The sequence below is a fragment of the Ostrinia nubilalis genome, chromosome 28, assembly GCF_963855985.1.
Source record: "Ostrinia nubilalis chromosome 28, ilOstNubi1.1, whole genome shotgun sequence".
Taxonomy (NCBI): domain Eukaryota; kingdom Metazoa; phylum Arthropoda; class Insecta; order Lepidoptera; family Crambidae; genus Ostrinia; species Ostrinia nubilalis.
The window spans coordinates 1,364,541-1,508,719 of record NC_087115.1 but is presented as its reverse complement, the minus strand read 5'-3'; the positions used below and the strand labels follow the sequence as shown (position 1 = coordinate 1,508,719).

At 39.8% G+C, this 144,179-nt stretch overlaps 6 protein-coding genes and 1 long non-coding RNA gene across 12 annotated transcripts in view; 2 read left to right on the top strand and 5 right to left on the bottom strand.

Annotated features, from left to right (window-relative positions):
• LOC135085423 (alpha-1,6-mannosyl-glycoprotein 2-beta-N-acetylglucosaminyltransferase-like) overlaps window positions 1-44,094 on the top strand; it is a 63,538-nt gene extending 19,444 nt beyond the window's left edge. The window contains exons 2-13 of one of the 6 annotated variants that reach the window (XM_063980218.1): window positions 304-547; window positions 1,541-1,600; window positions 9,559-9,654; window positions 12,638-12,777; window positions 25,555-25,698; window positions 26,176-26,273; window positions 26,686-26,831; window positions 28,287-28,447; window positions 35,384-35,515; window positions 40,585-40,802; window positions 41,865-42,044; window positions 43,163-44,094. In XM_063980218.1, the coding sequence (XP_063836288.1) occupies window positions 433-547; window positions 1,541-1,600; window positions 9,559-9,654; window positions 12,638-12,777; window positions 25,555-25,698; window positions 26,176-26,273; window positions 26,686-26,831; window positions 28,287-28,447; window positions 35,384-35,515; window positions 40,585-40,802; window positions 41,865-42,044; window positions 43,163-43,232 (1,560 nt within the window). In that variant the 5' untranslated portion in view covers window positions 304-432 and the 3' untranslated portion in view covers window positions 43,233-44,094. Of the gene's footprint in view, window positions 1-303; window positions 548-1,540; window positions 1,601-9,555; window positions 9,655-12,637; window positions 12,778-25,554; window positions 25,699-26,175; window positions 26,274-26,685; window positions 26,832-28,286; window positions 28,448-35,383; window positions 35,516-40,584; window positions 40,803-41,864; window positions 42,045-43,162 lie in introns of all 6 variants that reach the window. The other 5 variants (XM_063980217.1, XM_063980220.1, XM_063980219.1 and 2 more) reach the window with 5 other exon arrangements.
• On the bottom strand, window positions 13,183-24,495 carry LOC135085245 (uncharacterized). Its single transcript, XM_063979999.1, has 8 exons — window positions 24,413-24,495; window positions 23,556-23,731; window positions 22,428-22,578; window positions 21,947-22,048; window positions 20,760-20,911; window positions 15,916-15,987; window positions 14,756-14,867; window positions 13,183-13,538 (listed from the first exon to the last, which is right to left on the bottom strand). Exons 1-8 carry the CDS (start codon window positions 24,437-24,439, stop codon window positions 13,281-13,283), a joined length of 1,050 nt encoding a protein of 349 aa, XP_063836069.1. The 5' UTR covers window positions 24,440-24,495; the 3' UTR covers window positions 13,183-13,280.
• An 11,131-nt stretch (window positions 44,095-55,225) lies between the features above and the next one.
• On the bottom strand, window positions 55,226-57,094 carry LOC135085182 (zinc finger protein 687b-like). Its single transcript, XM_063979935.1, has one exon. The coding sequence runs from the start codon at window positions 57,092-57,094 to the stop codon at window positions 55,226-55,228; it is 1,869 nt and encodes a 622-aa protein (XP_063836005.1).
• Window positions 57,095-62,348: 5,254 nt separating this feature from the next.
• On the top strand, window positions 62,349-74,668 carry LOC135085256 (uncharacterized). Its single transcript, XM_063980007.1, has 3 exons — window positions 62,349-62,464; window positions 65,947-68,510; window positions 69,351-74,668. Exon 2 carries the CDS (start codon window positions 66,227-66,229, stop codon window positions 68,507-68,509), a length of 2,283 nt encoding a protein of 760 aa, XP_063836077.1. The 5' UTR covers window positions 62,349-62,464; window positions 65,947-66,226; the 3' UTR covers window position 68,510; window positions 69,351-74,668.
• A 4,956-nt stretch (window positions 74,669-79,624) lies between these two features.
• On the bottom strand, window positions 79,625-83,606 carry LOC135085427 (uncharacterized). Its single transcript, XM_063980226.1, has 3 exons — window positions 83,321-83,606; window positions 80,014-80,154; window positions 79,625-79,904 (listed from the first exon to the last, which is right to left on the bottom strand). The coding sequence occupies exons 1-3, from the start codon at window positions 83,516-83,518 to the stop codon at window positions 79,767-79,769; spliced, it is 477 nt and encodes a 158-aa protein (XP_063836296.1). The 5' UTR covers window positions 83,519-83,606; the 3' UTR covers window positions 79,625-79,766.
• Window positions 83,607-84,589: 983 nt separating this feature from the next.
• LOC135085265 (uncharacterized) lies at window positions 84,590-91,462 on the bottom strand. Its single transcript, XR_010260053.1, has 2 exons — window positions 91,379-91,462; window positions 84,590-85,813 (listed from the first exon to the last, which is right to left on the bottom strand). It is a non-coding gene; the product is annotated as an uncharacterized LOC135085265 (long non-coding RNA).
• Window positions 91,463-92,656: 1,194 nt separating this feature from the next.
• On the bottom strand, window positions 92,657-141,659 carry LOC135085181 (hornerin-like). The gene is made up of 36 exons (XM_063979934.1): window positions 141,578-141,659; window positions 138,644-138,677; window positions 138,397-138,444; window positions 131,469-131,654; window positions 130,211-130,384; window positions 129,101-129,154; window positions 128,096-128,143; window positions 122,882-123,025; window positions 122,148-122,195; window positions 121,472-121,567; window positions 120,923-120,979; window positions 120,150-120,245; window positions 119,553-119,600; window positions 118,618-118,713; window positions 117,639-117,686; window positions 116,826-116,921; window positions 116,340-116,483; window positions 115,806-115,907; window positions 113,587-113,634; window positions 112,874-113,014; window positions 112,526-112,570; window positions 112,347-112,394; window positions 112,071-112,118; window positions 111,820-111,867; window positions 110,854-110,942; window positions 109,668-109,770; window positions 108,128-109,102; window positions 104,106-107,863; window positions 99,470-99,821; window positions 99,134-99,301; window positions 97,991-99,076; window positions 97,256-97,591; window positions 96,194-97,183; window positions 93,572-95,794; window positions 92,870-93,211; window positions 92,657-92,679 (listed from the first exon to the last, which is right to left on the bottom strand). Exons 1-36 carry the CDS (start codon window positions 141,611-141,613, stop codon window positions 92,657-92,659), a joined length of 12,378 nt encoding a protein of 4,125 aa, XP_063836004.1. The 5' UTR covers window positions 141,614-141,659.
• Window positions 141,660-144,179: the final 2,520 nt, after the last annotated feature.

The window sequence follows — 144,179 nt, the reverse complement described above, 5'->3', positions numbered from 1 at the left end:
AATTTCAAACTTGTCAAAAATGTAAACAAACTTCGTGTGTACATCATTATAATTTTAGCCACAGGTTGTCCGGATGTCCTGTCTGCTGAACATAGGCCTCCCCCAATGATTTCCTGATTGGCCGGTTGGTAGCCGTTTCCATCCTGCTTCCTGCAACCTTTATGAGGTCATCTGTCCACCTTGCCGTCCATTTGCCCGAAAAATAGAAAGAGTCGATTTTCTGCAGTCGAGAATAAAATAATGCTATGAGGATGATGACGATAAAGGACAAAATATAAATAGCACTAATTTCTCTTGTTACAGATCAATGAACGCGCTAACCCCCAACGCAACTCCAAATATGGTCACGAAATGAAGCAACGCCATCTACCATATGGAAAGTGAAACTACCACCGCCATCTGGCGGACGATGTGTGGAACCAACTGCTAACGATGCCCAGGCTAAAGTATGCCTCTGTGCTCAGGGTTTTCGTCATTCTGGGCCTGTTTTGTCTATGGGTGCAGATTATGCTCTCTGCCTCGAATGGGAGCATGTACAGAGAGTCAGGTATGTTTTTTTTTATTTCGTTTTTTTATTTTTTTTTATTTTTTAAGCCTGTCTAGACAAGTTGCAAATCCCTTTTCTCCGGGGGCTTTTTTTTCTTTATGCGCAAATTGTCAAGCGGTCGCAATCTGCCAAATTCGCAAATTGCCAAATTCGCAAAATGTCAAATGCGCAAATTGTCAAATTCGCAAAATGTCAAGTTTTAATTAAAAATGTATTTATATTGCGGTTTTATGGTTTCATATTTAAAAAAAACCTTAAAATTTTAATGATTAAAAGTTCTGCCAATTAATTACTTGACTTTAATTATTAAACCTAAACAACTGGACATTTTTAAAACTTGACATTTTGCGAATTTGGCAGATTGCGACCGCATGACAATTTGCGCATAAAGGGTTTTTTTAACTAACGGGATTTCATTTTGCCACTTGTCTAGGGGGGAATGATGGTAGTGACGTCTTTTGATAATTAGAGAATAAACTGATTGTTGTTTTTAAGATCCCAGTTAGGCAATTTTTATTTTAAAAAAGATAACCTTATAACCTTTAATCTTAGAGTCGCGCAGAAGATTTGTCGATTTTTATGTATTTATTGTAAAAAATAGGAAGTTTACATTCTTGAACTGTGTATTCCTCGTCAATAATAAACCATAGAAATATTTTCAATTGAAAGAATCCCAGATGGTCCAATAACCTTTTTTAATAGAATACAGTTTTTTTAACCGAAATAATTGAAAAGTAGAAACAGAATTGCGTTATTTATTTGTAGGATCACTTATTTGCACTCTGAATCAGTATCTTATTGTTTATTGTTTTTTTTTACATAAAAAAGAAATAATTACTATTAGTTTTTATAATTACCATAAGAACGCATCGACAAATCTTTTGCGTTTGAGCAATATAACACTAGATAAAAAATAACCCATTAAACCCCAGAATAATGGGTCAATAATAAAAAATAAAACATTTTAACCTGCCCCCCATAACCTTTTTTCAGATATAAATATCACTAACCCTGGACAGGACCTTCTAAAACTAGACACTGTACCGTTGGAAGGTTTTTCTTTTATTTTCTTTATGTGTTTTTTGTTTATTTCACCTCCATCTATATGTTTTAAAGTCCGGTATCCTTATCGCTCGCGCGTAATTATATTGCTCTCGCGACTGTGCGACGGGCGCCCGCAGTGAGTGTGCGAGCGCGACAGCAATATAATTACGCGCGACCGATAAAGATGGGTAGCTTGGGGTCCTTGTACGAAATTCTATCTGCTCGGCGACCGGACTTTATCAATCTTTTTTTATGTCGTGCTATATGTTGTATCTTATTTTTATTCTTCTTATCTGTACAGTCAGCGTCAAAATTAAATAGTGACACCCAAAGCAGCCAAAGTTCGCAACAAGTCTCTGTCACAGTTGGAAGGTTGTGTTTTCAACTTTTTGGCCACTTTGGGTGTCACGAACTACATATTTGACCCTGACTGTAGTATTCTAACTACTTCACTCTATTTTTCCACTTTGTTAACTATTATGTTCATGTTTGGTAACAAATTATTGTTATACAACGAAACGAATCGCTTTCGTCTTCGTGTTCACTGTCTAGAACGTTTTCGATACGCTTGATTGGCGAATCGAATAGCCATCTACACTAATAAGAAAGTAATTTTGTCTGTTACATTATCACGGCTAAAATATATTGCCCATCTGCTTCGAGACCTAGAGTGAATTTTCCAGTGGCCCACTTTTAGCTTGGTCCACCACGGGCCAAGTCGCTGTTTGGCGTTTTATGAGTTTTACTATGTAGGCAGAAATACCGACTTGCTTTCATCTCATTCACCATTCTGTGCTAACATAATCTTTGTATACCTTTTTCTTTCTCTCTTGCTGGGTTGGAAACATAAAGTTAATAAATACGCGGAATAAAGCAACAAAGAACTGAGCGAGCGAGATGTTACTAGCAGCAACACTGTGATAAAAAGAGATGCGTGATGCCGTCGCCGTCACGTCAAACAGAACCGTTTTTTGCAACTATTTGACAGTTCAGCGGCACTTAGTGGCACGCTGAAAATTTGAACTGAGATATTTTCAGATTTTACGTGAGTGAGATCTTGGATGTTTATGAGAAATAGTGCTCCAGAAACGTGGTGAATGGTTCAGTGATTGATTTATTGTACAAAACAGTGAAATAATCCTGGCACTGACATACAAATTATATCCAGTGTCATCCAAAATCCGTTTCGTTTGACAGCTCGTGGTTTTTGCTCTATCCCGAAGGAATATTAACTTTATGGTAGGAAAGGGATAGCATTTGTTTAAGCTACAATAATGTGTTTTTTAACAATGCCAACATTTGGACAAATGTTTGAACAAATGTAGGTATTTGTAATTTTCTATGAATTAATAATTATTTTCTGATGATTTGTCCCAATGTTGAGCTAAAAGTTATTGGGTGTAAATGTTACTAAAATGGTAAGTATAATGTTTTAACTGAGCTAAGAAGCGAATGTAAGAATAGGCTAGTTTCCTACAAAAAAGCTTTAGTCCGTCAATTATATTATCAAAAAATATTGGATACAATTTTTTTTATTTGTCAATCAAACAAATTACGAAGTTGTGATGCGTGACGTCACAAAGTGCTGCACTTCTTGACGTCAAGGGCCTCTTCTTTTGAACTTTGGCGCGTTTTATCTCTTCAAATTTTCAATAGTTTGAAAAAGTGAAAGATACGTGTCGAGTATTTTTTGATAAGTTAACTGACGGACTAATTTAAACTTTTTCTTTTTTACCCAGAAAAATCCCTGACAGACTATATCGGCCGACAGTTTCGTCGGCTTGCAATTTGTATGAGGAATCGGCCGATACCAAATCAGTGTAATGTGCGCACTTCCATACATGTCCATACCAGAGTAAATACAAATGAGTAGGTCATCTTCATAGAAACGCACCGAGCGCGGTTTGTATATGAGCGCGCCAATATACGTATGTGGCGCGCACGCACTTACAAAACTTAAAGCCTGGTCCGTGAGCACGTAGAATCCCGTCTAATGACCCCAAGCTACCCATCCTTATCGCTCGCGCGTAATTTATTGCTGTCGCGACTGTGCGACGCTCGCCCGCAGTGAGTGTGCGAGCGCGACAGCAACATAATTACGATAGAGAAGAGTGGATTAGCGGGGTGTTGCGCCGAATTTTGTCAGTGTGTGCGTGCGCGCCGCATACGTATTGGCGCGCTCACATACAAACCGCGCTCGGTGCGTTTCTATGAAGATGACCTACTCATTTGTATTTACTCTGTCCATACTGATTAACAGCCCATCCAAACTATCGGCCGACATAAAGTCTGTACTTAGTCTGTATGGATTCTCAAAGTGCAGTTATAAGAGGAAATTCTGCATAATATTCAATTAAGGATACAGTTTCTTATAGTTTCCTTCCTCGTCTATAGGTTTTGCGCTTAACTTAGTAAGTGCCTGAGGTATGGGAGCGGCACGGGAGGGTGATTTCGTGACGTCAAACGTCAATGACACTTCAGATTTGTATGCCCTGTCACCTAATATGTTAATGTAACCCTTGAAATATTATGACACTAGCTTTCCGCCCGCGGCTTCGCTGCGTGAAATTTTGTCTGTCACAGAAAAACTTTATCGCGTGCGTCCCTGTTTCAAAAACCGGGATAAAAACTATCCTATGTTATTTCTCGAGACTCAAACTATCTATGCCAAATTTCATGAAAATCAGTTCAGTGGTTTAGGCGTGAAAGCAAGACAGACAGACAGAGTTACTTTCGCATTTATAATATTAAGTATAGAAGTATAAAGCCTGGTCCGTGAGCACGTAGAATATTGTCCAATGACCCCAAGCTACCCATCCTTATCGCTCGCGCGTAATTGTATTGCTGTCGCGACTGTGCGACGGCAGGGCCGCGCCAACCGCCGGCAGCGCCTGTGTGCGGAACCTATGAAGCGCCTCTTTTCTAATGAATCGTCATAAAAAAACGAATTTAAATTTTTAAAGAATATTTTACTTGTTAATTTTGATTAAAATAGATGTTCTCCAGTTTTAAGCATTAAGTAATTGACTATGAAATTTTTGCATGTCTTGTAGACGAAACATGTTGAACCTGATTGTTTTTATCTGACATCTGTATTGTACCATGTTCCTGTGCAAATAAATGAATTTGAATTTGAATTTACAGTATAGCCTGACCAGGAACATAAAAACCCTCGCCATGTTGCGGAAAACTAATGGTACTAATTTCTTTTAATGGCAACAGTAACTGAAAACTTCATTATAATGTCACCTTGCATGTCAGTTTATTGCTGTCATAGTGTAAACAAACTTTATTTTAAATGTGCGCAATTGATTTTGTGAATAAATTGCTAAAATCTTTTTATAGTCGTGAAAGAAAAGTGGTTCACAATGTGTTAAAGTATTTGTCGAAGAGAAATACTAAGGGTTCGGACAATATTTTCATTGAATAATGTTTCCGACAAAGGTTGTCAAATTGACTGACATGTTTATCGTATAGTACAGTCAACTATGAAAATTAGCTGTGGTTTGTTTCAACTACCTATTTTAAAGTTTTTTGTCACTTTTTAAGTGTTGAATTTTATGGAATTGGGAAAGAAGTACCGAGTTTGAAGCGTTCTTAGCAGACATTGCAGTTGAATATTCAAGTTCTGAATTTTATTATTGATGAATAATAAAATAAATCCTACTAGCTCGATTGATGGTTTCATTTAATTTATTTAAACCAGGTTACCTATAATAATATTTTTTCGTTAATTTATGAAAATATCAAATTAGCCCGTAATTCTGAATCCTGATACATAAAGTTAGCCTATTAATTTAACACAGGTACGACTGTACTCAGTGTTGCACTATCAAATGCAATTGACGCGCCTCTATGCCAGGGTTTTTATGTTCCTGGTCAGGCTATACTTAGATAATATTATCATAAGTGTATTAAAACTGGAAACCACTTAGGAATTAAGTTACTAAATAGGTAAATCCCGTTCGTTCTGCTTGCCAATTACCTGCTACGAAAAAGTAAACTCAATTATAATAATTCAATGCGCACCTTACACTCCCTTTCTATCAAATGATACAGGGTGTTTGGCGGAAGGTTAGACAAACTTCGTGGGTGTATAGGTAAGGTCATTTTAAGAATACAAGTTCGCCCATTTGACCCTTTTATAATAATTATAATTTTTGTATTATTATTCCATTTTCTTCCCTAAACTTTGAATTTTTGACGAATTTCAATATCTAATTAAAAAAAAGGAGAAGCTAGAGATGTTTTTAAGATCATTGGCAATCCATTATCACCTTAAATTTTTTTTAAATCGAATTTTTTATCGTGGTTTGTACTTTTGTTAAACTTTGGTGGTTCGTAATTACCTATTCAATCATTATCTGGATCTGAAATTTATTTTATTTGACTAAAGACATATTCGATATTAATATCAAATAAAAAAGCGGTTGAAAACATGCGAGAAAAAGAATTGAAACAGGTTTTAGGTCATATTTTGAAAAAAATAAATAAAAACAAAAACATCAATTTAAAAAAAGTAGCTCACTTAGGGTAAAATGCAAACCTTTGCCAACCAATAACACTGTGAAGTACCTGGGCTTGCACCTTGATAGAAGGCTAATCTGGGTAAATCATGTTAAAGCCAAGAGAACTGAAGCAAATATGCAACTCAGGAACCTGTCATGGCTGATAGGACGACCATCCCGACTCTCTATTAACAACAAACTGCTCGTCCACAAGTCTATTATCAAACCAATCTGGACCTACGGAATAGAACTCTGGGGATCTGCTAGCAACTCCAACCTGGAAATATTACAGAGATTCCAAAACATTGCATTGAGAACAGTCTCCAGCGCCCACTGGTTTGTGAGAAACGCAGAAATATATGAATACCTTGAGATGCCGACTGTTAAGGAGGAAGAGCAACTACAGCAAAAAGTACAGGCAGAAATTCGACAGACATAGCAACGCGCTGGCCAAGAACCTGCTAATGGACGAAGATACAAAGCGCCTCAAGAGATAGCACATCCTCGAGCTCAGCGAGAGAAAGTAGAGCTTTTACCAGTGATGGACTTTGCTATTCAATGGAATACCAGTCAAATAATCCGCTCCCAGAACACATCTAATTATGGCTATGGAAGGCCGATCGTAAATAATAAGAGAAAGAAAAAAAACTTAGGGTTAAATGGGCGAACTTGTAAATTCTTAAAAATTGACCTTCTTACCTATAGGTACACCCACGAAGTTTGTCTAACCTTTCACCAAACACCCTGTATACTGTGATTTTGGCTTGGCTATCTCGTTCGTTAAAATCCCCGTGGCGGGGAATCCCCGTGACCCCATCTCGCTTGTGTCGCACGCATCGCATCGGGTTGCGTTCATAAACTCACTCATAGTCATAAAAAATTTGTATGACAAACTCGGCGCCTCTACGGTTCAAAATAACTAGTACTTTATCTGAGGTTCAAAAGAACTGAAGCCGTTTTAACGTTTAGTAATGTAAACTAAAACCCTAAGCGTAAAATGAAACCATAAACGTGAATCATAATAAACATATAAATATTGAGAGACTTGTTTAATAAGCGTAATATTTGATTTGTTTTGTACAAGGCCTATGTTGCGCATACTGTACCTACTTACTCGATACTCCATTTAAAAAAAAAATAGGTGGCAGTAGCGGCGCGGCGCCCCTTTTGTCTTGGCGCCTGTGTGCGCCGCACACATCGCACACAGGGGCGGCGCGGCCCTGGCGACGGGCGCCCGCAGTGAGTGTGCGAGCGCGACAGTAACATAATTACGTGCGAGCGACAAGGATGGGCAGCTTGGGGTCATTGGACGGGATTCTACGTGCTCACGGACCAGGCTTTAGATGGCAGAGCATACAAATCTGAAGCTTATCTGAAGTCTCGCTGACGTTTGACGTCTCAAAAACACCCTCCCGTGTTGCTCCCAGAGGATTCCGTCAACTGGGACCGCAATTAACTGGGACCGCGGTCCCAGTCGCCGGATGCGTAAAAATTAAATAATTTTCTTCCGGCGACTGGGACCACTCATGGATTTTAGTACTGTACCGATTTTGGATTGAATAATATTTTCTTTTATGTTATCTATGAGTGGTCCCAGTCGCCGGAAGAAAATTATTAATTTTTTATGGATCCGGCGACTGGGACCGCGGTCCTAGTTAATTGCGGTCCCAGTCGCCGGAAGCCTCGCTCCCGAGGATACCTCAGGCACTGACTGGGTTAAGCACGAGACCCATTGGCATTCTTAGTGTGTATTTACCAACGCCGTATTACCATAGATTAAGGTGCTAATCGCGTCGGCAAACAGCGTGTGTTTTCCTTGACATGGATATGTGTAGGGTTGCCAGCTGTTATAATTCAAAAATAATAAAAGCGACTCCAAAAAAATAATAAAAACAGAAAAATAACGACGCTTTTGATTTAATATTATGTAATTTACATTAGATTAAACCACTTTTAGTGTCCTCATTTCACCTAGCGGAACCATTTCACCCAGCTTCATTTTCCAGGTGAGTCCAAATGAGTCAGAATTACTTAATTCTAGCCCAGGTCTTCGCATCTATTCACATAGGTGAATTAATTCCTAAGTGAATAAAGGCGATCGCTTCAGTCGAATCAATTCACTGGGTGATATACCATGATTTATATTTTTGGAGTACTGACGATTTTTCCTGGATTCAATGGGTTGAGCTTGAGACCCAAGCTATCTCTATGAGTACCTACCAAAATGTTGTGTAAAAGGCAGTAGTGGATTCACCAGCAGGCTGAGTAGGCTGAAGCCTAGAGCGGCAGATTTAGTTAATATTTTTTTTATTTCGGTATACAAAATTAAAAAAAAAATACAGGTGGCAAATCTGTAAATCCGCCACTGGTTATATGTAGGTAATAGGTATGCGAGAAAAGACAGGCAACTTTCGTATTTCCTATGGATTAAATGTTAATTTTTATGAGGTTGGCAACCCTACACGTATGCATCGAGTTGATGCAATACCAATAATAAATACCAAGGTGCCCCATCCTATGTACTAACAACACAATATGTGTGTTATTGCAGTAATATGTACCTTATTTATTTACTTGATAAGATCTATATTACTGTAGTTAACTCGGAATTCGCATTAGGAGTGTTAACTCGAGTCAATAAACATGCACTATAAAGGCTGAGTTGCACCGTCTTACTTTAACTTTGACAAACGTAAAAAATCTGTCAAACTCCATACAAAAAGCACCGGTTAGGCCCAGAACAGACGGTGAAACGCAACTGCAACGAAACTGCAACTGCTAGTTACTTTTGAGTTGCATCTAAGTTTCTGCCATAGCGTCCGTTGAGAGACCACACATGACGCGACCAGTTTGAAACTTTCAGTTTCATTCATCAGAATCATTAGAAAGTTGCAGTTTCGTTGCAGTTGCGTTTCACCGTCTGTTCTGGGCCTTATTGTTGTTGTTACGGTTAAAATAAGGTGGTTAAACTCAGCGTAAGCCTAGGCGCAGACCACCAACTCTTAGTTGACCGATAGTTGGGTCCGATTATACTTTGTATGAAGAATCGGCCGATACCAAATCGGTGGTGTGCGCACTTCCCATGCCATGATTAACTGCCCGACTAAACTATCGGCCAACTAAAAGTCGGTGGTCTGCGCCTAGGCTAAGACATACCAGACTAAAGCCCGGTCTGTGAGCACGTAGAATTTTACCAATGACCCCAAGCTACCCATCCTTATCGCTCGCGCGTAATTATATTGATGTCGTGACTGTGCGACGGGCGCCCGCAGTGAGTGTGCGAGCGCGACAACATAATTACGCGCGAGCGAAAAGGATGGGTAGCTTGGGGTCATTGGACAAAATTCTAGGTGCTCACAGACCAGACTATATACATTTTCGTTGCAACATTACTCCTATCCCAGACTGCATAAGATCCAATTCCACCTCGTCTAAAGAGCAGGTCTCTGCTTCCAGAAGAGCTGATGAACGCCAATGAGACGTCAGAGCAAGTCCTGGCGCTGGTTCCTCCAGAACTACACAAGTACCTTCAAGTGCACCCGAAGAATAACAGTGGTAAGTCTTCAAACTTTTGCTTTATGTCATAGGTAACGGGACTATTCCCACCTCTCGTTCCCACTGCTGCAACTCCTGTGTAGCCAGGATCTACAGCTTGACCGCCATAAAAACCCAACCAATGAAGGTCATTTTATGTCATAGGTAACTATCATCATCATCATTAGCCTTTATGTCATAGGTAACGGGACTATTCCCACCTCTCGTTCCCACTGCTGCAACTCCTGTGTAGCCAGGATCTACAGCTTGACCGCCATAAAAACCCAACCAATGAAGGCCATGTTATGTCATAGGTAACAATCATCATCATCCTTTATGTCATAGGTAACGGGACTATTCCCACCTCTCGTTCCCACCACTGCAACTCCTGTGTAGCCAGGATCTACAGCTTGACCGCCATAAAAACCCAACCAATGAAGGTCATGTTATGTCATATTGTCATAGGTAACTATCATCATCATCATTAGCCTTTATGTCATAGGTAACGGAACTATTCCTACCTTTCGTTCCCACCACTGCAACTCCTGTGTAGCCAGGATCTACAGCTTGACCGCCATAAAAACCCAACCAATGAAGGTCATGTTATGTCATAGGTAACTTATCATCATCATTTCAGCCACAGGACGTCCACTGCTGAACATAGGCCTCAATGATTTCCACATCGCCCGGTTGGTAGCGGCCTGCATCCAGCGGCTTCCTGCTACATTGGAATCATTAAGAAAGCCTTTCATTGGAATAAGGTTGTGCTATCAACTTTTTGGTCACTGCACTGAAAAAAGTTGTAACGTACAGGTTAAGAAAATCCTTATGAAAAAAGGATACTATAAACGATTATTTAAATGACAAGAGTGCGTGGACTTCACCTGCCTAGCTCGCACTTATTACGTGTCATGTAAGCTACAAATTACTGTATTGGATTGAAAAAGAGGCTGACAAAGGTGACTGAGTTTCTTCCGCCACTTCTTCTCAGCACCAGCCCATATGTTGTCCCGAAGTGGTGGTAGGGCAAGCTATATTTGGGACGTGTATAAGTGCCCCGGAAAAGGCCTATGTACTGAATAAACTATTTATTTCATAACATTTCCCGAGAATTCTGACCTTGCCTTAAAATTGATACGGAAAACTAGTGATAATGAATACGCAAAACTTTATCAAATATTATTTCGGTGATAATATCGTATTGCCGATAAGTAGTACAAACAAATATGTCGGTCAGTAGACGCACAGTACAATGTGGCATACTTTTAATGCATGAAAAAATACTAATATGAAGGCTCAAGGTCACCCAAAGGGCGATGGAGCGTGTTATGCTCGGAGTTTCCCTGCGTGATCATATCAGAAATGAGGAGATCCATACAAGAAGTAAACTAACCGACATAGCTCGAGAATCCGCAGGAGAACCAAAGTAACCGACATACTCGTATCGTAGCTCGCAGAATTACCATACTTAAGTGCCAGTGGGCAGGACATAGCTCGTAGAGCTGATGGCCGTTGGGGTAGAAAAGTTTCTTGAGTGGGGACCACTGATCGGAAATCATAGTGTAGACACTCTTGTGGCGGAGTTTTGGGCTGACACTGTGTAGGTTGGAATGACTGGAATGGAGGCCGCGTACCAGAAAACGCAGCGTGGGACGTCCACCTACAAGGTGGACCGACGACATCGTAAAGGTAGCAGGGAAGCGCTGGACGCAGGCCGCTACCAATCGATCAACATGGAAAGCATTGGGAGAAGCCTATGTTCAGCAGTGGACATCCTATGGCTGAAATGATGATGATGATGATGACTGTGTTGGTTTTTTGTCGACACGAAAAGAAGAAGAAAAGTGTAGGCACTAGGCAGGCAGTTGTAGGTGGGCCGATGATCTGGTGAAGGTTGCGGAAACAGCGGGAAGCAACTGGATGCGGGCAGCGTGCAATATGGAAATCTTTGCAGGAGGCCTTCGTCCAGCCGTGGTCGGCATTTGGTTGAGACGACAACGTCGATGACAGTACCAAATGAAACAAATATGACCTGGAATGTAGGACTAGGGTGAAATTAGACAGCGTGGGGATTGTAGACCAAATCTCCCATCTGCCTCTGGTAAATTCGAGGGTCGTGCTCCTGCAGTGGAGACTAAATGACCTGATGATACATCCACAAGAGAAACTACTGCATCTTTTTACACTATTTCCCTGAAATGATAGCATCAAAAGTATTGTTTGATAACATGGATTTTTATGAACCATACGCATGCCGGATCCAAAATTCGTCATATCTGATATTGTAAAGGCATTAAATTAATCTAATATGTGCCTATCTGATAAATAAACCTTATTTCATTGAGTAAAAGCAAGATAAAAAATAATTGTAAGAAGTCTTTCGGTGCTAAGTAATTGGTCCGCTACCAACCTGCCATTTTGGAAACCATTGATGGAGGCCTATGTCCAGCAGTGGACGTCTTGTGGCTGGCTGAAATGATGATGATGATGATGATGAATTGGTATGAAAGTCGAATTGTAAGGAGGGGTGGACATTTGACACTTGCAAGCAAAAACTACCAAAGGGATTAGATGCAATTTAGTATAAACATAGTTTAAAAGATTCACACTGGATGCGGTCTGCGGTCAGGTCAAAGTGAACGCAGACCTCATCATGTATGAATAACATTGTTTAATTTAAAAGAGTCCTTAGAGCGTTTTCACATTAATGCGTTAGAAGCGCGACTGCAGCGCGGCAGCGGCGTATTTATAATGAGGGCTATCGTTTTTATACTTAACAGTTGGCACCCCTGGCGATTGACAGGACCTTACTCTACAGTGGCGCTAACTGGTGAGCGCTAAAACGATAGCCCTCATTGGAAGGCATGCATCCGCTGTCACATAGTATGAAATTATCGGCAACGCTTCTGTCGCGAGTTGTCGCGCTGCTAAAGTCGCCGAAATGTGAAGTGCTCTTATAGAGCTTGCACGAAAGTTCAAAATTCAATGACTCTTTTATTTCCAGCGAACTCAACAGAGCGGTCTGGCCCAAAGAACATATCAGACATTCGCAGAGCCATCGAGAAGTACAACGATGCGCAGTACATCCACAATGAGGACATCTTCGGGCCGGTGCAGAATGATACCATCATTATAGCTATACAGGTAAGGTTGATATTGCATTGACAGCGATTGCCAACAACAATTTTCAAAAGTGAATTTTCTTCTGGGCCACAGAAGAAAATTCACTTTTGAAAATTCAAGGAAACGAAAACTGTACATTTTTTTAGAACTTTAACTATTGCAATTTAAAGGAAATTTTGTGCAATTTATTTTAAAGTTTACTTTCTTTTATAAATTTTATCGTACACATGATTCCCTTGACGTTTACAACATTCGGTCAACATACATCCAAATTTTGGAAAACTTTCGTTAGATTTACCTCGAAACAGATTTTGGTTCATGTATCTCCACCGATGCACTGGTGGGGATAATTGGATTTTTATTTCCATTTATCGCTACTATTAGGGATAGGTTTTCTAAGAGATAGTTTCAGAAAAGGATACAGCATACTTTTTAACCCTGTTTATTCAATAACATTTAGAATATTGAGTTTAAAATAGGAATTTAAGTCGCTTTTTCTGCTGCAAGTAAGTATAGACTGAAATCTAGGTCAAGAACTTAGGGACAGGCATCTTCCTCCTAGCCAAAATTAAGTCCTTCCCTTTCAACCCAGTCAGACTGATCCTCTTCGGGACCAGCCTCGTATCCTTAGGGACAGTCACCTTCTTTTCCTTATTCGGTTCTTTCTTTTTCTTCGGCTTTTTCTCCTTAATTTTCTTCATTGGGGACCCTGGGCGGTGCTCCATCCAGATCATCTGGGCTGATTCTGGTATTCCGGTTTGGAAGCGGAATTTTCGGGGAATCTGGAATTAAAGAAAGAAAGAAAGAAAGAAACATTTATTGCCATGGACATCACAAAAGACAAAAGATGTAAATAAAAAAAGCAAATAAGACAGAGGTGACATAAAACATACAATGGAAGAGAAAGTAAACTGAGCAGTGCCTCCCATGTCGCACAGCGATGTCCATCGTAATAAACAACATAATTAATAAATAAGTCATCATCGTCAGCATAATATAGTATACTAGCTTTCCGCCCGCAGCTTCGCCCGCGTGGAATTTTGTCTGTCACTGAAAATCTTTATCGGGCGCGTCCCTGTTTCAAAAACCGGGGTAAAAACTATCCTATGTCCTTTCCCAGGACTCAAACTATCTCTATGCCAAATTTCATCAAAAACGGTTCGGTAGTTTAGGCGTGAAAGCAAGAGAGACAGACAGAGTTACTTTCGCATTTATAATATTAAAGTATAATAGGCCCTTTCCCATGCCAATCCAGTTTGGATCCTGCATTATTCTCTCCCGCATAACTGGACGTGTGTTCACACGACAGCATCCCGTTTTTTTTAGCTACGGAAGCTGCTAGCGAAAACACTTCTTCTAAACATTAAACTGGATCCTATTTTTCACTGGTCCAGTTTAATGACAAAACCGAACTCCAAATTCGTAGGTATCCGATTATACGGGACACTGCAAACGGAAGGATCCTGCAGGATAGCTCGTAGAGCTGATGGCCGTTGGGGCAGAAAAGTTCTCGAGTGGCGACCACGGGCCGGTAGACGTAACGTGGGCATCCTCCCACTACGTGGACCGACGATCTGGTGAAGGTCGAGGGAAGAACCTGGATGCGGGACCGGTCGTTATAGAAATCCTTGAGACCTTTGTCCAGCAGTGGACGTCATTCGGCTGAAACGAAAAGTGCTCTGGAAAGGGCCTAACATACTCAATCAATCATCAATCATCAACAGCCGTTTACAGTCCACTGCTGGACTATGAGCCTCCTCCACTATAGTGGAGGGTTCTGCCATAATCTCCACGCTTGGCAGGCGGGTTGGAGATCGCAGTTTAAAAGATTGATGTTTTTCAGAGAGCGCTGCTGCCCATTCTCTGTTTGATGTGTAGTCCGTAAGTCGCCTCTTACGACACCCGCGGGAAGAGTAGGGGTTGGTGACAAATGTATTCTACTCTGCCGTCACCACACAGCTTACATACTATTGAATAATTTTAATTTTATAATCAATACCTGATACTCCTTGCAAACCTCTTCCATCTTCTTGTAGTGAGGAATGTGGACGTCCGACTTCTGTTTCTTGACTCTAGCGAACATGAGCTTCGGGAAATCCGGCTTGTGGTACCTGAAATTGAATTGACAAATAAAGTTATTTTCTGCAATTAGGCTTATAAAAAGCACTTTTACACGTCCTAGTATAGAACGCGCTACGAAAGTTGAGGCAAGTACAGTCAGAATACACAAGACAAGCGTATACAGTCAAATCTTTACCTGTGTTGATCACCGCAACTCTCGCTGCGCGACTTATATTCCTTTGACCCTACCACTGCTTCGGGACAATAAATGGGCCAGTGCTGAGAAGCAGCGCAAGAAGCTAAAATGATTTCAAATGTAAGACGCCCTCGTTATAGGTGATGTGATATTTTTAACGCAGTACAGTAAGGTTCTGTCACTTTTACTGTCTAAAGCCTGGTCCGTGAGCACGTAGAATCCTGTCCAATGACCCCAAGCTACCCATCCCTATCGCTCGCGTGCAATTATATTGCTGTCGCGACTGTGCGACGGGCGCCCGCAGTGAGTGTGCGAGCGCGACAGCAACATAATTACGCGCGAGCGACAAGGATGGGTAGCTCGGGGTCACCGTACAAAATTCTACGTGCTAACGGACCAGGCTTTAGTACATAACTGAGTCAGTAAAAGTGAGGTATGTGAGCGGTACGGGAAATATGACGTGCAAGAGCGTCTGAAGCATATCTGAAGTCTCGCTGACTTTTGACGTCACAAAAACACCCCTGTGCGCGCTCGCATACCTCCGGCACGGACTCAGTTAAGCACTAGACCTGTAGTACATCTATACTAATATTATAAAGAGGAAAACTTTGTTTGTTTGTTTGTTTGGTTGTAATGAATAGGCTCAAAATCTACTGGACCGTTTTTAAAAATTCTTTCACCATTCGAAAGCTACATTATCCACGAGTAACATAGGCTACATTTTATTTTGGAAAAAAATAGGGTTCAGGGGTCTAACGGGACTATTCCCACCTCTCGTTCCCACCACTGCAACTCCTGTGTAGCCAGGATCTACAGCTTGACCGCCACAAAAACCCAGTTCAGGGGTCTACGTGCGCGAAGCCGCGGGCGGAAAGCTAGTAGGTAGTTGATAAAAACATTACCAGACCAAATCCCAGTGGTCCAAGTACACCGGCTCTGGCAAAATGATCTTCATCCATCGAAGAACGTCGCATCTGGAATAAAAAAAGATGCAATGACATCATCATCATTTCAGCCATAGGATGTCCACTGCTGAGCATAGGCCTCCCTCAATGATTTCCACAAAATGACCGGTTGGTGGCGGCCTGCATCCAGCGCCTTCCTGCTACCTTTATGAGTCGGTCCACCTTGTGGGTGGACGTCCCACGCTGCGCTTTCCGGTACGCGGCCTCCACTCCAGAACCTTGCTGCCCCATCGGCCGTCAGTTCTGCGTACTATGTGCCCTGCCCATTGCCACTTCAGCTTGCTAATGCGTCATTTATTATCTGGAAATAGGTTTTTAAAAGGCGCTTTCACACGTCGTCCCAGTATTTCTTTAACCCCTACTGCTGTAAAATATAAGTTATATACGGGACTATTCCCACCTCTCGTTCCCGCTGCAACTCCTGTGTAGCCAGGATCTACAACTTGACCGCCAATAACCTAACCAGTGAAGGTCAAGTTTGACCTGGGGGAAAGTTACTGTCATTGGACCCGCAACGAAATTAATCAGAAGAACATAGGAGGAGTTCGAAGTTAAGAGCCATTTCACAAAAATATTCCGCGCGAATTTAGCTACAAACTGTCAACGCAACGACAAAAGAGTAAAAAGAACGCCGAAATGGACAAAAAAATCTTGAGCCGTGACCGTATTAAGACTTGATATAAGTTATTAATTTTAAGGTAGAATAAGGTATTAAAACATGATAAATTAATTTAAAATGTTAATAGAGTTTATTTAGTCTTTTAAAGATTTTTATACTTATTTCGATTAATAATGAAACACGAATAGGTATAATATGTAAAATATATTATATTAAGTACAAAATAAAGACAGTCACATAGTGAAAAAAAATCTGCCCTCTTGCAGCTCCATCATCGGACCCTGGATATCATTTACCTAGACTAAGTATTCGTCAAGGCGAATTACACAAGCCCAAACTCCATAGGGTTCTATTGTTTTGTTATGGAGTTGCATTAGCGATGGGCGTTATTCGTTATCACTGGTTATTAAACGAGTGATTAGCCTGACCAGTGATCACTCGTTATCCAAAAACGCCTAAACTAGTTTTTTTCTTAACGTCATACAACGTTAGAATCTCTTCGTTATTCAACACGATTGTTTCCACAACGCTCTAAAGCTAAACTGAATTCACTCTTAAGCAAACAACATAAGGTAGATGTTTGGTTGACACAAAAAATAACGTGTTTCCCGCTTCGTTTTGACAGTTTTGAGGACAACGTCGTACATTGACGATTCTTGAATATATTTTTTGTAACCTAAAGGAGTAAAGCGGGTAATGTATGGTGTCCAAATAATAAGGATCGCAACGAATCGAGTGCGTGTGCGAGTGAGAAAGCCATAGGACGTTAACATAAGTGTGGATGAAATAGGTATAACCTTCGTCGTACGTTAGATATTCAATCGAATTTGAGTCTTATTTTGAAGGTCATAAGTTCCTAAAGGCCTTGCAGCTAACCAAACACCTAACGTTATTATTATCACTCTTGCTTGAGCGTTGTGGAAATAACTTCGTTTAAAAAAAACTAGTTTTGTAAACGTTATTCGTGATTCGAAAACCGTCGCGTTTCGTTATTTCAAAAACCCATAACGACACATCTTTAGTTGCAATGGAGGTGGCCATTGCAACTCCTCCAGATCCATTATCAGACAGAGCTAAGAAATAAATAAATATTATTATTATTTAACAAATAACTAAAATAAATTCATCTTACTATCTTTCTTCTTACTAGTCTTACTAATATTATAAATACGAAAGTTTGTATGGATGTTTCGATGTTTGTTACTCTTTCACGCAAAAACTACTGAACAAATTTTGATGAAGCTTTACAGTACAGTACAGCAGTACTAGGCAGTTTGTGTTCAACTATCACTCGGGTCGGACGTTCCTATCGCAAGACCGTTGGTTCACTCAGTCCCGATACGACTCTAGTGCTGTGTGTAATTATTCTCGTGAATACACTAAGTTTATTAATTTCTATGAGTGGATTTCATTTTGCCTGAGAACTACGTCATGAACCCTTAACCAGAAGACCCTGTCGCCAGCGACAGCGACGCTCATCCATCCCTGGCGTCGACCAGAATAACAATATATTTATGACGATCTGTAGCAAACTAAATTTCACGCGAGTAAAGCCGCGGGCAATACTACATATTTCATACTAGCTTTTTGCCCGCGACTTTTTCCGCGAAGAAGTGGAAACTGGTTCTAATAAAATTAAATTATTCTAAGAAATTATTAATTTTGTTATATGATAATATTTTTTAATATAAAACCTACAAATTATTAGGTATGTTTAAATATCTGAATACTTACAAAATTATGATATCTTTCTACAACAAAATTGAAACATTTCCTTCGGGTGCTAAAATCACCAGGCTATTGTGTGCACATACTCTGGAGCATACAACTTACAACTGGCCGTCGGAGAAGCATAGATTTCCCTTAAGTCTACTCCCGCTACCACATGGAACTCCGCTAAAACTCGTGAGCCAACACTTATTTTTGTATCGAAAATTAGTATGAGCAGCGCACGCGGTTGCCCGTTGCAGGCTCTATGCAACCACGCTATTTTAAACCGTGGCCCCTAAGCATGAGATGGGAAACTGCACTCTCTAGAATTCTCTTGAATTTGATGGTGTTAGGGGAATCCTAGGAATGAATACAGACTTTCCAATGGAATCTCCTCATCAATATTGAAACATTGCAACTTGCAATGCAATGTTTCGTTTTCATTTGTTGTATTATTGACTATTTCTTGATTTTTCAAACACGTGTCAAAATAATAAAAAAAAAATTAAATCAAAAGCACTAAGGAATATTTAATTGATATCAACTTCGAAGCAAGCACAGATCACAGAAACTAAAGGGAAATGTGATAAGGGGGCGAAGCCGGTGTCGCAACAATATGCCCAAAAACAGAACATATTGCTTGTGAAAGCAATGATGACAGCAGCGACGTTATAATGTAAACAGTTTACATTGCTTGCATACTACTAAAGATTATTCGAACGTTGAATACTGATACCGCAGTGGATAATGAGCACATATTTTGATTTCTTTGACACTGAGTTTCGAACTCAGCGCATTACTTAGCATCTTTCTATATCTCTATGGAAGCAAGTTATCTTCAAAATAACATTCTACACCTTTTTAACCAAATACGAAGCACGTCATCTATCAATAGGGAATATATTTTAGAAGTTAATAAATTATGCATAAAATAACACTTTAGTTAAATCATACAATTTCTAAAAACTAGTACTGAAATCGTACTAGAAACAATAAAAAAATATTAATATGTTATCGAATTTATTTATTAAACGACCAATTATCGAAGATTTTGGAGTAAAGTTTTTGAAAATATTTTATAGCCAACATAGGAAACATTTAGTGAAAGAATTTGTTTTCGGAGCCTATTGCCTTCAAACAAACAAATAATCAAATCTTTCCTCTTTTATTACTTTTGATTTAACAACAAAACTTCCCTCTCGAAACAAAACGGTTCTTTTTCTTCTTCACGAAACAAAACTCAAAGCGGATAAATAAATAAACAAATCTTTGGACAATTTCACAATGCCATCTAGTCCCAAAATAAGCAACTAATATGCTTGTGTTAAGGGTGCTAGCTTAATGGATATACTATGTACTTACAACCTTTTTTATAATTTATTTATTAAATTAAATTCATACATAAATACATAGTTACTCCCAGTCCCGTCAAAGAAATTAAATTTCATCATTTCAATTTCTGCTCGGCCGGGAATCGAACCCGGGACCTCTCGGCATATTAGTCCGTTTCGAACCACCAAACGGCCGACTCAAAACGGACCTCCCGGCATAGTATCAAAAGTATTTGGTCGCCGTATAAATCTCCGCTTCATGACACGAACACACGTAAACGTCATGGCGGGAAAAATGACACAGGTCCTGCCTTGACGGGCGCTCGCGCCGTACTAATCAATGTCGGCTTCCGCATTGTAATTTATACTGATATTCACATCAATATTTTGACAAAGTAGTTACTAATATTTAAACAATGACTGTGGAAATCAATTCTCCAATGAATATTCTTTATTTTGGGATACTTTTATTGCTGTTATTGCTGTGTATTAAAACCAAAAATCACGATCAAAATGTGACGTAAATCTTAAAAATTTGCCAAAATATTTTTAGATTTTACTCAATAATGGTAATGAAATTCAAGAATCCGTTTGATTATTGGACTACAAGAATATATGTCCAATGATTTCTATATATTTTTAAGCTTATTATACGAGCATAAATAATAGATACAGGACTTTGAAATTGAGTCTGCGGCAATTTTTCCGTAAAATGGTTGTGGGAGATGGGGCACTGAGAATTAATCAAAAGAGTTTTAGTAAATCCGTTACATTATTGGTCAACAACAAGGATTGAACTATCTTTCGCAGTAATTAAATAATCTCTGGGTGTTGCTTAAGATAGTAATTCATGCTTCCAAAATCTTAGAAATTTGCACGAAAATGTAAAATGGCTCTTAAGGTTCAGGTTAATATAGATCGTTTCATCCACGAAGACGCGTCCCACCAATTTTTGGTCGAGGGAAGCGTGGGGTGCGGGGAGTTTGATCCGAGCAATCCGAGCGGCATTATTGTAGTGTGCACTCATGGATGATGTAGCGTGTACCGATAACACTCAAACATTAGCGGAAGAATGGTGGGGCGCGTCTTCGTGGATGAAACGATCTAGTATGTTTAGTTACCTGCTCCAATTCTGCCTGATCCCCCAAGTGGGTCCCGTCCGGGAATTGAACCATGTGCAATGCGTGAGCGGTTTCCGTGGTGGTAAACCGACACTCCTGGCGAACCGTACGAAATCCGTGCCGAATTCTGCTCTTACTTGCTTGGTTATCCTCTGCAATGGTAAATTGTGTTATGGCTGATATCCTGAGGTTCACACATTATAGTCAACTATAGGTTTAGCCAGGCCTGTTCATCTCCGCGAGTTTACATCGAAAACAAAACACGCACGATGGCCCACCTACAGGATACTATTCGACAAGGCCTCACATACGAGCGAACATTGACTCACGCACGCGTATTCTTGTGTATGGTGGAACAAAATAAAGAAAAAGGTGTACTAAATACTGTGCAGTATTTAACTGCCTAAATAATAATAAAAACACAGAATGTACTTTTTTAAGTTGCCTCAAGACACTGAGAGGTAAATAAGTAGTTAATATTATTCATGATAATTCATGCTAAATCATGTATTTCCTCCGCCATTTTCCGCAGTTTGGCGCCTCACGTCACGTCATTTTACCGAAGTCAGCCCTATAGCTTCGGCGCAGTGCCGATCACTGACGTTTGTCAACAAAATGGTGCTTGACTCTTGAGACAGGCTAAATTACACCATATTGTTAATGACATTGAGCATACATTTTTTTAAATACCTTCGCGAAGTAAAACTTCTGTACGTAGTACTTATTATTATTCTGTGGTTTAGCGTTTAACTCAGTCACTGCCTGAGATATGGGATCGGCACGGAATACAAATCTGAAGTTTTGCTGACGTTTGACGTTACAAATCACCCTCCCGTGCTCCTCCCATATCTCAGGCACTGACGGAGTCGGTTTGTACATTACAGTCCTTGTTTGATTCAGCCAAATGACGTCCACTGCTGGACAAAGGCCTCCCCCAAGGATTTCCACAAGGACCGGTCCTGTGCTGCCCGCTACCTTCATCAGATCGTTTGTCGACCTATTGGGAGACCTCACATTACGTTTTCCGGCTTGTGGTCGCCACTCGAAAACTTTTCTGTCTCAACGAACTTATCTGGATGCAGGCCGGTACCTACCGGGCGATGTGGAAGTCAATGGAGGCCTATGTTCAGCAGTAGACGTCCTGTGGCTGAAATGATGATGATGAACTAAATAATACGAGTAAATACCTTGATATGATAGAAGTCATGTATGTTGATCTCTGGCAGATGCGAAGGGTCTTCTAGCATGAGTAACCTTAGCCCATTGATGTGGTTGTTTAGTATACATTCCTGAAAATAAAAAGTCATTTAATATTTGTCCTGCATCACCTGATGAAAGTGATGATCAGGCTGAAGGTGGAAGCGAGCTTCACCCGGAATCCGCAACCACAGAGGAACTGGCTATCTTACCTCTTAACTGCTGGAACACAACAATGCTGTTAACATTGTTGTTATGGCAACAGACTTAGGTAGCAAACAGGTGAACTTAGAACAGCCAGAATCTACAGCTTGACCGCCAATGAAAACCCAACCAGTGAAGGTCAAGTTTGTCCCGGGGGAAAGTTAAACTGTCATTGGACCCGCAACGAAATTAATCAGAAGAACATAGGAGGATTTAAAGTTAAGCTTCGACTTCACTCCATTGCAAAGCGGATGACAGGAGACTTACCCTATACTGAGGCAGTCCAACAGTGTCCTCCATCCAATCAGCCACTTCTATCACACTCCAATTGAAGGCTTCAGGAAACCTCAAGGTGTCTACCACAGCTGCTGCCAACTCATACAACGTTGGTGGCGATTGGAGACAGGCTATGAGCTTCCTGTAATAAATAATCATCATCAATAAATGTTTCATCTTGATCAGTCGATAGCTCAGGCGCTTAGTCTTGGGAGGGAAGAGAGGGAGGGGCTTTATGTCCACCTGCTTTATTTCGACCAATGAAAACCGACGTTCGGCATCAAGCGTGCGGGAACGTCTGATCAAGGAGATAAATTGATTGCTTCTGGTAAATTACAGAGCTATTAGCCGAGGAGAGTAGATTAGGACCACCTCCACTCTTCCGTGGACAAATCAGAGCTCCCCAACACGTCTGGCCAGCGTGGAGAGTGTAGGCTAAGTCCTCCATTTGGCTCCGGTAAATTAGAGAGGGTCGTGGTCCTGCAGTGGAGACTAAATGACCTGATGACACATACTTGGTTTTGCGAACATCAGGTCTCTCCATCCCGTCTGGCCAGCGTGGGAAGTGCAGGCTAAATTCTCAATTTGCCTTTGGTATATTACCAAAGAGAGAGAGAGTGTCGTGCTTCTGCAGTGGAGACTAAATGACCTGATGATGATTCATACTCGGGTTTGCGAACGTCAAGTCTCCCTAAGAGTAGGCGCACACCGTTGATTTTTCGTCGGCCGATAGTTTAATCGGGCAGTTGATCAGTATGGGCATGTATGGGAGTGCGCACACTACGCCTATTCGATTTGGCCGATTCTTCATACAATTTAAAATCGGGCACAACTATCGGCCAACTAAAAATCAACGATGTGCGCCTACTCTAACCCGTCTGGCCAGCGTGGGGAGTGTAGGCCAAATTCTCCATTTGCTGCTACATTACAGAGTGACGTGCTCCTGCAGTGGAGACTAAATGACCTGATGATACATACATACTTGGGTTTGTGAACATCAGACCTCCCCTACCCATCTGGCCAGCGTGGGTAGTGTAGGGCAAACCCTCCATTCACCTCTGATAAATTAGAGAGAGTCGTGCTCCTGCAACGGATACAAAATGACCTGACGATACATACTTGGGTTTGACATAAGGATCTTCTTTCGGGTAGCACGGACACTCGGCACAGGTGCTTCTATCAGCAGAAGGGAATATGATCGGTCGTCCAGGAACTATCACAGATGGCGCTCGACGCGGTATCACGATCTTCTTTGGCTTGCGACGTGGTGGGGGCGCTTCTGACTTCTTTTTTGCCTGTAATATCAGTGTAACAGTTACTTTAGTCTAATCGCCGAGCACGTAGATTTTGTCTAATGACCCCAAGCTACCCATCCTTATCGCTCGCGCGTAATTAGGTATATTGCTGTCGCGACTGCGATGGGTGCAGTGAGTGTGAGAGCGCAACAGTAACATAATTACGCGCGAGCGATAAGGATGGGTAGCATAGGGTCATTGAACAAAATTCTACGTGCTCAGAGACCGGGCTTTACCAGTACGAATTTCTCCCATATTGTGACTAACAGTCCCGTTATAGCTAAGCTATAGATCGTTTCATCCACGAAGACGCGCCCCACCATTCTTCCGCTAATGTTTGAGTGTTATCGGTACATGGTAAATTATCCATGAGTGCACACGCACGCTACAATAATGCCGCTCGGATTGCTCGGATCAAACTCCCCGCATCCCGCGCGACCGAGACCAAAAATTGGTGGGGCGCGTCCGAGTGGATGAAACGATCTATAGTCTGGTCTGTGAGCACGTAGAATTTTGTCCATTGACCCCAAGCGAGCGATAAGGATTGGTAGCTTGGGGTCATTGGACAAAATTCTACGTGCTCACAGACCAGACTAGCAGTTGCAGTGGTGGGAACGAGAGGTGGAATTTGACGACAATCAACTTCTGTCTACTGAACTAAAAATCTGTTTTGTTACAAACCACTGCAATTTCTTCCTCTTCTTCCATTTGTAATTACTTTTATTCAAAAAAGTCTCAAAAATATCTAAATTAATGTAATATTTACACGTTACGAAATGTCACTGTGATGGTTTTGTCAAATGTCATCTTATTTTACCGATAGAATAAAAAAGGAGGATTATTTTTTTTAATTTTGAAAAAGTTTAGTCGTGCATGCAACTCTGCAACTAAGGTTTTAAACTGAATCGACTAATGATAATTTTTGTCCCATGGAAAAAAAGTATAGTTTTTACCCCAGTTTTGAAAAGGGGTCACTCGCGATTATGTTTTTCATTGACAGACCGTTATTTACGCGGGTGATGCCGGAGGCCAAAGCTAGTTTATGAATATTGTGGTGACTGTTATAGAATGCCACCCAGCAATAAGTCCGCCGCTGTACAATAAACTAGTACTGACTGACTCACTCATCATGAAATCTCAGAAACTACAAGTGCACGGAGTCTCGGTTCCTTTTAGGACGTAGGTGCTCACTAAGGCGGGATTTTTCAAAATTAAATCCCTACGGTCCCGTAAAGGAACTAAAGTTACATAGACTACATAAAGAACATAGACCGACTGATTAGCAAGCTGAAGTGGCAATGGGCAGGGCACATAGTACGAAAAACTGACGGCCGATGGGGCAGCTCTGGATTGTTGGCCACGAAAACGCAGCGTGGGACGTCCGCCCTCAAGGTGGACCGACGACGACTTGATAAAGGTAGCAGGAAGGCGCTGGATGCAGGCCGCTACCAACCGTGCGATGTGGAAGTCATTGGGGGAGGCCTATGTTCAGCAGTGGACGTCCTGTGGCTGAAATGATGACGATGATGATAAAGGAGGTACAACGGAGTCCACGCGTACGAAGTCGCGGGCGGCCGCTACTATTCTTCATCATCATCATCATCATTTCAGCCATAGGACGTCCACTGCTGAACATAGGCCTCCCCTAATGCTTTCCACGTTGATCGATTGGTAGCGGCCTGCGTCCAGCGCCTCCCTGCTACCTTTACGATGTCGTCGGTCCACCTTGTAGGTGGACGTCCCACGCTGCGTTTTCCGGTACGCTGCCTCCATTCCTACTATTCTTATAATAAATTAATAATCAAGTTTCTATTTGTCTCCAGGTGCACACCAGGCTGACCTACCTGAGACATCTGATCGTGTCGCTGGCTCAGGCCCGGGACATCGACAGAACGTTACTGGTGTTCTCCCACGACTACTACGATGAGGAAATCAACACGCTCGTCCGGAGTATCGACTTCACTAAGGTAGGGTAGGGATTTATCGACAGTTTTTATCAATAGTGATGCCGAAATATCGATAATTTTAAAAGAAAGAAAGAAACATTTATTTCGATTAACATCAATTAGTTAAGGACAGAGAACGTATACAGAAAAAAAGACAGAAATAGCACATAAATATTACAAGGAAATAAAAAGTGAACTGAGCAGTGCTATCCTGTCGCAACAGCGATGCCCATCGCAATGGGATGTTTATCGATATAGTGATGCCGAAATATCGATATTTTTACTAGCTTCTGCTCGTCAGGAGTATATCGATTTTACCAAGGTAATGACCGGACTATCGATATAGTGATGCTGAACTATTGATAGATTTACTATAGATAGTGTTGTCGAACTATTAAAAAACATACAAAAGCTGGGTTTCCTGTGAAGGTGTGTCGTGTCGTATACAAAGTGTTCTACATTTGCGCAGCCCGTAAATGTATGGTATCTGTGTTCCAGGTGATGCAAATCTTCTACCCGTACTCGATACAGACGCATCCCTACGAGTTCCCTGGCACGGATCCTAGAGACTGCCCAAGAGATGCCAAGTTCGAGCAGTAAGTGGCTATAGTCTGGTCTCCGAGCACCTAGAATTTTGTCCAATGACCCCAAGGTACCCATCCTTATCGCTCGCGCGTAATTATATTGCTGTCGCGACTGTGCGACGGGCGCTCGCAGTGAGTGTGCGAGCGCGACAGCAACATAATTACGCTCGAGCGATAAGGATGGGTAGCTTGGGGTCATTGGACAAAATTCTACGTACTCGGAGAACGGGCTTTAGTTCTTTTAGTTTAAATTTTAGTTTTTAGCGTATCCTGTGTTGGCCTTGGCTTAATCAGTGTCTCGATTTAGAGCATTGGTTCCCAAACTTATTTGAGACGCGCCCCCTTTCGACCATACAAAAAATTCCGCGGCCATATTGGGCTATTTTGTGGGTACGATAAAACCTAAATCAATTTTCCCTTCCAGAGCGGTCAAACTAAAATGCCTCAATGCGCTTCACCCAGACTTACACGGTCACTATCGGGAGGCCAAGTACACACAAACAAAACACCACTGGTGGTGGAAGGCTAATAGAATCTTCAACCAGCTGCAGTGCACCCAGGGACACACTGGTGAGTTGATATATCCAGGGGAAATTGCCCCTGACAATGTAAAAAATATACCCCAAAATATCCCCTGACTAAAAATTGCCCCATATAGTCTTTGTCCCATACTACGTGTAAGAATTGCCCCATACCAGGCCTGTTCATCTCCGCGAGTTTACATCAAAAACAAAACACGCACGATGGCCCACCTACAGGATACTATTCGACAAGGCCTCACATACGAGCGAACATTGACTCACGCACGCGTATTCTTGTGTATGATGGAAGAAAATAAAGAAAATGGTGTACTAAATACTGTGCAGTATTTAACTGCCTAAATAATAATAATAACACAGAATGTACTTTTTTAAGTTGCCTCAAGACACTGAGAGGTAAATAAGTAGTTAATATTATTCATGATAATTCATGCTAAATCATGTATTTCCTCCGCCATTTTCCGCAGTTTGGCACCTCACGTCACATCATTTTACCGAAGTCAGCCCTATAGCTTCGGCGCAGTGCCGATCACTGACGTTTGTCAACAAAATGGTGCTAGACTCTTGAGACAGTCTAAATTACACCATATTGTTAATGACATTGAGCATACATTTTTTAAATACCTTCGCGAAGTAAAACTTCTGTACGTAGTACTTATTATTATTCTGTGCCCATACTACGTCTAAAACTTGCCACAGACAATGTATAAAAAAATACCAAGAACAAGTAAGTAATGAGTGTAAGGTCATTACCGGGAGGCCTAGTACACGCAAAACAAGCACCACTAGTGGTGGAAGGCGAACAGAATCTTCAACCAACTGCAGTGCACCCAGGGACACACTGGTAAGTAAAAAAATAAAGTTAGAAAAAAAAATTTTGCCCCAAAAAAATTTCTTGACTACAAATGCCAAAGAAAAATTGGTCCATATAGTCCTTACCCCAAACAACGTTTAAAAATTGCCCCTGACAATGTAAAAAATACTCAAAATGTAGAAAAAAAATTCCCCATAATATAGTCTTTGCCCCGTACAACATGTAAAAATTGCCCCATATGTAAAAAAATACCCCAAAAATCCCCTGACTGTAAAATGCAAAAGAAATTGCCCCATATAACGGTTAAAAATTGCCCTTGACAATGTACCTAGCACCTGAATGGGGGCAGCGCATTACAAGTCTGTGAAAATCCTTGGGGAAGGTCTTTGTGCTGTCCAGCAGTGTGAGTTTGTTCCGGCGTTTCTTCTCAGCACTTGCCATTTATGTTTGTCTCGAAGCGCTGGTAGGGCCTAGAAGATAAGGAGACATGTAAAGTGCCCCATAAGGGCTACCTTTTTTTTATTTACTATATTTTGATGTTCTTAAGCCACCTGTGGTCTAAATTGAATAAAATATTTTTGATTTGATTTTGATTTTGAGTGGTCGTCCATTGACTAAAATGAACGCACAAAATGCTGGTTTATGTTTAACACCCAATGTGAATTCTTCCAGGCCTAGTACTGTTCCTTGAGGAAGACCATTATGTAGCAGAAGACTTCATACACATGCTGAATCTACTCCGTTCTACCGCGGACAAGAATTGTCCCCAATGCGAAATATTGTCCCTGGGGACATACCTTAAGACTTACCAGTACCATATAAATGGGGATAGGGTAAGTAGATCACATAATCATTATCATCAGGGGCCTTAGTGTGAGTTTATATCAAACGTCTTCACTGACTAAAGTCCGGTCGCCGAGCACGTAGAATTTCGTCCAATGACCCCAAGCTACCCATCCTTATCGCTCGCGCGTAATTATATTGCTGTCGCAACTGTGCGGGGGCGTAGTGAGGGTGTAGGATGGGTAGCTTGGGGTCATTGGACGAAATTCTACGTGCTCGGCGACCGGACTTTAGTGACTGCGTAAACAATGACAGACTGCAAATGAGGGTTTCCTTAATTGATCACCAATTGGCGCCACTGGCGAGTGATGGGTCTTTACTCTAAAATGGCGCCAATTCGAAATTTCAATTGCGATAGTCCTACCGCAGCGCTGCCGAGTTGTTTGTTGGCGCCCGCTTTGTAAGCTACAAGCAATTTGACAGGTCCTTACTTGCCATTGGCGCCAACTGGTAAGCGCAATTTAGGGAACTTGCACGCTTTCAATATTATATATGTCGGCGCGCGGGGCGCAATAAATTAAATAACTTAATGTTATAGTTCTCACAACACTTTCAATGTGTTAGCTAGTTTATTGCTATGGAATTTTAAGCAGCGCCAAAGCTCTTATGCCAGAGTTAAGTGCGCGCCTGGGAACGAAGGTGACATAAATCTCCATGTTGCCTGACGTAGTTGTGGACCCGTTCAAGTGCAGTATTGATGGATTAATAGCTTAACAAAAACTTCAGGTACAGAGCCCTGGAACGTAGAGATTTTGGGACTCAGTGTTAGAGTCATTGCACATTCGGGTTTTGGACGTGGTGGTGACTGGGCGTGGTTCACAAATTCGTCAATCGCTCCCAATCTATTTAATTTAGGCGTCTCTAGCTTTGTTAAAGTAATTCAGTAACTTTGATCTTTCTGTTAAATTTAACTGTGGACAATATTGATTAAATTACGAACCAGTCTTTACATTCTAGTCTATAGTAAAGTTAGTCGTTTATAATCAGTGATTATAATTAGTGTTAGTGTCCACTCGCACGTGTTCCCTATACGCCCACATAGGTAGATAGTATGAATTCAATGAGAGACCCTTCTGGTGCCGTCCGAGAGCCCGACGCTCCGACATCAGAAGTGGGATTCCGCGTCGCGAGTGCGAAATGGCGTGGACTGTCCGCGTGTCCAGGTGACGACAGCTTCTGGTAAAGTATGATCATCAGGAGCTGAGTAGCATTACCGGGCCTGCACGGTGGTGGAGATTGCTGCATACGGTCAGTCGTTCTATTTTTATTTTGACTTTGAGGCTGATTGTTCTTTGAATAGAGAAAATGTTGTTTTAATACATTTTCTGGATGACACATGATTATGTGGTCACTTGCATGTGGTAACGTTTAGTCTCAAGTCTGTTTTGATACTTTTGTGATCGATTGTTGATTTGATACGTCTTTTTGTGATTTTCGTGTGATTCCTGAAAATAGGTACTATGTGGTGGTAACTCATTATTTATTGGTCGTAATTTTTTTGTACATTGAGATGGTTCGTAATATTTAGATTGTAACTCAATAACATGGCTTTGACACGATACGTGGTTAGGCAATAATAAAATAATTATTATCACTTTTTGCCTGACTTTGCTCGAGTTGCACCGGCTGTTGTAAACTCGAAAGATGTAAAAAAAAAAAAATAACGAATGGTTAATTTGTGTGAAGTAGGCACACCATCTGATCGTTCTAAAGTTAATGAAACAGATATAGTTACTATGAAAATTTAAATAAAATGTATACTGATTACTGTGTCAAAAATACATGAAGGATAAAATTGATTAATAAAAAAAATCCTACTTTAGAATAGACAAGTATTCTAAGTAATGGTAAAATTTAAAGTTGATATTTTCACTAAACTGAATCTTTTTGGATCGGCCATAGATAATTTAATTTAACTTATTTAAATAATAATGATGATACCAGTAATTCTTGGTACTACCACTGAAAGTTATAAACTATTAAAAGGACTACTTTTCCACCTTCCAAATTTTTGGTTTTATCCAATTCCAATCTAAAAGCGCTGGTGTGGTGGAGCGGTGAATGAATTTGTGTTTTATCGTCATAAAACGTGTATCAATAATGAGATACCTAATCTCAAATAGAATTGTGACTCATGTGTCCCCCGAAGAGGCGCTCTCCTAATGCTTAAAGGGTGAACAACCACCACTGTTGTTTTATTGCTAGTTTAAATAAGGAAATTGTTCATCTATCTAGCTATACATTTATTGTTTGCCACACTAATGATGAAAAGATAGACGGATTTAACACTTTCGTGGACAGTAGCATCCACAGATGTTAGGTGTTAACTCAGATCTTCTATGATCTGAGGGTATTAAGATTGATTTGCTGAAGTCACAGTGCACGTATAAATTCAGTACGCCTTACATTTGATTTTTTCATACTGTTAGGTACAAGGAAAGGCATGTTTTAGTGTCAACGCAAAAGTAATCTAGAAAATATTTTTCGTGATGTATTTTAAGACTGCAACAAAATATGGGCAATATGGGCATCGTATGAAATGTTTTGGTGTCACGGTAAACGTAATTACTAAACGGGTACTGTTTGACTGTATGTTGACTATTATGAATTTAATGAAAATCGCAATACAGTTTCCAATAAATATCCTTTGAGAAGTTCACTTTCTGTATTTTTACAAATCTCTAGGAAATGTAAGTAACCACATTCCATTTTATAATAATTATGTTGACATAATGATGTTATACTTCTTTTGGATTCCATCGAACAAAGGGTTTTTTGTAAAGAGACCTTGTTTAAAACACTAAAGCTTTAAAACCAAAAATCAACAAAAAAAGGGATCGTTTAAAAAAAATCTTAAGTGAAGTACTTGAGCTTTGGGGTCTCATGTGGAAGAATTCAATCGTTAAGTACCTACCTACCTACTTAACCATAAACATTTTCGATATTTTTTACTAGCTACGATTTAACACTTGTTTCTGACTGCAACTTTTTAACAAATTACTCGCAATAAAGTTGACTACACTTAATTTGATAATAATCAAATTACTGAATGTCTGGTATCATGCTCCGAAAAGATGCAATTTTAGAACATTTCTAGTGCTGTCAGATTGTTTCTAATTATGCCATATTTTCAAGTCTGTTGTAGTGTTCCAATCCAAACATTGAATAAATAAACAATGATCATGGTATAAGAATTTCAATTCGTATTTAGTTAAAAATAAACAGAGATTTGAGAAAACCAAGAACGCATTTCAAAATTAATATTGGTGATTTTGTTTAAAAAATAATCATGCTTACTGGATTCATGTTAGACCCAAACTATCGTAACTATTTAGGGTCGTTGAATTCTAGTTGTTATAACGAATTTGCATAGAAGCAATGTAAAAAAATGAAAATGCACGAGTATTCTCAAAATTATGGACATTGTTATTATTACACTCGGTTCATTCTTGATGATTGATATTGAGTTTAACATCGTTAGTATGTTTAAATAAGTTAGTAGTTTGTATTTAGGACTACTTACTACGATTGCTAATATTAGATTATTTTGACATTTCCTTTTCTTTATTCTGATCTAGAATTATTATGAAAAAATAATTTTATTGATTATTATGTTGTAGACATGCAAATATAGTATGGTGTAGTTCAACAATATTCTTGATTCAATTAAATTTTTATCAGTTGTCGCTCTCAGAAAACTGATAGGTTTTTATGAGCAGAGCAGTACTATCTAAAGTTTGTGTGCAAGTACTAAACTTTCTGATTTCTTTATGTTTTTAATTTTGATTTTGATTAAATTTTAAATTTTGATTTTGATTAAATTTTGATTTTGAATAAAATTTTAATTTTGATTTTGATAAAATTTTGATTTTATCTAAATTTTGAATTTTAATTTTGATAATGATTTTTTTTAAATTAGAGTATGTTTTATTTTGATTTTATGGACTGGTCGTGTTTGAATTATTTTTAATGACAACATACCACATGGTTAGTGACGCCTTACAACCTATGTAAGTAATGTGTGATCTTTATGTACGAGTACTTATATTATACAATAAAATTATTTATTTTGTTTTGATTTGAGATAATGACCGATGTGATTTTAAAATCATTAGTCAGTTGTTTATAGAATTTATAAATGTGCTAACGATTGCTATCGAGTGATGCTGAAATGTTACGTCCCCACAGAACGAGAAATAGTCAGATTTAGCCGTTGTCGGCGCTAATGAGATTAAAAGAGTTATTATAAGAAAGAATATCATTAATGTTGATATTGTTGTAGTATCTTTTGAGATTTTAATGTGAGTTATGACGAAAATTATGGCTGTTTAACATGACTAAGAGTACTCAGGGCCTTGTCTTGTTGTCGATCGTAGGTCATATTCCTAACCCAGTTTAGCTGGTCGGAGACTGCGCGGCGATGATGAGTAATGAGGTCATGGGTTTGGCAGTTGATTGAATTTGTTTCGATAGCTGCTGATCGGTCGTGAGTACCGATGGTGGGGCCATGAGAGTGCCTTTGTGATCGGCCATGAGAGTGCCGTTGTGTTCGGTCATCTATACCGATGGTGAGGCCATGAGAGTGCCTTTGTGATCGGCCATGAGAGTGCCGTTGTGTTCGGTCATCTATACCGATGGTGAGGCCATGGGAGTGCCTTTGTGAACGGCCATGAGAGTGCCGTTGTGATCGGTCATCTATACCGATGGTGAGGCCATGAGAGTGCCTTTGTGATCGGCCATGAGAGTGCCGTTGTGATCGGTCATCTATACCGATGGTGAGGCCATGAGAGTGCCTTTGTGTTCGGTCGTGAGTACCGATGGTGATTGGCCGTGAGTGCCATTGTGACTGGCCGTGAGTGCTGGTGGTATCGGATGGTGATTCCGATGGTCGGATGCGTTCCGATAGTGCGTGACAGTGTGTCGCGGGTATTAGTTACGTTAACCTTGGCCTTAGTTTTGGTTGAAATAACTTTAAGATTCTAGTTGAAACTAGATTTGTTCTTGACTGAGTTGAAAACTTTGTAGTTTTGATTTGAATCTGTGGAGACCTGACATTTTACTGACATGCACCTTCCTACTCATAGTGGTATTGTAGGATAGCCGAACGGTACTTTAAGTTACATGAGTGAGGTTGTCATATTACATGACGACTTAAATGCTGATCCACACGAGGACGCGTGAGAGTCAGGATCGCCGTGTCGGCGCGCGGGGCGCAATAAATTAAATAACTTAATGTTATAGTTCTCACAACACTTTCAATGTGTTAGCTAGTTTATTGCTATGGAATTTTAAGCAGCGCCAAAGCTCTTATGCCAGAGTTAAGTGCGCGCCTGGGAACGAAGGTGACATAAATCTCCATGTTGCCTGACGTAGTTGTGGACCCGTTCAAGTGCAGTATTGATGGATTAATAGCTTAACAAAAACTTCAGGTACAGAGCCCTGGAACGTAGAGATTTTGGGACTCAGTGTTAGAGTCATTGCACATTCGGGTTTTGGACGTGGTGGTGACTGGGCGTGGTTCACAAATTCGTCAATCGCTCCCAATCTATTTAATTTAGGCGTCTCTAGCTTTGTTAAAGTAATTCAGTAACTTTGATCTTTCTGTTAAATTTAACTGTGGACAATATTGATTAAATTACGAACCAGTCTTTACATTCTAGTCTATAGTAAAGTTAGTCGTTTATAATCAGTGATTATAATTAGTGTTAGTGTCCACTCGCACGTGTTCCCTATACGCCCACATAGGTAGATAGTATGAATTCAATGAGAGACCCTTCTGGTGCCGTCCGAGAGCCCGACGCTCCGACATATATTACATATGCACAAATCAAATTAAACAATAAAATTATAACACACCTTGTAAAACGTTTCAAAAAGTTTAATCTTGTCACTTGACTGCTGAAAAAAATAACCTGTTTTTGCTTCACCGTAGTCAAGTAGTAAAGTTATGGTATCAAATACCCAATTTACTTACAATTTTTGCCATAAATTCTACAAGAAATAACTGAAAAGCACTTGTGTGGCACTAGCTTTCAATGTTGCTTATTCCTTGACACTGACAGTTTGTCAAATTCTGTTTTTTCGCCACTTCATTACACAACTTGTGTTTTTGTGGGCTTTTCTCACATTTAAAAACACTTCACTATATTGGCTACCGTATTAGCGAACACCAATTGGCGCCACTAGTGAGTAAGGTCGTGTAACTAATGGCGCCAATTGGTGATCGCTGAAATGGTAGGACTATCGCATTATTTCTTATCAGTTGGCGCCACTGTAATGTCGAGTTAGCGCCTCTCATTTGTTTGTTGCTAAAACTGGTGAGCGCTGAAGCGGTAGGACTATCGCACTGCACTTATCAATTGGCGCCAATATCGAATAAGGTCCTGTCACTCGCTTGTGGCGCCAACTGGAGACAGTTTTATAAACAATACTTCACATTGAGCTATATTTTTGCCATATAAGTTATGTACCTTGCACTATATGTTTGTGAGTTTAGACAATTTATATATCTGTAGCATTTATACAGGGTGTTAGGTAAATGGGTATATGAGCCGACACTAGCCCATGTTAACATGGTCATATAAATGGTATGGTGAAGTCAGAAATTTGATATCATCATTTTATTTTTTTTAATTTTCATACAAAATAAATTTTATAAAATCCGATTTGTATGAAAATTAAAATAATTAAAATGAAGATATCAATTTTCTGACTTCACCATACCATTTTTAATTTTTATTTTTAATTTTTATACAAAATATATTTTATAAAATCCGATTTGTATGAAAATTAAAATAATTAAAATGAAGATATCAATTTTCTGACTTCACCATACCATTTATATGACCATGTTAACATGGGCTAGTGTCGGCTCATATACCCATTTACCTAACACCCTGTATATTGCTATATTTATGTAACAACAGAGAAAGAAACAATTGACCCTCAACTACATACAACAAGTAAAGGCAGCAAATGAAGAAAGAAGAAGAAGGATGCAAGAAACTCAAACGTGGAACTTCCAAGTGTACCCTAACCTTTATTCCAATACGCAAAAGGTTCATATTTCTCTAGCAGCATGATGTAGGCTTAGAGCTAGAGTCCATACATTTTTGTTGAATGATTTTTGGATGCTTGCCGTTTTTTGTAGTTTGAGAGTTTTAAATGCATGTAGATTTTGTATTTGAGAAAGGTTTTTGTATTTAGAGTTGACTACATTTTCTTGCATATTTCATACAGTTACCTTTTGATTTTTAAATCATTAATATATTAACAATAAGTGTCATTTAATACTTTTATTGAATGCGGCATGTTTTTTCATATTTTTGACGTTTGTGTGTTTTAATAATTCGTATAACTAGTCCAGAGTTTTAAAGAACACTTTTGATATTTTTAAGTAAACTAAGTTCTAGGTATTGGTGTGTTGAGTTGAATTTCTAGTCGTTTTATGAATTCGATTCTATTTGAAAGATTTGTCGAGTTTTTGTCTAGTTTTTTTTACGTATGTACTTTTATGTAATCGCCTTTAAAAATTATTTCAATCACAATTAATCACGTTGTCAAACCTCTTGTCAAAGTGATTTTAATATCCTTTTGGATACTTAATAATAAATAAATAATAAAGAAGAACAAAAGTCATCGCTTAAAAAATAATGTATGGAGTCAGCTCTAGGACTATTTTAATAATAATGCTAGTTGGATGTGGTTGTATAAAGCTAAATCTAAGACAAGCTTATTAATGTAATTAGAACGTGGGAGAGGGACAGAATATCTTTCTGTTTGAGGTGAAAGGGACATTGTATACAGGGTGTCCCAGAATGGGTGAATCAAACTGATAGGGGAGGTAGCTCTACTAATGTACTATCCCAAAAAAATATAAAAAAACATTTTGAGCTCTGATTTTTTTTTTAAATTAAGTGCTCTGATTTTTTTTTTAAATTAAGTGCTCTAAACTCGAAATCTAGTCATTATTTTCAAAAGTTTGTTTACAAACGAAGCGATCATGTACAATTAATATTAGTAAGAAAAAAATACAAATAAACTCCAAACGCAGCAATTACTTAGGCAAAGCTGGTTTATTTTCACTTTTTCAAAAAAAACTTTTTGTTTCCTTATGCGCTTTATTTTTTTTTCATATTTTTTAGGGATAGTTCATTAGTAGAGCTACATCCCCTAGCAGTTTGATTCACACATTCTGGGACACCCTGTATATTTCTTAGTTTTAACCTGGTGGTGGTAGAATTGAAGCCACTGTATTTTGAACTTTAGTGAGAAAACATAAGGTTCAAAACCAATTAAAATACTTTTCTTTGTACAGTTGAATTAAAAATTATTTTGCATGGAATATTGTTCTTATAAGAAAAGTGTATGAGAGAGGATGTAATTTGAATCTTAACTTCTTGGGATAAGGGTGAAAATCGAACTACCTATCATACGATACTTTACTTTTAATAGATTATTATAACTTTTACAACTGAACATCTAGAAGTTTTTACATCTGATCGTAAAATGAACTCTATGTGAACATGATACGGTTTATTCTTCAACAATCAGATGTTTTAAGACTTGAAATGCTCAGTTATTTTTCGTATTAATGCCTCTAGTCATTGTAACATTATTTATTTAAATTATCGTCAAAATACAAGTAAATAAAAGTAGTATAGTTCTAAAAGTAGTGTAACGCGCCATCTACAGGGTGTTAGGTAAATGGGTATATGAGCCGACACTAGCCCATGCTAACATGGTCATAAAAATGGTATGGTGAAGTCAGAAAATTGATATCTTCATTTTAATAATTTTATTTTTCATACAAATCGGATTTTATAAAATTTATTTTGTATGAAAATAAAAAAAAATAAAATGATGATATCAAATTTCTGACTTCACCATACCATTTATATGCCCATGTTAACATGGGCTAGTGTCGGCTCATATACCCATTTACCTAACACCCTGTATATTCAAATACGTGTACTTAATTGTCAACCTGCATACAATAACGCCATCTATATTCTAGTTCCAAACTTGGGGGCGTGGCCAAATAATGTTACATTGTCTACAGGCAAGATTGTACTATATTTATTGTAATATAGGCTTGTTTTGCTTGCGAATGCGACTATAGTAGTTTCTTTGCGCTGTATATAAATGCTTTTTCTATTATGATTAATTTTGAAAACCACTTTTTAATCACCGAAGAAATTCTAAGGGATATTAAATAATATCATTATCCATACTGATTTCCTCTAGCATTTGAATATTTTATTTATTTTATATCTACATATGAACAGGCTATCCTAAAGTTAGCACATAACACTGAAATCGGAAGTAGATGGACCTAAGATGCAATTTCTTCGTTGATTAAAAAGTGGTGTAGGTATTTAATTTTTGGTTCACCTTGTATAATATATTCATGTTATGAGGAATGAATGCACTGACCATATTAATTTTTTGCCAAAACCGTTAACAAATGAACCTTTACCAACCCTTCCATTCCGAATCTCGAGAATAGTGCAAGTTGGAAGCAACTTTTGAGTTGTATAATTAGTTTAAAGCCCGGTCTCCGAGCACGTAGAATTTCGTCCAATGACCCCTAGCTACCCATCCTTATCGCTCGCGTGTAATTATGTTGCTGTTGCGTTCGCATACTCACTGCGGGCGACCGTCGCACAGTCGCGACAGCAATATAATTACGCGCGAGCGATAAGGATGGGTAGCTTGGGGTCATTGGACGAAATTCTACGTGCTCGGCGACCATACTATAGTAGTCTCTAAGGCATTCAATTTCTATCTACATAAGCGATAAACATGGTGCAAGGGATTAGAAAATACTTAAAACCTCCAAACTTATAATTATGCGTACCCAACCGGTATGCGATCGCGATCGAACGTCGAGTCTTTCGTCATCGTAGTGCGCACTCGCTAAAATAATATTTTGTATATCTGAAAGTGTTGTGAATGCTTATACTAAAACGTTTGTTTTTATTTGTATAGAGAACAATAGTGTCTAGACAAACCTAAAAAGGATTTAGGACGCTATTTGGATCAAATATGTAATTGCTCAATAATGAATAATAAATAAATAAATAAATAAATAAAATAAAACACTATAAGTAAGTGCCTTTTTTATGTGATGAGAATTTAAGCACGCGTGCGGATGATTCGCATGCGGGCATTTCATACATGTTTCTCAACCATGCGTGTATACGCATGCCCACAGATTAGAGAACAGATCCGCACGCGTGCCGAAATCAGCAACAGGAAAAAGGCATTAAAAATGACATCAATTTTATTGTCTGTCATATTGGGAGAATAAGGGCCTATTTTTTAATCGTCAGATATCTTATAACTGAAGAATAAACTTGTCATTTTGACATATTTCCAATACTGCAACTGTCGATGTGCCAAACTTATTCTTCAGTTAAAAGTTATCCGACCAAAGTAATGACAGTAATATTGATGTCATTATTATCATCATCTAGTCCCCTAGAAAGATTCAACAGGTTTTCAATTACAAAGTAGTTTTAACAAAATGTCCCTTACGCCATGTAAAAATCTGTTGAGTATCATGTAAAACGCCTTAAAAATGAGTCTGGATAATTTGGTTAAAATTGTTAACAGTTTTGGCAAATATGAAAAATATTTGTAAAATTCATTGAATTACTTTTTTCAATGTGTAAGTTGGGTGTCAACCTGTAAGATTTTATTCATGAAAAATTGAACTATCTACTTTAAACGGCATAAAAAACCTTACAATCCAAAAAGAAGGTGGTTCTGTTGCTCAAAAAACAACTGCTAGTTTATCTCTCACCAGTTGGCGCCACTATCGAATAAGGTGTCACTCGCCAGTGGCGCCAACTAGTGAGCATAATATGACAGCCCTCGGCCAGTCTTACGCCGGTATTCACAAACAATGCTTGCTTAAGTGAAGCAGCAAATCGAACGCACAGCGTTGAATAAAGCTCTGTGATTGGTTCGTGTGTCACCCTGTGCGTCCATGCTCACTGTGAGACCTCAAAGTAATGTTTGTCAATACGGGCGTTAGTTTAGTGAATTTTTAACAAAGTTGTCAGTTATAAATTTACTGTAAGTTCTTTTGATTTTGACTTCCAACTCACACAAAAGTGTAAAATGCATGTTGATAACTATAGTGACCACTTATGTTACCCAAAATACACCGTAAAGCAATAGTCATAAGGCTTATTTTGCTGTAGACACCGCTTAGTGAAAAATTTTCTCAATCGATCTTGAGTCTTACATTTAGGGAAAAAAGTTCAAAATCCGTTGGGAAATTCGTCACTATGTATGATTTTTAAATATGATGGTGTATGGAAGTTTTCATTATTGCCAAAACTGCAATTTTTAATCTAAAATGTTTTAAGAATTAGCCGTAGTGCTAGTATTAAAATGTACATGTATTTTTGGCAATATTGTAAAAAAATATTTATTAGATAAGCTGCATGTAAAAAAATGCATAATTAAGTAGGTATGTAGTATGTAGAACAGTATATTCTGTATTAAAGCTATTATTATTTGTATAAATATTGATTAGTGTATGAAAAATCGATGCAATTACGTTACTCAAAAAAACCCCTAGCACTTTAAAAAAAATGCACTAGCACTAAAGCCCGGTCGCCGAGCACGTAGAATTTCGTCCAATGACCCCAAGCTACCCATCCTTATCGCTCGTGCGTAATTATGTTGCTGTCGCGCTCGCACACTCACTGCAGCCACCCGTCGCGCTTGGGGTCATTGGACGAAATTCTACGTGCTCGGCGACCAGACAGTTTCTTATTTTGAAAATGTTATTCTAAGGCCCAGAACAGACGGTGAAACGCAACTGCAACGAAACTGCAACTGCTAGTTACTTTTGAGTTGCATCTAAGTTTCTGCCATAGTGTCCGTTGAGAGACCACACATGACGCGACCAGTTTGAAACTTTCAGTTTCAGTTTCATACATCAGAATCATCAGAAAGTTGCAATTTCGTTGCAGTTGCGTTTCACCGTCTGTTCTGGGCCTAAATGTCACGTCTTTGACGATATTGCATCGAATAAAAACGCATTTTAAACTAGTGATACCCCAGTAATGTCAATTAACCTGCAATTCACCCCCAAACCTCCCAATTCCAGGTCGAAATCACCCCCTGGCATTCCAGCATGCATAACATGGGATTCGGGTTCAACAGAACCGTCTGGAATAACATAATGGAGTTGGAGCAGCAGTTCTGTGCGTATGACGACTATAATTGGGACTATTCTCTACTGCATCTCTCCCAGAATAGACCTGGGAAGGAGAAGTTTAAGGTGTATCTTTGTAAAGGGCCTAGGGTGTTCCATATTGGAGAATGGTGAGTGAAAAACGTTTGTTTTATAGTAAACTAGCTGTGAGGAAGAAAACTAAAGTCCGGTCGCCGAGCAGGTAGAATGTACAATGTTTGTACAATGACCCCGTAACTTCAAAAAAAAAAGTATTTAAGTATGTATGTTTATATCCGTTGTCTAGTACCCATAGTACAAGCTATGCTATGTTTGGGACTAGAAACGCAGTGTAAAATGTACAAGGATAAAAAAAAAACTATGTTGCTGTCGCGTTCGCACACTCACTGCGGCCGCCCGTCGCACAGTCGCGACAGCAATATAATTACGCGCGAGCGATAAGGATGGGTAGCTTGGGGTCAGTGTACGAAATTCTATCTGCTCAGTGACCACTTTAGCTGTGGTTCTCGCGACATTGTATGCGTGAAAATAGTTTGAGTAATATTTCCCGTTTTTGCAACATTTTTCTTTACTGCTCCGCCCCTATTGGCTGTAGGGTGATGATAAAGATCGTTTCATCCACGAAGACGCGCCCCACCATTCTTCCGCCAATGTTTGAGTGTTATCGGTACACGCTAAATGATCCATGAGTGCACACGCACACTACAGTAATGCCTTACGGATTGCTCGGACCACACTCCCCGCACCCCGCGCGACCGAGACCAAACATTGCTGGGGCGCGGCCGAGTGGATGAAACGATCTATACTAATTGGAATAAATATCAAATAGGACACAACAATTTCATAAAAAAATGCAAACAAGAATACTCTGACATTAGAGAGTCGTCTTCATGCTGTGGAGAATAATTCCCGTTTTCACCATCAATCCCTAATTTTTAAGTGACCCCTATGAAAACAAAATTCCTGTTATTTGTTACCATAGGGGTCACTTAAAAATCAGAGGTGAATTGTGTAAAGCAATCGTAATCATTTGACAGTTCATATCGTACGATTATTCTGTCAAACGCTTTGTTAAACTGACTTTATCGTACGTTATGAACTGTCAAATGATTACGATTGCTTTACACAATTCCACCTCAGAGATTGATGGTGAAAACGTGCATAAATGACCTAAAGATAATTGTCATTTCCAGTGGCTTCCACCACAAGAAGAGCAATTGCAACGCGTCAACCGTCATCAGTAAGGTCCAGAAACTGGTTCAGAACGCGAAGCCCTACATGTATCCCGCAAGAGTGACCGCCACCGCTACGTCTGGCGGTGCCAAGCATAATAAGAGGTTGACTAAGGGAAACGGCGGCTGGGGAGATATACGGTTAGTACCTCTTGGCGTATGCCATAAAGTTAATTACCTAGGGCAGTGGTTCATAACCTTTAATTCATGAGGGACCATTTAACAAATTTCTGTCTTGTCAGGGACCACTGAAGGTTAGACAAACTTCGTGGGTGTGTAGGTAAGGTCATTTTGAGATTATGAATGATTTTTTTCAAATCCTATGAAAGCGGGGGTCGATTTCTCGCCCACTGTGCGCCGTTTGCGTTGTGTTGACTCGACTCATCACGTTACATCACTTGTTTCTTACGATGTCTTCGCGGACCACTTGGAATGCCTCCAGGGACCACCAGTGGTCCGCGGACCACTGGTTAAGAACCACTGACCTAGGGGAATAGAGCAACAAAGAACAGAACGAGCGAGATGTCACTAGCAGCAACACTATGTGATAAAAAGAGATGCGTGATGCCGTCATCGTCACCTCAAACAGAACCGTTTTTTGCAACTATTTGGCGGTTCAGAGGCACTTAGTGGCACGCTGAACATTTGAACTTGAGATATTTTCAGATTTATGAGATTTGCTAGCGAGCACACCTAAAGTAAACTCATGATAAGCACACAGGTGGTACCATCTAAGAGTAAACTAGAATTATCTCTGTAGATTTAGTTTCAGCCAAATGACGTCCACTGCTGGACAAAGGCCTCCCCAAGGTTTTCCACAATGAACGGTCCTGCGCTGCCTGCATCCAGGTTCTTTCCGCGACCTTCACCAGATCGTCGATCTGTATATTTAATTTTTCAAGTCATAATGTCAATTTCATTATTTTGGTGTGAAGTTATCTTCGAATCTATAGCCCAACATCCTGGGGTAGGCACGTTTATCTTGTGTGTGTTCTTCTTCTTATCGTGTCGACAACAAACCTGCACAGTGTCAGACCAAAACTCCGCCACAAGAATATATGGCATTGTCAGTAGCAATCATTAAATCTTCCTGCGTGCAGTTGTTTGGGCACGCAGGGCACGACATCATGTGCTTCGTCGACTGGGGAACAAAACCGCACTTGCACTCCAAGTTTGAGCCATCCAAGAATCCCCTGAACAGATTGTCCTTACTACGTCCGAAGTTTGTGTGTTAAAAATATATTTCTTTCTCTTTCCAGAGATCAAGAGTTATGTACCAACATGACGAGGGTAGGTCGTCAAATGAGGAAGTACTTTTACCTCGCATAATGTAAGTGGTTGGTTAGAGACACATGATTATATTCGACACTTAGTTCCAAAATACTGAACTGTCCTATCCATGACATTGACAGCGGGGCGCCACCGTCAATACCGGATCGCTGGTTCCGATTTTTGCCATGTTGGAAACCATATAGTTGAACGATGGTAGCGCCCCCCTGTCATTGAGTTTGGTGGGACAGTTCAGCCACGGTAATAATATCATACAGTATTGTAACTTCATATAAACAGACGAAACGAGAACTTTCTTTCGAAATTCAAATCTCGGTATGCGCTCGGTATGCAAAAGTCGGGGGTGTCGCGAATGGGCCGAATGGACGTCGGTGGCCAAGTGTTAAAAATGACAAAACTGATTGAATTTGACTGACCGTCATTTACGGTCAAATTGGTCAAAAACTAGTCAAATTGTCATTTTCAGTCAGTTTGATTTGAAATGAAAATTATATTGTATCAAACCAGCTTTTGCCCACGACTTCGCCCGCCCAAAATTAAAGTAACAGATCATTATGATTATTAAAGTTTCGAAATTATTTAAGTAGTTTTTACTAAATTAAATCTACTAATCACAAAACAACACACATTTTAAACCTAATGGATAGGTCACAAAGTATTTTGTTTGTCTAACTAAATAAAAAAATACAATCACAAAACTAGATAGAAATTCTAAGTAGGCAGATGTAATTAAACTGGGCAGCCCTACCGCATGTTGTCATACTGTGACGTACCGCGCGACTGTTGACATTTATTACAAAAATATGGCCGAGTTGGAATACTGTATAGATAGTATTACCGTGGTTCAGCGTGAGTCATCTATACAGGGTGTTAGGTAAATGGGTATATGAGCCGACACTAGCCCGTTAACATGGGCATATAAATGGTATGGTGAAGTCAGAAATTTGATATCATCATTTTAATTTATTAAATTTTCATACAAAATAAATTTTATAAATTCCGATTTGTATGAAAATTAAAATAATTAAAATGAAGATATCAATTTTCTGACTTCACCATACCATTTATATGACCATGTTAACATGAGCTAGTGTCGGCTCATATACCCATTTACCTAACACCCTGTATATTACTTGAACCAGGCTAAATTCAGACATCGTCACTGAAATAATATAATACACTCGGCATCAAATAAATCGCACCTCCCGCGACAAGCACTTATCAAACGTATGCATCCCCACTTCCCACCAACATTGGTACCATTTGAAAGCCTAGTTCTAAACTTCATTTCATTAAAGGAAAGGTTGTTACCCCAAAAATGAGTCTTAACAGGGATCCAGAGTCACTTCTTCAAAAAATAGGTAGTTACACTATAGCCATTTTTTATGACTATAAAACTGTTAAGTTGGGATTAATCGCTATCCATCTGTTAAAGAGGACACGTGAGATCTTTATTTGGTTTTATAACCATAAAAATTGGTCTAATTGATCCCAGAGGTGAGCCCAAAGTGAGGTCTATTTTCAAGTCACATTTATGGTATATGTTAATCATTTATTTAGAAATGAAATGTATTTTTCTTTAAGGATATTTATTGGGCTTTCAAATAACACCAATATTGTTGGGGTACCATAATTGTGTCAGAAGAAAATCTTTAAAGTTCGCGTCGCGGAAGGTGCGGTTTATTTGATGTTGAGTGTATGTACTTTTTATGCAATTTTTTTTAACAAGACAAGTATTTGACCGCAATCGCAACTGGTGTTAAGTGAGATGCAGTCTATGATGGTGCATTCAGCGTCAAATAGTTCGTGACTCCCAAAGTGGCCAAAAATTTGACAGCAACCTTATTCCAATGAGGGCTATCGTTTTAGCGCTCACCAGTTAGCGCCACTGTAGAGTAAGGTCCTGTCACTTGCTAGTAGCGAAGACAGTGGCGCCAACTTGTGAGCGCTAAAGTGGTAGGAGGACTATAGCATTTGCACTCATCAAGATGGCGCCACTGTAGAGTAAGGTCCTGTCAATCGCCAGGGGTGCTAACTGTTAAGTATAAAAACGATAGCCCTCATTGTAACAAAGACGCGTTGCGAACTTTTTGACTACTTTGAGTGTCAGAAATATTTGACTCTGACTGTACGTAAACCAGGCTATATTGTGACATCGTCACTGAGGCCTATTTTGCTACAAAAGAGCAGAATATATAAATATTTGTCTTAAAACTAGATTTTTTGTCTGTCAAACAGATAATAAGAAAATTTAAGACGCGTGTTTTATGTTTTTTTTACAACCAAATAATTATAGTGCTACATCGAGTTGAAATATCGCGTGACGTCACAATTATGTAAAATTTCGCGTGACGTCACGCAAAATAACACTATGTACCTCTGTAATTTATTTGATCATCGACAAAAAAGAGGTCAAAAAATTTTTGAGATTTTTTTAAAATTTTATACAGCAGTAAAAAAATGTAAAAAAAACTCAAAAAAAATTTGACCTCTTTTTTGTCGATAAGAATAGGTCTAGTTTTACCTTAATATAACTCACGTGACGTCATAGTATGAAAAGTGTCGAGTATAGTTAACAGTCTCAGTGAAAATGAGTGATAAAATTGAGTGATTTTTTTAAAGACTACTTAGAAAAGAGTGAATTTTGGCCATGTATGTATAGTATTATTGTGTTATATGATAGTAAATAAAATATACATAATTATGTTCAACCCGGTCGAGTTAATTGCGCACCAGGCGGTCGTGACGTCACATCGCCGCTCTGGTACGGACGGGACGCTCGATCTGTTGTAAGTCAAAATTGAGAAATAAACATAGACTTCAAATGAAACTGCTGTTATAAAACTGTTATTTAAGTCTTGTATCGTCGGTCTCGTTAACAAAATGTGTAACTCAAATTTTTTAAAAATTGGCAAGCAACAATAAATAGAATTTGGACTTATACAGTTTTTTAACTAGACCGGGTAAAACAATGGAGTTATCCAACAACACTGTATTTATGTATGCTTGACAAAAGTATTGCCAGATACTATCTAAAAAGGACTAAATTACGTAATTTTGATAGTCTCGTAATAAAATATAAACCCATTTTATGTCCATCACTACATTTAAATTTTGTCTGGCAATACTATTAACAAGCTCAGTGGACTTGGCACTTGGCAGTAGGGAATTACAGCGCTGCCAAGTCGTACTAAAAGCACTCTAAAGTATTAATATAATATCGATATCGGTGTATTATTAATATACAACACTATTTAGCGTTACAGGTATAATGCATAACTAGTAGGTTCCTGTGGTGTCATTAAACAAAAGAAGAATAAGACTTGACATGACATCTCTGACACTTCAATCCCACACTATCATAGGAACCTCCGAACCTCCTATGTTCTTCTGATTAATTTCGTTGCGGGTCCAATGACAGTTTAACTTTCCCCCGGGACAAACTTGGCCTTCACTGGTTGGGTTATTGGTCAAGCTGTAGATCCTGGCTACACAGGAGTTGCAGGTGGGAACGAGAGGTGGGAATAGTCCCGTATCATAAGAACCTACTCAGTTATGAGCTATGCCTATACAATATGGTGGCTAAGGCCTAATACAGAATCGAGAATTAGGTAAAATTGTTTAGAAAAATTTTAAGGGTTCACGATCTCCGAGTAAAGTTTTAAGTGTTACTTTCTGATTAACACCATTTAGCAAATAAAAGTACCTATAAAATCCATTGAAGTAATATTACTACGTAGTACATTATAACTCAATCCAACGATTCAGAAACGTCAAGTGGCAAAAATGAAAAACTAACAACCCAGTATTGACGGTAGCGCTCTCCTGTAAATGTCAGTCTTAAAAACTCATTTATTTTTAAAATAGGCTTTTAAAAAGCACTTTTACACGTCCCAGTATTAACCCTACCACTGCTTCGGGACAATAAATGGGCCAGTGCTGAGAAGAAGCTCAATATGGCGGTCCAACGTGACAAAAATCGGAATTAATCCAGTATTGATAGTAGCGCCCTCCTGACTATGTCATAGCTGGGACGGTCCAATCTTTTCTTTAAAAAAAAGTATTTTAGCGTGCTTATTCTCAGCACTGGCCCATTTATTGTCCTGAAGCAGTGGTAGGGTTAATACTGTGACGTGTAAAAGTGCTTTTTTAAAGCCTACTTGCATAAATAAATGAGTTTTTTACAAAGTCTTGTCTTCATTGACAACTCCATACAAAAACACCGATTAGGGTTATAGTTACGGTTAAAGTAAGATGGTGCATTTCAGCCTAAGTAACAAGTAGTTTACATGACACTTTACTCAGAGATGGTGAACGAGCCCCTTAATAAAAAAATGTCGTATTACGATAGCACGTCAAATCAATGGGCGTGTTTGGCCGAAAATTAGAAAATCGTCAGAAATTGTGAGAAAAATGGCGATTGCCATGGCAACCGCCGAAACTTTAGCATGTTTTTTGGCGAAGACACATTGGCTAAACTTCAAAAGTGACGTTTCCCATACATTTTTTGACAGTGACAGCAATTACCGCTAAACAGATTGCTGCCGCCCGTCGCACAGTCACGACAGCAATATAATTACGCGCGAGCGATAAGGATGGGTAGCTTGGGGTTATTGGACGAAATTCTATCTGCTCGGCGACCGGACTTTAGAGCTATTTTCTGCCAAACGCGCCCATTATAGCATAGAATGTGGTTATAATAGAGTCGGAGTTGCAACAAAAAAGATCTATGTGTTGTACACTTTTTTTGCAAAAATAGCATTCATACAACTAGATACAGTCAGCTGCAAATAGTTCGTCCCAAAGTGGCCAAAAAGTTGAAAACACAAGATTATTCCAAGTAACAAAGACGTGTTGCGAATTTTTTGGCTACTTTGGGTGTCACGAAGTAATTGAAGCTGACTGTACTTAAGATGCTATAAACTCAATACGTCGCACTTTAAATAAATAAAAGTGTTTGTATGAAATATAAATTGTATGATTGTATTAAAACCAAGTTTTCGTTTGCGATTTTAAGTATTTTTTACATAATAATAATGCCATATTATGTATTGATAAAAACATAAATATGTAAGTGTAGCTAGATTTTAAAATGACAGTAAATATAGCAAGTAAATTGGTCCAAAATACTTAATTATGTAATAGGTCTTTAACTAGAAAATTGTATTTTAAAACTCATTTTTCCGTATCCAAACTTTTTTTGGTACATTAACGCCCGGTTTCCCATATTCAATCGTTGTCCAAATACGGATTTCAACTGTCTTTGAATCTGTTTTCGATCAAAATTAAATATGCATAATTTTTGATGCGGTTACACTTTAATATCGTTTAAATAGTCTTTTAAACAATATGAAGATGTAAAAACATCGAAAACCATAGATATTTTGACCAAAAAGTAAAACATTGAAATTTTACAGTTGAAGGATGGATTTGGATTAGGATTCAATATAGAAAACCAGCACAAATAAATATCCTTGGACATTTTACACTGCGTCATCTAGTCCCAAACTAAGCAAAGCTTGTACTATCTACTATGGATGACAAACAATGGATAATTATAAACATACTATTAATACTTTTTGTTCCAAAATATATTACGTTCGCAATTTCCTAGTTAAAGACTTAAGGATGTAGCACACTTATCAACCCGGAATCGTATCTGTATCAACTCGAGGCGGTCAGTATTCTTTGTATGAAACTCCATACTGCAACGCACACATCCGCGCCGTAACGTAAACGCCTCGCCTCGCGGTTGACAGCTCGCGAAAGGCGATACGGTGTTGATCCCTTTCCGAGTTGATAAGTCTGCTATGACCTTTAATTATGTTCAAAACTGTACGCCACAAGTGAAAACTACCCAATTCTATAAGCAATATACCATAAGTCTTTAAATAGTGTATAGTTCCAAAATACTGAACTGTCCTATCCATGACATTGACAGCGGGGCGCCACCGTCAATACCGGATCGCTGGTTCCGATTTTTGCCATGTTGGAAACCATATAGTTGAACGATGGTAGCGCCCCCCTGTCATTGAGTTTGGTGGGACAGTTCAGCGTGGGTCATCTATATGACAGTAACATAATACTGAGCTGTCAATATGACAGATACGTATAGCAACAATGACGTCAACTTAATAGTCAAAATGTACAATAATTATTGATTTGTATATATTTTTTGTATAAACTTAGGTTAAAAACACACAAATGTTGGAACAGTAATTTTAAAAATCCATCTGAAATAAGTTGTAACTGATCAACATGTACAGTAAGGCCCAGAACAGACGGTGAAACGCAACTGCAACGAAACTGCAACTTTGTGATGATTCTGATGAATGAAACTGAAACTGAAAGTTTCAAACTGGTCGCGTCATGTGTGGTCTCTCAACGGACGCTATGGCAGAAACTTAGATGCAACTCAAAAGTAACTAAACTAGCAGTTGCAGTTTCGTTGCAGTTGCGTTTCACCGTCTGTTCTGGGCCTAACTGTCAAATAGTTCGGGACACCCAAAGTGGCCAAAAAGGTGACAACACAAGTACGCAACCTTATTCAAATAGGCTAGATGACAAAATTTCAATTATTTATCCGTCAGACAGATAATTAGAAAATATTAGACTAATATTTTTTTATTTTCTTTCATAATTAAATAATAATAGTGCTACATCGAGTTGAAATGACGCGTTACGTCACGCTCGAGTAGATTTTTTACTCAAAAGTGGCGTCACGCGACATTTCAACTCAATATAATACCTACTGTAATTATTAGATTATGAAAAAATAAATAAAAAATAAGTCTCCAAATTTTTTTTATTATCTGTCTGACGGACTAAATAGAATTTCGATTTCATTACCCAGCCCTCATCCCTATTGTAACAAAGACGTGTTGCGAACTTAGTTATTTAATTTTTAGCGTTAAGAGTCGCATCTCAAACTAATTTGAAAATTATAAATAACTTGAAAAAATCGAACTGCCTAATTGATCGTGGGTTCAATTCCCGCCTTAGGCAGTTCGATTTTTTCAAGTTATTTATAGTGTTGCGAACTTTTTGGCTACTTTGGGTGTCACGAACTATTTGACGCTGACTGTACAGCGGTGTTTTATTTGTGACAAAAGGAACCTTATTGGAAGTAAATAAGGATCATTATTCAACAGGAATGTACATAAACCAGCCAAGTTAAGATGGTTCCAATGTTAATACAACGAGCAAGGTGCATAATATAATGTGATGACTCTCTCTTTCTTACTTATAAAGTCCGGTCCGTGAGCACGTAGAATTTTGTCCAATGACCCCTAGCTACCCATCCTTATCGCTCTAGCGTAATTATTTGCTGTCGCGACTGTGCGACGGGCGCCCGCAGTGCGTGGGCGAGCGCGATAGCAACATAATTACGCGCGAGCGATAAGGATGGGTAGCTAGGGGTCATTAGACAAAATTCTACGTGCTCACGAACCAGACTATACCAGGATTGATGTGTGTAAGAGAGATGGCAATCAAAATGGCGTGCTATTATGTCAAATAGGTATGACAGGAATATTACAATTATAGGTTTAGCACTTAATTGAGTGCCTGAGGTGTGGGAGCGGCACTAGAGGGCGTTTTTGAGACGTCAAACGTGAGTGAGACTTTATACAGGGTGTCCCAGAATGGGTGAATCAAACTGATAGGGGAGGGTAGCTTTACTAATGTACTATACCTAAAAAATATGAAAAAAAAATATTTTGAAAAAGTGAAAATAAATCAGCTATGCCTAAGTATCTGGCTATAATTGCTGCGTTTGAAGTTTATTTGTACTTTTTTCTTACTAATATTAATTGTACATGATCGCTTCGTTTATCTGTAAACAAACTTTTGAAAATAATGACTAGATCTCGAGTTTAGAGCACTTCATTTAAAAAAAAACCGAACTCAATTTTTTTTTCATATTTTTTAGGCATAGTACATTAGTAAAGCTACCCTCCCCTAGCAGTTTGATTCACCCATTCTGGGACACCCTGTATGTGCTTCAGATTTGTATGCTCTGTCCCGTCATAAATGTCAATGTCACCCCTCCCGTGCCGCCCCCATACCTCAGACACTCACTCAGTTATGTGCTAGACATACATTTTATTCTTTAATAACGTAACATATTACCTCAAAATGTTAAACTACAGCATGGCTACAATGAAATGGAGGGTTTCCTTTGCGCTAATTGAAATTCCTTAATTAAGGCAACCCTAAATGTCATAGATCCTTTTGTAAAAAATAGGGTCATTTCGCCAGTTCGCGTCCACCTATTCATACATTGTTTAATACATAATTATGTTGCTAACAAAGATTTCCTTTAAAATTGTTATATTTGTAACAGTGTTGATAAGTTGATTTAAGGACGAAGCACACTTATCGACCCGGAAACGGATCGTAACCATGTCAACTCGAGGCGGACAGTATTCTTTGTATGAAACTCCAACGCACTTATCCGCACCTTAACGTAAACGCCTCGCCTCGCGCTTGACAGACGATGACAGCTCGCGAGAAGCAGATACGGTATTGATCCCTTTCAGAGTTGATAAGTCTGCTATGACCTTTACTTGTAAATAATTAAGTAAATAGTCAACTTGACAATTGTGTAAAAATGGCGACTATCCGGGCTCGATTCTGAGTGATACCTAGCATATCAAGCTAAAAGACATATTATTTAGTGGTATAGTTGTTGCAATTCACGAAGGCGAGTGAGCTTTACATGTGTGGTGGCTCGCTACTGTTCGTTTTTCAAAAGTTTTGATAGACATTACACTATCGTTATGTGCATGTACACGTATACACACAAGTACCTAAAGCTCACTCGCCCTCATGAGTTGCAACAACTATAATAAATGTGCAATATAGCATTACAATTGCAACAAATATAGCCTGATGTGCTATGAAACCTCAAAATCGCACCCAGCTCATATTATTTGAAATTAAAGAGCTGTATTACAAAACAACGCTCAAAATGACTTATTCCCGTTTTCACCATCAATCCCTAATTTACCTACAACAAAAATCCTGATATGTGTTACCATAGGGGTCACTTAAAAATTAGGGATTGATGGTGAAAACGGGTATTAGTATATTACTTAAAACGATATTTGAGCTTGGTTTTGTAATACACATCTAAAATTTATTGTGATCGTTAATTTGTACTTACATTAAGTATTTTTGTTAATTATAATTTTTCCTCTTACTTTACTTGATTTGCACAAAATATAGTACGATGCTGTTGATTACTTTGGATTTATTAAAACACCTCCAAATTGTTTTCCTTTTAAATTATCCTACCTATAGCACAGAATAAGTAATAGTACAGGTACGATTTAAATAAATGCGAGACTTGCTGCGACGCGATAAAGTGTAATTCAGCTCGCACAGCACTACGTACCTACAATTTTATTCACCTACAAGTTTTGTCTCTTTCTATCGCGTGCCTCTGAACTCTTCTTACGCAGTTAGGGTTGCTGTCTAGTGAAAAAAATAATTAATCTACTTATATGTCATCATATAAGGTACGTACCTCATGACACGTTATGTATGTAAGTACGCATTCATTATGGAAAACCTTGGGAGTGGCCTTTGTCCAGCAGTGGACGTCATTTGGCTGAAACGAACGAACGCATTCTGAGCAGTAGTCATGGTAGGTTAGGTTCCTATACTATCCTAAGAATTATTGATTACCTACATGGCCAACATACCTTTCAGCATCTTAGGGAAGCGAAAAAAAAAATCCGGTAGATTTCTTTTCGAATTTAAACACCCGAACGCCGCACAATATTTCTTTCTCTTTATGTCCATTTTTAAATAATACTTCGATCATAGAATTAGGTACTACAACGCAACGCACGCCAGCGTCCTGACGGGCGCGCGCGTGACACTCGACTGATATAATACCCGCCGGCGGGGCGCTTCGCTGTAGGTAATTATCGGATGTACCGCGCGGAGTGAGCCAGGCCTGCCTATAGATAGGTCGAGCGCTTGAGTCAGTCACAGTCAGCCTGAGGTATGAAAGCGGCACGGTAGGGTGTTTTTGAGACGTCAAACGTCACCCCTCTCATACCTCAGGTGGACTCAGTTAAGCACTCGACCTATAGCTAAAGCCTGGTCCGTGAGCACGTAAAATTTTGTCCAATGACCCCAAGCTACCCATCCTTATCGCTCGCGCGTAATTATATTGCTGTCGCGACTGTGCGACGGGCGCCCGCAGTAAATGTGCGAGCGCGAGAGCAACATAATTACGCGCGAGCGATAAGGATGGGTTGCTTGGGGTCATTGGACAAAATTCTACGTGCTCACAGATCAGGATTTAGATAAAACATCATCTCTTATCTACAATTCCTACCCCAATGTCACAAAAATCGGAACACCTGAAACCGTGATATATTTGGTGTCTTTGAAAAATAGGGTAAATTCGCCTGTTCGCGTCCATTCGTGGTCGTTCTCTTATTCGTCCGGATATTTCAGGTCAAATTAAAACATAACATTGTTAAGAAAGCAAATCATGTTGTTTCGATTTTTGTGCTTTTTTATATTTAGGACAAGTTTTTCTCGAATGTAGTTTTCTAAGGACACAGTAAATTGAAATGCCACTTTTTACTGTCCTTTTCGGTCTAGAATTTAATTTTTAAACAAAAAATAAGTACTACCGAAGTTAAAGATTTTACTTTCATGTATGTCGGAGGTATCATCACAAAATCTACGTAAAACAATTGCCTGTTAGGCCCAGAACACACTGTGAAACGCAATTGCAACGAAACTGCAACTTCTAGTTACTTTTGAGTTGCATCTATGGCAGAAACTTAGATGCAACTCAAAAGTAAATAGAAGTTGCAGTTTCGTTGCAATTGCGTTTCACCGTGTGTTCTGGGCCTTAGATTTTGTCTACTGTTACGTATTTTAAATTATTTGTCATTGTTTTTAAGTTTTTTTTGTTACATATTTTATATAATATCATCTGTAAAATATGCACGTATTTTTTTTATCTGGATAGGGACAGCCATATTGAAGGAATGAATAAATACGATGTTTTATAAATTAGTGTTTTATTTCAGTAATCATCCTAGATATTATAACACAAAAAACAACCCTTTTTCTGACGCAGTCGGGTAAAAATAAAAGAAAACTTTCATGTGTGATTACAATCATGCCAGCCAATTTGTATTTGAGTTACAATATTTATATCTATTCATTGAAGTTAATGTTTATTTAAAACAAAAGTTACATAATTGTAGGTAAATATTTATACACTTTAGTAACTAACAAATCAGTGCCGACATTATTGTCTAAAACTTAAACAAAAAACATTTCGTTAGAGAAAAGAAACATTAATTGACTGATAAAATTATTGAGACACAGTCTAAAGTTGAAAGTGTACCCTATTTTTACAATTTTAAAATGTAGGTAGTATCGTCATGGAATATTTACTTTGACGATTGAGCCAAAAGACGTACCTAAATAAGATAAAATATAATTTTGCCAACCATGCCCTTAGAACCAGCCAGGCTAGGATGCTTAGGGCTAGCAAAATGTATGGGCCTTACAGCAGATGCATAGGAACAAGTTAAAAAAATACAGTAATAAACAAATAAGCTACAATAAATAATATTCAATACAGGGTGTCCGTGGTCACCAGTTGGCGCCAATTTGGTGCTGAAGCCGCGTAGGAATATCGCATTTGCACTTTTGCAGTCACGATTGGCGCCACTGTTAGTTCCTAGAATTGCCATTGGCGCCAACTGAACGAAATCAAGGAAATCATCATTTAAAACGCGATACCATTATTTTTGTTCTAAAATAAAACTTGATCTTGATTAGTAATTAATTCATAAAAGTCTGGTCGCCGAGCACGTAGAATTTTGTCTAATGACCCCAAGCTATCTAACTGCGGGCGCCCGTCGCACAGTCGCGACAGCAATATAATTACGCGCGAGCGATAAGGATAGATAGCTTGGGGTTATTGGACAAAATTCTACGTGCTCGGCGACCAGACTATAGTAACGTAACTATTTACTTAAATATTACAGTTATTTCTCAACATCGCATTTCTTTTTACGTTTTTTAGAGAACGCATTTGGATTCTCGAGCTTCAGCATGGCTTTGGCTATAGCCATTTCTACGTCTTTCGGCTTCGGTTGGTAGTATTTGCTTTTATTATTTTCCAGAATTTTCTCCACCGGTGTACCACGTAACAAGTGTGCCAGAGGATTGACCGTTACAAGTTTAGTACCATCGGGCAGTTTTATATCTGGTTTCGGTATGGGTTTGGGCTGTTTCGTCTTCTTTTGGGGATTCAACACGTCTTCTACTTTGACAATTTTGTAATACGGTGCTTCTGGTTGCAAATGAGCTATGCGGACTTTGTTGAACTCTTTCGGTAGATTCGGTAGGACGATTTTGTGAGGTATATACAGCGTTTTTGGAGGAGCCTCCTCTGATACTTCTAGCATTACTTCTTGTGCGACTTCTGGTATTGACTCATTTTTGTCATCGCTTTCGTAATCGTAAGTTTCGGGGTAATCTTGACTTGGTTCGGGAGTCGGATCTGGGAAGACTTGCTTGATAGTCACCTTGTGAGTTTCTCTGAACACTTGGCGGAATTGCACGGGCATGCTGAGCTTCTTCTCTGTATAATCCATTGGGGTTATGTTGCACTTGGTCATTTTGATCAGGGGTTCTCTACGTTCTCCTACGTATGGCTTCATTGTAATGCTTGTGACTACTTCGATGGAAGGAGTATTCTTTGGGGCGTCTTCCGGGGTAAAACTCTCGAGGAAGTTCTTAACCGACTGGTTCTGATTCACAGGTTTTAGAGTGACACTGACAGTGTCTGTTGGGAAGTCTACATTCTTGATTGTGCGCTGAAATTTTTCAGCAGTCGTTCCTTCAGGATTTTGGCCCTTTTTGCGTTTTTCGAGTAAACTCTTCAGCGTTTCTGTCAGTTGAGACGTTGAATGTTCTTCGGAGCAGTGTTTGTTTAATTCCTCTTTGCTATCAAACGTTTTAGAGCACTTCACACATTTCAGTGTGACATTTTTGTAATGAGTGCCAACATGGTTGTGGTAATTTTGGAAAGTGTAGCAATACTTCTTGCAAATGTTACAGATGAATCGTTTTTTATTTACTTTCAATTCGGTCTGCTTTTTTCTGTTCCACGTGGCATGGGTTAGCTTCGATTTACGCAACTTTATCACTCGCTTTTTTACTTCAAGCAATGGTTCATCATCGGAAGACTCTGCTTTTTCGTTTTTGAGATTAGTTCTCCGTTTTCGCTTCCTAGTTTGTGTTTTTTCTTCCGACTGCTCAACTTCTGTCTGATTGCCCTCAGTTTCCGTTGCACTCATGAAATCTTTGTTCAAATTTATATTTTCATTTGCTTCTTCGACAGCGTTCGAAGGAACTTCAGCTGTCTCTTCCTTTTCAACTTCATTTTGAGCTTCACAAATCGCGTCTTGAGACGCTTCTGACGCCACTGAGTCGTCATTTTGTGTTAAAGACTCAGCGATTGGCCGAAACGGTTTCTCAGATTTCTTATCGCTAAAGAACACATGATAATTCTCGTCAAACTCAATATATCCTATGCTTTTGTGGTCCAATTTTATATGAATCGTAAACCGTTTCCTCAATTTGAATTTTTTGTCGCATATTTTGCATGTGTACGGCTCTATATCTTTGTGAGTAGAGCTGAAATGAGCGAACAGCTTTTGTGGATGTTTGAAAATTGCATCGCAGTGAACGCATTTGTATTTGTATAGATGTAACTCCCGTTGGTGAGCTCGTTCCATGTGTTTTTCCATTGCCTTAACTCCGGCAAACTCTTTGTGGCAGTACTTGCACGCTTCCAGAACAACGGTCAACGGATGATATTTGCTCTGGTGATCGGCTAGTTCATTCATAGTGCTGTAAATAATATTGCAGGTTCTGCATTTAATCGGTCTACAAAACTTGGTGTGGCGACTCCACATCTTGATTTCGAACATTTTGCAGCATTCCGTGCACTGTTTATACTTCGGCTGTCCGTTGTGATAGCAACCTTTGTGAGTTGTTAAATGTTTTGTCAAGTTTTTCCTGTTTCGGTACACAGAAGAACAGCGATCGCACACTGGGGACCGACAGTTCTTTGCTTTTAGATGTAGTAAATAGCAATTCACGTTGTCCGTGGTAAGTGTGCAGTTGACACAGGTGTAGATGACCTCATCATCTATAGATTGGAGGAATTTTAATGCTTTAATATTGAGTAGAGAGGATAGTAAAGGCAAGCAATCGTGTAGCAACACGCCTTCTGCATTAGCATGGTCTTTTCTTTCATGTAACTCGAGCTCCATAGTATTATTAAAAAGCTTCCCACACTGGGAACAGGAGTACATAGACTTTGGTACATAAGTGTAATGCTTGCTTTCGTGCTTCCTAAACTTATCGGCATCCTGAAACACTCGGTTACAGAACTTACAACACCTCAAATTGGGCAAATGGTGGTCTCGGATATGTAAGGCGTATTCGGCCAGATCTGACAGGCGTTCGGTACAAAAATGGCATGATACGAGTGTACATTGAGCGCTCTTGCTGTGCACTTGCGATATATGGACTGCTAAGTCCTCAGGCTCTAAGAACTCGGCGTAACAAATACCACAGGTTGTGTCAGAATCTGTAATCTCCATTATGTCCAAATCCGACATCTTTGCCGCCGGATTGATCAGAAGTTATTAGACGAAGATATTTTTAATTATAGTAGCGTCACATATTCACACATTTACGGTTGAAATAGCCAAATTAATTGTTATTTGCTGTTTGACAAGAAAACAACCAAACGAATTTGAGAGACGAAAACTGAATTTTTATTTCAACGTAACGTCTGGCTGGAACTGTCACGTCACTAATGTCACGTATAATTTACAAAAATCGATTTTTTTATTGATCAAAATTTGCTTAAATTGCAGCTACAAAATTATTTATTTTTATAACCACACTGTGTAAAAGCTGCGCACGTGACATTGGCGGAATAGTGTGCCCTCAGTGGCGAAAAAACGCAAGTTCATCGCCATAAACCAAAGAAGAAGAAGAAGAAGTTTACCTTTGCATTAGCACAGGGTTTTGATTTACATCTTTAATATTTGTGCAGCCATTAATATTATTGCATAAACAATGCTATGCTAGGTCTCTCTAGGAATTGCTGAATTTATGATTTATAATTTATAATATTTATAATCTATTTCATTCGATTAAAATTGTATCGATTCTCGCCGAATGACGCAAATAAACAAACGTTCAAATAATAGTTAGGTGTAAAAGTGTTGCCACTGAAAGAAAAAAAAACATCCCACAAATTATAACAACGCCATCTAACTAACAAAATTGTCAACTTAAACAAAATCACACAATGACACAAAATAGTAAACAAAATCATGGACACGTATTTTTGAATTAAAACACACTTTAACGTTTATCAAATAAATTTATTCTTACGAAAGACTTCACCAAAGGTCTAAAACACTACAACACAATTAAAAAAATAAAATTCCTAATTTATTTTCAAAGGTAATGTTTTACTCAAAACATATTATTGTACATAATTATACCTACAATAAATTTAAATTAATCTATATTTGTCGTTTCCAAGTTACGTTTACGTTTTCCAAGTTTTCATGCCAGTGTGTAAACTTTAGGCCATACAAGCGGTGACACTTGTGTAAACAAGACTATAATATTCACAATGTTGTCACAACTATTTATGATGGACACGACTCATTCAAAGATAGTTTGCTTTAAATATTTCAGAAAGAGAAGCGAAGGTTATCTGAATAGAAAAACATTGGTAGGTAGGTATTTTATGTTGAATTTAATTTTCATTTCATTTCTTTTTTCATACAAAAAATAACTGTTATAGGTACAATAGGTTTATTCGATAGTGATAAAGTAATACTTGGACGTGTAAAAGTGCTTCTCAAAAGCCTATTTTCAGCAAATAAATGACTTTAATGACTTCTTTCAGTCAAGACAGAAAAAAAAGTAAAAAGCCACTTGTGCGCTATTTTGATGAAAATGTAATCTGGGGGCACGGTAGTGCCCCCGCCAAGTCGAGCGCGAAGCAAACACTGCCGTACCATCTTTACTGGAACCATTTCGCCGCATTTTCAGGCGCCTATTTGAGAACCTCTGGATAAGACCAGAACGTAGAAATTTTCGTCATCTAGTAAGCTATAATCACATACTTAAAATCCAAAATTTCAAGTCTGTAGGTCATTTAGTTCCGAAGTTAAGCGACAGCAAAGTTTCGCATTTATGACACTCACTCACTCACTCACTGATGATCATCAAAATGGAACTAGTACTTCCCATAAACTCAGAGAGCTGAAATTTGGTACAGAGTTAGGGTTTAATGGCCACTTAAAGGGAAAACTATAAAAACTAGTAAAATCGAAGATCTGGAGTAACACCACATTCACTACTAGCGCTATACCGACACCGTGGTGTTTGCCTGTACCGCTCACCGCTAGATGGCGCTAGCACTTTGAGCGTCGATTTTCTGCACCGTGGTGTCCAGATTTTTTTCTTTTCTAGACCCCCCCGTCGATTAAGTTGAATGAACTTTAATGTTGTGTAATTTTCATTTCGTTGATTTCCTTTATTATATCGTAAAGTTAGCTAAGGTCCATTTTAAAGGTCGTTGAGTTTATTTGTGTTTAATATCGTAAAAAAATGACAATAATATTATAAGGCGACGACGTTAAATAATTATGCCACTTTCTACAAAAAGAAGTGAAATCCCACCAAAAACATTCTGTAAAAAACTAGCCAAGTCTCGATGGAGCTGCTTGTTTATCTCTAAAAAGTAATGAAATCTAGACAAAGTCGTGCCAAGTCTATGGTTCCTTACTGCGATTTCTTTATTATTATAGTTAATGTTGTGTGACTTGGCCGTTGAACAATCTTTATTAAGATAATCATACAAAAGTATTATTGAAATACCCAGCTTTATTAAGCCTACATTGACTTGATTTTACACCATAAAATAATATTTAGACGATAAAATTCATTAGCAATGTACCTAAACTATAATTTTCTATCTATGATAAAAAGAAGCCTCCTTCTCTTATAATTTTTTAGTTTGCAGCGCCCAACAGGGTCCTTAATGATCTCCAAATATAACTATGTAACAACTAAATGTACTATTAAGGAAGCAATAAACGTATTGAGTATTGAGTATTGACTGGTTATTGAATCAACGTTTTCAAAGTGCAATTTTCCATCGTCAATGGGTAGCGGTTCTGGCGACAGATTGGTGCAATGGTGTCATGGAGCACCTGGTTTTGTACCCTTCAACGGCCAAGTCACACAACATTAACTATAATAATAAAGAAATCGCAGTAAGGAACCATAGACTTGGCACGACTTTGTCTAGATTTCATTACTTTTTAGAGATAAACAAGCAGCTCCATCGAGACTTGGCTAGTTTTTTACAGAATGTTTTTGGTGGGATAATTATTACTAGGTACAAGGTAGGTACCTACTTAAAAACTTAACTATGCTGCATCGAACTAAAACTTATCTATATCTTACTACCAATAAAATTAGTATTATAATCATTAACAAAAGATTATGCAAGATCACAAAATTGTTTTAAAGTGCAGGTTAAATTAATATGTTTTAGTTGGCTGTTCAAAGCTTCAAAACAAAATTTCTGCACCCTGCGTCATTAAGTTCACCTACCTTTTCGTACAAGTATGAATAAGTAGATGCATGGCGTACCATCTTTTGTGTTCTCCTTTATTCCATCATTGACTCATCGATAAATAATTAAACAGTAGGTAGTTGTTTGTGAAACAAGGTCACCTTATTTATTTAATGCCAATTTGCATTCCACGCTATTTAATTGTTTGTCAGACGCAGAAAATAAATATCCATAAATGTCTTGCAGCAAAAGAATTAACTCTCATAGATAATGATTTTGAATGTTTTAGAGATAACCTACTTCTTACGGGTATAATTAATTGCCTTTCAGTTTAGCATTAAGGTGACAACTGTTCTAAGAACAGACTTAATATTTACTTGATAAAAATATTTCTTTTAATTTGAGGTGTGCAAAATTATCCCTATTAAAAAGCAAATAAACATTAAATAATCTTACATATTGTGCTTCAATTAAGGGTAAGTAAGTAAGTACCTAAGTAATTGTTCGTTACCAGAATAGTCTAAAGAACGATCGATAGGCCACTGGCAATTTTTTCGTCGCGTTTACTTACAACGGGTAACCCTGGCGTAATTATTTAAGACTCACCTCGGCCAGTACCAATGTGCGCACTTTCTTATCATATCCATAATTATTAATTTGATCAACAGTCCGATCCAATTATCGTCCGACCAAAAGTTTGTAGTCTGCGGCTAGGCTACCTACCTACCCAAAAATATTTATTTTACAGAAAACTTCAAAGAATTTCCTACCCATTATCTAGTCCGCATAGACTTACGTAAAGGACTTTTTTTATGTTAATGACAATAATTCAATTAGTGCAAGGAAATAATACTAGACATTACAAAAATCAGTGGTATCTACCTACCTTCGTTTCATTGTCATTTAAGAATTTGAAATCTTTTACAATCAAACTACACTATTCGTCTATTCATCATCATCATCATCATCATTTCAGCCACAGAACGTCCACTGCTGAACATAGGCCTCCCCCAATGCTTTCCATGTTGATCGATTGGTAGCGGCCTGCGTCCAGCGCTTCCCTGCTACCTTTACGATGTCGTCGGTCCACGAACGAAACGAACCAAAGTCGCTGACATAGCCCGACGGATTAGCAAGCTGAAGTGGCAATGGGCAGGGCACATAGTACGCAGAACTGACGGCCGATGGAGCAGAAAGGTTCTGGAATGGAGGCCGCGTACCGGAAAACGCAGCGTGGGACGTCCACACTATTATAAAGCAAAATTTCGACATCTACAACAACCCTAGTTTTCTAAAAGTAAATAAATTCATGTTTTAAAAAGCAAACATAGATAAAACTAATCTTACGAATTCTGAAAATTAAAGTTTATCATAAATGGCAATAACGAAAATATTTACCCCAAATAAAAGGTAGTTTTTCAACAACGTGCAACCCCAAACTATGCGGTGAAATCGTAGATAGAGAAGGTGAAATCATCACAGAAACGTCAAAACCGTCCACCATTGCTCCTATCATGTCACCGTTCCGTCACTAAATGCCCGTACGATCATAAAACTAAGGCGGTCTTGCTGCCATGCACAAAATCAAGATTTTCAGGTAAATAAACCAATTATTTATCTTACGACAAAATTTGCAAGTGGTGGAACGAAAATTAGATGTTTACACAAACGTAATGCAGAATCATCATAACCTAACTTTCAGTGTGAATTTTAATGATTGTAATGTACTGTGTGTGTTTTTGCGGTGGGTATCTCGTTGTGATGCATTATTGAAGTGTTTCGAATAGTTTATACATGTTTAATGTGATGTTTACATGTATTTTTTAACTTAGTAATGTTGCTGGGTGGCAAGTCAGTACTGCATTTTATATGTGTGTATTATTTATATTATAACTACCTACACCTTGTAAACCGTTCTATGTGATCTTTTACGAGGCTGGATCCACCATTTGATGTTAAGTTGAATGAATAATGTATTAAATAGATAAGACAAGGAAAAAATATTACCATTACAAATAAGTTCTCCAAATAGATTTGAATTTGGGGAGATTACAGATGCGCTATGTTCAAGTCATGTACTTTGTAACCTTATTATAATTTGATAGCAATTTATTATTACTTTTCCTTGTCTTTGTTTCCACAAAATAATGTTAATCCATAGACAAAAATAATCTAAATTACATAAATTGTCTATGCATACAAATGAGTAAAATGAAAATTGCCTCTAATACCTACTTTAACCCTCGCTGTACGAGGTGGGGTGTGACACACCCCAGTCCTTTAAAAATAGCCACAATTTTAAAAATTTGCAAGTGCTGAATTTGAAATTCTCAGTAGCTGGAATTATGACACTGCTGCTTCGAACAGCGTTGCAAAATCAGTCCAGCGGTGACTACCAACTGAGTTACATGCCTTTAAAGTGCGTGTGGGTGTCACACACCCCACCTGGTACGGGACGTTGTTAAAAAGTTAAAAAAAAATCTAACAGTTTTGGTGTAATTTATATATTTTTAGCTTTGTCAATTGAATAAAATTCAATATAAATATTATTTTTCGTGATTTTTACGGTATCTGAAATTTTCAAGCACTTTTAGTCAAATGAGATGACTTTTAGTGCGAATCTGGAAGTTTAGTACTGAGATCCGAAGATGTATGTGAACATACACTTATGGGCTACAATTTATACTTGGTGATACAATTTATGGGCTACTGAAATGGAATAACATATTTTATAAATAAATAAAATTGCTACGCTCCCATTTTATGCATTGAGCATACTCATTTTCTTTCATCAGAATTGTGGTAAATTGAAAACCGATGATCAAAACAAATTTATACCCTTCCAGTTTTTAATTTACTTTTAAATTGTAAGTAAATACTTGTATTTTGTTAAATAAAAACGGTTGTCATATTTAAAGGCACTAATTAAAAATTATACATAGGAAACTGATTCCTAAATTACAAGAACAACGGAAATTGTGTCTTTTTGTTATTTTTATGATAAAAATGTTATAAAACATATTTTCAGCTCAGAGCATTTCTTAAACCTAATTAGAATACGTAAATAATCAATATTAAATATTAAATTCCACCTAAAAAAATGTTGAATGAAAATTTTATCACTTTGTATATTGGGGTGTGTCATACCCCACCTGGTACGGGACGTAACTTTTAGTCACCTCGTACACGGAGGGTTAATTATTTGAATTGAAATAAAGTTACACTTTACAAAAACGAACTTTTAAAAAATACTCTTGCATTTATTTGTTTGGGCTAGCCTATGAAACGATTTTGAATCGAATTTCACTGGCCGATAGCTGATGTTCAAAGAGTAGGATAGTACTAGATTAATAAACAATTTTGTTTTAGAAAATAAAACCCTTAAAAATGTTTAATTCTCAGAAAACCAGTTTACAAAGTCCTGTCATTTGTATAGGACCTTATCTACGAGAGAGCTCAATACCTAGAACAGAATTATTTATTTCCTACTAGCTTTTGCCCGCGGCTTCACCTGCGTGAAATTTAGTGTCACAGATTGTCATAAATTATAGCCTATAATGTTAATCTGGGTTACAAACAATAATACTGTAAAGTTTCAACAAAATCCAAACCAAAGGGCGCCCCCTTGTATCGATGTATGCGTACTTACAACGACGTCAACGACCATGGCATCGACATCTTCCTGGATTCAGACCGTTCATTCAAGAAAAAATGCATGAGCTACTTGAAGTTGTGTGTAGCTAATGGCTAAATAAGGAACTGTTGCCAAAATTTATTTTTACTGAGTTATTATTAATTTAACTATTTGGATTGTTTTGTTAAAAATTGTTTTTTTTTTTTTCTTTATGTGTAACTACCTAGATTAATTGGTTAAAATCTGTTCTTTTTTTTTTTCTGTCGGCAAGCTTATTTTCTTTGAATGCTGTATTTACCTGTAAAGGCATATCTTTTGGATTCTAGCTTTCTAATAATGTAACGATGCATGTAAATTGATATGTTGTTGGTAAATCTTCAACAATAAATAAATAAATAAATAAATCCGTTCAGTACTTTTTGCGCGGAAGAGTAACAAACATCCAGACATTTAAACTTTCGCATTTATAATATTAGTAGGATATCAGTAGGAAGACATGGTTGTAACAGATATGTATTTCATGATTGACTGTTCAGTTGTGTAATCGAAATAGATGTATCCCAGATGCAATGTTTTTGCTAACAGTTAGCATAGTGTATTTCATGAAGATATTTTATGCACTTGCCATATGTTTGTCTCGAAGCGCTGGAAGGGCCCAAAAGATAAGGAGACATGTAAAGTGCCCCATAAGGGCTACCTTTTCTTTTTTATTATTTACTATATTTTGACGTTCATAAGTGCCACTTTTGGTCTAAACTGAATAAATATTTTTGATTTTGATAAATGTAGATTTTTTTCTAAGTAAAATATTTCATTTTCATTTTTATGAAGTGAAATGTTGTAATGATGAAAGGTAGTATGAAAAAAAATAAAACGCATAAGGAAACAAAAAAACAATTTTTTTGAAAAAGTGAAAATAAATCAGCTTTGCCTAAGTATCTGGCTATAATTGCTGCGTTTGGAGTTTATTTGTACTTTTTTTTACTAATATTAATTGTACATGATCGCTTCGTTTATTCTGTAAACAAACTTTTGAAAATAATGACTAGATTTCGAGTTTAGAGCACTTTATTAGAGCTACCTCCCCTAGCAGTTTGATTCACCCATTCTGGGACACCCTGTATACGCGCGTGAGGCCCGATTTCCTCTCGCTATATACGCGCATGAGGCGGAGCGGAGCGAAACGGCGGAGTAATAGTATAGTCTGGTCCGTGAGCACGTAGAATTTTGTCCAATGACCCCTAGCTACCCATCCTTATCGCTCGCGCGTAATTATGTTGCTGTCGCGCTCGCACACTCGCTGCGGGCGCCCGTCGCACAGTCGCGACAGCAATATAATTACGCGCGAGCGATAAGGATGGGTAGCTTGGGGTCATTGGACAAAATTCTACGTTCTCACGGACCAGGCTTTAATAGGTACTAAAACTTATTTTTCTTCTTTCCAGATCTTGAAATGCGGTGATATTCTACGATCAAATCAAGTCCGGTTTTTTTATTCAGCCAAAATTGACAAAATCTCTTCTAGGGAAGCCAAATTTTAAGTTGCGCACAAACCATAAGCGTTTCGGACTTCGTACGGGCCACAAATTCTCCATCTTTGTTTCAATTTTATTATTATACGCTATATAGCTCGCTCGGGCTAAGGCACCATACTTAAGCCATATCTTGGTTACAAGACAGGTGAATCGTTGTACAGATATAATTTTTATAAAGTTTTACTAAGCGATGGCTGAGGATAAGGTTGAAAGTGTAGCCACAGGGCTGCAAGAGTTGTCCCTTTTGTCTTTCCGAACGGTCGACGATGTTAAGCGACTGGCGAGGCATTTCCGGAACGTTGTCAACCATCCTCTAACGCAAGAGAACCAAAGCATTCTCAACTACTTGAAGAATCTGGACGAAACACACCGCAAAGTGTTTCTCCAGAAACGGGAGGGGGTTGAAGTGGAATACATTTTCACGACGGAAAAGAAAAGTAGCTTGCAGCGCCAACGTTTTAACAGCTTGCCGGTTAGCGAAGTGCCTGAACTGCTGAAGGCAGAATTGAGCAATGCGGAGAACGCGAAACAAGTGCACATTTGCATAGATTGCAATGTGGAAATCGAGTTGAATGACGAAGAACCATTGATGGAGTCTTTGCAGAAACATTTCAACTTGGAAGTCCATCTGCCTAAGTTGAAACGCGAGAGCATAGACGTGGCTGAGCCCATCATCCTGCCCAACATGTCTAGGAGGCTTTCCGCCATGGAATGCGGCGAGACTCCCGCTCAGAATCTGGCTATGCTCATCCAAAGACCGGTGGAGAAGTTAGACCGCGCGTTCTCAGCTAAACTCGAAGCGGCGTTGATCAGGAACTTGCCTGACAACTCTGAGGCCAGCATCGATGCCGCTGTCAAGTTCTATCAGTCGACCTACGATAAACTTTGCCGAGAAGTGGTGGCGATAGACTTTTCGACTCAGACAAGCGCGGTCGCCCCTATTATCATGAGTATTAAAGACAATGTCTACCAAAATTTCGCTTCTGACGCCAATAAGAATATTGATAATGACGACAACGATCAGGGAGCCGACAAACCGGTTAAGAATCAAGTGAAGAAGTACCGCTACTACGGTCCTATAGAGAATTTCATCCTGAAACTGTTAGGCAACCATAAGCTCCTATCGTTGGTCGACGACCGCACCGGCAAGCTGGCATTCTTCTGCATGGCCTGCGAGTATTACACGCTGCGTTTCCGTTACGACAGCGTTCTGAACCACGTGTTCAGCGAAACACACATTCACAACTTGTCTTGCATTCTGCAAGCTGATAAGCACATTCCATTTACGATGGAGGAACGGTCGATGGAGAAAATCAAAGAGATGAACAGGAAGTTTTTATACGGGCACGATATTACGGAGGATGCGAACGGTCTTAAATGCGGGCTGTGCAAGACGTCTATTGAATCGGTAGAGGCGTCGACTGTGCATATACTGGATGAGAACCATTTAGCGAGACTTTCTGATAAGCTATTCCGTAGAATGAAGCTGAACAACCCTGATGGTGCCATCCCAGACGAATGGGGGCCTAAAGATTTAGACTGGACCAAATTCTTGGGCAGTACCGGGAAACCGCAGAACAATCGGGACCATGTAGTGATCGAGAACTTCATAAAACCGTCCGGGAAGATTGCGAACTACTGCACATGCTGCGACATGACCTTGAAAGGGCCGAGGCAAGTGTTGTTCAACCACATCCGGCAGAAGAAACATTTGCGGAACGCAGCGCCGCACAAACTGTCTCTACTCTACAAGAACTACTGCCGCCCTGCGGAGTATTTCGCTAGCTTCGGCAATTTCTACGCGTGCATGTTGTGTACTAAATACGTCGCTGTGCCGTCTTTTTCCGCGATCGTAGAGCACTTTGAGAGCCCGATGCATGTTGAATCCATCGCCAAAACTGTCCGCTCGGCGATGTATCCCGACACAGTTGACCGCGACATTCTTCTGCTGAACAAAATCGCGGTGTCTCAAGGGGGAATATGGTGCAATTTTTGCAGTGTCCCTTTCCAGTCGATTCAGGAAGCGATCACGCATATACTAACCAGTGTAGATCACCAGAACTTGGCTGCTGAAGCGAAGATAACCGCGAATAGAGGGGACATAATAAGCGTCTATATGCGAGGCAACTACATACTATACACTGAAGGCAGTACCTTCAGTTGCGTAGTCTGCCAGTGCGTTTTTAGTTCCATTCGCTCCTTGCTGGCTCATTTGGTGTACGCCGAACATTTCGTGGAGAAACCGTCTTCAGAATGCGTCTTCCGTTTCTATTTGGAGTTGAAGCATAATATAGGGATGTTGGGGAGAAATAAGTACGTGTATTATGACTTTGGGAAACTGCGCTGTGGCGTGTGTGAGGCGGATGTTTTAGAGGGAGAGAACGCGAAGAAACACGTTGTGTCTCAACGTCATAGGGAATCGATGGGTGCCAGCTATGTGAACGTTAGTTTGGACGCGTCTGCAGTGGAGTAAGGTGAGACTTTTGTTTTAATAATGATAGTCCAAGGCTGGGTTGCACCATTTAACTATAACTTTAACCGGTGTTTTTGTATAGAGTTTGACAACTTTTGACATTTTTTACAGTTAAAGTGAAGGTGGTGCAACTCAGCCTTACATTTATAATAGTCAGTTTTTTATTTTTATTTGATATCTTTAAATTGGTTTTTCTGTAAGCTCATTATGTTGCTCATCGATAAATAAATAAAATATCGGCTAAGGGGATTTTTAGACTTAAGCCTTAGGCAGACCAAACGCAGGGCAGTAACAGCGCGGTTTTCGAATATTTAAATTTTTGACAACGTTGCAACTGCTTTGAGACTGCGCTGCTTTCAGTGTGCCTCAGCCGCGCTGCAACTGACCCGCACTACTTTTGACCCGCGTTTGGTCTGTGGAAGCCTTTAGTGTAAATTCCCCGTGGTGATATGAAGGGGATAAATGAACCAAACGTCTATAAATTCTCTGAGTAGGTGATCATCTATGAGAATTTGCATAGTAAGCCGACAAAAAGTTTACAATCCTCTGAGCAGATGATCAAGGGGATAATGAACAAAATTCTACAAATCCCCTTTATCATCATTTCAGCCACAGGACGTCCACTGCTGAACATAGGCCTCCCCCAATGACTTCCACATCGCCCGGTTGGTAGCGGCCTGCGTCCAGCGCCTTCCTGCTACCTTTATGAGGACGTCGGTCCACCATGTGGGTGGACGTCCCACGTAATGACCAAAGCCCACGATTTCAGTGACATTTCTATTTAAATAAAGTTGTTTTATATTGGTGAATGCTATAAAAAAATGTTTTCTTTTTTTTTCAGGATATGTATGTGTTTTCAGCCGCTGGATTGGGGTCCGAGAAGAAATTAGATTTTATTATAGATTACAAAGTAATGCGGAAAAATAATACACATAATTTTGGAACGACTACACTCTGCCTGTTTTGTGAGTTATTTAAATTTGATTTTATGGCTTATATCATAAAATATGCATGTTTTTATAATGAAATACCCTCAAAAATTTATTAAAAAGTACTCGCCACCATAATTTGGACCTCATTTCGTTTTAAAAAGGTTCATTTTGACAAAAAAAATGTGCTGTGTCAGAGACAGTTTTGCCTGTCGGTTAGTGTTGCCAGTATTTTGAGCTTTATTGAGTTGTAACGAGTTTCAAAATCAACGAAAAAATTTTTTCTATGTAAAGTCTAGTTTTTTAAGTCGTTGTGAAGTAATGTATATTATTTCTGTGACATTATACATAAAGTTATATGTTTGGGTCAGAATTTTGACTTGATAATGCAGATTAAAAGATTCAGTAAATATAGAATAATGCCCGTTTTCACCATCAAACCCTAATTTACAAGACTTTGAAACCTGCGTTCTCTGTCAAATGCTGACTCGAATCAAAAGGTCAGTGGTAATCAGTGTTAATAAGGCCTATAATTGGATGATGTACAGATGGACGTGCACAATTTAAAATGTGTGTATTTAATAGTTTAAATTATTTACTATAGTCTGGTCCGTGAGCACGTAGAATTTTGTCCAATGACCCCTAGCTACCCATCCTTATCGCTCGCGCGTAATTATGTTGCTATCGCGCTCGCACACTCACTGCGGGCGCCCGTCGCACAGTCGCGACAGCAATATAATTACGCGCGAGCGATAAGGATGGGTAGCTTGGGGTCATTGGACAAAATTCTACGCGCTCACGGACCGGGCTTTACACGCGTTCTGCGGTCTGTGGTCAACTCAAATAATTTTATTTATTTGCGTCAAAGTAAACGCAGCTCGCGTCATATATGAACAATAGTTAATACAAATGTTTTATTCAGTACATAGGCCCTTTCCAGGGCGCTTATACACGTCCCAAATATAGCTTGCCCTACCACCACTTCGGGACAACATATGGGCTGGTGCTAAGAAGAAGTGGCGGAAGAAACTCAGTCACCTTTGTCAATCTACTATTTAATTATGACACTGCGGGAACAAGCAAAGAACGCAAACTGACATCGGGCTGCGTTTTGACATGATCGCAGAACGTATTCAGTGTGGCACATGCTTAAGGACGCAGCACACTTGTCAACCCGGAAAGGGATCGTAACCGACAACTCGAGGCGGTCAGTATTTGTATGAAACTTCATACTGCAACGCGCACATACGCACCGTAACGTAAACGCCTCGCCTCGATGTTGACAGCGAAAGGCAATACGATGTTGATCCCTTTCCGAGTTGATGACGCCCGTATTCACAAACGATGCTTGCTTAAGTGAAGCAGCAAATCGAACGCACAGCGTTGAATAGAGCTCTGTCATTGGTTTGAGGGTCACCCTGTGCGTCCACGCGCACTGTGAGACCTCATAGTAATGTTTGTGAATACGGGCGTAAGTCTGTTATGACCATTAATCATATATTTTTAACTGTTTTAGTGATCAGTTGTTACACTAGCTATTTACCGTGGACGTCGTTGAGTTTTGCATATATTTTATCGTGCCTAGTCCAAGTTGTAACGTCCTGTATGTCGAGTAGTGATGCCGTGTTGCCGATGTCGATAATTTTGAAATGTCACTCAATTTATAGGAATATCGATTCTACTGAGACAGGGAAATGATTAAGGATTAATTAATTAAGGCTTAGTTGCACCACCTAACTTTGACCGTAACTTTAACGATAACCGGTGTTTTTTGTATGGAGTTTGACAGATTTTTGACGTTTGTCAAAGTTAAACTAAGATGGTGCAACCCAGCCTTACCTTTGTCTATCGCCCGTCATCCGTTTAGCAATTGAAGGTTATCGATCCTTAACTTCGAACTCCTATGTTCTTCTGATTAATTTCGTTGCGGGTCCAATGACAGTTTTCTTTTATAATATTAGTAATTTGTATTGTACAACTAAATAGTCCCGTTAGAGTAGGCGCACACCGTTGATTTTTAGTTGGCCAATAGTTGTGCCCGATTTTAAATTGTATGAAGAATCGGCCAAATCGAATCGGCGTAGTGTGCGCACTTCCATACATGCCCATACTGATCAACTGCCCGACTAAACTATCGGCCGACGAAAAATCAACGGTGTGCGCCTACTCTTGGCCCCTCGTACTAAGCTAAATATGCTTGTGTCACGAGTGAGCTCACCACAATAGTGGAGCGGCGGCGAACCCGCGTTCGTCGGATGTCGAGACTCACGAGCAAATACAGCAGCGTCAAATAGTTCGTGGCACCCAAAGTGGCCAAAAAGTTGACAGCAACCTTATTCCAATGAGGGCTATCGTTTTTATACTTAACAGTTGGCACCCCTGGCGATTGACAGGACCTTACTCTACAGTGGCGCCATCTTGATGAGTGCAAATGCGATAGTCCTCGTACCACTTTAGCGCTCACCAGTTGGTGCCACTGTCTTCGCTACTAGCAAGTGACAGGACCTTACTCTACAGTGGCGCTAACTGGTGAGCGCTAAAACGATAGCCCTCATTGGAACAAAGACGAGTTGCGAACTTTTTGGCTACTTTGGGTGTCACGAACTATTTGACACTGACTGTACTGTGGGTCTAGACAAAGTGCATTATAGAGTAGAACTACACTGAACTGTCCTTTATTTGACACTGACAGGGGGCCACCGTCTATAGCGGATCGCTAGTTCCGATTTTTGCCACGGTGGAAACCATGTAGTTGAACGAAGATAGTGGCGCCCTTCTGTCAATGTCGTCGGTGGGACATTTCAGTGTAGTTCATCTATAATCGCAAACCAGTCGAAAAGCGGTCGAAAAGCCCCTTTTTTGTATGGAGTTTTGACGGATTCGATTTTCGATTCGATCAAAAAGTGCGTTTTGTGTAAGGGGGCTGAATACTGTGGGCCGAGTGTGAGTTTACATCAAAATTTATGTATGAAAATTTTAGTTTTTGAAAGTTTCCCGCTAGGGGCGCTGTACAATCCGTCATACATTTAATGTAATTTTTTGACGCGCTCACTAGTGATCGATATAGTATTGTTTTAAACTTTCATGGTCACTAACATAATTATTATTGACGGGATTGCTACCATGTACCTACCTTAATTTTGAGTTTCCGATATTTCGGCAAAACTATCGATATATTTATCGACAGGCAACACTACTGAAATATATTTAGAAAAGACTGATAAGAAGGCATATACCCACCTTCCACATCAAGCTGTTTTGTTGCAATATAACCCTTATTACAATACTTCAGGGCTCATTCCCAGTAAGACATGATTTTTGCAGTAGTGGGAACTGTATTCCCACTTTCGTAGTGGGAAGATAGTTCCCACTATATTTTGAACTTTATTCCGTTGTGTTAAGGTGCGAAAAACAATGAAAAATTTGGATTTGTTATGCGACCTTCACCAGATCGTCGGTCCACCTAGTGGGAGGGCTGCCCGCGCTATGTCTTCCGGCTCGTGGTCGCCATCGTGTGTACTTAAAGTATTCTGCGTTGTAAGTGCAATAGGTACATTTTAATTGGTTTTAGCCGGGGTTCGAAATTATCAAGATAATATGCTTCTTGATAATTATCAGATAATTATCCATTATAAGAAATGAATTTGTCGAGTTAGTCGTAACGAATTTAGCATTATGTTTTTGATTGACTGTTGTCAAGTTATCCATCGCTAGTCGCATAAAGCGTCACTTTTTTGTAATTATCAATCGATAATTATCCGTCTGCTAAATATCCATAATAATCGTGATAAGCATCATTGATAATTATCCTGTTTTTAGCAAAACTTCAATTATTTCATGTAATTTACTTTTACGTTTTTGGTCAATGAATTTTGACGTTATATCTGTATTATTACTTAGAAATCAGTTGAGGTAATTTGACAAGCCTCTATAAGGCAGTGGGAATATATTTCCCACCTTTTTTAACCGTATTTCCTTGTTTTGAGGTCCAAAACTGAAAAATTTGGACTTATTATGCCCGTGAAAGGTTTAATTACGAAGAAAGATTCCCCGCAATAGATTATTGACTTTATACCGTTAATCTTAAGGTTTAAAATCGGCGGAACCTTGTTGGTGTGGTTTTTTGACACAATACGACTGTGATTTGTTAAATCGAGGTCTTTTTAACTATTGAAGACTACTGGTCTACATAATTTTATTAATCGCAATAATTGGTTTCTTTTGCTACAGAACTTTGAATCTGTATTATTATGTACGAAATCAGTTGTGGGAATTTGACTCAAGCTTCTTACGGCAGTGGGAATATATTTCCCACCATTTTTTAAAACCGTATTCCTTCGTTTTCAAGTCTAGATCTAAATTCAAATTTCAAGTGACTGAGTTTATTCTATGGTCGTGTATTTAATTGTTTGTGTTTTTTAATTTTCTGCAGCAAAAGAAACTACTATCCCATTGTATTAGGTGACCGACAGAACGCACTGACTCCCATACATCAGGCACTGACTGTTATGACCTAGACCTGAGCCCCGATTACGGTAACTTTTAACGTCTACAATCCAGACGCGTTTCTGATTCTGCAATACGATTGGTCAAAACAGCTGACGTACGCTGTTGAACGACCAATCGTATCGCAGAATCGAGAAGCGTGTCTGGATTGTTGACGTTAAAAATTACCGTAATCGGGGCTCTGTACTACGATAACTTCTTACTGTCGCAGCGTTTGTCGTTCGCCTGCTACAACGGGTTAAGGACGAAGCACACTTATCAACCTGGAAACGGATCGTAACCGTATCAACTGGAGGCGGTCAGTATTCTTTGTATGAAACTCCGTACTGCAACGCACACATATCCGCACCGTAACTTAAACGCCTCGCTTGCCTAAGGCGATTCACACTGCACCGCGGTACGCGGGACGACAGATTTAATCATTGTATGCAAGTACTTCAGTTTGTATAGAAAACACGCGCGGCACAACACACTGACAACGCGTCTGCGCGCGGGATTTTTTATATGTAGCCACGCGGACCGCGGCGGAGCGCGGTGCAGTGTGATAATCGTCTAAGGCGATACTGTGAACCCCTTTCCGGGTTGATAAGTGTGCTATGACCTTTACTCAGTAAGGAACCTGGCTGTTTCAAGGTGCATTCTGTTATACTATTAATTGTGAATCCCAATTATCGGATGATTGTTTACAATGAAATTTTAATAAATGAAATAATTTTATAATTTACACGGAGTTTTATTTGGGGCATAGTTATTATTTTGGATATTATTTGTGTGTCACTATCCTACTAATATTATAAATGCGAAAGTTTGTGTGGATGTCTGGATGTTTGTTACTCTTTCACGCAAAAACTACAGAACGGATTTTGTTGAAACTTTTCAGTATTATTGTTTATAACATATAGGCTATAATTTAATGACGATCTGTGACAACGAAATCTCACGCGGGTGAAGCCGCGGGCAAAAGCTAGTTTCTCATAAAACATACACGATTACTATAGTAAAGTATGTATAGATTTTTTATTCCTAAGGCTGGATTCGACCAAACAAGAGTAAATATTAATCTCAGAATAAATCGTCAGTTTTGACATATTTCCCATCCTGAAACTGTCGAATGTGCCAGTTATAATTATTATTATTCTGTGGTTATACCTACCTACCAGGAAGTTATTCTCGGATAAAAGTGGTCGAGTCGGGTCTAAGATGATTTTCTAAGGCTTCAATATTATAATAATAGAATAAATCTATACTAATATTATAAATGCGAAAGTAACTCTCGTCTGTCTTGCTTTCACGCCTAAACCACTGAACCGATTTTGATGAAATTTGGCATAGAGATAGTTTGAGTCCCGGGAAAGGACATAGGACAGTTTTTATCCCGGTTTTTGAAACAGGGACGCGCGCGATAAAGTTTTTCTATGACAGATAAAATTCCACGCGGGCGGAACGGCGGAAAACTAGTATACTAATAAAGAATAATTGTTTCAAGTTGAAAAAATAAAAAAAAATCAAGCTCGAATTAGAGGAAAATTTAGCTTCTGAAATAGAAAATAATGGGTAAATCCGCGAAACAGTAAAAAACTTATGTTCCGATCGATAAAAAAAAAACTGTTGTAGTTCTGGTAAATTAAACTTCTGAATAACGATTCATACAAGTTTCCACATAAGGCGCCATGATCCATATTGATTAAATACTTCAAGTTATTTCGATAATCAAGAAAACACGCACTAAACGTCATTACCATCACAGTAAAAGTACTGACCTTTGCCGTTGTCTTTTATTTTTTTTTACTTTACCTATACACAGACCAGATTTTGATTATAAATTTAAAATGTACATATTTACCGTGACAAAATAACAAAATTATATTGAAATCGTATTAGCCAATAAAATGGAATCATGAATTGAAATATTGTCACGAGAAATCGTCATAGCCATCGCGGCAGCATCAAAGGTTCTTTAATGCGGCTGCGACGCGACTTATCCCCGCTTGTGTCCGCGCGTCCCACTCTTCAATTCGTTGCTCGTAACAGAACAGAATGCACGTAAAATTTACGCAGCTCCGAGACTTTTTAAACTCCGAAAACGAGAGACACTCGCAGTTTGTCATCGGCTCGCGTCATTCCCATTTTGTGCGATTTAGTAAGTTTAATATATCGATATTTTTCTAATAATTAGCACTTTGTAGCATGTGATTACAATAAAAAAATGGCGATATTGAGGTGTCCCAATAGTGGTGACAATTATTTTTATATAATTTTAAAATCGTTTTCGTCATTACCATTAACATCATTACCATATCATTTAGGCTTATGGTGATGACACTTTGTATATGGTAATGATGACTATGAATGGTTTCCTAAAAGAACAATGTAACAAAACGTCCCCAGAACTGTAGCACTTTAATACCTACCTTATAATACTATAATTTTATTATATGACAGCTCAAGTGTGACATGCGTGTCTCAGAAAAAAGTTATATCTTAAATAAAAATCCATAAGCAACCCTGAAAAAATACATACAAAATCACTTTTGACCAACTTCAATGGGTATCACGACAGCTTAACCCCGGGACAATTCGACTCCTGTGACAACTCGACCCCTGCGACAACTTGATTTTTTTCAACACTCAACACTTTTGACTTACTTCAAATGGTTTCACGACTGCTGGACAGTGGCGGCGTAGCATGGGTTGGCACCCGGGGCATAGCACAGCACAGCACCCCCCGTCATAAGTCCTTAATGTAAGTAAGTTGGGTATACATATAGCGGGGAGGTAAGACATCCCAAAATGGTCCTCCCTTACGCCGCTGGTGGCTGGACCCTACGACTGCTTAACCCTACGACCACTCGAACCCTCCGACAACTTATACTTGTGACCCTGTGACAAGTCGAACACTGCGACACGTCAACCCCTGCGACTACTCTGAGCATTTATTGTAGATTCTGTTCAGGCATTGATTGATGGAGCTAAATGGTTTACAATAAGTATCATAGTTGTCATCGGGGTCAACTGGACCTCTGTGACAACTCGACCCCTGTGATAACTCGATTAAATTAATTTTAACCTACTTTAAACGAAGGTCGACCCTACAAAAACTTGACCCGGACAACTCGACCCCTACGACAAGTCCAAAATATTCAACTATGATACTTTTACATTTGAAGTAAGTTAAAAGTGTTGAGTTTTGAAAAAAATCAAGTTGTCGCAGGGTTTGAGTTGTAGCAGGGGTCGAATTGTCCCTGGGTCAAGATGTCGTGCCCTTTGAAGTTGGTCAAAAGTGATTTTGTATGTATTTTTTCAGGGTTGCTTATGAATTTTTATTTTTGATATAACTTTTCTGAGACATGTCACACTTGAGCTGTCATAATTATAATAAAATTATAGTATTCCATTCAATTTATTCATTTAAAGATAACAATGATCCACATGGTTAGTAAATGGGTGCCTTATACAACTATGTTAGTAATTTACTTATTATAACATACCACTAATTATCCAACCCGTTCGGTAAGAAGTAGCCGAAGGAAATGTCGGATAATAGGAGAGTCGTACCTCTCCGCCACGGTCTTCAGGATACTGTTGGGGCTCGCCCGTATCCTACTGAGCAACGAGGCAGTCTTTTTGCATAGGACAGCAAAGAAGCCGTCAGTGTGCGACTGAGCAAACATTTGAAGCGAGGCAAGCCCAACAGCATCCTGAAACCGTTGTTATATTGGACCCGAAGGACGCTAAGCGATTTCTGCGAGTACGTGGTCCACAGGTTTCCCGTGTATAGACTCTGACAGTATGCTTTAAACAGAGTGATCTTGACATGGTCATTACATCGGGCAAACCTGCGAGCCAACATATTACACCTTACTGCCAGCGCCCTTCGTTCCCTCTCGATATCAACATGATCTTTAAGGTCATCAGTAACGTAGTGTCCGAGATATTTAAATTTAGTGGCTCTGTTTAACTTTACCCCATTAAGCAAGAGGTCGGGTACCACGTTTGGACATTTACTGGCGGCCTTAAATACCATGTATTCGCTCTTCTTCACAATATACAATAAGCCATGGCATTTAGCATACACTTCACACACACCCACCATCTTTCTGAGAGCCCCCATTGTTGGCGCCAGCAGTACCATATCATCAGCGTAGCTTATGTTGTTGATACAAACACCATCTACCCAGCATCCGATACGCATACTGCTAAGGGCAACAATGAGGTCATTTACGTATAGGTTGAAAAGCCTGGGAGACGTCAGCCCACCCTGTCTCACCCCGCACTGCAACCCATACTCCTCAGAAAAAACGTTAGCCCATCTTACGCTGTTAATCTGGTTAGCATACCAATAATGGAATATTTGTGATACTTCTGACGGGATGCCCTGCCTCCTCATCTTATCCCAAAGGATGTCATAAGACACAAGATCGAACGCCTTGGAGAGGTCGAGGAAGCATGCGTAAATGAGAGTCCCCTGATCCGTGTAGTACCTGACAGTGTGCTTAAGACTAAGGATGGCGCTCTCGGTCGACAGTCCAGGCTTAAACCCGAATTGAGCATCATGTGATTTTAAATATTTATCTAGTAGAGAGTCAAGCACACTGTCAAGGACCTTTGCCGTGATTGTAGCTAGAGAGATCGGTCGGGTATTAGCATGGTCTATCATATAAGGTAGGTATTAAGGTGCTACAGTTCTGGGGACGTTTTGTCCCATTGTTCTTTAAGCTTTGTTTTTAAATGAGAAGGTTTTTTATTAGTTTACGAAAAGACGTTTTTTTATTCATTTCTTGTATGTTGACTATTGTGTAAGTCTAAGTAAGAGTAGCTTGGCATATTTTTCAATCAAAATCCTCATTGGTGTAAATATATATTTTTTCTGATTCTGAATAATATTAGGAACGTAAAAAAATTTTAACTAATGTCCGTATTGTTCCAAATTCAATAAATTCATTAAATTATTGAATACATTTACTTTTATTTCCAACCCATTCTTTAATAGGTACGTGCTTAGCTAGGAAAATAACATAGATAAAATTGGTGTTTAGCTGAACAATTATATCTAAATTTTAGTTTTCAAGTTATTTTAATTTAATGTATTACTATAAAATTATATTTCGTCATCACCATTAACATAAGATCATTACCATTTTAATAAAATCATTACCATTGGGAAATCGTCATTACCATTTTGTGAAAAAATATTTGGACGCTTGTTACTTCTAAAATAACGATTGAATCTAAGGGCCTCACACTGATCTAAAAAGCTCATTGCTTAACCTTTCAGTTTAAGCTAGTTTGCACGCATTCCTGTAAAGTTTTTCAAAAAACGTAAAATAAATCTCGCGGAATCAAATCGGCGGATCCACCCTAATACAATACACCTCTATTTTAGATATATGCCCGTTTTCACCATCAATCCCTAATTTTTAAATGACTCCTATGGTAAAAAATAACAGGAATTTTGTTTACATAGGGGTCACTTAAAAATTAGGGATTGATGGTGAAAACGGGCATTAGTCTCCTACACGCAAAAATAATGTTATTTTTGGAAAAGTAATGAAAGATAGTGTCTTTATTAGTCGGTAGATGGCAGTACAATCAGAAAAATGAAACTCCTTTGATTTTTAGTGACAAATATTTATTTAAAAAAATATTTTATGTAGGTAACATACAAAAAAAATCTACAATAATAATTGTACGTTTTTAATTGAAGTATAACATGTTGGTTTCCTAATAAAAAATGTAGATGGCGCTAGGTAGTAATTATTGATACACTGCAAAAATAAGTAGGTATTTTATGTAGCGCCTTTCTAGCACATTCTTCCAGTTTACTACCAGTTATATTTGTTGTACAATTTCATGCAAGTGCGAGCGTCTTCCACTGGGTCGTGAGCGCCATTTTGGATGCGCTCTCCTAAGACTTTTTCAGCGAGGACCTTCAGAGACGGCTTTTCACCGTAGGGGTTATACTGAAATAAAAAAAGGTTTATAGGTATTATTCTAATATGCGTGGAACCGTATCCATAACCGAAACTTCATATTATCATTATCCATAACACCTTGATTTTCAGTAGGTACCTTTTTAAATGGCGGATACTGGGCAACATCTCGAATGTTATGAGAAGGGTGCGTGAGTCCCAACATCTTCAAATCAACATCGGCGACAGAGTGGCCAATCAGAAGGCATCCGGATATTTCGTTCCTGACCTTTGCTTGGACCTGAAAAGAAAGAATTTATATGTAAAAAGCAAATACAACTAAACTGAAATAGTTTTCTCAGTACATAGGCCTTTTCCTTTTTGATGTCGTCGGTCCACCTTGTGGGTGGACGTCCCACGCTGCGTCCACCCACAAGGTGGACCGACGACATCATAAAGGTAGCCGGAAAGCGCTGGACGCAGGCCGCTACCAACCGGGTAACATGGAAAGCATTGGGGGAGGCCTATGTTCAGCAGTGGACGTCCTATGGCTGAGATGATAATGATGATAGGCCTCTTTTCCAGGGCACTTATACACGTCCCAAATACAGCTTGCCCTACCACCACTTCGGGACAACATATGGGCTGGTGCTGAGCAGAAGTGGCGGAAGAAACTCAGTCACCTTTGTCAGTCAAAACCATTATATGGGCATTTTTTGGAGAAATTTATCAAATAAACAAAAAAATACGAATGTTTAAGCAGATTTTTTTTTTAAAACGTATCATTTTTTACTATTTGTTGGCATTTTCTGGGTATTTCACGTATTTTTTTAGTATCGCCTGGTATTTAGCATTATTACTGTTTTTATTTTATTAGGATATAGCTCTTAGTTTAAAAGTTATTACGTTTTATTTGCAATAAGTAATTGAAAGAAAAAAAATCTATAATTTTTTTTTAAAAATCTCAAAACATTTTTGACCTCTTTTTTGTCGATAAAAGTAGGTCTAGTTTTACCTTCATTCATAATTATGTGCACTATATCGTCGTAACTCACATTGTATAGGTATAGGGTGTAGACATCCGCTATGAACGGATTTTACGAAACTCTACCCCTAAGGGGGGTAAAACCGGGTCCACCAATCAATGAACCCTATTTGAATGGTCTACACAATTGACAATACACAAAAGCTTGGTCTACATAATATAATTTAACTCATAAAGTTAGTAAGTAAGACCTTTTTAACTCCGTAAATGAAATTTACTCAAAGCACCCAAAAATACTTAAGGTAGGCTACCATTCCGAACCACGTGGCCAGACAGAGGGTGAGATTTCACCCCAAATGTGTTTTTTTTTGTTTAGATATTCAATCTGGCCCTAATAGTTACAATTAACTTAAAAAATATCCAAATCAAAGTTTAATTGACTAATAACCTATGCTGGTTTCTTTAATTAATCCTACTCCAAATCCGTCCGTCAACAACTGTGAAATTTCAATAAATGTTTTCTGTCAAAATATCTGCGGGTTTTCGGTGTTTTTGCATTTTTATACTGTTTATAAGAGATTAAAGTGTAAACGCATCAAAAATTGTGGATATACAGGGTGTTTGGCGCATCGTGTGCCAAAATGATTTGGCGGATAGAATGGGTCATTTCCTATATTTTCAGCCCCCATAACACGTTCCATGCCAGGCGGCTACTTTTATATTATTTTTTTTAGTAATTTCACCAAAATACCCAAATCGCATCATTTAATTTCGATTTCAAAAAAACTACTAAGCGTAGCCTCAAAGTAAATATTTTGTTTTGACGTGCATTGATGTAGGGTTGCATCAAATCTAAATTTACGGGCAAATATCATCTAGTTTTTTTTTAATTCAGCTTTGAAGTTTTCCGAAAAGTTAAAAATGGACTGAACATTTAAGTTTACATGGCTATAAAAAAATAAATAAAAGAGATAGCGATCTTCGGATTTTATCAAAACTTCTCTAGTCTATCCCCATTCAAACAGTATACTATTCTTATTTAAATAATAACAATAACTTCACAAATTCCTTAAATTACTGCATTGACTCTACTCGGACTGATTTGCGAAATTTATGTTTATAGCCCCTTTTTGTGTAATAGCACGTTATTAAACACCTAACAGGTAAAAATTATTTATCTTATGCAATGTAAAAACCTTTTCCCTATCGTTTTTCAATGTGGATTTCTTGAATTTAAAGACGAAAATAATTATTTTGATCGTTTATTAATTATTACAAATTTAGTTCAAAATGACCGCCTCGGCAACGTAAACACTCACGACATCTTCTTCTAATTTCGACTGTTGTCGTATGCAGCCACATTTCTCTTTTTATTACTACAAAGGCGTTTTTTATTCATTGTTGTAGTTCTTCTATTGTTTGAATCCGTTACGTACACCAGTTCTTTAGCTCGTCCCCAGATGTAAAAATCTAACGGAATTAGGTCTGGGTAATGTGCAGGCCACTGTATAGGGCCATCTCTTCTAATCCACGAGTAGAAAACGTCTTTGTAGTAATAAAAAGAGAAATGTGGCTGCATACGACAATAGTCAAAATTAGAAGAAGATGTCATGAGTGTATACGTTGCCGAGGCGGTCATTTTGAACTAAATTTGTAATAATTAATAAACGATCAAAATAATTATTTTCGTCTTTAAATTCAAGAAATCCACATTGAAAAACGATAGGGAAAAGGTTTTTACATTGCATAAGATAAATAATTTTTACCTGTTAGGTGTTTAATAACGTGCTATTCACACAAAAAGGGGCTATAAACACACATTTCGCAAATCAGTCCGAGTAGAGTCAATGCACTAATTTAAGGAATTTGTGAAGTTATTGTTATTATTTAAATAAGATTAGTATACCGTTTGAATGGGGATAGACTAGAGAAGTTTTGATAAAATCCGAAGATCGCTATCTCTTTTATTTATTTTTTTATAGCCATGTAAACTTAAATGTTCAGTCCATTTTTAACTTTTCGGAAAACTTCAAAGCTGAATTTAAAAAAAACTAGATGATATTTGCCAGTAAATTTAGATTTGATGCAACCCTACATCAATGCACGTCAAAACAAAATATTTACTTTGAGGCTACGCCTAGTAGTTTTTTTTTTTAATCGAAATTAAATGATGCGATTTGGGTATTTTGGTGAAATTACTAAAAAAATTAATATAAAAGTAGCCGCCTGGCATGGAACGTGTTATGGGGGCTGAAAATATAGGAAATGACCCATTCTATCTGCCAAATCATTTTGGCACACGATGCGCCAAACACCCTGTATAATCTAAAACTGAATTAAATTTGACAATTGAAATCCGGATTTGGACAAGGATTAATTATGGGAAACGGGCGCTAGAAAATAGATTCGGAAAATAAGTATGTCACAGGGTTGAAAAGTAAGTAAGTAGGTAAATAAAAAGAAAGAAAATTATGACACTTACGTTCGAAAAACTGGGGGCGTTTCGTAGGTCGCTTGGGTTAATTCCAGTTAAATCGTATCTATAATCGGTCACCGTAGCTGTAGGTGACACAAATGTATCCAAAATGACCCTTAGATTTTCGTCTACTAACGCCACCTTGGCCAAGATGTGCTGGTTCCCACTGGCCACCATTTCACAGTCAATTGCCAGCTTCCTCATTCTTGCAAAAAACTTTTCTTACGTTTAAGAATATCGCAAATTACAGCTGAAACTCTGAACAGGGAATGAGCGAAGTAGGTGTGGTTGGTTAGTTTAAATAGGTACGATTTTTTGTTATCTGTGCGTCGACTCAAAGTATGGGGGAATACCCTCACTAAAGGCTTGCTCGATGAGGGTTGCCAGGGCCCTTTTTCCACTCCATTTTCGTTTCAGCCGAAGTGCAGTTCGGATCGCGGTAAAGTTCCCACACAAACAAAGACGGATCTATCTGCACTTTTCATTAAAAGTCCAAGCACCTTATTATTTAAACTACAATTACTAAAACACAGCAAATGTTCGTGAAGCGATTGACTTGCATTTGAGATAAAGTTGATTTCTTTCAGCTTTTACTTACACAAAGGCGCAATTATTGCGCTCCGTTTACAACTTCGTTTGAACTAGCTGTTTAAACGGACAATATGGATTTGTGCAAAGAGCTGATTTTCGCTGATTGAAACAAAGAAACCGAGCAGAAAGATTTGGCAATAATACCAGTGGGCTGAGTGTGAGTTTAGGTACATCAAACGCGCTCACTAGTTCTTGAACGTTTCCGCTGTACAATCCGTCACACATCGTGATGAAAACTCACAGTGAGTCACACTCAGCCCTCAATAATACTGGGAATCGAACCCAGAACTAGAACAATGGGTAATTAAAGGTCATAGCACACTTATCAACCCGGAAAGGGTACCGTATCGCCTTTCGCCGCTCTGACAACCCCGCGATTCGAGGCGTTTACGTTGCGGTGAGTATAAGTGCGTTGCAATACGGAGTTTCATGCTAAGAATACCTACTGACCGCCTCGCGCCTCTCGAGTTGATACGGTTACGATCCGTTTCTTGATAAGTGTGCTTAGTCCTCTGTAGTAATGTGATAGTTGGGTCGGGCTGTTTAAATCAGTATGGAAGTGCGCGCATTACACCGATTTGGTATCGGCCGTTTCTTTAGACAAATCACACGACCAAACTAAGTACATAATTAGGCCGACTAAAAATCTGCGAGGTTTAGGGTTTTTATGTAATTCAAACAATATTGACACAAATACTTATATATGCATTTTATTTTTAAAGTAAGTGTTACATTCTTTCAAGGCTTAAAAACCTGGATACATTAAATGTATCTATTAGACATAAACTATTACATACAAAACGAGATATTTCTATCAGATGGATAGATACCTACTTAATAGTAAATGCAAGAAATGTGAGGCACTTTATTGAAGACCACTGGCTTAAATTCTGACAGTTGACAAATTCAAACAATAATGAAAACTTAAATGACATTATATGACATATATTTTTTGCCTCACTAACGCCCGTTTCCCAATATTCAATCCATAACCAAATCTGGATTTCAACTGACAATTTCAATCAGTTTTCGATCGAATATCCACAATTTTTGATGCGTTTACGCTTTCTAATTGTTTAAATAGTCATAAAAACTACATGAATCTGTAAAAACTTCGAAAACCGTAGAGATTTTTTTTTATTTAGTGGCAACCAAATCTCTGGGAGGCTTATTTCTGCCAATGTCGAGTGAAAAATTGACATCATTTATCAATAGAACGTGGGTGTTTCAGTTCTATTGATTTTTCATGGATTCCGTGGAGTTAGAGATATTTTTTGACCAAATACCTACATTAAAATTTGACAGTTGACGGAGGAATCCCAACTAATATTATAAATGCGAAAGTAACTCTGTCTGTCTGTCTGTCTGTTACGCTTTCCCGCTTAAACCTCGCAACCGATTTTGATGAAATTTGGCATAGAGATAGTTTGAGTCCCGGGAAAGAACATAGGATAGTTTTTATCCCGGTTTTTGAAACAGGGACGCGCGCGATAAAGTTTTTCTGTGACAGACAAAATTCCACGCGGGCGAAGCCGCGGGCGGAAAGCTAGTAAGGATATAATTAGAAAACCGGCACTAGACGAAACCTTTAAATGTAAACTATCATAATTTATGTGTTAATGAGAAGTCTTAAATACGATACAGCTCTTTTTCATTGTCATTGGATGACGTTATGATTTTTGTCTCACATTAAACGAAGTGCTAGTTGTACTATCCATCTGTTTTTATTCTAGTACAACTACTTTCGATTCTATCCGTCAATGGCGATTTCTGAAGGCAGTGAAGACACAGGGATTAGCTTCGGGGGTCCGTCGCTGTCGCAAGTGCAGAAGCAATTCTTCTGGTTTCTGCCATTTGGCAGAATCAACACCTTCAAGTTCATGCTTGACTCCAAAGCGTGGACGATGTCTGAAAATAAATAATTAATAGTTAAACCCAAAAAAAGTAGGCAAAATTTGGTCACTATTTCTTTTGGAGTTACTCGTAGATTAAGAATCTATACTAATATTATAAATGCGAAAGTAACTCTGTCTGTCTGACTTGCTTTCACTTTGATGAAATTTGGCATAGAGATAGTTTGAGTCCCGGGAAAGGACATAGGTTTTTATCCCGGTTATTGAAACAGGGACGGCGCGCGATAAAGTTTTTGTGTGACAGAAAATTCTACGCGGGCGAAGCCGCGGGCGTACAGCAGTTATCCAAAAGATTAAGAAAAATAAACATGTTTTTGTTTAAAACTTATCGATTGTACTCAAAAGACTGTGCCTTTTGTTATCACAGATACTTAAGATATCATTATTATACCTAACAACATTATAAAGCTGAAGAGTTTGTTTGCTTCAACGCACTAATCTCAAAATCAATATCAAAAATATTTTATTCAATTTAGACCACTGGTGGCACTTATGAACGTCAAAATATAGTAAATAAAAAAAGATAGCCCTTATGGGGCACTTTACATGTCTCCTTATCTTTTCAGAAACTACTGGTCCGATTTAAAAAATTATTTTGTGTTGGATAGCCCATTTATCGAGGAAGGCTTTAGGCTATATAACATCACCCTACAGCCAATAGGGGCGGAGCAGTAAAGAAAAATGTTGAAAAAACGGGAAATATTATTCAAACTATTTTCACGCGTACGAAGTTGCGGGCACAGGTAAGGTAAGTGCCCCCTACTTCGGTATATTAAGGCTCTTACGACTTTAACAATTTATTTAAAAATAACCAAGCATGATATGAGTATGAAAGCTTTTGTATGCTAAACTTCGGTCTTTTGACAGTAACTTAATACATAAATTATAGTTATATTGTTTGAACTTTTTTTAATATTAATTGTTCTGCGGACCTCTTGTTTGGATCCTGTTTCGTGATAAAATTTTGCTCTGTTTCCAAGTTCGTGAACTCATGTCCCCTATTTCGGGATAAGGTTTTATGCATCGAGTTAGGATATTTTAATAATGATTATGGGTTTAATAAATTTAAAAACGATAATATAAATTTAGATTAAAAGAATTATGTGAAATTGACGATATTACTTACCTGAAAAAATATTCATGAGAAATAATGTGAGTCTGTTTAGCTAGGTACGCACCTTCGTATAAAATTTTGATTTGTTAATTCTAACAATATGTGAAAATATTTATATAACCATCAGAAATGTGGGGCGGCCTTAACCCCCCCCCCCCTCCTCCCCTTCGTACCCATAAAATTTTGATTTTTAATTTCTAACTATATGTGAAAATATTTATACAAGTCATTAGAAATGTGGAGGGGGGGACTAACCCCCTTCCCCCTAATCCCACCCTTGGAACTGCTTCAAGTGAGGGTAGCCCCCCCCCCCTGAAAATAACCCCATATACGCGAATGAGTCATAATAAAAATTAATTATTTAATTAATTACTTAGGTAGGTAAGTATTAAAAACTAAAAAATATGTCGATTTCTTTGATGTTATGTGTCATACAAGTACCTAACACTATACATTTATATATCACGAACTTGGGAAAAAGTAACAATAATACGGTTCCTTGTTTCGTGATACTGATTATTCCAAATTCCCCAAGTAAAATTCATGGATTATTGTCAAATTGTGTCAATTAACTATTATCTATCCCATATAACATACAAATAAACCAAGATAAATAAAACAAATCGAATTAAAACCAAAATTACGCTGGTAGTACTTATGCTAATTTATCTTAAAATTGGTCATATATGTGAACTTCAAACTCGTGTCATATAAATTCTAGTGAACAAAACATATACCGAATTTAGATCATGAGAAACTTAAATAAATGTATTATTTGTTTCATAACTTACATTTCAATTATCATAAATAATTATTTAAAAACCAAGCATCAAAATATTATCAATAATATCCTTGATTCGGTAGTATCACGAAACAGGAGACACCCGAAAAATAATATGTACGCTATTTCGTGAGTCAGTTAATCGCAATTTTAAAGGAGTTCTACGTTTTCATATAACTTTTTTCTAAGCCAAATCAATTGTCAAGGAACACATGAAACCACTATTACAAGTTTTATGCAAATGGACGTTCCTTCGCCTTTCTATAAGCTTAAGATGTTGGAGCGCTAACCTTACGGTGAGAGCAACATTTGCACGCCGCACGGCTGTTTTTGGCTCTCTGAGAGTTTGAAGCTTCATATTGCTCTCTCATTTTTGGCGCCACAATATTGGTACTTGGTTTTTTAGATAGCTCAAATAATAGAGTTTTTGTAGTTATAAAGAATTTTTATAAATAACATTCCATTTGCTTATTATTTGAGCTAGAAAAAAAACATACGAACTTGCGTACTATCACGAACTAGTAGCCGTTTACCTTAGTAGCTACAAAAAAAAATAGGGGAATCCCCGAGCCTAGTCGGGGGCTATGACTACCATAGAGAATTATTAGAGACCAACAAAATTATGACGATAGTGATTGATAGATAGTGTTGCCGTAATAATTTGACAAAATATTATAATACATTTACCTAAATGAAAAAATGACTTATCTATCTATAATATAAATAGTAGTAATCAATCAAGATTAAAAGATATTTTATTTGTGTTCATACTTTTAAAGCGGACTTAAAGACGTAGCACATTTATCATCCCGGAAAGGGATCGTAACCGTATCAACTCGAGGTTCCCGATTAGGGTTGCCAGGCGTCCGGCTTTAGCCGGACATGTTTGGCTTTTTAGGGACTTGTCCGGCCAAATATTGCCTTTTCCGGCCTGTCCGGCTTTTGTTAGGCTTTTTATTTGGTTGCCGCGCCAGGCGAAAGTCGAGCCACAGAATCATATGAAGCACACGCATCAGGATGTTGGTTAGCAACCGATGATGATAGTGACACTAATTGCACCCACACATATCCGGCTTTTAGGGTAAAATGTCCGGCCAAATGAAGCACAAAGTCCGGCTTTTGTGATTTTGGACCTGGCAACCCTATTCCCGATCCCTTTCCGAGTTGATAGATTTTGATTAGATCTTTTTACAAGTCTGCAATGACCTTTATCAACTCGGAAAGGGGTCAGCACCGTATCGCCTTTCGCGCGCTGTCAACCGTGAGGCAAGACGTTTACGTTACGGTACGGATAAGTTTGCGTTGCAGTATGGAGTTTCATACAGAATACTGACCGCCTCGAGTTGATACGGTTATTCCCTTTCCGTATTGATAATAAATGCTACCTACGTCAATAATTTCGGTTTCCTCGCAGCTTGGGGGATTCCCCACATATTGACAATCTTTAGCGATTATGACATTCAAGTACCTAAGTACCTACCTAAGTGATTCAGCGCTGCATGTTTTATGTTTGGTTAGACGACAGAACTGATGTTTTGCTGCAGCGAATTTGAGTTCTAATTCTTTCCAAAATAAATCAAGAATTTTGCTTATGATAGCTTAGTCCTTTTTATTTACTAGCTATGCCCGCGACTTCGTACGCGTGGAAATAGTTTGAGTAATATTTCCCGCTTTTGCAACATTTTTCTTTACTGCTTCGCCCCTATTGGCTGTAGGGCGATGTTTATAGCCTAAAGCCTTCCTCGATAAATGGGCTATCCAACGCAAAAGGATTTTTGAAGTCGGACCAGTTGTTCCTGAGATTAGCGCATTTGAAACAAACTCTTCAGCTTTATAATATTCAGGCTGGGTTGCACCATCTTACTTTAACTTTGACAAACGTCAAAAATCTGTCATACCAACGTGCCCTTTTTCATCATCATCATCATCATCATCATCATTTCAGCCATAGGACGTCCACTGCTGAACATAGGCCTCCCCTAATGCTTTCCACGTTGATCGATTGGTAGCGGCCTGCGTCCAGCGCTTCCCTGCTACCTTTACGATGTCGTCAGTCCACCTTGTAGGTGGACGTCCCACGCTGCGTTTTCTGGTACGCGGTGCTCTTTTTGTTTTCCGGAAATTTTAGGGGTATATTCTATAAATAAAAACTAGTTGAAGAGTCTTAGGAATATCTTTCTAAAAGCATATTTTTGAAGATATTGTGGATTCTAGATTTAGAAGATACCTAGTTGATTTAGATTATAGTTACTTATCATCAATCTAGATTTTTTTTTTCTAAATTGTCACCTAGTCTTTTTGTGCAGACGTTTTATTGACAAGTGTGAGTAAATTATGAATTATTTCAATGAAAAAATAAGTTTTTAAATAATTTCGCATGAAAAAATAAGTCGAAAAAAATTGTTGAATTTAACAAAAAATGTAATGCCATTCCATTCTTTGAAGTGGTCTTATTAATACCCTAGAGTTCCAGGAAATCAAAAAGAGCACGTTGTATATCGATGGCTCCTACGTATAAGGGCGAAACTGCCGCTTACGCCTTTTTCCAATTATTTAAGCAATGATTTCACTTTGCTCTAATCTATAACATCAGTAAGAAAAAAAAATTTTTTTTTCATTAGATACAAAATAAAATTTTAGGCAAATAGGCGTATGTGCAAAACTACGCCACGTATAAAGCCCAATCATACGATTCGTCAATCTATACGAGTAGTTGCTTACATAAACATATATTTTTTATAATCCAATGCTTAAATAAAGCCATGAAAATATTTAGCAAATTGTTTTATTTATAAATTATGACACATTATATAGTTATTTAATTTTTAGCGTTAAGAGTCGCATCTCAAACTAACTTGAAAATATTAAATAACTTGAAAAAATCGAACTGCCTAAGGCATCGTGGGTTCAATTCCCGCCTTAGGCAATTCGATTTTTTCAAGTTATTTATATTTTTTAAAAATATGACACATTATGTTAAAAGACCTAACTAAATCTCGAGCACAGTATATGGGCGTATTTGCGTTAAAACGTAAAACGGTACATTAAACGACTTTTTCTAACTGATTTATTATTGATATAGCACATGATAACAATTAAAATAATTACATGCATAAATAAAGAGAGTAATCGCTAAAAATATTATATTTACGTTGTCATTTAAGTCTCTTTACGTTGAACAATATACATGAAATTATAGAAATATGCCGACGTAAAAGGGCAATGCGTAAAATCTCAAAATATATAAGAAAAATATAAAAATTGATAACAGCAGTAGCAAAAGCATTACATGTTAAGGCTAAATGTGAAATTTCATTAAATTCGTTTTAGTAGGTCAGAAGATAATATGACCCAAAAATATGGTTCTGGCCACTAAAATGGCTCTCCTGTAAAATTTACTTTTTTCACTTACGCCAGTAGGTATACGTAGGAGCCATCGATATGTCAACGTGAAATTGTGAACTCTGTCAGTTTATAATATAACGCGTTAGATTGTAAACTAACAGTGGGTTAGGTTAGGTTAGATTTTAATTTAACTACGTCAGATTATAATCTGACGGAATTTACAATTTTACGGTGACATATACAAAATACATACAGTCACGGTTAAAATAGGGTGGTGCAACTCACCCTAAGTAGGTAAGTAATAGTAAATCAACACTTACCACGTCTTCCTTGTTGAATTCCTAGTTTACCGCCAAGCCTGCCTGGACGACCTGGGCGACCTGGTTGAAATAAAACAATGTATAATTATTTTATTTATTTTTGTATACAGCACTACTTAGCTTATGCCCGCTGCTTCACCCGCGTGAAATTTAGTTTACACAGATCGTCATAAATTATAGCCTATAATGTTATTCTGGGTTATAAACAATTAGCGGCCGCCCGCGACTTCGTACGCGTGGATCCCGTTTTATCCCATTCATTTATCTTACGCGGTTTAGATTTTTTCATACAAATGTTTTTTCCGCTAACTCCCGTTCCAGTGGGAATTTTGCAATATCCTATTGTAGCTAAGCTTTAAGTTTACTAAGGTAGGGCAAGTGACCCGGTTGTGGCCACCGACCCCTTTGTGGTCATTTAGAACTTCAAATCGTTATAACTAAGGCAAAGACTAATATATTACTCTATGGTTTACGGGAATAAAAATATCTAATATTAGCAACACTGATAGCGTTAACAGCTTCGATGTGTCAAGCTTCACTTCAATCCAACAAGTCATTATTTTTTAAGAAGCGTTAATTGTTTTAAGTCTTAGCAAAAAGGCTAAGGCGAGCGGGTGAGTAAACAATCATTATTTTCTAAATCCTTCTTATTTTTTTTAAATGTTTATGTTAATCCTTAATAAAGAATACACTGTCTAAGTGGTACTAATGATATTTTATCGCTATTTGTTTATTAAGTGGGTTTATGAGAGGTGGCCACTAATGGAGCCAGAATGAATGAATTTTCCCATCTTTGGCCACTTGACTGGCCAAAAGTGGTGCACGAAGAACCCCACTTTTGGCCATTTAGTTTTTATCGTGATTTTTCAATTTAATTACTTAGCTATTTTGATATAAGTAATCGATTTATTTTCAGAGTTACGATTATAATGCCTCCATCGAAACCAAATAGTAAAAAAATCGGTGTTATGAAAAGAAAATTGTTCCAGTACTAACCGCATAAACTTATACTATAGGTTAATGTTGATCTCCTTAATTGTAATTTCAATTCAAGCTGAGATATTATATTTCATACTAGCGGCCGCCCACGACTTCGTACGCGTGGAAGTTTTAAGTTTACTAAGGTACCTGCATGCCAAATTTCAAGCGTGTAACTTAAGCGGTTTAGATTTTTCATACAAAAGGATTTTCCCGCTAATTCTTGTTCCTAATGTCTTTCGCGCTAGTGTCTTTCGCGCATGTAATTGTAATTTTGTAGATCCAACTAAAATACTAATATTATAATGCGAAAGTTTGGATGCCTGGATAGATAGATGTTTGTTACTCTTTCACGCAAAAACTACTCAACGGATTTTGATGAAACTTTACAGTATTATTCTTTATAACCCAGAATAACACATAGGCTATAATATATGACGATCTGTGACATTTAACGCGCGTGAAGCCGCGGGCAAAAGCTGGTAAGAGATGAAAATAAATAAAAAAACTTGCCTGGTCTAGGATAGTATGGATAACGTGGTTCGTCCCACTCTGGTTCTTCGAGTGATTGCCCTGGTTGTCCTGGTTGTCCTGGTTGACCTGGTTGCCCTGGTTGCCCTGGCACTCCTGGGAGTCCTGGTTGCCCTGGTCCTCCTGGTATGCTTGGTTGTCCTGGTTGTCCTGGTAGACCTGGTTGTCCTGGTATGCTTGGTTGTCCTGGTTGCCCTGGTTGACCTGGTTGTCCTGGTATGCTTGGTTGTCCTGATTGTCCTGGTTGCCCTGGTAAACCTGGTTGACTTGGTTGTCCTGGCACAGATATCCAATTGTCATTTGGTCCTTCTGGTCCCTTGTCACCTGGTCCCTTTGGTCCCTTGTCGCCTGGTCCTTCTGGTCCCTTGCCTCCTGGTCCCTTTGGTCCCTTGTCTCCTGGTCCCTTTGGTCCCTTGTCTCCTGGTCCCTTTGGTCCCTTGTCGCCTGGTCCTTCTGGTCCCTTGTCACCTGGTCCCTTTGGTCCCTTGTCGCCTGGTCCTTCTGGTCCCTTGTCACCTGGTCCCTTTGGTACCTTGTCTCCTGGTCCATGTGGTCCCTTGTCTCCTGGTCCCTTAGGTCCCTTGTCTCCTGGTCCCTTTGGTCCCTTGTCTCCTGGTCCCTTTGGTCCCTTGTCTCCTGGTCCTTCTGGTCCCTTGTCTCCTGGTCCCTTTGGTCCCTTGTCACCTGGTCCTTCTGGTCCCTTGTCTCCTGGTCCCTTTGGTCCCTTGTCACCTGGTCCTTCTGGTCCCTTGTCTCCTGGTCCCTTTGGTCCCTTGTCGCCTGGTCCTTCTGGTCCCTTGTCACCTGGTCCCTTTGGTCCCTTGTCGCCTGGTCCCTTTGGTCCCTTGTCGCCTGGTCCTTCTGGTCCCTTGTCACCTGGTCCCTTTGGTCCCTTGTCTCCTGGTCCATGTGGTCCCTTGTCTCCTGGGCCATGTGGTCCCTTGTCTCCTGGTCCCTTTGGTCCCTTGTCGCCTGGTCCTTCTGGTCCCTTGTCTCCTGGTCCCTTTGGTCCCTTGTCTCCTGGTCCCTTTGGTCCCTTGTCTCCTGGTCCTACTGGTCCCTTGTCACCTGGTCCCTTTGGTCCCTTGTCTCCTGGTCCCTTTGGTCCCTTGTCTCCTGGTCCCTTTGGTCCCTTGTCTCCTGGGCCATGTGGTCCCTTGTCTCCTGGTCCCTTTGGTCCCTTGTCTCCTGGTCCATGTGGTCCCTTGTCTCCTGGGCCATGTGGTCCCTTGTCTCCTGGTCCCTTTGGTCCCTTGTCGCCTGGTCCTTCTGGTCCCTTGTCTCCTGGTCCCTTTGGTCCCTTGTCTCCTGGGCCATGTGGTCCCTTGTCTCCTGGTCCCTTTGGTCCCTTGTCTCCTGATCCCTTTGGTCCCTTGTCTCCTGGTCCCTTTGGTCCCTTGTCGCCTGGTCCTTCTGGTCCCTTGTCACCTGGTCCCTTTGGTCCCTTGTCTCCTGGTCCCTTTGGTCCCTTGTCTCCTGGTCCATGTGGTCCCTTGTCTCTTGGTCCCTTTGGTCCCTTGTCGCCTGGTCCTTCTGGTCCCTTGTCACCTGGTCCCTTTGGTCCCTTGTCTCCTGGTCCATGTGGTCCCTTGTCTCCTGGTCCCTTTGGTCCCTTGTCACCTGGTCCTTCTGGTCCCTTGTCTCCTGGTCCCTTTGGTCCCTTGTCGCCTGGTCCCTTTGGTCCCTTGTCACCTGGTCCCTTTGGTCCCTTGTCGCCTGGTCCTTCTGGTCCCTTGTCACCTGGTCCCTTGTCTCCTGGTCCCTTTGGTCCCTTGTCTCCTGGTCCTTCTGGTCCCTTGTCACCTGGTCCATGTGGTCCCTTGTCTCCTGGTCCCTTTGGTCCCTTGTCTCCTGGTCCTTCTGGTCCCTTGTCACCTGGTCCCTTTGGTCCCTTGTCTCCTGGTCCCTTTGGTCCCTTGTCACCTGGTCCATGTGGTCCCTTGTCTCCTGGTCCCTTTGGTCCCTTGTCTCCTGGTCCCTTTGGTCCCTTGTCGCCTGGTCCATGTGGTCCCTTGTCTCCTGGTCCCTTTGGTCCCTTGTCACCTGGTCCTACTGGTCCCTTGTCTCCTGGTCCCTTTGGTCCCTTGTCACCTGGTCCTACTGGTCCCTTGTCTCCTGGTCCATGTGGTCCCTTGTCACCTGGTCCCTTTGGTCCCTTGTCACCTGGTCCATGTGGTCCCTTGTCCCCTGGTCCCTTTGGTCCCTTGTCTCCTGGTCCTTCTGGTCCCTTGTCACCTGGTCCTTCTGGTCCCTTGTCACCTGGTCCCTTTGGTCCCTTGTCTCCTGGTCCCTTTGGTCCCTTGTCTCCTGGGCCATGTGGTCCCTTGTCTCCTGGTCCCTTTGGTCCCTTGTCGCCTGGTCCTTCTGGTCCCTTGTCTCCTGGTCCCTTTGGTCCCTTGTCTCCTGGTCCATGTGGTCCCTTGTCACCTGGTCCCTTTGGTCCCTTGTCTCCTGGTCCCTTTGGTCCCTTGTCACCTGGTCCATGTGGTCCCTTGTCTCCTGGTCCCTTTGGTCCCTTGTCTCCTGGTCCTTCTGGTCCCTTGTCACCTGGTCCTTCTGGTCCCTTGTCACCTGGTCCCTTTGGTCCCTTGTCTCCTGGTCCCTTTGGTCCCTTGTCTCCTGGGCCATGTGGTCCCTTGTCTCCTGGTCCCTTTGGTCCCTTGTCGCCTGGTCCTTCTGGTCCCTTGTCTCCTGGTCCCTTTGGTCCCTTGTCTCCTGGTCCATGTGGTCCCTTGTCACCTGGTCCCTTTGGTCCCTTGTCTCCTGGTCCCTTTGGTCCCTTGTCTCCTGGGCCATGTGGTCCCTTGTCTCCTGGTCCCTTTGGTCCCTTGTCTCCTGGTCCTTCTGGTCCCTTGTCACCTGGTCCCTTTGGTCCCTTGTCGCCTGGTCCTTCTGGTCCCTTGTCTCCTGGTCCCTTTGGTCCCTTGTCGCCTGGTCCTTCTGGTCCCTTGTCACCTGGTCCCTTTGGTCCCTTGTCTCCTGGTCCATGTGGTCCCTTGTCTCCTGGGCCATGTGGTCCCTTGTCTCCTGGTCCCTTTGGTCCCTTGTCGCCTGGTCCCTTTGGTCCCTTGTCACCTGGTCCTACTGGTCCCTTGTCTCCTGGTCCATGTGGTCCCTTGTCACCTGGTCCCTTTGGTCCCTTGTCACCTGGTCCATGTGGTCCCTTGTCTCCTGGTCCCTTTGGTCCCTTGTCTCCTGGTCCCTTGTCACCTGGTCCCTTTGGTCCCTTGTCACCTGGTCCATGTGGTCCCTTGTCTCCTGGTCCCTGTGGTCCCTTGTCTCCTGGTCCTTCTGGTCCCTTGTCACCTGGTCCCTTTGGTCCCTTGTCTCCTGGGCCATGTGGTCCCTTGTCTCCTGGTCCCTTTGGTCCCTTGTCTCCTGGTCCCTTTGGTCCCTTGTCTCCTGGTCCATGTGGTCCCTTGTCACCTGGTCCCTTTGGTCCCTTGTCACCTGGTCCATGTGGTCCCTTGTCTCCTGGTCCCTTTGGTCCCTTGTCTCCTGGTCCCTTGTCACCTGGTCCCTTTGGTCCCTTGTCACCTGGTCCATGTGGTCCCTTGTCTCCTGGTCCCTTTGGTCCCTTGTCTCCTGGTCCTTCTGGTCCCTTGTCACCTGGTCCCTTTGGTCCCTTGTCTCCTGGTCCCTTTGGTCCCTTGTCTCCTGGGCCATGTGGTCCCTTGTCTCCTGGTCCCTTTGGTCCCTTGTCTCCTGGTCCCTTTGGTCCCTTGTCTCCTGGTCCATGTGGTCCCTTGTCACCTGGTCCCTTTGGTCCCTTGTCACCTGGTCCATGTGGTCCCTTGTCTCCTGGTCCCTTTGGTCCCTTGTCTCCTGGTCCTTCTGGTCCCTTGTCTCCTGGTCCCTTTGGTCCCTTGTCTCCTGGTCCTTCTGGTCCCTTGTCACCTGGTCCCTTGTCTCCTGGTCCCTTTGGTCCCTTGTCTCCTGGTCCATGTGGTCCCTTGTCACCTGGTCCCTTTGGTCCCTTGTCTCCTGGTCCTTCTGGTCCTTTGTCACCTGGTCCCTTTGGTCCCTTGTCTCCTGGTCCCTTTGGTCCCTTGTCACCTGGTCCTACTGGTCCCTTGTCACCTGGTCCCTTTGGTCCCTTGTCTCCTGGTCCTTCTGGTCCCTTGTCACCTGGTCCCTTTGGTCCCTTGTCTCCTGGTCCCTTTGGTCCCTTGTCTCCTGGTCCTTCTGGTCCCTTGTCACCTGGTCCCTTTGGTCCCTTGTCTCCTGGTCCCTTTGGTCCCTTGTCTCCTGGTCCATGTGGTCCCTTGTCTCCTGGTCCCTTTGGTCCCTTGTCTCCTGGTCCTTCTGGTCCCTTGTCTCCTGGTCCCTTTGGTCCCTTGTCTCCTGGTCCTTCTGGTCCCTTGTCACCTGGTCCTACTGGTCCCTTGTCACCTGGTCCCTTTGGTCCCTTGTCTCCTGGTCCTTCTGGTCCCTTGTCACCTGGTCCCTTTGGTCCCTTGTCTCCTGGTCCCTTTGGTCCCTTGTCTCCTGGTCCTTCTGGTCCCTTGTCACCTGGTCCCTTTGGTCCCTTGTCTCCTGGTCCCTTTGGTCCCTTGTCTCCTGGTCCATGTGGTCCCTTGTCACCTGGTCCCTTTGGTCCCTTGTCTCCTGGTCCCTTTGGTCCCTTGTCTCCTGGTCCTTCTGGTCCCTTGTCACCTGGTCCCTTTGGTCCCTTGTCGCCTGGTCCTTCTGGTCCCTTGTCTCCTGGTCCCTTTGGTCCCTTGTCGCCTGGTCCTTCTGGTCCCTTGTCACCTGGTCCCTTTGGTCCCTTGTCTCCTGGTCCATGTGGTCCCTTGTCTCCTGGGCCATGTGGTCCCTTGTCTCCTGGTCCCTTTGGTCCCTTGTCGCCTGGTCCCTTTGGTCCCTTGTCACCTGGTCCTACTGGTCCCTTGTCTCCTGGTCCATGTGGTCCCTTGTCACCTGGTCCCTTTGGTCCCTTGTCACCTGGTCCATGTGGTCCCTTGTCTCCTGGTCCCTTTGGTCCCTTGTCTCCTGGTCCCTTGTCACCTGGTCCCTTTGGTCCCTTGTCACCTGGTCCATGTGGTCCCTTGTCTCCTGGTCCCTGTGGTCCCTTGTCTCCTGGTCCTTCTGGTCCCTTGTCACCTGGTCCCTTTGGTCCCTTGTCTCCTGGGCCATGTGGTCCCTTGTCTCCTGGTCCCTTTGGTCCCTTGTCTCCTGGTCCCTTTGGTCCCTTGTCTCCTGGTCCATGTGGTCCCTTGTCACCTGGTCCATGTGGTCCCTTGTCTCCTGGTCCCTTTGGTCCCTTGTCTCCTGGTCCCTTGTCACCTGGTCCCTTTGGTCCCTTGTCACCTGGTCCATGTGGTCCCTTGTCTCCTGGTCCCTTTGGTCCCTTGTCTCCTGGTCCTTCTGGTCCCTTGTCACCTGGTCCCTTTGGTCCCTTGTCTCCTGGTCCCTTTGGTCCCTTGTCTCCTGGGCCATGTGGTCCCTTGTCTCCTGGTCCCTTTGGTCCCTTGTCTCCTGGTCCCTTTGGTCCCTTGTCTCCTGGTCCATGTGGTCCCTTGTCACCTGGTCCCTTTGGTCCCTTGTCACCTGGTCCATGTGGTCCCTTGTCTCCTGGTCCCTTTGGTCCCTTGTCTCCTGGTCCTTCTGGTCCCTTGTCTCCTGGTCCCTTTGGTCCCTTGTCTCCTGGTCCTTCTGGTCCCTTGTCACCTGGTCCCTTGTCTCCTGGTCCCTTTGGTCCCTTGTCTCCTGGTCCATGTGGTCCCTTGTCACCTGGTCCCTTTGGTCCCTTGTCTCCTGGTCCTTCTGGTCCTTTGTCACCTGGTCCCTTTGGTCCCTTGTCTCCTGGTCCCTTTGGTCCCTTGTCACCTGGTCCTACTGGTCCCTTGTCACCTGGTCCCTTTGGTCCCTTGTCTCCTGGTCCTTCTGGTCCCTTGTCACCTGGTCCCTTTGGTCCCTTGTCTCCTGGTCCCTTTGGTCCCTTGTCTCCTGGTCCTTCTGGTCCCTTGTCACCTGGTCCCTTTGGTCCCTTGTCTCCTGGTCCCTTTGGTCCCTTGTCTCCTGGTCCATGTGGTCCCTTGTCTCCTGGTCCCTTTGGTCCCTTGTCTCCTGGTCCTTCTGGTCCCTTGTCTCCTGGTCCCTTTGGTCCCTTGTCTCCTGGTCCTTCTGGTCCCTTGTCACCTGGTCCCTTTGGTCCCTTGTCTCCTGGTCCCTTTGGTCCCTTGTCTCCTGGTCCATGTGGTCCCTTGTCACCTGGTCCCTTTGGTCCCTTTGGTCCCTTGTCACCTGGTCCATGTGGTCCCTTGTCTCCTGGTCCCTTTGGTCCCTTGTCTCCTGGTCCCTTTGGTCCCTTGTCTCCTGGTCCTTCTGGTCCCTTGTCTCCTGGTCCCTTTGGTCCCTTGTCTCCTGGGCCATGTGGTCCCTTGTCTCCTGGTCCCTTTGGTCCCTTGTCTCCTGGTCCTTCTGGTCCCTTGTCACCTGGTCCCTTTGGTCCCTTGTCTCCTGGTCCCTTTGGTCCCTTGTCTCCTGGTCCCTTTGGTCCCTTGTCGCCTGGTCCTTCTGGTCCCTCTTCTCCTGGTCCCTTTGGTCCCTTGTCTCCTGGTCCATGTGGTCCCTTGTCACCTGGTCCCTTTGGTCCCTTGTCTCCTGGTCCATGTGGTCCCTTGTCACCTGGTCCCTTTGGTCCCTTGTCGCCTGGTCCTTCTGGTCCCTTGTCACCTGGTCCCTTTGGTCCCTTGTCGCCTGGTCCTTCTGGTCCCTTGTCTCCTGGTCCCTTTGGTCCCTTGTCTCCTGGTCCCTTTGGTCCCTTGTCTCCTGGTCCTTCTGGTCCCTTGTCTCCTGGTCCCTTTGGTCCCTTGTCGCCTGGTCCCTTTGGTCCCTTGTCTCCTGGTACCTTTGGTCCCTTGTCGCCTGGTCCTTCTGGTCCCTTGTCTCCTGGTCCCTTTGGTCCCTTGTCACCTGGTCCATGTGGTCCCTTGAAGTGTTAGGAAAGGAAAAAAATTAGTCAAATTTTCAAAAATCATCTTCCCTTAAAAAACATCAGAAATAAATCAAACCCCATAAAAAGTACCGGTTATGTTAAGTTATGGTTAACGTTAGGCGGTGCAACTAAAATAAATGCTATTGGTATGCTTGTTTATACACTCGGCATCAAATAAATCGCACCTCCCGCGACAAGCACTTATCAAACGTATGCATCCCCACTTCCCACCAACGTTGGTACCATTTGAAAGCCTAGTTCTAAGCTTCATTTCATTAAAGGAAAGGTTTTTACCCCAAAAATGTGTCTTTACAAGGATCCAGAGTCACTTCTTCAAAAAATAGGTAGTCACGCTATAGCCATTTTTATGACTATAAAACTGTTAAGTTGGGATTAATCGCTATCCATCTGTTAATGAGGACACGTGAGATCTTTATTTGGTTTTATAACCATAAAAATTGGTCTAATTGATCCCAGAGGTGAGCCCAAAGTGAGGTCTATTTTCAAGTCACATTTATGGTATATGTTAATCACTTATTTAGAAATGAAATGTATTTTACCATGATTGTGTCAGAAGAAAATCCTTAAAGTTCGCGTCGCGGAAGGTGCGGTTTATTTGATGTTGAGTGTAAGAAAACTAGCGGCCGCCCGCGACTTCGTACGCATGGATCCCGTTTTATCCCCTTAGATTTTTTCCTGCTAACTCCCGTTCCCGTGGGAATTTTGCAATGAAAACACGTGTATATTAAATTATTTAGTGCGATGGCCAAGTCAATAATTTATGTAAAACGTTAAAGATTTCCTGGCCTGGACTTGGTATTACATGGATCTCACAACTTTTTACCGTAGAACAACTGAGTTGCGAGACTTGGTTTTTTTGACAAGTATTGTTTTTGATGGGATCTCATTTCTTTTTGTATTTTGTAGACAACAGTTATGTATCTAGAAAACTGGACCGAAATTGAAAAATTTTACTCGACTTGGCGGTTGCACTACCGTGCCCCCAAATATTTTAGTTTTTCCTTGATTCATACACCAAACACTACTTATATTCCAAATTTGAAGCTTCTAGGTCTGCTAGAAGTGCCTTAGAATTTTGATGATCGGTGAGTCAGTCAGTGAGTGACAAAATTAACAAAATTAAGAAACTTTGACCCTTTATAATTCTTAAACTACTGGTTCAAATTGAATGACATTTAAAATATACCGTGTCTTTACAATGCCTGCATAGCTAATGAAAATTCAGCCTTCTAGTTTTATCCACAACGAAGTTACAGGCGGTCGAAAATGGCCTGAATTGCTTCGAGAAAAGGATGGTAGGTACGGCCGTGCTCGACTTGGTGGGGGCACTGCCGTGCCCCCAGATAATACATGAGTTAAACAACTATTATTCAAACTATCTGATTTATCTTAACCGCTATAATTTTCCTTTAAAGTTCATAAAAAGCACTATTATTATGAATTTTCCCAGATTTTTCAAGCCAACAGTTTAGTTTTTAGAGGGGGGAGGGACGCCCTATTCGAACAAAAATTGGCACTTTAAACTTTAATATTTTGCAAACGGATCCCTAAATGGCAAAATAGTCTTAGAAACCCCTAAACCTCAGATCATAGAAGGGAATAGATGTGAAACGGGGGCGTGGCGCGTGTCTCCGCGATATGAACAGAAACGAACATCGGCCGCGTAGCTAGGTTAGTCGCGATTCAGTCGTACTAAGAAAATGTTCTCCGATATTTTGGATAATGCGTCGTTACGTGCAATAAAACAAGTGAAACAAAGAACTACAGGAACAATGGAGTCATTTACTACATGCAAGTATTGCAAATCCATTGGTATTTTGCTTATAAATAAAAAAAACTAAACATTTTTACGAACGAATTCAGTGCAGTAACAGTTACTGCGATATCGAAATCAGTGGTGATAAAAATTCTAACACACTTGTACATTGACGATTTAGTTAGCCAGAAAAACCTCACTTAATCTCACGTGGGGGAGAGGGGGGGTGTCGAGAAATATCACGTAATTTTTTTCCATAACAAACAGAGTAAATCCTCCGTCTGCATTTGTGAACACAGGCCCAGTTTTTAGATCCGCAGCTACCAATGCTTAAATATTAACAAAATGTAAACTAATACAGGGTGGCCCAGAAAGAAATTCAGTTTTGAAAATTCAAGGAAAAAAATTCTGTGTAATTTTGTAGAACTTTATTCATTACAATTCAAAGAAAATGAAATGGAATTTGTTATTAAATTACCTTTATTAAATTACATCGTCCAGGAGATTTCCTTGACGCTTACAATATTCGATCAACATCTAAATCTTGAAATGCGTTCGTTAGATTTACCTCGAAACTTATTTTCCATTTTTTGCCGAATGTTCAGCTTCAGTTGCTACATGGTTGTTGGATTATAAAAGTATACTCTATTCTTAAGGTAACACCACAAAAAGAAGTTTCTGGAGTGAGATCAGGACTTCCTGGTGGCCAGGAGATGTCACCCCTGCCTGAAATTATTTTTTTTGTGGGAACATGTCTTTTACCATCCAAATGCTCTCATTTGAAGTGTGACACGTAGCCCTATCTTGATGAAACCAAGTGCTATTGTCATAGCCTTGCGAATCTTGACACTTTGAAATCAAGAAGCCTTTCAGCATGCCAGTATAGCGCTCTCAAAAATTAATCATCCTTTCGATGCAACAAACCAATTAAGCAGGTGTGAAATCTCATTGCCACTAAGAAGCCCTTATCTCATTCCAGCAGACTTCTTTTTGTGGGGTTACGTTATGAGCAGTGTATACTCTAATAATCCAAAAACTCTGCAGCATTCATCCATCCTGAATCCATTTAGAGGTAACTCTAACGAGTTTTTCAAAATTTTTATGCATGTTGACTGAATGTTGTAAATGTCAAGGGAATCACATGTACGATCAAATTTAAAAAAGAAAGTAAATTTAAGAATAAACTGCATGAAATTTCCTTTAAATTGCAATAATGAAAATTCTACAAAAATGTACAGTTTTCGTTTCCTTAAATTTTCAAAAGTGAATTTTCTTCTGGGCCACCCTGTAGTTAAAAAATTATAATTAACTTTTTTAAAAAATAAAACCGACTTCAAATGCGTGAACACAAAAAAAATCTAAAAATTAAAAATATTGCGTATAAAAAAGTTCATCCCCAATTTTCCACCCTTGGGGGTGAAATATTTTCTTCAAATTCGCATGAAACCACCCTTTTGATAATACCTATTCAACAAAAAAATAATCGTTCAAATTGATTTATAATCGGCGGAGATATTGCGTATAAAAAAGTTCATCCCCAATTTTCCACCCTTGGGGGTTGTTTTTTCTATTATTAAATTTAAATTGGACCACCCTTGAGGTATTACCTATACGCCGAAAAAAGATTTGTTCAAATCGGTTCATAATTGGCGGAGTTATCGCGTAACAAACATAGAAAAAAAAAAAAAAAACATACGGGTCGAATTGAGAACCTCCTCCTTTTTTGAAGTCGGTTGAAAATTGTACTAAGTAAATGTTATTTTTTTTACGCAGGTCTGTTTTTTTTTAAATAAAAAATAGGCATTTTGGAGAATCTCACGTGAGATTAGGGGGTGGGGGAGGGTGTCTGGCAAAATCTCATGAAATCTCACCAAGGGGGGCGGGGGGGTTAAAAAATAGCCAAAATTGTCTCACGTAAATAATGGACGCCCCCTTATCTCTGTAGCAGACTACTTATACGATTGACAAAACGTCATTGACAAAACATTATTCAATGAAAATATTGTCCGAACCCTTAGTATTTATCTTCGACAAATACTTTAACACATTGTGAACCACTTTTCTTTCACGACTATAAAAAGTTTTTAGCAATTTAATTCACAAAATCAATTGCACACATTTAAAATAAAGTTTGTTTGTTTACACTTTGACAAAACGTCATTGTCAGTCGTTATTCAAGTGCGACAGAGATAACGCTCTACGAAACCGAAATTAGCCGATTGTCTCTTTCTAAAGGTCGATGTGCAATATTTATCGCCGGGTATTGATCAACTTGAAAAGGAATCAATGCCGTATCGTCTTTCGTTGCGGGGCAAGGCGTTTACGTAACGTTGCGGATAAGTTTACGTTGCAGTATGGAGTTTCATACAAAGAATACTGACCGCCTCGAGTTGATACGGTTACGATCCGTTTCCGGGTTGATAAGTGTGCTTCGTCCTTTACTGTTGTTAATAAAGCCAATTAATCTTCACAATAAATTAATTATAATTAATTATCATTACCTTGTCTCCTGGTCCATGTGGTCCCTTGTCTCCTGGTCCATGTGGTCCCTTGTCTCCTGGTCCATGTGGTCCCTTGTCGCCTGGTCCCTTTGGTCCCTTGTCGCCTGGTCCCTTGTCGCCTGGTCCCTTTGGTCCCTTGTCGCCTGGTCCCTTTGGTCCCTTGTCACATGGTGCCTTTGGTCCCTTGTCTCCTGGTCCCTTTGGTCCCTTGTCGCCTGGTCCTTCTGGTCCCTTGTCACCTGGTCCCTTTGGTCCCTTGTCTCCTGGTCCCTTTGGTCCCTTGTCTCCTGGTCCCTTTGGTCCCTTGTCTCCTGGTCCCTTTGGTCCCTTGTCACCTGGTCCTTCTGGTCCCTTGTCTCCTGGTCCCTTTGGTCCCTTGTCTCCTGGTCCCTTTGGTCCCTTGTCGCCTGGTCCCTTTGGTCCCTTGTCACCTGGTCCCTTTGGTCCCTTGTCGCCTGGTCCTTCTGGTCCCTTGTCTCCTGGTCCCTTTGGTCCCTTGTCTCCTGGTCCCTTGTCTCCTGGTCCCTTTGGTCCCTTGTCGCCTGGTCCTTCTGGTCCCTTGTCTCCTGGTCCCTTTGGTCCCTTGTCACCTGGTCCCTTTGGTCCCTTGTCGCCTGGTCCCTTTGGTCCCTTGTCGCCTGGTCCTTCTGGTCCCTTGTCTCCTGGTCCCTTTGGTCCCTTGTCTCCTGGTCCCTTTGGTCCCTTGTCTCCTGGTCCTACTGGTCCCTTGTCACCTGGTCCCTTTGGTCCCTTGTCTCCTGGTCCCTTTGGTCCCTTGTCTCCTGGTCCTACTGGTCCCTTGTCACCTGGTCCCTTTGGTCCCTTGTCTCCTGGTCCCTTTGGTCCCTTGTCTCCTGGTCCCTTTGGTCCCTTGTCTCCTGGTCCCTTTGGTCCCTTGTCGCCTGGTCCCTTTGGTCCCTTGTCACCTGGTCCCTTTGGTCCCTTGTCTCCTGGTCCCTTTGGTCCCTTGTCTCCTGGGCCATGTGGTCCCTTGTCTCCTGGTCCTTCTGGTCCCTTGTCTCCTGGTCCCTTTGGTCCCTTGTCTCCTGGTCCCTTTGGTCCCTTGTCTCCTGGTCCTACTGGTCCCTTGTCACCTGGTCCTTCTGGTCCCTTGTCACCTGGTCCCTTTGGTCCCTTGTCTCCTGGTCCATGTGGTCCCTTGTCTCCTGGTCCCTTTGGTCCCTTGTCTCCTGGTCCCTTTGGTCCCTTGTCTCCTGGTCCCTTTGGTCCCTTGTCGCCTGGTCCCTTTGGTCCCTTGTCTCCTGGTCCCTTTGGTCCCTTGTCACCTGGTCCCTTTGGTCCCTTGTCGCCTGGTCCATGTGGTCCCTTGTCTCCTGGTCCATGTGGTCCCTTGTCACCTGGTCCCTTTGGTCCCTTGTCTCCTGGTCCCTTTGGTCCCTTGTCGCCTGGTCCATGTGGTCCCTTGTCTCCTGGTCCATGTGGTCCCTTGTCACCTGGTCCCTTTGGTCCCTTGTCTCCTGGTCCTACTGGTCCCTTGTCACCTGGTCCCTTTGGTCCCTTGTCTCCTGGTCCCTTTGGTCCCTTGTCTCCTGGTCCTTCTGGTCCCTTGTCACCTGGTCCCTTTGGTCCCTTGTCTCCTGGTCCCTTTGGTCCCTTGTCGCCTGGTCCTTCTGGTCCCTTGTCTCCTGGTCCCTTTGGTCCCTTGTCTCCTGGTCCCTTTGGTCCCTTGTCGCCTGGTCCTTCTGGTCCCTTGTCTCCTGGTCCCTTTGGTCCCTTGTCGCCTGGTCCATGTGGTCCCTTGTCTCCTGGTCCATGTGGTCCCTTGTCACCTGGTCCCTTTGGTCCCTTGTCTCCTGGTCCTACTGGTCCCTTGTCACCTGGTCCCTTTGGTCCCTTGTCTCCTGGTCCCTTTGGTCCCTTGTCTCCTGGTCCTTCTGGTCCCTTGTCACCTGGTCCCTTTGGTCCCTTGTCTCCTGGTCCCTTTGGTCCCTTGTCTCCTGGTCCCTTTGGTCCCTTGTCACCTGGTCCATGTGGTCCCTTGTCTCCTGGTCCCTTTGGTCCCTTTTCTCCTGGTCCTACTGGTCCCTTGTCACCTGGTCCTTCTGGTCCCTTGTCACCTGGTCCCTTTGGTCCCTTGTCTCCTGGTCCATGTGGTCCCTTGTCTCCTGGTCCCTTTGGTCCCTTGTCTCCTGGTCCATGTGGTCCCTTGTCTCCTGGTCCCTTTGGTCCCTTGTCTCCTGGTCCCTTTGGTCCCTTGTCTCCTGGTCCCTTTGGTCCCTTGTCGCCTGGTCCCTTTGGTCCCTTGTCTCCTGGTCCCTTTGGTCCCTTGTCGCCTGGTCCATGTGGTCCCTTGTCACCTGGTCCCTTTGGTCCCTTGTCGCCTGGTCCATGTGGTCCCTTGTCACCTGGTCCCTTTGGTCCCTTGTCTCCTGGTCCCTTTGGTCCCTTGTCTCCTGGTCCCTTTGGTCCCTTGTCGCCTGGTCCCTTTGGTCCCTTGTCTCCTGGTCCCTTTGGTCCCTTGTCGCCTGGTCCATGTGGTCCCTTGTCACCTGGTCCCTTTGGTCCCTTGTCGCCTGGTCCATGTGGTCCCTTGTCACCTGGTCCCTTTGGTCCCTTGTCTCCTGGTCCCTTTGGTCCCTTGTCGCCTGGTCCATGTGGTCCCTTGTCACCTGGTCCCTTTGGTCCCTTGTCGCCTGGTCCATGTGGTCCCTTGTCACCTGGTCCCTTTGGTCCCTTGTCTCCTGGTCCTACTGGTCCCTTGTCACCAGGTCCCTTTGGTCCCTTGTCTCTTGGGCCATGTGGTCCCTTGTCTCCTGGTCCCTTTGGTCCCTTGTCGCCTGGTCCTTCTGGTCCCTTGTCTCCTGGTCCCTTTGGTCCCTTGTCTCCTGGTCCTTCTGGTCCCTTGTCTCCTGGTCCCTTTGGTCCCTTGTCGCCTGGTCCCTTTGGTCCCTTGTCTCCTGGTCCCTTTGGTCCCTTGTCTCCTGGTCCCTTTGGTCCCTTGTCGCCTGGTCCCTTTGGTCCCTTGTCTCCTGGTCCCTTTGGTCCCTTGTCACCTGGTCCTACTGGTCCCTTGTCACCTGGTCCCTTTGGTCCCTTGTCTCCTGGTCCCTTTGGTCCCTTGTCGCCTGGTCCATGTGGTCCCTTGTCACCTGGTCCCTTTGGTCCCTTGTCTCCTGGTCCCTTTGGTCCCTTGTCGCCTGGTCCATGTGGTCCCTTGTCACCTGGTCCCTTTGGTCCCTTGTCTCCTGGTCCTACTGGTCCCTTGTCACCAGGTCCCTTTGGTCCCTTGTCTCCTGGTCCCTTTGGTCCCTTGTCGCCTGGTCCTTCTGGTCCCTTGTCTCCTGGTCCCTTTGGTCCCTTGTCTCCTGGTCCTTCTGGTCCCTTGTCACCTGGTCCCTTTGGTCCCTTGTCTCCTGGTCCCTTTGGTCCCTTGTCGCCTGGTCCCTTTGGTCCCTTGTCTCCTGGTCCCTTTGGTCCCTTGTCTCCTGGTCCCTTTGGTCCCTTGTCGCCTGGTCCTTCTGGTCCCTTGTCTCCTGGTCCCTTTGGTCCCTTTGGTCCCTTGTCACCTGGTCCCTTTGGTCCCTTGTCTCCTGGTCCCTTTGGTCCCTTGTCGCCTGGTCCTTCTGGTCTCTTGTCACCTGGTCCCTTTGGTCCCTTGTCTCCTGGTCCATGTGGTCCCTTGTCACCTGGTCCCTTTGGTCCCTTGTCTCCTGGTCCCTTGTCTCCTGGTCCCTTTGGTCCCTTGTCTCCTGGTCCATGTGGTCCCTTGTCTCCTGGTCCTTCTGGTCCCTTGTCTCCTGGTCCCTTTGGTCCCTTGTCACCCGGTCCCTTTGGTCCCTTGTCTCCTGGTCCCTTTGGTCCCTTGTCACCCGGTCCCTTTGGTCCCTTGTCTCCTGGTCCTTCTGGTCCCTTGTCACCCGGTCCCTTTGGTCCCTTGTCTCCTGGTCCCTTTGGTCCCTTGTCTCCTGGTCCCTTTGGTCCCTTGTCACCTGGTCCCTTTGGTCCCTTGTCTCCTGGTCCCTTTGGTCCCTTGTCTCCTGGTCCCTTTGGTCCCTTGTCACCTGGTCCCTTTGGTCCCTTGTCTCCTGGTCCCTTTGGTCCCTTGTCACCTGGTCCCTTTGGTCCCTTGTCTCCTGGTCCCTTTGGTCCCTTGTCTCCTGGTCCATGTGGTCCCTTGTCTCCTGGTCCTTCTGGTCCCTTGTCTCCTGGTCCCTTTGGTCCCTTGTCACCCGGTCCCTTTGGTCCCTTGTCTCCTGGTCCTTCTGGTCCCTTGTCACCCGGTCCCTTTGGTCCCTTGTCTCCTGGTCCCTTTGGTCCCTTGTCACCCGGTCCCTTTGGTCCCTTGTCTCCTGGTCCCTTTGGTCCCTTGTCTCCTGGTCCCTTTGGTCCCTTGTCACCTGGTCCCTTTGGTCCCTTGTCACCTGGTCCTTTTGGTCCCTTGTCTCCTGGTCCATGTGGTCCCTTGTCTCCTGGTCCTTCTGGTCCCTTGTCACCCGGTCCCTTTGGTCCCTTGTCTCCTGGTCCCTTTGGTCCCTTGTCACCCGGTCCCTTTGGTCCCTTGTCTCCTGGTCCTTCTGGTCCCTTGTCACCCGGTCCCTTTGGTCCCTTGTCTCCTGGTCCCTTTGGTCCCTTGTCTCCTGGTCCCTTTGGTCCCTTGTCACCTGGTCCCTTTGGTCCCTTGTCTCCTGGTCCATGTGGTCCCTTGTCACCTGGTCCTACTGGTCCCTTGTCACCTGGTCCCTTTGGTCCCTTGTCTCCTGGTCCCTTTGGTCCCTTGTCTCCTGGTCCCTTTGGTCCCTTGTCACCCGGTCCCTTTGGTCCCTTGTCTCCTGGTCCTTCTGGTCCCTTGTCACCCGGTCCCTTTGGTCCCTTGTCTCCTGGTCCCTTTGGTCCCTTGTCTCCTGGTCCCTTTGGTCCCTTGTCACCTGGTCCCTTTGGTCCCTTGTGTCCTGGTCCCTTGTCGTCGTCATCATCATTAAAGTAATAATAATCATCTTCTTTTATGTAAGTACCTTGTGTATCATCAAAGTTTTTATCTGAAATCATAAAAAAGATTTGAGTATTAAAATCAAAAATCATAATCAAAATCAAAAAATATTTATTCAGTTTAGACCAAAAGTGGCACTTATGAACGTCAAAATATTATTATAGAAAATAATAAAAAAAGAGAAGGTAGCCCTAAGCCCCTTATTTATAATAGTTTATAATAGAATGGAATAGAGTAGCGTGGGACGTCTCACAAGGTGGACCGACGACCTCGTTACGGTAGCAGGAAGGCGCTGGATGCAGGCCGCTAGGCCTGGTCTGTGAGCACGTAGAATTTTGTTCAATGACCCCAAGCTACCCATCCTTATCGCTCGCGCGTAATTTTTATTGCTGTCGCGACTGTGCGACGGGCGCCCGCAGTGAGTGTGCGAGCGCGACAGCAACATAATTACGCGCGAGCGATAAGGATGGGTAGCTTGGGGTCATTGGACGAAATTCTACTTGCTCACAGACCGGGCTTTACCAACCGGGCGATGTGGAAGTCATTGGGGAAGACCTATGTTCAGCAGTGGACGTCCTGTGGCTGGAATGATGATGATGATGATGACGTCATACCTGTGCCGTGGCGGCCATGTTTCCTGGGGTGCCTTGGGTGATGGTGAGTGCTTGGGTGGGGTTTCCCTGGTTTCTTGGTCACAGGGGCCTTGGTCGTTGGTGCCTGAAAATAGTTAATGGTTAAAACTAAGACCCAGTTTTTTTATTCGTAGTTAAAATAACTAATTGTTAAATTTTGCTACTAATGGTTAAATATTAACAAAATGTAAACAAATAGTTAAAAAATGTACTAAAAGTCAAGCTAACCATTGTTCGAAAAACATTTTTTTCTGATATTTAACCACTTGTCATTTGACATGTGTCAAATTTGACTATTGTTTAATTTAACTACGAATCAAAAAATTGGTCCTTAGGCTGAGTTGCACCACCAAATTTTGACCAAATTCAAATTCAAATTTCATTTATTTGCATTAAATAGGGGATTTCACTTTGTGGGTGTTACATTTTGTCAGTTGTAGTACTTATGCCTATTTATTTAGGCATTTTAAATGTATTACATGCAAATTTTTACAATTTGGTCCTATATTAATTAATTAACATTATAATTTATTATACAGTGTGTTAGGTAAATGGGTATATGAGCCGACACTAGCCCATGTCAACATGGTCATATAAATGGTATGGTGAAGTCAGAAAATTGATATCATCATTTTAATTATTTTAATTTTCATACAAATCTGATTTATTAAATTTTATTTTGTATGAACATTTAAGGAGGGAAAGTACTCTTAATATTGTAGATAGAATTTTTTTCTCAAAGAAATCATTCCTTTATTTTTTTAAAGAAATAGAACTGCATTCAATGATTTCCAAAAATTTTGCTTGCCACACCCGGGATTAGATTAGAACCTACTAAAAACTGTTAAAAATTACAGCCTGTATTTTTATTACATCGATCGTTAGGGTTAAGCAAAAGGATGAAATCTCTCTAACATACTTGATAAATCAAATGAAAGGAAAACCATGAAATCTTAAAAAAATATATTTTAATTATATTACACAAAATTGTATGGTATGCTAGTGAATTTTGGAAACAAAATCGGAAATCTTTGAACAGTTCTCTTTCTTGTCAAAAATAAAGGAATGTTTTCTTTCAGTAAAATTTCTATCTACTTTCCCTCCTGTGGCATTTCAAAATTCCAACCTGTATACAAAATAACTATGAACAGATTTTCGCATAACATACCTGAGTAGTGGTGGGTGCTTCCGTTGTAGAGGTGAAGGTGGCGGCCTTAGGTTTCTTCTGCTTAATGTGCTCTATGGCCGACACGATAGCTGTGAAAACACGCTTTAGTTATACCCTCATTTCTTTCAACTCGCACAGAATGTTGCGTTATCTTAAAATGGAATCAGAATCTCCACTAACGCCCGTATTTACAAACGATGCTTGCTTAAGTGAAGCAGCAAATCGAACGCACATAAAACTAAAAAAAACTCATAAAACTATTTTTTTTAAAAAGCACTTTTACACGTCTTAGTATTAACCATACCACTGCTTCAGGACAACAAATGGGCCAGTGCTGAGAAGAAGCAGCGCAAGAAACTCAGACACTATTTAATTGTCAGCCTCTTTTTCAGCGTTGAATAGAGCTGTGTGATTGGTTCGTTTGTCGCACTGTGAGACCTCATAGTAATGTTTGTGAATACGGGCGTAAGGCCGGTTTGCCTTATTCTATCCCAATCCAAATCCGTCCTCCTTTCTGTCAAATATTCTGTTTTCGATTAAATATCCATAATTATCGATGTGTTTACACTTAAATGTTAAAAAAAATAGGCTTACAACAATATAGAATGTAAAAACATCGAAAATCATAGATATTTTGAACAAAACCATTGAATTTTGATGGATGGATTAGGATTGATACAGTTAGTCATTTATTTTGTTTTCTATGTATAATAAGTATGTATTTAAAAAAAAAAAGTATTAAGTGTGTTTATATCCGTTGTCTAGTACCCATAGTACAAGCTTTGCTTAGTTTGGGACTAGAGGCGCAGTGTAAAATGTCCAAGGATATTTATTTATTATTTATTTATTTACTCTAAAAACTGATTTTTCAATCATCAAATAACTTTAAACTGAAATAAAAATTCGTGAGTTATTGTGTAAACTGTAAGATGTCAATATAAATGGATTTTTAGAACGTTAACTTACTTTTCTGTCCGGTAGCTCGCTTCACTCTCTTCAACGCTGTGATGAAATCTGGAAAAATATTAAATATAAATAAAAGTTTACAGTAAGCATACGTCCGCTCGCGGCAAAGGTTGTAGCGTGAGTAACTCCCACCCTTTCAGAGAGCAAGGCGCTCTTTAAACTATCTTCTACCCGCAAACTCAGTCTTTATTTAAATCAAAATCATAAATACACTGATAAAAAATAGTATTTAAAAATATGATAATACTTACCATTGCACTCGGTATATTCCTCAATTACGGTGATACATTCCTCGAAGACTGAAAAAGAAAATTAATAATTAAATTAGTTAGATTTAAAAACAACTTAAAGGAACCCTAAGCACAATGCTTTTTATTTAAATTTTATTTCGGATTTTTTCAAGTTTGGAAAGTTTGCAAGAGATCTCCTGTGTAGCTAGGATCTACAGCTTGACCGCCAATAACCCAACCAGTGAAGGCCAAGTTTGTCCCGGGGAAAGTTAAACTGTTTTTTAGAATGTCACTTACAGAATCGTTTGCTGATGGTTATGATGATTTCGAAGAACTTGATGATATCTGCGAAGGAATTTCAAAATTAATAATGTTGTAAATAAAAATACAAAGCCAAACATACCTACAATTAACAATCAAGACACAACTTTTTTAACACACTTCAATAAAATAGCTATAAATTGATTAATACATACCCATTTCAATGATCGTATAGATGATTTCCAATGAATGCATGAAATCTGAAACAAAAAGAAATAATAAGTCACAACGCGGCTAGGAAAAAATATTTTTTGAAAATATTCTTTGGCCTATTTTAAAGGCAACCTAACCTTACTACATATAAAAACTCATTTATCTTTGTAAAAGGCTTTTAAAAAGCACTTTTACACGTCCCAGTATTAACCCTACCACTGCTTCAGGACAATAAATGGGCCAGTGCTGAGAAGAAGCAGCGCAAGAAACTCAGTCACTATTGTCAGCCTCCTTTTCAAGGGTAAAACAAAAAATAAAGGTAGGTATCGAACTTATAAATTAGTACGCACGTTTCGCATTGGTGATTTTCACGAACTTCTGGGCAGCAGAACTGAAGCTGGTCGAATTAGTGATCCTTATGATAGTTTCGATGAAGATGATGATTTCCACCTTCGTGAACTTATACACGCGTCTGCAGAACTCGAAGATGTCTGGAAAAAAATGGGGATTAGAAGAAACGTTTATTACAAAGGATATCTCACAAAGATACATAAAGATAGTAGTATTCCCACTTCTCGTTCCCACTGCTGCAACTCCTGTGTAGCCAGGATCTACAGCTTGACCGCCAATAACCCGACCAGTGAAGGTCAAGTTTGTCCCGGGGAAAGTTAAACTGTCATTGGACCCGCAGCGAAATTAAGCAGAAGAACATAGGAGTTCGAAGTTAAGGTTCGACTTCCCTTCGCAAAGCGGATGACAGGTGAAAACAAAGGTTTAAGTAACCTAATGGAGATAATGGTAGCTCTAAGTAAAATACAATAAGAAATAAATAAAAGGTAAACAAAAGTGCTACCTTCTTGCAATGTAGGTAGTAATGCCCATTGCAATGGGACTCAGCATATGCCGTGATTAGAAATCGTTTATTGCTAATCAAATTATTTTAACGCTATCGTCAATCGCTTCAGAGTTACTTGGGCTTGTGTCTAGAATATGACTTCAAGATATTAATATTTAACGGTATTTAACCTAATTTATATAGAAATTCTGAATAGAAAATACTCACCGATAGTTTGAGTAACCTTGCGAATGATTTCCCAGGCTTGTTGCACCGCTGAAAATGGTAAAAAAATGTTAGATAACCATATAATTTTAATACACGATAAAAGTAATTAACGTAAGTGCGCCTATTAACGACCCCCCAAAATTTGTATTCTATTACCGCCCTATTTTTCTTTCTTTCATAAAAGACATAATAACAGGTTCCAGAAAACACGTTACCTAAAAAATATCTAGATATGTTTATTGACTATCAAATTAATTAAAGTTTGTGTTCGTAAATAACCAGTAAACGAAGTTATTTGATATTAAATGGGACGCGCCCGCAACGGATGCACTTTTCATACTGACGCGCTCCCAGCTACTTAAGGTGCACCTTGTTATTAATTAGCGATTTTAACACATTTAAAATGAGTATACCAACATGTTTTTGCATAACAATATTATTTCGTACTTTAGTTTCCTTAATAAACCCTCAATATAGCCCTCTCGCTGTATTTTTGTGGCTTAAATACAATTTTAAATAAGGGCGGTAATAGAAACACTTTCAATAATTTGGTTCCTAATAACGACCCATGGCGTTGTTAGAATTTTGATAACGTTTTTTTATTTTAGTGTTTATATCTTTAATTACGTATTTAACCTCCATTTTGTTATCTTAATCGATTCATAAGAATATTTCACATAATTAAATCAATTAACGCCATACGTTAATTGTCATAGGTTTGGCATAAAACTGCAATGAACATTAAAGAATATCTCTAATAATGTATGACAATAGATTTTGTAAAAACCTGTTTAATTATAATTAGTACCTATTTGATATAAAATAAAACCTAATAAATATGATACTTCACTGATCATGTCTTCATTAACGTAGATATTTTAGCTGGTTACTATTTCTTTTTACGGTCGCTAATAGAATAAAGTAATATTCATACTTAATTCTATTACTGCCTCATAACTATAACGCCAACTGCGAAGACTTATAAGCCTGTATTTTGTATATAACTAACATTTATGACATGACACCAAACGTGACAAGACACCAATGCGTTATCACAACTACTATGTAACTTTTTAAGATCTTTTGAATAATAAAAAAATAATTTAAAATAATTATACAGACAGTGTCCAATTGTCCATAGTTTAAATTAAAATACACAATTACACACAATTAAAATCAATCAAAAACTAATTAAAAATTATAGTCAAATAAAAAATAAAATATTAAATGAAAATTAAATTTTATTAAAACGCAAATACAGTTTAAATAATGACCCCCACTACTCACTAGAACACCGGGTACCGCGTAATCAAGTATAATAGAGGAATTTATTATTCTACTATTTCTGCTTGATTATTTATTTATTTTCGAGAAGCGTGCCTTTTCTCTTTTAATAATAAAAAAAAATAACTTAAAAAAAAATAACAAATTTAACTAAAACTAAAAGCAAAACAAATTTAACTTGAAAAAATCAAGTGGTTCCCGAGCCTTTGAGCGGGAATCGAACCCGTGCCTCTTGGAATATACCCAATTGAAGAGCAATATTCTTAGCGGTCGGTAATAGAAACAGAAAAAACGTTAATAGAAACACACCTCGTCTATAGGTCGGTAATAGAAACAACTGCTTTTTCAGATTAAATTGCTATTTATTAATTATTGTGTGATTGTATACTCATTGTTACTACTTGAATTCAAAGATTACTTCATCATTGTTATAAATAAATTAAAGTGTCTTTTCTATCACCACGTCTTATATCTAATTTTCTAACGTTTATCCGAAGTCAGCTTAAACTGGCGGTAATAGGCGCATTTACGTTACATTGACATCCCGTTTTAGCAGGAACTGTTTTTGCAGGATCCAATTATTAGTATTAACGTGTTTTAAAATTAACATCCTGTTTGCAGTGTCCTCCAAAAAACCGATCCGTTCGAACGAAACGTGCCCTAAAGGTGGTAGCACATTTATCAACCCGGAAAGGGACCGTAACCGTATCAATTCGAGGCGATCAGTATTCTTTGTATGAAACTCCATTCCATACTGCAACGCACACTTATCCGCACCGTAAACGCCTCGCCTCGCGGTTGACAGCGCGCGAAGGCGATGACAGCGCGCGAAATGCGATGACAGCTCGCGAAAGGCGATGACAGCTCGCAAAAAGAAATACGATGATGATCCCTTTCCGAGTTGAATGTCTGCTATGACCTTAAGTCTAACTTACATTTGGTTCCAGTGTAAGAGATGAGCTTCTTGAAGAAGTCGATGATGTCTTCGTGGCCCGTCTTTATCCTGATTTTCTCCAGAATATCCAGCATGGTGGTATCTGTAACAAAATCAAATCAAAAATTTATCAATTTGACCAGTATTTAGGCACGAAACACCTAGAATACAGCCTGGGCATTAGACTGATGCAATAGCAAATAGGAAAGTTTTTTTTTAACTTTTGTTATGGTCAATATGAAGCAAACGAATCCAAACATAATGATGTTGTGTCGTTTTACACACGCATGCAAAATTTCCGGGTACAGGACTATTCCCACCTCTCGTTCCCACCGCTGCAACTCCTGTGTAGCCAGGATCTACAGCTTGACCACCAACAACCCAACCAGTGAAGGTCAAGTTTGTCCCGGGGGAAAGTTAAACTGTCATTGGACCCGCAACGAAATTAATCAGACGAACATAGGAGTTCGTAGTTAAGGTTCGACTTCCTTCCAGTGCAAAGCTTCTAACAGCCTTCCAAAACTTCTAAGCTTACCCTTATCACTGGAGAGTCCCTTGATGACGGTGTTGCAGTCTTCAAGGTTTTTCGTTTGGGTGATGTCAAGGAGTGACGTCAGGAAGAAGATGGCGTCGCGGCGCTTGCTCACTTTGTTGATCCTGGCGATCACAGCGACGATATCTGGAAAAAGGTTTTCGTTAGCTGTGTTTATAAGGATGTACCTTGCTTTTAGCTCAGGTTCGGTTTCCACCAAAGCGAAGAGCTGAAGAGGTGTGTTTGGATAACCAATCAATCAATCACATAATAATCGCAAACCAGTCGAAGAATGGTCGAAAAGCCTTTTGTAAAAAAGTTTTTTGAAGTTCTCTAAAATAAAGGGTTTAATCGTGATTTGGAATGGATAAAGGTTTTTGAATAGATTACAAAGTAGATTCAAAACTGATTTTGAAAATGTTTGTTATTATAGTTGACTTAGTGATACCACCACTCGTATATATAAATATATCATATATATACACATACTGTCAATCTTGAAGAGGCGTTTGAACAGTGCTTGCACTTGCCGAAGGTTGGCGCGGCCAGTGATCTTGTATAACGACTCCACGATGATTCGGAGACCTGGAGAAAAACACACATTAATCTTTTGTATCAGCAGCATATATCAAGCGCCGCAAGTGGAACTGTATCGGCCACACTCTCTGAAGGGACCCCGATCACATCTCCAAGCAGGCTCTGGATTGGAACCCCAGGAAAACGCAAACGTGGTCGCCCCAAGCAAACTTGGCGGCGCACTGGCGAAGAAAGAATCGGTAAGACTTGGAGCGAGATCAAACGCGAAGCTCAAGACCGAACGCGATGGAGGACTGTTGTGGATGCCCTCTGTCAAGCCAAGGGAACATATTAGGACCTTTCAAGTAAGCCAATCTTCTGTAGCAGTTCTATAGGCTACTTATACAGCTGAAGTGGCGAACTTCAGACCGCCTACGTTCATTCAGAATTATTAATATTGTAGGATTACAATGGTTGTCATTGTAAATTTTTAATTTCGGTAGTTTCGGAAAGAATGAAAGTACAGAACTTTAATAGTAGTATAGATAGTTTCATCCACTCGGCCGCGCCCCAGCAATGTTTGGTCTCGGTCGCGCGGGGTGCGGGGAGTGTGGTCCGAGCAATCCGTAAGGCATTACTGTAGTGTGCGTGTGCACTCATGGATCATTTAGCGTGTACCGATGACACTCAAACATTAGCGGAAGAATGGTGGGGCGCGTCTTCGTGGATGAAAGTAATGATCTATATAATTTGATATTTTATGTTCATAATTTAAGTACAACTTACTCGTCCTGCTGATTTCTTGGGTGAGGTCTTCTATCGCGTACTTCAATTCTGAAAAGAAAATATAAAAGTAATCATTAGGCGTTTAAATCATTACGTTTAAATACGTTTAAATCATTACATTTAAATCATACGTTTAAATCATTACACTCTATGTCTCTATGGTTGGAAATGGAAGAATAAGGAGTTCGAAAAAATATTGTCGTGCCTGCAGTGGAGACTAAAGGACGAAGCACACTTATCAACCCGGAAACGGATCGTAACCGTATCAACTCGAGGCGGTTATTAGTCTTTGTATGAAACTCCATACTGCAACGCTCACATCTGCACCATAACGTAAACGCCTCGCTCGCAAATGGCGATACAGTGTTGATCCCTTTCCGAGTAGATTTATAAGTTTTCTTTCTGCGATCTGGTGAAGGTCGCGGGAGGTGCCTGGATGCGAGCGGCGCAGGACCGGTCTTTGTGGAAATCCCTAGGTTAGCCTTTGTCCAGCAGTGGACGTCTTTCGGGTAAAACGAACGAACGAACGAAGTTTGCCTTAGTGTGCTTCGTCCTTAAATGCCTCCCCAACCCGTCTGGCCAGCGTGGGGAGTGTAAGTCAAATCCTCCATTTGCCTCCGGTATTAGAGTCGTGCTCCTGCAGTGGAGACAAAATGATCTGAGGGCCTAGTGCGAGTTTACAGCAAACACGCTCACTAGTGAGTGCGTCAAAAAATGACATTGTATGACGGACTGTACAGCGCCCCTAGCGGGAAACGTTCAAAAACTAAAATTTTCATACATTTTTGATTTTTTTTATGCAGATATTTGACCACAGTCGCAACTGATGTTAAGTGGGATGCAGTCTAGGATGGTACATATCTGCCCTGTAAGTGCCTATTCGCTCTCGCCTTGAAAATGCCCGGATTTTTTATGTAAACTCACACTCAGCCTACTGATGATGTTGTTCTTAAATGACTTGATGATGAAGGATACTTACGTTTCTGTCCAGTGGCTTGCTTCATCAAGAGGATGCTCTTGGCGAAACTGTCCGTCCTTAGAATCTGGTTAAAGATCTTGATAGCTTCTCCGATCTCTGCAAGTTGTTCATCAAACATTAATTTACTATTGTGTTAAACTTTCATGGTCGCTAAGACCCAGAACACACGGTGAAACGCAACTGCAACGAAACTGCAACTTCTAGTTACTTTTGAGTTGCATCTAAGTTTCAGCCATAGATTCCGTTGAGAGACCACACATGACGCGACCTGTTTGAAACCGATTTGTACTGGTCAAACTGGTCGCGTCATGTGTGGTCTCTCAACGGAATCTATGGCAAAAACTTAGATGCAACTCAAAATTTGCAGTTTCGTTGCAGTTGCGTTTCATCGTGTGCTCTGGGCCTAAGTCACTAACTGAATAATTATTAATTACGGGATTGCTAACATGTACCTACCATAATTTCGAGTCTCCGTCATTTCGGCACTGTTGCAAGCGCCATGATCACGGGGTAACTTACTAATTTACTATCTAAAAACCATCACCACCATCTCTATAGTCGTTTCATCCACGAAGACGCACCCCACCAATGTTTGGTCTCGGTCGCGCGGGGTGCGGGGAGTGTGGTCCGAGCAATCCGTAAGGCATTACTGTAGTGTGCGTGTGCACTCATGGATCATTTAACGTGTACCGATAACACTCAAACATTAGCGGAAGAATGGTGGGGCGCGTCTTTGGGGATGAAACGATCTATACCTACTTGCGTAAGTATGCAGTCTATGCAGTCGAAAGTTACTTAACTTACAATGTAAAGGCTTATTAATAAGGGTTATTAATGATTAATTTTATTTATGGGGTGATTAAAAATGCATTTATTAAAAGATTTATTGCTAAAAATTAAATGAAATTGTAATTTTTTTATTTAAATTAATTTACCCGAGGCCCTTGTGCAGGTAACCATGGTGTCGAATGTGCCTTTCATGTCTGAAATAAAACGAATATGGCGTTATTGCTAATAAGGGACGAAGCACACTTATCAACCCGAAAACGGATCAGTTTTTACTCTTTTGTGGGTTATGTATAGCCTGGGTTGAGGATTCCGGGTGAAGCTCGCTTCCACCTTCACCTGATCATCACTTTCTATCAGGTGAGATGCAGGCCAAGAGCCTCCTCGTTGTGGATAAAAAATACTCACTTAGTAAAGTAACTACTGCTATGTGCCCTGCCCATTGCCACTTCAGCTTGCTAATCTATCGGGCTATGTCAGCGACTTCAGTTCGTTTACGGATCTCCTCATTTCTGATTCGTTCTCGTAAAGAAACATCGAGCAATGGGGCCATGAGGCAGCATGGTTCTGGAGTGGAAGCAGCTTGGGTCCACCCACCCACAAGGTGGGCCGATGACCTCATAAAGGTAGCAGGAAGGCGCTGGATGCAGGCCGCTACCAACCGGGCGATGCGGAAACCATTGGGAGATATGTTCAGCAGTGGATGTCCTGTGGCTGAAATGATGATGATGATGAAAGTAACTTACCAACTTCGTCCATCAAGTTGGCCAATACTTCAGGGAATTCCGAAGGGCCGACGCCTCCCGTCAGTTTGTCCACTTGGCTCCTCAGACCGGCCACTCCTGACAAAAATATCACAACACATTATAAAAAAACTCATGAAAAAATATTTTAGCAAATAGGCTTTTAAAAAGCTCTTTAAAGGCCTATTCAGACCTAAGCGGTATTCGCTACCGTCTGCGGCAGAGAAAACCCAGTGGGTATGCGGTAATAATACTGTTCAGACCTAAGCGGTATTCGCTACCGTCTGCCATGTACCTCTACCCACAGCGGCAGCGAATATCGCTCAGGTTTGAATAGGCCTTTACACGTCCAAATAATAACCCTACCACTGCTTCGGGATAATAAATAGGCCAGTGCTGAGAAGAAGCAGCGCAAGAAACTCAGTCACTATTTTCAGCATCTATAACTACTAAGTAAAATGTGAAAAAAAAATAGGGTGAAGACCCCTTTTGTAGCCACTGTGCCATTTTTGGCTACTAAGTTTAATTTACGATCAAAAATACTGTAAAATTAAAAAATCATCAATATAGTTACAACAGGAGATTAATATAAAAATACACTACGAAAATACATTTTTGTAATCTCATTTAGATACTTAAAAAAATAAAATGTTTAAAAAACAGTGCAAAAAATTAAGATTTCTAAAACGTAACTTGCTTTTAAGTAATTAGTAATATAAACATTTTTAAGAAGAAATCTAATTTGGTTTCGAAATAAATAAAATTAAAAACGTTACCTTTACCACCTTTGTGGTGGCCGATGTGCTTGAAGAAGTCGGCGATTTGGTGGCTATCTGCAAGATAAATTAATGATCATTATTTATTTATTTATTTAATGAGCAACATAATAAGCTTACAGAAAACCCGAAGCGCTTACATGTTTAGTCACCACATCGGTTACAATAAAATTATAAGTCAAAAAATTACACAAATTAACAATAATATCATTAATAAAATAATGTGTTATCATTTTTATACAGCGCAGTTAGTCCTAAACGCAAAGCAACGATTAAAAACAAAAACATGTGGAGAAAAAACTGTAACTAGTTAAGTTTGTGGGCGGGGCATCCATGGCCCTTACATTTATTTAATTAACAAAAATCATATTTCTTACATTACAAGTTACCCCAATGCGATAGAATATTTTATTAGTTATTATGTTAAATAGAAAGCCTGTGGATAAATAAATCTTATTGATATGGAAAGCTACAACACGCGTGGGGTAGAAACCAAAGTCGTACGCCCCACGAAAGCCCCGCGAATTCCCCGCAACAGTGTGCACTTGCCTTTGTCTCCGGAAATGAGCTGCAGTATTTCAAACATGCCGTCGAAGTCCGCGTGTCCTGTGAGCTTCTTGATTACATTGAAAGCCTTTGTTACATCTGAAAACAATCAAATCAAAAATATTTATTCATTTTTGACCAGAATTTTGGCACTTATGAATGTCAAAAATGGAAACGAGCCCTTAACAACCCTTGGGGGTTCATAGCAAACGTTGTGATAGGGATAGAGACATGAGATTTTTGGTTTTACAAAGGTAATACGTTAGAGAATAACAAACACAAAATAATAAAAATTACCTGTAATAGGGGAATTAATTGGAAAAATTTATCAAATAATCAAAAAAACAAATTATACAGGGTGTTAGGTAAATGGGTAGGTATATGAGCCAACACTAGCCCATGTTAACATAATATGCATATAAATGGTATGGTGAAGTCAGAAAATTGATATATCATCATTTTAATTTTTTTAATTTTTATACAAAATAAATTTTATAAAGTCCGATTGAATGAAAATTAAAATAATTAAAATGATGATATCAATTTTCTGACTTCAACATACCATTTAAATGCCCATGTTGTGTCGGCTCATATACCCATTTACCTAACACCCTGTATAACTTTTCCCAAAAAAAAAACTCGAACCTAATATGAATAAAATACACAAAAAAATACTCACCCTTTTCCCCGGTTATGGTCTGTGCGATGTCTATCAAGACTTGGACATCTGAAATTATAATAGAAAATATGATTAACTGCCCATTTTTCGGGTAAAAATGTTAAATTGCATCCCTACATTGCAGGGACAGACAGACAGGTTAAGGTCGAAGCACACTTATCACCCCGGAAATAGATTATAACCGTATCAACTCGGGGCAGTCAGTATTCCGTGTATAAAACTCCGTACTGTAACAGACGGTGAAACGCAACTGCAACGATACTGCAACTTTGTGATGATTCTGATGAAGGAAACTGAAAATGAAAGTTGAAGACGCTATGGCAGAAACTTAGATGTAACTCAAAAGTAACTAGCAGTTGCAGTTTCGTTGCAGTTGCGTTTCACCGTCTGTTCTGGGTCTAACTTACACTTCCGCTGCGTAACGTAACGCAACGTAAGTTGCCTCATGGTTGACAGCGCAGCGAAAGGCGATACGGTGTTTATCCCTTTCCGAGTTGATAAGTAATGTCTATGACCTTAAATGACCCGATGATGATGATGATGATGATGATGATAAAGAAACTCACTTACGGGACTATTCCCACCTCTCGTTCCCACCACTGCAACTCCTGTGTAGCCAGGATCTACAGCTTGACCGCCACAAAAACCCAACCAATGAAGGTCAAGTTTGTCCCGGGGGAAAGTTAAACTGTCATTGGACCTTGGATTCCAAATTAAGGTTCGACGAAACTTACTTGTGGAGCCTTCCATCTGCTCCAAAAACTCCGTAACGAACTCCATAGACCTGGATCCACGGAATTTCCTGATGAACTCGTGGCATTGCTGGCGGCTGGTGAAGCGAGCAAAATTCTGGATGTAGTCCATGGCCTCATCCTCATCTGTAAAGAAAAACAATTATTAATGCAACGCCTTCTTCTATTCTTTGACCTTAGCAAGGCATTCGATCGAGTTGACCACAAAATCCTCCTCGTCAAATGCGAAAAATATGGCATTAGAGGACCTGCGCTCAACTGGATCAGGAGTTACCTTGCAGACAGAACGCAGTGCGTACAGGTCACAAAAATTAATCAGAGTAACGAGGCGATTGACTATAGGTCATCCTTTCAACAAAATAAATTGGGCATTCCTCAGGGAAGCGTCCTATTCTATTCTATTCTATTTATTAAAAACTCAGTAAAACTCATTTATTTCTGTAAGTAGGCTTTAAAAAAGCACTTTTACTATTCGCTTGACCTGTGGTTGACCACCCAGCATTAAGGGCCCTCGCCCACGGCATCGCTACTAACGCGCGTTAGTCGCATTTGCAACGCACTAGAAAGTGACGCCAACGCGCTACTAACGCGCTACAGTCAGACAAAAAGTCGCCGTGGGCGAGAGCCCTAAGTCCGCCATTGTTAATTATTTCTATGTGCAAGTTTCAATAAATAAGTTCATTCATTTTGAAAAATATTAGCTGTCTGTGCCCGCGGCTAAGTAGGTACGCGTGAAAATAGTGTATATTTTATCCGTTTTTGCAAGATTTTTCATAAATGCTCCGCTCCTACTGGTCGTAGCATGATGCAGAAATCTTTGAATGCTGTTCTCTTTGTTTTCAAAAATAAAGGAATGTTTTATTTGAGGATTTTTTTTATCTACAGTATTATCAGTACTTTCCCTTCAGGTGGCATCACAAAATTCCACCCTGTATAATTCTTATGGCTAAGTCCATATTTTTTATTTTAAACTTAATTTCAAGGACATTATTTACGTTTATAACTTTATTCTCATTTTCTTATTTTTCTAGAAATAAATCTACAAAAAAGCTCGTTCCTAGTGAAATCCGTTTCCGTTATAAAAATTTATGAATTTATTACAACATTACAAGTATCATCTTTCATCTTTTTTCTGTGTATATCCTATATCTTAATGTTGTCTCAATCTACCCACAAAATTTCATGAAACTAAAAATTGTGCTTCATTAAAAAAAAAAACAAAAAAGTTATGGAAAAATTAATATTCGTTAAATTCTCAAACAAAACGGCAATTTCATACTTTAATACCTAATATCAATGTAAAGTATTGATAAATTCATCTAACTACAAGTCCTTGGTTCACACCTGTTTAACTATAATCCAATTGAGGTAATTATCTATTGTTGACTGCTGAAAAACACGCCTGTTTTCCGTGTCTAAAATATTAATTTATTTAAAACCTATTGCGCACAAATTATTATTCTGAAAAGCATATTGTATGAGGGCTGATTAATTGGTTTATTCAGCGTGTGTGTAGTTTGCTAAGTATGTAATTGTTATTAATTAATTATTGGTGACAGTTCTTACACGTTTCATGTAGGTAAATATAGATATGAAAGGAAATGTTTAAGCAATAACCAGCAAATGCACAGACGGTATAAAAAATAGGATTTGGGTGAATATCAACAAACTCGTTTTTTGCCTAATTCCGGTGGCGAATTTTAATTTCCACTTTCCAAAACTTTTTTGTGGCAGAAATAATAGTAAATAACTTGTATTATTCAATGATATGGTAGAGATCAAAATATTATTAATACTTCTCGAGATATATCAATTTGAAATTATCAAGAGCCACCGAAATTGTATTTGAGCCACCGGAATTAAGAACCAATCCACCGAAATTGATTTATACAGCGGACTTCGGAATGTTACGGATGATTGTCTCAAATTACTTATTTATTTGTAATCAATTAAGTATTATTATCCAGTAAAGATGTTTATAATTAAAAACAATATTCAGGCCTGTGTTGTGACCCTAAAAAAGCATCAAATCTTCCCACGTGAGTCGTAATAGACGACTAAGGAATCAAAATACTGGAGGGTGGGCTGCAGCATCTTTCCGGGTATTATACTACCATACTGGAACTACCAACCAGCCTGCTAAGCATGGTGATAACGGCAAAATCCCTGCATAGAGAACAAATCCAAAACTTTCTGGCTCTAGCCGCCAACAGCCCCGTTATTCTAGAGTCATCACAAAGACATCATACATGACCCTCAAACCCAGAAACCAACTCTAGTCCCGGGAGGGCGACCAACTGCCCCAGGTTGGTGTTAGGTTTATCTTCCATAAGTAAAAATATTGGTCCAGGCTAGCCAAGTTTTCATGATGGTATCATACCTATCCTATACTCAGAATTACGCAACTAATTATTCGCTAAAGACCATGCGAACTGGAGATTAAGTATGAAGATATTTCTAGATCTATACCAGCTACTGAACTAACACATTACATATTTGTGACAGGGTAATTTAACGGAAAACTATGCAAACCTAGCGACAATGAGCTAGATGAAAGTAGTACAATTAAGAAACGGAGGACTAAATCCAGCCAGCCTCATAGAGAGAGAAGGCCTAGCAAAAGATGCCAGAACTGTAAAAGCGTACTGAGCTGCACCCTAATAGTACTGCAAAAATCAAAATGTAGTAATCATTTTTAGACGAACAGGCAATTTAATTACATTTGCATTCTCCGATCACCACACAGCTTATGACCGCAGTCTATGAAGGAACACTATCTGCGGTTGCGATCCTCATCAGTGAGGGACCGAGGAAGAAGAAGAAGTCATCACCGAAATAGAAGAATGCCGAATAAAAGATGCTCAAAAGCTGTCGACTGATGAAGCCTAAGCCACGACCAGTGCCAATCCAGCTCCAAAGCCCCACGAATTTTCATCTCGAGTGGCAGAATAGATTGCAACCTACGAGACTAGGGAAATTTTAGCTGTTTCAGGACTATTCTCATCTGTTTTTAAGATTCTGCTTAGTATCGATGTATAAATAGCTATCCAAGTCCTCACGCTGATACAAAGTGTATTATAGAGACGATTTTTTTGTAATAAATCGAAAGTATGTATTTGCGAGGACCAAATTGAATATACCAACATGAATAACGAGGATAGCAGAACCATTTTGGTAAATGCCTAAGCTGCTAGGAGAGATTAAGAAGCACTACTAGTAATTAGGCTGAAGATCGATATTATTCCGACACTTTAGCGAAGATATCCTAGACTTTTAGCTTGAGTGAGATTAGAATGCCCTATTAAAAACAACAAGGTATGTACCAGGAGATAATGAAATTACAACTGAGCTTATGAAATCAGATGGAATGCTAGTACTAAAGTTCTCTTAAATACCACCATGTTTATTGGTCGATAAACCAAAAAATAAGACATGGTGGTGGTGCTAGAGACTGGAATGGAATGGACGTTGGCGATGGTCCAGAGTCAGGTGAGGCAGCTTTTTCCTGAAACATCCAGTCTCCCAGACAACCTCATTTTCGAAAAGACGTTTGTAATACTACGTACATATTTAATGCTGCGTCAAATTATGCAGAAGACTGAGGACTATAATCAGTCATTATTATTGGCCTTTTTGTACCTTCTTCGATTCGGTCAAGACCTGGGCTGTGCTACAGTCTCTTTAATGGCGTCAAATTGACTGTCGATACATGCATCTTCTGAAGTATTTGTATGAAAACTTCATCATATCAGCCCTCCCCCAAGATCAGAACTCGAAACTTATCTGATTGCTGCGAGGGTTCAGAGTTGGAGACACCATAATCTCTTAAAGTCTTCACTACCTCCCACTTAGAGGTTTTCAAGCTTCTGAGCTAGACCGAGCTCAGTATCAAGATACGGCGAGTACATCACACAACTTCGATTCACTGACGATATTGTAGTTATGACTGAGACCTTAGTAGACCTAGGTACAATGCTCCAGAGCCAATAAGACCAATTCCGGCAATAGATTCGCCACCGGAGCCACCGAAATTGCGCCACCGGAATTGAAAAACTGTTACAAAATTCAAATTATAAAGAAAACTATAATTCTGATCAATAATTTCTGTATGCAGATACAACAAAACACCAAACTTTAATCATGTTAAAGAATCGTTTAGCATCTAAGTAAGTAGCTTTCACTCATACACTTGCCAGCGAAATTGAAAAATTTTGTATTCCTGTGCCGCTGATACTAATATTTACGGGTCTGCTGGAAAAACAATACCACAAGTCGCAAGTCTTTATAGCCCGATCAGGAGGACACAGTTGAGTGATGCAGGGAAGAAGAACTCTACGTCTCTCAAAGCTTCTTTGGAGAAGTAAAAGAGTGTCGAAATTGAGCCACTGTAATTGCTTTTTTTCGTGGGACAGTTTTGAAAGGCTATTTAAAACACTTAAAATATGAAATATCACATTTCTTTCATATCATTGGGAAGTCTTATTTAATGTATTTTATGGTTATACTATTTTTAAATTACTAGAATCCCCGAGAAAGAAGGAATAACACAATTTATGAGTAGAAATAGAGTTAGGACGCGCCACCGCTATTAGATTTTGGGTCTTTGAAAATTTTTTTAGTACATAAAATAACTACCTATTGTCCTGAAGACTTTGCTATCGTGTAAAACGCTGTATAAACAATATACAGAAAAAAAAATCATCGCTCTAGTTACATTTCTCCCATCGATTCTCAGCTCCGCCGCGTAAAAAACGTGTTTGGGATATTCACCCATTTATTTTAATAACGAAAAATTTAAAACCGACTCAAAAAATGCTCTAAAAAGTTGCTTTATTTATTTATTAGGACAAATTATTATTAACTATGATTTTGGGTTTGCCGGAGTCGGTGTTATTTTGGTACTTCTCCTTTTTTTAAACATTTTTATTTTATATTTTTTAAGAACGATTAAAAAGTTTTATATTACCCAATCTTAACACTTGTAAGTTACTTCTGTATAATTTACGTAAGTAATTTACATATTATTATGTATACTTACGCAAGTAATAAGAAATTACGTAAGTTACTTACGTGAGTAAAACTTATAAGTTTAAAGGCGGCCTTTAAATATAACGCTATTTAATTTTGACGTTGCACTGTCGAATTATGTCTTATAAATAAATAATAATAACAGTTGTATGAAAAAAGATAACTTACCATCGTGACCAGTAAGTTTGAAAAGCAGGTCGCTTCCCTCCTTGTTCACTGCAATAAAAAACATTCAAATTATTTAACTAGGTACATTAAAAAATCGTTCATCTTTCATTAAAAAATAACAAGCAGGAAACATTCAGTTTTTGGATATATCCAGTTAGGAAGAAGCATCTCGGAAACGGATCGTAATCGTAACCGTATCAACTCGAGGCGGTCAGTATTCTTTGTATGAAACTCCACTGCAACGCACACTTATCAGCACCGTAACGTAAACGCCTCGTCTCACGACGAAAGGCGATTCAGTGTTAATCCCTGTCCGGGATAAGTGTGCTATGACCTTTATTCTGTATCTTTTCATTTATACCGTTTGATAGAGCTCGTGAAGCAGTTTCAGGATCGATCAGATATAAAACATCCATACCAATGCAAACAAATACTGTCATTCACACAACATTTTTGTGCGGGAATCGAACCCGCGACCTTTGGCTTAGTTCTCCATTATGAACTATACTGCACCAAACGGCCGACAAAATCTTAGAGCGAGGTTTAGACTATAAATAAAATTTGCAGAAGTTGACTTGTGCAAGCTGTCACCACTGTGTATCTTGCAGAAGTTGGCTTGCCACAGCGGTAAACAGCTTTCAGAAGTCAACTTCTGGAAGTTTTATTACTCATTTATTTATTTATAGAAACCAACAGCGATACATTGAAAATTTCTACTATATAAAAATAATCGGGTTTTCCTTCCTGACGCTATAACTCCAGAACGCACGAACCGATTTCCACGGTTTTGCATTCGTTGGAAAGGTCTCAGGCTTCGTGAGGTTTATAGCAAAGAAAATTCAGGAAAATTTAACAAACGAAATTCCACGCGGGCGAAGCCGCGGGCGGAAAGCTAGTTACTCTTTAAAGTAACTACATTGTTGTTGAAAAAATATGAATGCTAGTCTAAACCTCCCTTATTTTGTTATAAGTATTTAGCTTTACAATCAATATTTATTATTTTACCTTTCTTTCCGAAGATTTTCATCAGGATGTCGGACACCAGTCTCACGCCTTTACCTAAAACAATCAAATCAAATAAAATCAAATCAAAGCTAATAATAATGTTAGTTTTTTAGGAATATTTTTTAGTCCCGTTAGAGCCTCATCTATATATATAAAAATGAAACCCGTTTTCCGTTGTCACGACATAACATGAAAACGGTTTGACCGATTTGGCTGATTTTTTTTTTGTAGTTTTCTAATACTCTGTACAAGGTTTTTACGGAAAAAAATATAAAGAAAATCTCTACGCTAAGGCGGTACGAAGTTCGCCGGGTCAGCTAGTACTTAGCTAAATATACTTGTGTTACGAGTAGGCTCACTACAATCAGAGTAAAACAAATGAGTAGGTCATCTTCATAGAAACCATAAAAACGCACCGAGCGCGGTTTGTGTGAGCGCGCCAATACGTATGCGGCGCGCACGCACAAAATTTTGCGTGGATAAGCGGGGAGTTGCGCCGAATTTGTATTGACGCACATACAAACCGCGCTCGATGCGTTTCTATGAAGATGACCTACTCATTTGTATTTACTCTGCTACAACAGTCGAGCGGCGGCGGGGTTCGAACCCGCGTTCCTCGGACGAAGAGTCGACCAGTCCCCCGTCACGATTCAGCTAACGTGGCTTCCTGGTTTAAAGCTTACGGATAGCTTATTTCTTCCATCACCGGTGAACCAGACGCAGGTTAGCGTACCATCCCTACATTGTCGACATTCCACCAGCTCCCACTAAGCGATTCGACAACTATTTTATAATGCGAACAGCTATGGACGGGAATTCGATGCTCGCTGCTGTCTTTCCGGAACATATTTCATAATCCGGACCTTTTCAAGGCAAGATTGAAGAGGCACTTACAGAGAAGGTGTGTACCTACCATACAGCATCTCTCTTAATATCAGGTGCAATTGCGGTCAAATACCTACCTGCCATGATCGTTCGTTTCAGCCAAATGGCCTCCCCCAAGGATTTCAACGACCGGTCCTGTGCTGCCCGCATCCAAGTTCTTCGCGCGTCCTTCATCAGATCGTCGGTTCACCTAGTTCTACATGATTTTTTTTTAAAAGAACTTACGGCCAGTGCCCTTGGGTCCCCTATGCTCATGGTGGCTGTCCCTGGTCTTCCTGCCATCCTCCCACTCGCGCTCCTCATCTGAAGAGTCGTCCTTCACGACGCGTCCGTTGACCACCTTCCTTTCGCTGTGAGAGTTGTACTCTTTGGACTCGCTGTGCTCGTGTTCGTGGGGCCCTACGAATACGAATTCAAATGTAAGATTTTAGTGTCCCATTATGTACCTCTGTATGTAATCATCATCATCATCTTTTGCAGCCATTGGACGTCCACTGCTAAACATAGGCTTCCCCCAATGATTTCCACAATGGCCGATTTCCAAAATAGAGAATCGCTTGGCAAATCGTTTTGGCTGTGTTGCTCTCTCTCGCCCGTTTTCACAAACGATTTTAAGTGAAGCAGCAAATCGACTGCATCCCACTTAACATCAGGTGCGATTGTGGTCAAATACTGCATACATTATTATTTAATAGGTACGCTTTATATGGTTAAGAAATTGAGAAGTGAGCTGAGGCCCGATTCCTCCAAAGCGGAGACAACAAGAGCGGAGCGGATATTATATGTTTACTCATTTTATTTATTTATTAATATGAGATTGATCCAAATGTGGGAAGTCCTGGCAAACTGACTATGTAAGCAAGTACAGTCTACAACGCGGTCGAGTTAACTGCGCACATCGCTGGAATGCGACTCTCCCTCACACTCACCTCGACTCCCCGCGTTCCCAGAGCGTCGATATGACGTCACGGCTGCCAGGTGCGTGCAGATGCGCAGTTAACTCGACCGGGTTGTAAAAGTTTAAGGCCTATTCAAACCTGAGCGATATTCGCTGCCGCTGTGGGTAGAGGTACATACCGCGCGGGTTTCGCTCAGGTATTTAGTATCAAGTATCGCGGCTAGAGCGACCTTAGCGATATTCGCTGCCGCTGTGGGTAGAGGTACATACCACGCGGGTTTCGCTCAGGTATTTAGTACCGCGGCTAGAGCGTTTTCTCTGCCGCAGACGGTAGCGAATACCGCTTAGGTCTGAACAGTATTATTACCGCATACCCACTGGGTTTTCTCTGCCGCAGACGGTAGCGATTACCGCTTAGGTCTGAACAGTATTATTACCGCATACCCACTGGGTTTTCTCTGCCGCAGACGGTAGTGAATACCGCTTAGGCCTGAATAAGCCTTTATCGTGGAGCATCCTAGGATTCCTAGGTCAATAAGTCTAAAACTAAATGACTTAAAATTAAATAAACTTAAAATTATTTACCTCTCCTCCTGCCGTGGTCATCGTGATCGTCCCTGTCATGAGGGCCACGGTGTCTGTCATGAGGCCCATGCTCTGGTCCATGGTGTCGTTCATGAGGACCATGTTCTGGTCCATGGTGTCGTTCATGAGGACCATGCTCGGGGCCGTGCCTCTCTACCCTCTCGCGGTGGATTTCGTGTGGGCCTTCTGAAAAGGAATCAAATTAAAAACAGTTCCTTCTACCCGCAGTTTAAAACCTAGAGGTCTCGTTGAAAGCCACGATAGCCGAACAGTGAAGGGGTCGGACTGGCCGACTCGTGATTCGGGGAACGCCGGTTAGGTCCCCGAATACGCAAACGATTCGAAGACGAAAGTCTTTTCCTAGGTTTGTTTGCTAAATAAAGAACAACCCAAGTAGCAATTGGTATTAATGGCAAAATCTTACTTGTCTTAACTCTATTTAAATTTACACTTAAGCTAAAACCAAATTAACTTAGAATAGAGATTTTTTTCTTTAAGACTTTATATTCTTCATCGAGCGCTACTTAAGCAAATTAAGAATACCCAAAACCAAGTTAAGTATTCTTTAGATAATTTGGTCTTAAGTTATTCTAAGCTTAAGTTAAAAAAATCTTATTTTACTAAATTAAGTTTTTTTGTATGCTCACTTAATACTAAATAGTATAGATAAAGTATTATTTAAGTGTTGCAAAGTAAATAAAGTATTCGTAGATTTACTTAGGACTTTTTAAAGAACATTGTCTTAGAAATAGTTTTCTGAAGATTAAATTAATTACTTTTTTACTAGAATTAGTACATTTTGAGAAAAAATACACTTAACGGGACGATTTCGATAAAACAGGATCACGCCTATTAATTCAAGGTAATGCAGGAGCACCTGCGTGCGTATTAATTATTGATACAAAATGCGTGCGGTCGCCCGCAAACTAAATTATGCTATTATAAGTAAACTCAAAATATGATTTACTAATTAAGTAATTAAGTATTATCTAAAATATTTTCGAAATTGTATGGTGAAGTTGGGTACAACATGATATTATACAATTTAACTAACTAGGTGACAGTAGGCTACCTTTTAAAAATCTTAACATAATAACTACCGAAAAATGTTTCTAATAATTGTAATCCACACTTATTTACGCTTCTCAATCTTCTCATTTAATAAATTAGAAACACTGTGTGATTAAATTTAACAAAATCACAAATTGTTAAAAGTTCCATAAAAACAATTAAATAAAAACTTTTCACAATAAATACGGCAAAAATCATATATCCGATATTCAATAAATTTAATTGCTTATCGCTGAGTGTTGCAATTACAGAGTTCAAATAATACTAAACTTTACGAAATATGCGGGTGGTGCAATAGGCTTTTCACCTAAATTTCAATAATTAGTTAATAATATACCTTGATGCCTATTTTATACAAATGCGCTCTTATTTTGGAAAAAAATCTCATCTCCAAGGATTATTTTGCATCTTAAATAATATTTGACATAAAGCCCTCAAAAACGCTCACGACCGTCATGGCGTCTTGAGTGACGTCACGCCTTGCAAAACACAGCTGTTTTAGTACGGAAATTGTAAAGTTATTTTTTTTACAAATGGATCCATCGTATTTCAAGTCCCCCAATGTACAAGCACAAGTATAAAAACGCTAAACAAGTTATTTATATACGTACCAAACAATCAGCAGATACGTAAAAAGTGGCTGACACTCGCAAGAAAATTATGATGCCCATTTGTTTATCAACAAAATTAAGGATGTATATTTGTGAAGATCATTTTTTTTTCAAAGATTATTAGTAATTTGTTATTACACAAATTACTAATACTCCCGTTAGCCCTTCGTACTAAGCTAAATATGCTTGTGTCACGAGTGAGCTCACCACAATAGTCGAGCGGCGGCGGGGACCGAACCCGCGTTCCACGGATCACGAGTCGGCCAGTCCGACCCCTTCACCGTTCGGCTATCGTGGCTTCGATATCATTTCAATGTAAGTTAGATATTTCACACAACATAATCTGATATCATGTACCTACATATAATGAAATTGTTGAACTTTGTTTAAGAATAATGTTAACAACAAAATGAGGCTAGGAATTATTCATGACTAGAGATGGGTTTGTAGCCAGCTAGTTTGGATAATAACTGATTATTATCTATTAATAGCCATTATTAGCCATCCATTGGCTAGTAACCCTGCTATTAATAGTTTCTTACGTTTTTTCTTCCACCTTTAAAATCAAATCAATATTAAAATCAAATATTACTCAAAGAAACAAAAAAGAACTAAAATATTAAAAAACATCAATGTAATTTATATAAACGACATTGTAGTTAAAAAGAATCTAAATATATAAAAGGAGAAACTGACCGACTTAGTGACAGATCAACGCACAGCCTAAACGGCTAAACGTAGGCACTTGAAATTTGGAAGGGACGTAGCTTAAATACCGTAGAGGTGCACTAAGAAAGGAATTACCAAAATTACCAAGGGAACGGGAATTAGCGGGAAAATCCTTTTGTATGAAAAATCTAAACCGCTTAAGTTAGACGCTTGAAATCTGGCATGTAGGTACATTAGTAAACTTAAAGCTTAGTTACAACAAGGAATTCCCGAAATTCCCACGGTATTGGGAATTAGCTGGAAAATCCTTTTGTATGAAAAAAGTAAACCGCTTAAGTTACACGCTTGAAATTTGGCATATAGATACCTTAGTACACTGAAAGCTTAGTTACAACAAGGAATTCCCGAAATTCCCACGGGAACGGGAATTGGCGGGAAAATGCTTTTGTATGAAAAATCTAAACCGCTTAAGTTAGACGCTTGAAATTTGGCATGCAGGTACCTTAGTAAACTTAAAGCTTAGTTACAACAGGATTTTCCAAAATTCCCACGGGAACGGGAGTTAGGAAAAAACATTTGTATGACAAAATCTAAACCGCGTAAGATAGATGAAGGGGGTAAAACGGGATCCACGCGTACGAAGTCGCGGGCGGCCGCTAGTGCTTAATAACAGGAGATACTAAAAAAATACATAAAATACCCAGAAAATGTCAATAAATAATAAAAACTCAGATATTTTTTGACTTTTTTTATCGATAAAAATAGGTTTAGTAGTTCCGCCTATTTTCATATGTGCACTTTCTCAAGACTCATACTGTACTAGTGGCCGCCCGCGACTAGGTACGCGTGGATCCCGTTTTACCCCCTTCATCTATCTTACGCGGTTTAGATTTTTTCATACAAATGTTTTTTCCCGCTAACTCCCGTTCCCGTGGGAATTTTGCAATATCCTGTTGTAACTAAGCTTTAAGTTTACTAAGGTACCTGCATGCCAAATTTCAAGCGTCTAACTTAGGCGGTTTAGATTTTTCATACAAAAGGATTTTCCCGATAATTCCCGTTCCCGTGGGAATTTCGGGAATTCCTTGTTGAAACTAAGCTTTCAGTTTACTAAGGTACCTACATGCCAAATTTCAAGCGTCTATCTTACGCGGTTTAGATTTTTTCATACAAATGTTTTTTCCCGCTGATTCCCTTTCCCGTTGGAATTTTGCAATATCCTGTTGTAATTAAGTTTTAAGTTTACTAATGTACCTGCATGCCAAATTTCAAGCGTCTAACTTAAGCGGTTTAGATTTTTCATACCAAAGGATTTTCCCGCTAATTCCCGTTCGCGTAGGAATTTCGGGAATTCCTTTCTTAGTGCACCTCTACGGTACCTAAGCTACGTCCCTTCCAAATTTCAAGTGCATACGTTTAGCCGTTTAGGCTGTGCGTTGATATGTCACTAAGTCAGTCAGTTTCTCCTTTTATATATTTAGACTAGCGGCCGCCCGCGATTTCGTACGCGTGGATCCCGTTTTAGCCCCTACATCTATCTTAAGCGGTTTAGATTTTTTCATACAAATTTTTTTTCCCGCTAACTCCCGTTCCCGTGAGAATTTTGCAATATCCTCTTGTTACTAAGCTTTGACTTTACTAAGGTACCTGCATGCCAAATTTCAAGCGTCTATCTTACGTGGTTTAGATTTTTTCATACAAATGTTTTTTCCCGCTAACTCCCGTTCCCGTGAGAATTTTGCAATATCCTCTTGTTACTAAGCTTTGACTTTACTAAGGTACCTGCATGCCAAATTTCAAGCGTCTATCTTACGTGGTTTAGATTTTTTCATACAAATGTTTTTTTTCCCGCTAACTCCCGTTCCCGTGGGAATTTTGCAATATCCTCTTGTAACTAAGCTTTAAGTTTACTAAGGTACCTGCATGCCAAATTTCAAGCGTCTAACTTAAGCGGTTTAGATTTTTCATACAAAAGGATTTTCCCGCTAATTCCCGTGCCCGTGGGAATTTCGGGTATTCCTTTCTTAATGCACCTCTACGGTACCTAAGCTACGTCCCTTCCAAATTTCAAGTGCTAAATTTGTAAACTATGAAGGGATATGTTTAATCATTAGTATAACATTAATAGCAGGGTTACCATCTGAAATCGGCTATTATTGGCTATTAATGGCTAATAACTGCTTTTAATCCGTTACTAGCCAATTGCTATTAATCGGATTATTAGCACTTACCCATCTCTATTCATGACATATTTACCAACAAACAAAGACTTCACTTTTTTTTTAATTTCACGGCTCTGGGTCAAGACTTCACAGGAAGAAAAGTGTTGCCAGTCGGGTCTTGTCAGAAATTACCAGAAATAACCTTTTTTTTTAAATGTACTCTCTCATCTTATTCATATGGGAAACTATAGTAACGGTGTATGTTTTATATCACTTAGTTGTACTGTACAGTACCTATATCTAACATTATTTGCCAAAACTCGAGACATAATGTAAAATTATTTGTTGAGCCCTATAAAAGAAAAATATCTACAAATTTCGAAAAAATCACCTAAAAGTAACCTTCTAGCAACACTGAAATGTTGGCAATGACAATCTGGCTTAAAAGGGCTTGCACCCAGAGCCGTAAAAAACTATATTAATTATTTTTTTAAAAAAGGCAATGACAATTTGACTGACGTAACGCTTTCTGATTGGTGTTTGCTGTCACGTGACCTATGGGCCATTTTTTCCGAATTTATTTACTAAAAATATAAATAATCTGTAATTAATATTTTATGTAGTTTCGTTTTTAATTAATTACATGACTATCTTAATAGTTATACATTCTTATAGGTACTGCAGATTTATTCACTGTGGATATAAGCTTATTTACCCGCCCTATATGTTATAACAAAACTAAAAACGTAAAAACCAATTAAAATCCTATTAGCACCATTTTCGACTTCCACACGGACAATCCGAGGGAGAAATCATGTAATTAATAAATTGGTTAGTAAATGAATTGTTCTTTAATGTATAGTAGCACCAATAATTTAGCAAGACTAAGACAGAATGAAAACTATCTAGTTTTAACTAAATAAAACTAAAGATCTACTTGATACCATATGCGCTTAAGTAATACTTCATCAAGTGAATTTTAAGTGTAAGTTAAATCTAATGTTTCTAAACTAATACTATGTAAAGTATAACTTGACTCAACTCTTTCTTAACTAAACTTACAAATTCAAAATCTTCTATTCTCTTGCTACATTAAGACGAATTAGAATTACCGCCATTATGAGCTATGTGTAACAAAAAATAAATCAGAAATTAACCTATAATATTATATCAACAGGACATTTAAATTGAAGTACGTCTTTGTTACACTTTTTTTAGTTGCATAAATGTCTAAGAACGTTTGCATAAAATAAAATATTATTTTATAACCTCAAAGTTTTCTTTATACAATACAATTTCGTAATATTTTATTTATCTTATTAGGTCTTTTTCAAGGCCCTCCTGTTTTATAACATTATCCATTGATTTTACACGAGAAACCACAATGCGTTTTATATTTCCTATGCAAAAATGACATTCACGGTCTATTCTAGACATAATATAAATTAGTTATAAAAATAATTTAATCGCCATTTTTATTAACCTTTATCTAAAGTTGATTTAGAGTTAAAGATCACAATGTTTACTAAATTAAAGTTCCTCTTTAATAAAAAGTCTCTTGCATAGTTCTTCATGAAGTTAAATAAACCTTAGCTGTAAAAATAATTATTACTCTTAAATAAGTATTCAAGATATCTTCAACTCTATTTCCTTGTCTACAGTCATACTACAAGTTATATTATAGTACTTGTTTAGAAATTCTTAAAACTACATTCTTAATTAGGGTTTAAGTCTGCCTTAAGCGTTGTCTTAACTCTGTCTCAGTGATTTCCAAAGGATTGTGCCCTTTTTTGCTTACCATTGTCTTGGGGCATAACTTCAAGATTTCTTGAGTGCGACTATTGTCTTGGCCAAGACAACGGCTAGAATTAGGCTACTAGTCTTCAAGATATCTTCAATGCCTTATGAAGATAATCTATTGCTACTTGGGAAGCCAATTCTAGAACCACCTGGCTAGCTACCACCATCTTGCTTATGTCTGTCGCCATAACAGCAATGTTAACAGCATTGTTGTGTTCCGGCATTTGGAGAGGTAAGGCCTTGTCCAGGAAGTAAATTCGCCGCGAATCCTACGCGCGTAGAATCATGTACGCGCTTTGGCGAGATACTAGCAGCCAATACATTGCGTCCACAAGACACGCGCGAATTCAAAATTCTACGCCTGTGTTCGTGCGAAGACATTCGCGGTGAATTCGCCCTCCTGGACAAAGCTAGTTCCTCTGTGGTTGTGGGTGAAGCTCGCTTCTATGTTCTGCCTAATCATTATTGAAGATTAAAGACGTCCTTGTTTATAAACCTAAATCATCATCACACAGCTGAACTATGATTTCCAGAATGGCCGGTTGGTAGCGGCCTGCATCCAGCGCCTGCCTGCTACTTTAATAGTAATTCTTTATTATTAACTAATGAAACTACCTTCATGAGTTTTGTATTCTCGAACTACCTTCACCTTGTGAGGCTCACCTAGGACAAAAAGAAGATTATGTTAGATCTTCTTCTTTTAGCGTAAATGTACACTAATAACTTCTAGGTAGTGGTATATTTGTCTGTCATAGAAATTCTTTCAAAACAATTCTGTCCAAAAGTTTATCCTTTGAGAACCTAAGTAGGTATATTGTTATTAGTAGATATTTAATAAGATAAGTATAAAGTGTATACTTACGATGTGGCTGCGGCTCTGCTAACGTCAAAGTGACCTGAAATATAATTGATGTTATAGTAAATTATACAACAATATTTATTACTACGCTTTATTTAGGTACCTAGAGCTCACAGCTTAGGCTAGATCTTCTTGAGGCCAGCGTGAAAAGCTTACACCCGTATTCACAAACAATGCTTGCTTAAGTGAAGCAGCAAATCGAACGCTCAGCGTTGATTTGAGCTCTGTAATTGGTTCGTGTGTCACCCTGTGCGTCCACGCGCACTGGGAGACCTCATAGTAATATTTGTCAATACGGCCGTCTGTCCTATAAGGCTTGCATGAAAAGAAATACAGGTCTAAAGATATTTATTTATTTTCCCACAAGGGTCAATCTTGGGACCACTTTTGTTTTTGGTTTATATTAACGATATTTACCAGATCGAGCTAAAAGGTGACATCACATTATATGCTGATGATACGAGTGTATTTTATTTTGGTCGATCGGTTGAATCTATTCTACCACAAGTTCAAATGGATTTGAATATGTTGGGGGAGTGGTTTAAGCAAAATCTATTAACACTTAATACAAATAAAACAAATTACGTCATTTTTCATGCAAAAAACAAAAAAATTATAGATAATATACAACTTACAATCAACGATCAGTTAATTCAACGAAATTACAAAGAAAAGTATCTTGGAATAATCTTGGATAATCAACTCAACTGGAAACCTCATATTGAAAAAATCCACTCAAAATTAATATCATTAACTGGATCACTTCATGGTATCACTAGATGTTTCCCAAAAAAAGTACGTTATCTTATCTACAACTCGTTAATCAAACCACATTTAGACTATTTAATTGAGATCTGGGGCACTGCATCTAATAATAATCTAAAAATAATACAAACGGCACAAAATAAAGTAATTAAAATTTTGTTTAACTATCCCTATCGCACATCTACCAAAAAAATCTATAAAGAAACAGGCATAATGAATATAAGACAAACATACGTTTATAATACATGCATACTTATATATAAAATATTAAAAAATGATATAAATACTAATATTAACTTCACAAAATACAACACAGTACAAAGGATTCATCTACGCAATGCAAATAACTTAGTTCCAAGGCACCCCAAAACAAATTACGGCAAAAGGAATATCGAATATGAAGGTGTACAATTATACAATAAATTACCAAATAATATTAAATCGTCCGAATGTATGGCCAGCTTCAAACGACAGCTAAAATCCTATGTAACAGGCCAGATAAATATTTAAACATAAATTAATAAGTACAAATAAAACATATTATACCACCCTGGACTGCATCTTACTTAACACCGGGTGCGTGCCTTGTCGTGCATAAATATTTATATATATAACTATGTATAAACATACTTAAATATAATGCCTACTAAAATACTATTAAATAAATATATCACACACATAACTATAATTATAATAAAATATGAGGAAAAAAAAAAAAAAAAGACTACCATATTGCATGCACTAAAACTAAATTCACCATTCATTAAAAATTAATTAATAATTTAATCAACAAAAAAAAACAAGAACAAAATTTTAGAAACTGATAAAATATTAAAAAAAATGTAATAATTTAATCATGTCTCACTCTGCCGTGACAATGCCAACAATGCCGCATCCATTTTCAATGCTTCGTGCATTCGTGTTCAAATTTCTACACTCGCAGGGAATGGTCCGCGCTGTGACTGTTTGGTTGGGTTTTTTAAGACTACCGTCTTTTATGAAATATTAGTTTAGTGATATTAGGTATTTCTTTGTTTTTAGCGAAGCTCGTGTCGCTTATAAAAAATGTATTAAAATGTTAGTTTCTCAGTAAGTGAATCAATTGTATTCTTATGAGAAATAAAGTGTCTTTAACCATTTATGCACAAATAATAATTCAAGTACAACCCGATCGAGCTAACTGCGTACCTCGCTGGAATGTGGCTCTCCCTCGCACTCACCAGTACCAGAGCGTCGATGTGACGTCACGGCCGCTAATTGCGCAGTTAACTCGAAAAGGTTGTATGCTAACACGTGATTACATTAGAATAGCACCAATCCCTCTATTAGTCGTAAAAGGCGACTATGGGACCAATACGTGAATAGCCTCCCCAACCCGTCTGGCCAGCGTGGGGAGTGTAGGACAAATCTTCCATTTGCCTCTGGTAAATTAGAGAGGGTTGTGCTCCTGCAGCAGAGCTAATATCTGAACAATATTTAAAAATATCAGACTTGGTCGCGGTCTCTACATATAGGCAGGTTGCACCATTTACTTTGACTTTAACAAACGTCAAAAGTCTGTCAAACTCCATACATAAGCACCGGTAATTGTTATAGTTACGGTTTAAAGTAAGGTGGTGCAAGCCAGAGCTTTCAAACTTTAAAATGGCGCGCATCATCTCTTTCTGCCAAAACAGCGACAAACATTTAAACTAACGAAGCAAAACACTCTCTTCTTTCCTTGCTACTTTGCAAACCAAAAAGGACCCAGATATTGAAGGCTAAGGCCCGGTTTCCACCAAGAGTAACCAATCTGAGGTGAAATTGTGTAAAGCAATCGTTATCATTTGACAGTTCATAACGTACGATTATTCTGTCAAACGCTTTGTATAACTGACTTTATCGTACGTTATGAACTGTCAAATGATTACGATTGCTTACACAATTCCACCTCTGATTTCTTTATTTCCACATCTTCTCTCCTCTCAGCTGCCAGGAAATCTGAATAGTTTCCAGCCTCCTCCTCCGCTTTAGTCAAAATCAAAGCTTTTATTCAAAAGGCCCTTTCCAGGGCGCTTATACACGCCCCAAATATAGCTTGCCCTACCACCACTTCGTGACAACATATGGGCTGATGCTGAGAAGTGGAAACCGGGCTGATCCATCACTACTGCACTTAAAAAAATCACTTACAGTTAGCAGGCCCACCAAAATCACCTCGATTCTCATTTAATTTAAAACAAAACGCACAAAATAGTGGTCAGATTATAATCTGTATTCCACTAATGATCTGACAGTCGGAGGAGCATTTTATATCTTTATTAAAACAAATACAAACCACCTGTGCAAGCAGGTGTACTTAATTAAACAAAATTTACTACATACATACGACCGTAGCTAATCAGATGTTTTTGATTGGCTTATTAAAGGCAATGACGATTATTTGGCTTTTTGAGAAAACAGCGCTTCAGCTGTTACATCGTAAATACCCGTAAATGGTGGTTAAATTAGTTTACTCGGACTACCTAAGAATAAATGGTTAAAACGTGACTAATTCCAGCTCTTGTTCTCACCGCTGCAACTCCTGTGTAGCCGGGATCTACAGCTTTTGACCGCCAATAACACAACCAGTGAAGGTCAAGTTTGTCCCGGGGAAAAGTTAAATTGTTATTGGACCCGCAACGAAATTAATCAGAAGAACATAGTCGAAATAATGCGTCCTCTTCTTTGTTTTGCTTTTGGAAGAGCAGTCGTGATCACGTTTAAGCAATCATGTTGGTTGTAGAGACGGCTATACAGCTCTCTGCACGATCTCCCGCCATCTCTCCTAATAATGCTACCTACTACCATCTTATCTTAGTCTGTCGCTATAACAACAATGTATTCCAGCAGTTGGAGGTAAGATAGCCAGTTCCTCTGTGGTTGAGGATTCCGGGTGTAGCTCGCTTCACCTTCGACGTGATCATCACTTTCCATTAGGTGAGATGTACCTAGACTAAGAGCTTTTCTGGCTCTGGCTATCTTACTTCTAACTACGGAAACACGTCATCATCATCATCTCAGCCATAGGACGTCCACTGCTGAACGTAGGCCTCCCCCAATGCTTTCCATGTTACCCGGTTGGTAGCGGCCTGCGTCCAGCGCCTTCCTACTACCTTTATGATGTCCTCGGTCGACCTTGTGGGTGGACATCCCACGCTGCGTTTTCCGGTACGCGGCCTCCACTCCAGAACCTTGCTGCCCCATCAGCCGTTAGTTCAGTTAGTTCTGCGTACTATGTGCCCTGCCCATTCAGCCACTTCAGCTTGCTAATCCGTCGGGCTATGTCAGCGACTTTAGTTCGTTTACGGATCTCCTCATTTCTGATCCGATCTCGTAAAGAAACACCGAGCATAGCCCTCTCCATAGCACGTTGTGCAACTTTGAGGTTCTGTATAAGGCTGAAAATTTCAACCTCACTGGGAATCGAACCCAAGACCTCTCGGTCTGAGACAGGTGATCTTACCACTACATCACAGAGGCGGTTAGGGCGAGGCGAGGCCTGAGCAGGGATTATCATCATCACGACTCTCTCTAAGTTATCAGAATCAGAGTATTTTTTTATTATTTCTTTTTTTACTCACTCATAGTCTTGTAATAAAAGTTAAGCTAAATATTTTATGCTTGTGTTAAGAGTTGGTAGCACCACAACAGTCTGGCGGCGACGGGGTTTGAACCCGCGTTCTTCGGATCGGGCTAACTATTGTCACTTCAATGACGAGCAAGGAGCTCGTTGTTTATTCATCATCATCATCATCTCAGCCACAGCACGTCCACAGCTGAACATAGGCCTCCCCCAATGCTTTCCATGTTGCCCGGTTGGTAGCGGCCTGCGTCCAGCGCTTTCCTGCTACCTCTATGATGTCGTCGGTCCACCTTGTGGGTCCCACGCTGTGTTTATTAGGATGATGAATACATTAAGCTTACTTAGTTCAAGCTCGGAGTAGCTTCTTGGTGAACAATACTGAACATACTGGGGTACCTATAAATAACATTATGAATTCGATGTATCTTTCCATTTGATCGCGTAGTCTTGTTAGCAGTCCATAAATAATTAAATAAACATGTAGTTTACTGGAATTATACTAGCATCATTTATTTCATTCAATAATGCATTAATTGACATTGAATGTTATTAGTTAAAAACAAAAGGAACACAAAGGTGACCTAGTTTCTTCCGCCACTTCTCAGCATCAGCCCAATGTTGTCCCGAAGTGGTATGGGACTATTCCCACCTCTCGTTCCCACCTGCAACTCCTGTGTAGCCAGGATCTACAGCTTGACCGCCAATAACACAACCAGTGAAGGTCAAGTTTGTCCCGGGGGAAGTTAAACTGTCATTGGACCCGCAACGAAATTAATCAGAAGAACATAGGAGGAGTTCGAAGTTAAGGTTCGACTTCCCTCCAGTGCAAGGTGGATGACAAGGCCTGAAGTGATAAGAAGGCGAGCTATTTTTGGGACGTGTTTAAAAATGCTCTGAAAGAACCTACATAAGTTACTTACTACAGGATGAAATTTAAATCATTGCACTCACAATAGTAGGTACCAGTCCTGGATCTGTCAATAGGCCGTATAGGCCGCGGCCTAGGGGCGGCAGTATTCAGATGACGCTTACTCGATTTCAGAAGATAAAAGTTAAATAAAGATCCAACCCCACCCTAGCCTACGGGCGGCAAAACTGTAAATCCGCCACTGGGAGGTAGGTACATTCCCCAAAATGAGACTTATTCCAATGAGCTATTTTTATTTTATT

Coding starts and splice junctions, on each gene's coding strand:
- LOC135085182 (XM_063979935.1), bottom strand. CDS start 57,094: ATGAATGAACTAGCCGATCACCAGAGCAAATATCATCCGTTGACCGTT.
- LOC135085245 (XM_063979999.1), bottom strand. CDS start 24,439: ATGGAAGAAGAGGAAGAAATTGCAGTG. Junction 22,049..22,427: donor TTGGACTGCCTCAGTATAGG/GTAAGTCTCCTG, acceptor TTTTATTTTCAG/GAATGTATACTAAACAACCA. Junction 14,868..15,915: donor GACCACTGGGATTTGGTCTG/GTAATGTTTTTA, acceptor ATTCAATTTCAG/GTACCACAAGCCGGATTTCC.
- LOC135085427 (XM_063980226.1), bottom strand. CDS start 83,518: ATGAGGAAGCTGGCAATTGACTGTGAAATGGTGGCCAGTGGGAACCAG. Junction 80,155..83,320: donor ACGCCCCCAGTTTTTCGAAC/GTAAGTGTCATA, acceptor CTTTCTTTTCAG/GTCCAAGCAAAGGTCAGGAA. Junction 79,905..80,013: donor AGTATCCGCCATTTAAAAAG/GTACCTACTGAA, acceptor TTTTTATTTCAG/TATAACCCCTACGGTGAAAA.
- LOC135085256 (XM_063980007.1), top strand. CDS start 66,227: ATGGCTGAGGATAAGGTTGAAAGTGTAGCCACAGGGCTGCAAGAGTTG.
- LOC135085181 (XM_063979934.1), bottom strand. CDS start 141,613: ATGAGAATCGAGGTGATTTTGGTGGGCCTGCTAACT. Junction 117,687..118,617: donor GCAAGCCACTGGACAGAAAC/GTAAGTATCCTT, acceptor TTTTCTTTTCAG/AATTGAAGTACGCGATAGAA. Junction 95,795..96,193: donor CAAGGGACCAAAGGGACCAG/GTGACAAGGGAC, acceptor CAAAGGGACCAG/GAGACAAGGGACCAGAAGGA.